This window comes from Canis lupus, chromosome 15 (genome assembly GCF_048164855.1).
Source record: "Canis lupus baileyi chromosome 15, mCanLup2.hap1, whole genome shotgun sequence".
NCBI lineage: Eukaryota > Metazoa > Chordata > Mammalia > Carnivora > Canidae > Canis > Canis lupus.
This window is the reverse complement of record NC_132852.1, coordinates 6,413,132-6,557,310: the sequence shown is the minus strand read 5'-3', so window position 1 is coordinate 6,557,310 and position 144,179 is coordinate 6,413,132. Positions and strand designations below refer to the sequence as shown.

Sequence of the window (144,179 nt, the reverse complement as noted above, 5' to 3'; positions counted from 1 at the left end):
CTTCTACTAGGCTGTGACGTTTTTTTCTTGAGAGTCAGACATGTTGTATCGGGTAAAAGGAACTGCTGCACGTAGGTTTTCAGTACTGTGCTGGTGAGCTGTGGTGGAGGGGGAGGCATTCTACAGGCCTGTGACCAGCTCTCAGGCCTATAGTGAGCCTGCACCTCTGGACTGTGACTTTCACAAGAGCTTCTTAGAGCTTTTCTCCCTCCTGAGGTGGGTCAAGATGGCTCCAGAGTGGGCTAGACGTGTACATTTCCCTTCTTCTATGTGGAAGGCTAGAACTGACCAGAGTTGGTATCTCCCTTCCTCTGGGCCACTTAGGCTCTGACAACACCCCAGCAGGTCAGGCTCTGGTTAACAAGTTTCTCCTGAAGATTTGCCTTGTTCAGAAGAACAGAGTGCTCTGGCCTATTTCAAAATGGTTCCTTTTCCTCTCCCCCTGCCAGAAGTAGGAAGGGAGTTTTTCTCTGATATTTACTGTGGGGGACCTGTCAAGATCCTGGAAGTAACCCTTACCATATTGTGCCTTATCCCCCCACCTCCGTGAATGAATCCCCTAGAGTATATAACTCTTAGGCTTGTTCACACGGAGCCCTCAGTAATTTGTCAACTACAACTCAGGTTTTCCTACTGTGGGCCTGGTTGCTGTAGTGGTTTCCTCTCATAAGCCTCGACTCTCTATAGTTGCCTGTGTCTCCAGTCATTGGGGGCATCTGTTTGCCCTATGTCCTCCCCTCACGTCCAGATCCAAGAGGAGTATTTGTTTTTCAGTCTCTTTACCTTTTTATTTGTTGTGTGGAGTTGTGACTTCCAAGACCCTTACATGACTTAGAAACCAGATGTCTCTCCCACCCAGTTTTGATCATCAATGCATAAACATCACAATTCTGACCTGAGAAGGCCATGGAGGTCAAGGTATTAGACTGTAAGAAGCTGTGTCACATCTCCAGGTAAAATCCCTACTATTGTGGTGGTAATAGCTGATGGCTAGAAGAGTATGGGATGATAATAGAGATAGGAATTTTAGATGTAGTCTCAAAATAGGCTATTTTTGCTCCAGAGCTTCCTGGATTCAGCTGAAGAGGTGGTCAGTATTAAATCATAGGTCTACTTCCCAATTCTGTTCCCCTTACCCTTCTTTCCAAAGATGTTCATACCAAGGACATTCCCTAATAAAAACCCTGATAACCCCTCCTTAATGTTTGCTTCCTAGGAAATTCTACCTGTAACACATGTGTCATATTAAATTCTTATTATGTTTTTACAATTTCTACTTCTTCAGCTCAAACAGTCTGTAACTATCTGCAAGGTCTCCTTGACATTCACCACTCGCTTAAAAACTCCTCCCAAGAAAATCATCCATGACTCTTTTATTTTTAATATCCAGGAAATTTCAGACCTTATATAGATCTTTTAAGATACTCAAAAGTTATCTCCTTTCTTCTTAAAATACACTAATGGTAGTCATTACAACATACTACCTTGGCTCTCTTTCTGGCTTGGGATAAGTCCCTCAGATATTCTTTTTTTTTATTTATTTTTATTTTTATTTTTTTATTGGTGTTCAATTTACCAACATACAGAATAACCCCCACTGCCCGTCACCTAATCACTCCCACCCCCCGCCCTCCTCCCCTTCTACCACCCCTAGTTCGTTTCCCAGAGTTAGCAGTCTTTACGTTCTGTCTCCCTTTCTGATATTTCCCACACATTTCTTCTCCCTTCCCTTATATTCCCTTTCACTATTATTTATATTCCCCACATGAATGAGAACATATAATGTTTGTCCTTCTCCGACTGACTTACTTCACTCAGCATAATACCCTCCAGTACCATCCACATTGAAGCAAATGGTGGGTATTTGTCATTTCTAAAAGCTGAGTAATATTCCATTGTATACATAAACCACATCTTCTTTATCCACTCATCTTTTGATGGACACCGAGGGTCCTTCCACAGTTTGGCTATTGTGGCCATTGCTGTTATAAACATCGGGGTGCAGGTGTCCCGGCGTTTCATTGCATCTGTATCTTTGGGGTAAATCCCCAACAGTACAATTGCTGGGTCTTAGGGCAGGTCTATTTTTAACTCTTTGAGGAACCTCCATACAGTTTTCCAGAGTGGCTGCACCAGTTCACATTCCCACCAACAGAGGAAGAGGGTTCCCTTTTCACCGCATCCTCTCCAACGTTTGTTGTTTCCTGCCTTGTTAATTCGCCCCATTCTCACTGGTGTGAGGTGGTATCTCATTGTGGTTTTGATTTGTATTTCCCTGATGGCAAGTGATGCAGAGCATTGTCTCATATGCATGTTGGCCATGTCTATGTCTTCCTCTGTGAAATTTCTGTTCATGTCTTTTGCCCATTTCATGATTGGATTGTTGGTTTCTTTGGTGTTGAGTTTAATAAGTTCTTTATAGATTTTGGAAACTAGCCCTTTATCTGATAGGTCATTTGCAAATATCTTCTCCCATTCTGTAGGTTGTCTTTTAGTTTTGTTGACTGTATCCTTTGCTGTGCAAAAGCTTCTTATCTTGATGAAGTCCCAATAGTTCATTTTTGCTTTTGTTTCTTTTGCCTTCGTGGATGTATCATGCAAGAAGTTATTGTGGCCGAGTTCAAAAAGGGTGTTGCCTGTGTTCTTCTCTAGGATTTTGATGGAATCTTGTCTCACATTTAGATCTTTCATCCATTTTGAGTTTATCTTTGTGTATGGTGCAAGAGAGTGGTCTAGTTTCATTCTTCTGCATGTGGATGTCCAATTTTCCCAGCACCATTTATTGAAGAGACTGTCTTTCTTCCAATGGATAGTCTTTCCTCCTTTATCAAATATTAGTTGACCATAAAGTTCAGGGTCCACTTCTGGGTTCTCTATTCTGTTCCATTGATCTATGTGTCTGTTTTTGTGTCAGTACCGCACTGTCTTGGTGACCACAGCTTTGTAGTACAACCTGAAATCTGGCATTGTGATGCCCCCAGATACGGTTTTCTTTTTTAAAATTCCCCTGGCTATTCAGGGTCTTTTCTGATTCTACACAAATCTTAAAATAATTTGTTCTAACTCTCTGAAGAAAGTCCATAGTATTTTGATAGGGATTGAATTAAACGTGTATATTGCCCTGGGTAACATTGACATTTTCACAATATTAATTCTGCCAATCCATGAGCATGGAATATTTTTCCATCTCTTTGTGTCTTCCTCAATTTCTTTCAGAAGTGTTCTATAGTTTTGAGGGTATAGATCCTTTACCTCTTTGGTTAGGTTTATTCCTAGGTATCTTATGCTTATGGGTGCAATTGTAAATGGGACTGACTCCTTAATTTCTCTTTCTTCAGTCTCATTGTTAGTGTATAGAAATGCCACTGAATTCTGGGCATTGATTTTGTATCCTGCCACAATACCGAATTGCTGTATGAGTTCTAGCAATCTTGGGGTGGAGATTTTTGGGTTTTCTTTGTACAGTATCATGTCATCGGCAAAGAGGGAGAGTTTGACGTCTTCTTTGCCAATTTGAGTGCCTTTAATGTCTTTTTGTTGTCTGATTGCTGAGGCTAGGACTTCCAGTACTATGTTGAATAGCAGTGGTGAGAGTGGACATCTCTGTCTTGTTCCTGATCTTAGGGGAAAGGCTCCCAGTGCTTCCCCATTGAGAATGATATTTGCTGTGGGCTTTTCGTAGATGGCTTTTAAGATGTTGAGGAATGTTCCCTCTATACCTACACTCTGAAGAGTTTTGATCAGGAATGGATGCTGTATTTTGTCAAATGCTTTCTCTGCATCTAATAAGAGGATCATATGGTTCTTGGTTTTTCTCTTGCTGATATGATGAATCACATTGATTGTTTTACGGGTGTTGAACCAGCCTTGTGTCCCGGGGATAAATCCTACTTGGTCATGGAGAATAATTTTCTTACTGTACTGTTGGATCCGATTGGCCAGTATCTTGTTGAAAATTTTTGCATCCATGTTCATCAGGGATATTAGTCTGTAATTCTCCTTTTTGGTGGGGTCTTTCTCTGGTTTTGGAATTAAGGTGATGCTGGCCTCATAGAACGAATTTGGAAGTACTCCATGTCTTTCTATCTTTCCAAACAGCTTTAGGAGAATAGGTATGGTTTCTTCTTTAGACGTTTGATAGAATTCCCCTGGGAAGCCATCTGGCCCTGGACTCTTGTGTCTTGGGAGGTTTTTGATGACTGCTTCAATTTCCTCCCTGGTTATTGGCCTGTTCAGGTTTTCTATTTCTTCCTGTTCCAGTTTTGGTAGTTTGTGGCTTTCCAGGAATGCGTCCATTTCTTCTAGATTGCCTAATTTATTCGCGTATAGCTCTTCATAATATGTTTTTAAAATCGTTTGTATTTCCTTGGTGTTGGTGCTGATCTCTCCTTTCTCATTCATGATTTTATTAATTTGAGTAATTTCTGTCTTCTTTTTAATAAGGCTGGCTAATGGTTTATCTAGCTTATTAATTCTTTCAAAGAACCAACTCCCGGTTCTGTTGATCTGTCCCACAGTTCTTCTGGTCTCGATTTCGTTGAGTTCTGCTCGAATCTTTATTAACTCTCTTCTTCTCCTGGGTGTAGGATCCATTTGCTGTTTTTTTCCCTAGCTCCTTTATGTGTAAGGATAGCTTTTGTATTTGAGTTCTTCCAGTTTTTGAATAGATGCTTGTATTGTGATGTATTTCCCCCTTAGGACTGCTTTTGCTGCATCCCAAAGATTTTGAACACTTGTATCTTCATTCTCATTAGTTTCCATGGATCTTTTCAATTCTTCCTTAATTTCCTGGCTGACCCTTTCATCTTTTAGCAGGATGGTCCTTAACCTCCACGTGTTTGAGGTCCTTCCAAACTTCTTGTTGTGATTTAGTTCTAATTTCAAGGCATTATGGTCTGAGAATATGCAGGGGACAATCCCAATCTTTTGGTATCGGTTCAGACCCTATTTGTGACCCAGTATGTGGTCTATTCTGGAGAAAGTTCCAAGTGCACCTGAGAAGAATGTGTATTCAGTTGAGTTTGGATGTAAAGTTCTATAGATATCTGTGAAATCCATCTGGTCCAGTGTATCATTTAAAGCTCTCGTTTCTTTGGAGATGTTGTGCTTAGAAGACCTATCGAGTATGGAAAGAGCTAGATTGAAGTCACCAAGTATAAGTGTATTATTATCTAAGTGTTTCTTCACTTTGGTTAATAATTGATTTATATATTTGGCAGCTCCCACATTTGGGGCATATATATTGAGGATTGTTAAGTCCTCTTGTTGGATAGGTCCTTTAAGTATGATATAGTGTCCCTCTTCATCTCTCACTACAGTCTTTGGGGTAAATTTTAGTTTATCTGATATAAGGATGGCTACCCCTGCTTTCTTTTGAGGACCATTCGAATGGTAAATGGTTCTCCAACCTTTTATTTTCAGGCTGTAGGTGTCCTTCTGTCTAAAATGAGTCTCTTGTAGACAGCAAATAGATGGGTCCTGCTTTTTTATCCAGTCTGAAGCCCTGCATCTTTTGATGGGGTCATTAAGCCCGTTCACGTTCAGAGTTACTATTGAGAGATAGGAGTTTAGTGTCATCATGATATCTATTCAGTCCTTGTTTTTGTGGATTGTTCCACTGAACTTCTTCTTAAAGGGGAATTTTAAGAGGCCCCCTTAAAATTTCTTGCAGAGCTGGTTTGGAGGTCACATATTCTTTCTTTCAGTTCCTGCCTGTCTTGGAAGCTCTTTATGTCTCCTTCCATTTTGAATGAGAGCCTTGATGGATAAAGGATTCTTGTTTGCATGTTCTTCTCATTTAGGACCCTGAATATATCCTGCCAGCCCTTTCTGGCCTGCCAGGTCTCTGTGGAGAGGTCTGCTGTTACCCTAATACTCCTCCCCATAAAAGTCAGGGATTTCTTGTCTCTTGCTGCTTTAAGGATCTTCTCTTTATCTTTGGAATTTGCAATCTTCACTCTTAAATGTCAAGGAGTGAACGGTTTTTATTGATTTTAGGGGGGGATCTCTCTATTTCCTGGATCTGAATGCCTGTTTCCCTTCCCAGATTAGGAAAGTTTTCAGCTATGATTTGTTCAAATACATATTCTGGCCCTCTGTCCCTTTCGGTGCCCTCGGGAACACCAATTAAACGTAAATTTTTCTTCCTCAGGCTGTCATTTATTTCCCTTAATCTATCTTCATGGTCTTTTAATTGTTTGTCTCTTTTTTCCTCAGTTTCCCTCTTTGCTATCAACTTGTCTTCTATGTCACTCATTCATTCTTCCACCTCGTTAACCCTTGTTGTTAGGACTTCTAGTTTGGATTGCATCTCATTCAATTGATTTTTAATTTCTGGCTGATTAGCTCTAAATTCTGCAGTCATGAAGTCTCTCGAGTCCTTTGTGCTTTTTTCTAGAGCCACCAGTAGCTGTATAATAGTGCTTCTGAATTGGCTTTCTGACATTGAATTGTAATCCAGATTTTGTAACTCTGTGGGAGAGAGGATTGTTTCTGATTTTTTCTTTTGAGGTGAGGTTTTCCTTCTAGTCATTTTGCTCAGTGCAGAGTGGCCAAAAGCAAGTTGTATTGGGAAAAGGAGAAAAAGAGAGGAGAGAAAGAAGGAAAGAAAAGAGAAAGAGGGAAAAAAAAGGAAGAAAAAAACGAAAAAAAAGAAGAAAAAAAGAAAAAGAAAGAAAGGAAAAAAAGGGGGTGGGGGAAGGAAACAAATCAAAAAGCAAAACAAATCAACAAAAAAAAAAAAGAAAAAGAAAAAGAAAAAAGAACCACGGGGGAGTATCTTCTGATTCTGTGTACTTTAAGTCCCTTGGCTTCCCCTGGAAGTTGTCAGTCAGTCTAGCTGGTGTTCTGGGGGAGGGGCCTGCTGTGCTGATTCTCAGGTGTTAGCAGTTGGGGGAGCTGCTGTGCCCCTGCCTGGTGCAGGGCTCAGTGGGGGTTGTTTACCCCGTGAGGCCCCAGGAGCAACAGCCCCAGTGGCGTGGCCAGCTCTGGAAACCTGGATTCAGCTCCGGCAGGAACTAAGGAGCTCTCCGTCTGCAGGGCCTGGAGGCTCCGGGGCGGGGCCGCTGATCTGCTCAGCTCGGGGCAGGAGCGTCCTCGCTGTCCTGGGCCCTCCCGGCCTCTGCCTGTCCCGGGGGGAGGCTGGATCCTGGTCTGTGTCCCGGGGCCCTGTGCTCCGGAGCCTGCGCTGTTGGATTCGCGCTCCCGCCCCGCAGCCCCCTCCGCGGAGCCGCCCCCGAGCCCCCCCGAGCTGCTCCAGGTCCCCCCGTGCGCGCTGCAGCCCTTAGGGAGCTCGGCGCACTCTCCCGGGGCGCAGGTGTCTGTTAGTGTCCCAGGGAGCCCGAGGGCATCCCCGCCCTCCTGGGTCCTGCTCCACCTCCCCGCGAGCCCCTTTCCGCCCAGGAAGGTCGGTGCAGCTCCTGCTCCTCCGGGTCGGGGCTCCCCTGTCCTGGGGACACTCGCCCCGGCCTCAGCCCGGCTCCTCGCGGGGCCCCTCCCCCTTGGAGGCCTTTTGTTTCTTTATTTCTTTTTCCCCATCTTCCTACCTTGATAGAAGCGCAAACTCTTCTCACTGTAGCATTCCAGCTGGTCTCTCTTTAAATCTCAGGCCGAATTCTTAGATTTTCAGGATAATTTGAAGGTTTTCTAGGTAATTTGGTGGAGACAGGTGATTTGGAGACCCTACTCTTCCGACATCTTGCCCCTCCTCCCCCTCAGTCTTTCTTTTAGGAAAACTTCTTATATTTTTCTCTTCCTGTAAGCCTTAGCCTTCTTTAATATTACTTCTAGATCCTATTCTATTCTCAATCATACATTTGCTCTGAAGGATTGTATTCATTCCCAGGCATTCAAATAGCAGTTGTATTTTGATGACTTCTGGGTCTTAACTCTTTTCTTAAATTGCTGTCTACCCTTGAGTGTCCTACAAGTAGTTCAACGTTTCGTGACCACAACTGAGTTCACCAGTCTCTAATACTAGCTGCTCCCCCTTTTTTCTTTGTCAGTTGTACAAAACATACTTCTTTGCTCTTAGCTATTCAGCCAGTGAAATGATCTCAGCATTGGTTTACCCTCTCTGTTTTTTTTTTTTTTAATTTAAAAAAATTTTTTTTTTAATTTTTTAAAGTTTTAAATTTTTTTTACCCTCTCTGTTTTTGTACTTATTCCATACATTTAGTCTCCAGTGCTGTCATTTCTCCCTCCTTAATATTACTTATTGAAAATGAAAAATTCTCTTCTTTCCCATTTCCTATATCCAATCTAGTTAACAATAGTCTCTAAGCATGGTCTCTTCATTGATGAGGATGGACTCCCTCATTACATTCTGTAAACTATAACCAGTGTAATTCTTCTAAAACACAAATGAGGAAATGCTACACCATGCTTAAAGCTGGCTAGTGACCTCTTACTATATTGATGCATAAACATTCCTTGATGTGGTTTATGAGGTCCTTCAAAATTTAGCCCCACCCAGATTTCCAGGTCCAGCTTATTTCCTTACTCTCCACTTACAGTATCTGCTGTGGCCATGTTGAAAGTCTTTTGGATTTTGGTTCTTCTAGTACTATGTTTTTTGTCACTACTACTGGATCTTACCAAATGCAGTTTGCTCTTACTGGAAATTTACCTTAATCTGGAAATTCCCTTTTCTGGCTCCTATTCATTCAAACATGTAGTATTACTCTAGTTGTCCCTGCCTCTGAGAAGCCCATCCTTACCAAATGCAGATTTCCTTGACTGGTGCTCCCATGATGATTCATTAACATAACATTCAAACTTTCTTGAGATTTCTTGTTTGTCTTTCTTCTCTGTCAGATGAAGAGGGATGCATCTAACATGGTCTTCGCAGCATATTCTGTACCTAGCAAACTACATTTGTTGCGATAATGAATTAATGATGTATGCATTATTCTATTCTCCTTTCTCATTTTGGCACACCCACTTCTCAATTAAATTGCTTCTAACTTCTCTATATTATTTCTTTATCTTTTAATCAGACTTTTAAAGACCATAAGATGTTTAAAATATCAGCTGTTAATACCTGCGGCATTTTCTTTCCAGTAGTATTTAAGATTGTTTAAAGTGACAGCCAAAAACAACCAAATACTCTGAGGTTGTGATTTCTTAGGTTAGGACAACAGAAGTAAAAACTAGATATACACTTATTAAAGGTGGGCAGCAGAAGCATTTTAGAATCAACATTAATTTCTCCTGCACATATTTTATTTAGTAGATTCACACTGAATCTACTATTTTGCCAGTCACACATGTATATTGTTGTCAGTTTCTCTAAGCAAATGTAGATGACTCAAACTTCAGATGTAATCAAAATGTTAGGTGAATTGGGGATTTTTATCCTTAAAAATAAAATGTGGTTATAGTTATCATGAATTCTCATTTTGCTGTTTTGTAAGAAAATTGTACTGCCTCTTCTAGTGCTTTCACAGAGAGCCACAGATGTCAGTGCCTGACAGCAAACCTGGCTCAGTGGTGGCCTAAGTGTCTGTAAGTTACCCCTCCCAACTGACCTAGTTTATCACACCTTCAGAGAAGACAAGCTATTCTTAGGGCACCCAGGTGCACAGATTGAGCAGGTTTTGCAGAGGCATTTCTGTCACAAGTTAACCTGTGTTTAATATGAAATATTGAGTTATTTCATCAAATTTAATTCATGAGATTTAATGGTTTATTTTAGTTCTTTTTTTATGCACTTGTATCTGGGCCATGTTTCCTTATGAATACAAAAATTTTTAAAGTAAACTTAAGAGTGTTATTTACTGTTATATATTAAGCATTAAGCATTGACATGCTTAGTGTCAAGAAAATATATTATGACTTGACTGGGATAGTTAGAAGTAGGCTGGGACCAGCAGCACTCACGATATTAAAATACAGAGAATTTGATAGCCTCATCTTTGACACAGTACAAGAGAGAATCTAGCAGTTATTTAGAAGACACGATGTTATGGTGAATTATGAAACCTCCAGTTAACGGGTTGCCCGAGATACTGTGTGTATATATGTATGTGTTTGACTTGTATTTGACTTGAATGGGGTACTCTATTATGTGAGACATTATCCCATGGGCAATTGTGTATATGAACAGCCTATAACTCAAATCATTAGAAGACCTGAAACTATCTTTATATAATAATACAGCTTCTCTTTTCTCCCTGTACTTCATAATAGAGAAATTCTAGAAAAAGCCAGAAGGAAAAAAAATTTTTTCCCCTGGCACATTCCTATCTTCTGATCCGAAGTCCTCAAATAAAACGGCCAATTCTTATTGTCACATTCTAGCCATCTTTCTCTTATGAAATAAATATTTTTAAAGGAATTAAAAGGAGAGTCAAAAATAAAGTATAAGCGTATAATTAGAAAGAAAATATTTGGATACCTGGGTGGCTCAGTGGTTGAGCGTCTGCCTGGTTGTAAAATCCATCAGCATGGTGAGATCTATGAAGTATCCCAATAGGAGGTCATGGTCTCAGAAGATGAAATTGTTTCAAGATCTAGAGTGCTGAGATGGTCCAAAAATATGACACTGAAAAGACATTGAACATGCCCTGTTCTCTCTGCCAAGAAAGGCTGTTTTTATTATTCTCTCTCTCTCTCTGATACAGGCAAAAATAAAAGTTTCTTCCTCCTCCAAAATAAATCAACTGCAAGAATCTATGCTAATTTGCTCCAGCATATGGAAATCCAATTGCATTTAGAGTTCCAGATTTTAAAGTATTTTATCAGGTTTGTCATGATGTACCATCATCTATTATGTCCTGAATTATTTGTGCACAGGCCAATCATGTCTGAAAATGAGAACAAGGTAGAAAAGACCACCCTGCATCATTTTTTAATTTAGAATTTCTTCTAAAATTCTTTTAGAAATACAGTGTTGATTTTGGTTTACTGTTTTGGTGAAAGTTCATTCACAGACATTTACACTTGATGCATGACACTATAATATACCTCATTCCAAAGGTCAGAGAGCAAATGTGCAATTCTTCCAGTTACCAGGAAGTTTTAACATAGCTATACATTCAAGAATTAGAAAATTTCCCACAGAGTATATTCTTACTACAACCTCTGGTTTACAGAATTAGTTGAGAACACAATTTATCACCTATCATTTCACATTCTCACCATTGAACCATTGTCATGTTTTGGGTCATAGTTAATATTAGCCCATACACAATGTCATGTAATCCCTGAAAATCTTTGCTTATTTGTCCCCAGAAAATCATTTCCTTGCCATATTAGTATAGATCCATTTATTGAATGTCAAGAGGAAAATTCATAGTAATTTTGCTTATGGCAGCATCTAAGCATCCCATTTGTTTGCAGACTCTTCCTTTTTTGCAGTGTCCTGATTCTGTATATTTTCAAAGTTGAGAATTCAGTAAAGAAGTGACTCTCAAAAAAAAAAAAAAAAAGAAGTGACTCTCTATCTCTCCATTATGGTAACTGAAGTCAGATTTCTCTTTTCAGACCTGGAAGTTTTTAAAATTTTGTCCTTATTTCTATCTTACAAATAGGCACCAAGAGCCGGACGTGGGATTCGATCCCGGGTCTCCAAGATCGCGCCCGGGCCAAAGGCAGGCGCTAAACCACTGCGCCACCCAGGGATCCCTAAAGCGAAGATTTGAGCAAGATCTTCTCACGACCTTGGCAAGTGAAAGGGGAGAGTAATCCTTGTGAAGATGACCAGAGCTGTCTCCATTAACAAAGACCTCCCATCCAAGGAAAAAGACTTTACCAGAGCATTATTGAAGCTGGGTAAAGGTATCCCTCTAATTCCAGTTTCCTATAGTTTTCTTGTCTTACTAAAGGGAGAAGGAGAGAATACTATATAAGAAGAAACGTATGTGAAGTTCAGAAGGTAAGAAACAGGTCCACAAAATGACTGAGATTTAGTCATAAGATTTTAGAGGGTTTCCCTTCCAAGACCCCAATACAATAATAGTGGATTATAGGTGAAAGTTTGCAAGACATGAGACTCTGAAAAAAATACATGGGAAAGCCCAAAGTTTCTGGCATTTATAGCTACAGTAATCATCAAACAAAGCCAGACTCCTAATCATATACACAAAATCCTCACAGGAGAGGCCTGCTTATCTCACCTACTAATACCCAAAACTACATGTTCAGCTTTCAACAAAAAAAATTACAAAGAATACAAAAAAGACAAGAAAAAACACAGTGTGAAGATACAAAGCAAGTATTAGAATCAGATTCATATAAAACACCAATGTTGGAATTACATGGTAGAAAATTTAAAGTGACTAGGATTAATATGTTTAAAATTCTTAGAATAGAAAATAATAGAAACAGGGATAAAAACCCTATGAAAAGAGTAAAAAAGTCAGAAATTAAAAACACATAGACAAAAAGGAAAAATGACTTTCATGATTTTACAAGTAGATATGCACTGCTGAGTACAGAATTTCTGAGTTTGAGATAGGTAAAGAACATATCAAACTAAAGTGCAAAGAAAATATTAACTAAATAAAAAAAAGAAAACAAACAACAAAAAACAGAAAAGATCATCTAAGAACCATAGGATGGTTTCAAAAGATGTAACATATGCTTAATTAAGAGACCAGAAGAATAAGAAAGAAAGAATGGAGAAGAAATATTTGAATGAGTAATGTCTGAGGATACTCTAATACACACCAAATCACAAACACTAGAAGCTCAGAGAACATCAAGCAAGTTAAAACAAACAAAAATACACTATACTTGGGTATATATTATTCAAATTATAAAAAACTAAATGAAAGAGAAAATCTCAAAGCAAGATATAGAAGATAAATACTTCACCTACAGAGAAAAGGAGTAAGAATCACAATGGACTATTATCCAAAACTATATAAGCAATAAAAAGTGAAATATTTAAAGTGCTTTAAAAAAACTAGAATTCTATTTCCAGTGGAATTATCCTTCAAAGAGAAGAAGAAATATAAGGTATTTTAAGGCAAACAAAAACAGAGAACTCATCACTAGCTGATCTTTTATTTCTTTTTTAATTTTTAAATTTTGATAGAAGGAAAATTATTTAGTTCAGTAGCCTGGATCTATATTAATAAGAAAGAATGTCAAAGAAGAAATATTAAGGTAAAATAAAATTTGTTTATTTTTAATCAATCTAAAATATAACAGTTTAAAGTATTATTGGGTGATTATAGTATAGGGATAAGTGAAATGAATGACAGTGTATCTATAAAGGACAAAAGGGAAGAATTGGAAATGATCCATCATAAGTTACCTGCACATGAAGTGGAGCAATACTATTAGTAGGTTAACACAGATTAGCTGAACTCTAGGGAACTATGCATAGTTTTTAAAGGAAGTAAATCAAAATAATAACGAAGGACATAAATGGAATAATAAAATAACTAGAAGATAAGAAGGCAGTAAAAGAAGTGAAAAGAAGGAATAGAAAACAGATACAAATATGGTTGATACCAATCAAAATATGTTAATAATCAGTTTAAATGTGAAAGATCTAAATACAGTGGTTAAAGACAGAACTAGTCAAAATAATAAAAAAGACACAACTATATATTACCTAGAAAACATCCTCTAAATATAAAGAAGTTGATAAGACGTAAAATGATGGATGAAGATATATTTATGGTAGAACTAATCAAAACAAAGTCAGACTAGTTATATGCATTTCAGACAAAACAGACATCAGAACAAGGAAAATTATCAGTTATCAGTGATAAAGAGAAGTACTATGAAATAGTAAAGAAGCTTATTCTCCAAGAACTAACAACCCTAAATATATATGCATCTAAGGACAAAGCATCAAAATATCTGGGGCAAACAGTGATAATATATTATAATTCATAAATCAAAGATGCAGAAAATCAGAAGAGATATAATTGGCCTAAACAATATATCATCCACCTACCTAATTGAATATCCTAAAAATATTCCATCCACAAGGAGTAGAATATAATTTCTTCTCAACCTTACATGAAATATTCACTAAAATAGATTACATAGGGCCATAAACCACACCTTAGCACATCTTAAAATGTATAAATCAAACAATAAATATCTTAGATCACAATGAAGTCAAACTAGAAATTAGTAATAGAAGCCCACCTGGAAAATCCTCAAATATTTCTAAAAACACAATTCTTAACAGTACACAGGTCACAGAAATGTTAAAACATTTCAAAAAATTCTTAACTAAATGAAAATAGAACTCATTAAAAATGTGCCAAATGCAGGAAAAAAGTAGTGCTTAGAGAGAAATTTATAGCATAAAACACATATGTTAAGATACAGGAATAACTAAAACTGTCAGTTTGGGAAACCAGAGAAAGAAGACTAATGTAAGCAAGCAGAAGAAAAGAAACGATAATTTTGAAATGAACAGAAATAAAACTCAAATTAAGAAAAAAATAGGGAACAATCAACCAAAACAACACCTCCTTCTTTGAAAAGATTAATAAAATTGATAATCTTCTAGGTAGGCTAAAAAAGAAAAAAAGAGACGAGAAGAGGAGAGGAGAGGAGAAGAGAGGAGAAGAGAAGAGAAGAGAAGAGAAGAGAAGAGAAGAGAAGAGAAGAGAAGAGGAGAAGAGAAGAGAAGAGAAGAGAAGAGAAGAGAAGAGAAGAGAAGAGAAGAGAAAAGAGAAGAAAAAGAAAGAGGAGGAGGAGGAGAAGGAGAAGAAGAAGGAGGAGGAAGAGCAGAGGGAGAGGGAGAAAAGATGAAGGAAGGAAGGAAGGAAGGAAGGAAGGAAGGAAGGAAGGAAGGAAGATAGAAGCAAATTACAAATGTCATAAATAAAAGCCAATACTACATCTACCATGGGATTAAAAAAGATAACAAAGGGCGGCACCTGGGTGACTTAGTCCCTTAAGCATCCAACTATTGATTTTGGCGCAGGGTGGTGAGCCAACTCTGATTTTAGGATCTCAAGGTGGTGAGATCCAGCCTGAAGTCAGGCTCTATGCTGGACGTGGAGCCTGCTTAAGATTCTCTCTTTCCTTCTTTTCTGCCTCCCCCTTATGCTCATGTGCTCTCACTCTGTCTCTCTCTCAAATAACTAAAATAAAATAATAAAATAAAATAAAATAAAATAAAATAAAATAAAATAAAATAAAATAAAATAAAATAGATAACATAGGAATACATTAAATAATAATTTTGTGCCCATAAGTCTGGTAATTCAGGTAAATGGAATACTTTGTGAAATATACAAACTACCACAAGTCTCAGAAAGACAGATAAACTTGAGAGTGTTTTATCTATTAAGAAAGTCAGTTCATGGGATCCCTGGGTGGCGCAGTGGTTTAGCGCCTGCCTTTGGCCCAGGGCGCGATCCTGGAGACCCGGGATCGAATCCCACGTCTGGCTCTTGGTGCATAGAGACTGCTTCTCCCTCTACCTATGTCTCAGCCTCTCTCTCTCTCTGTGATGACTATCATAAATAAATTTTAAAAAAATTAAAAAAAAAGAAAGTCAGTTCAACTCAACTAACCATTTAAGGAAAAAATGAAAGCAATTATCAACAATCACTTAAGTCAATAGGATTAGTAAAAGCACTTCCTAACTTATTCTACAAGGCCAGTGATATCCTAACAACAAAACAAGATAAATACCTATAAGGAATAAAAACTATAGATTAAGACCTTTTTAGGAACATTAACAAATCTCATGAACATAGAAGAAAAGTGAATTAATTCGTTCAATTAAATATTAACATATCAGATCTAATAATGTATAAAAAATTATACACCATGACCAAGGGAGATTTATTCCAGATACACAGAGCCAGTTCAAGATGTGAAAATCCATCAATGTACTACACTATTAATGTAATCTTTAAACCATCAAAGACTAAAGAAAAAAATAGTATGACCATAGCAATTCATGCAGGAAAAAAACATTTCACAAGGTGTAAAAATCTTAATTATGTAAACCTCTCAGCGAAGCAAGAATAAAGAAGGATATCTCCAATTTATTTTAAAAAATCTACAGAAGCAAAACTGACTTCATGTTTAATGGTGAGAAACTGGACCCTTTCCAACTAAGACTGGGAACAAGGGAGGATGTTTTCTCTATAGTCCCATTCAATGATATATAAAGAATCCTAGTTAGTGTAAGAAAATAAACAAACAAAAGGAAATTGATTATTTGCAGATTGAGAAGGAAGATATAAACTATCTCTAGTCACAAATAATTTGATTGATTTTTTTTAAATCCCAAAGAATTAAGAACTCATAGAACTCATAAGTGAGTAGAGGAAGATGGATAAAGGATAAATATACAAAGAGTGATTCTATTTTCTTTCCAATAAAAGCAATTAGAATTTGATATTTAGGACATGAACTGACATTTTACCAAAGACATACAGACAGACAACAGACCCATGAAAAGATGCTGAATATCACTCATCATGGGGGAAATGCAAATCAGAATTACAGTGAGATATCACCTCATGCCTGTTAGAATGGTTAAAATCAACAACAAGTGTTGGTGAGGATGTGGAGAAACTGTAGATGAGAATGGAAACTAATACTTTCACTCTGGAAAACAGTATGGAGTTTCCTCAAAAAATTTAAAATAGAACTACCATACAGATCTAATAATGGCATCATTGAATATTTACCTAAAAAGTACTAAGACACTAAATCAAAAATATATCTGCACCCTTATGTTCATTACAGCATTATCTATAGCCAAATTATGGAAGGGTCCATCAATAAATGAATGTGTAAAGAAAATGTGTTACACACACACACACACACACTCACAATGGAATAATATTCAGCCATAAAAAATGAAATCTTGCCATTTGTAACAACATGGACGGAGCTAGAGAATATAATGCTAAGCGAAATAAGTAGTCAGAGAAAGACAAATACATATGATTTTACTCATATATGAAATTTAAGAAACAAAACAGATGAATGAAGACCAGACAAAGGGATACAAACCAAAAAACAGATCATTGGCTATAGGGAATAAACTGATGGATACCAGAGGGGAGATAAGCAGAAGGATGGGTGAAATAGGTGAAAGGGATTAAAAGACACTTATCTTGATGAGCACTGAGTAATACATAAAAATTTTGAAGCACTATCTTGTACACCTGAAATTAATATTATAACACTATATATTAACTATACCTAAAATAAAATAAATAAAAATTCTAAAAATACCCTTTACAACAGTATCCCAACACTGAAATCCTTAACAAGAATGAATTTAACAAAATGTATATAGGAATTGTATGTGGAAACTATAAAATATTGATGAAAAAACTCAAAGAAGATTTAAATAAATGGAGATTTATTACATAGTTTTGTTTTGGAAAACTTGTTATTATTAAGGTGTCAATTCTCTTAACTTGGTCTTTAGATCCAACTCAATCTCAATGCAAACAGATCTAGTAGAGCCAACACAATACTGAACAAGGACAAAGTTGAAAGACTCATACAATATTTCAGAATTACTATAAGCTACAGCTATTGAGATAGTTTGACACTGGAAAAGAAAATAATAATTGAACAGATTAGAAAGCACCAAAATAAAACATAAAATCAGTCAACTAAATAAATACCAACTAAAGTAGTAAGGGTAATTCAATGAAGCAATGATAGGCTTTTCATTAATGGCTGAAATGCTTAGATGTCCGTATGGAAAAGAATGCACATAGAAACTGAACTTACACAAAAACTAGTTCTGAATGCAGCAAAAACTACACAAGTATAAAATTTCCTGATGAAAATGTGAAACTTAATGAAGAAAGTCTTCATAACCTTGGCTTTGTGAGTTTTCTGATGCAATAGCAGCATAATTAATAAGCAAAAATTTTAAACACTGGATTAATAAAAAGCTGCAAATATGGATCCTCAAATGATACTAGCAAAAGTATGAGATAGTTAGTCATAGGCTGGAAGAAAAGATTTGCAAAAGACACATCTAATAAAAAAATTTCTATCTAAAATTTATTGAGAACTCCTCAAACTCAGGAATAAGGAAATAAAGAGCCAAACTTTTTTTTTAAAAAAAGTAAATGTTCTAAAATTATACATTAAGGAAGATATATGAGTGGAAAACAGTAATATGAAAAGATATTCAAAGTTTTTTCAATTAGGAAATTACAAATTAAAACCTCACTGATATGCTAAAACATTTGAATGGCTAAATTAGGAAAAAAAAGACAATACCAAATGCTTATGAGGATGTGGAGCAACATAAACTCTCATTTCCTGCTGGTAGGAATGCAAAATGAAACAGCCACTTTGGAAGACAGTTTAGCAGCTTTACAAAGTTAAGTAAGCATAGCCTCACTATATATACAGCAATACTACTCTTAGGAAATTGGTTGAGTAATTTGAAATTGCTTGAGTAATTCTGCACATACATAAACCTGACTGCAAACGTTTATGGAAGCTTTATTCATAATGGCCAAACACTAGAAGAAACTAAGATGTCCTTCAAAGGTGAATGGATGAATAAACAGAGGTATACCTATACAACAGACTATTACTTGATAAAAATTTTAAAAAGAACTTTAAGGTACAAAAACACATGGGTAAAGTAAAAATGCTTACTGCCAAGTGAAAGGATCCTGCCTGGAAAAAAAAAAAAAAAACTCTATAATTCCAATAATCTGACATTCTGCAAATGTTAATACTATAGTTATGGTAAATAAATCAGTGGTTCCCAGTTCAGGAAGATGGACAGATTGAATAAGCAAAGGATGGCATATTTTCTTGGGGCAGTGAAATTACTATCTATAACACTGGAGGGTGACTATAAGACATTAAACAATATTATTTGTATATTATTTATAAAAAGATCAAGTAATTCAATAAGATTTAATAGGATAGATATGTGTTTATTTTCCAACATTTAAAAATATATTTAATGTATTTTTGCAATGCCAAGATTTCCATTAAGACAACTCATGAAAATGATCTGGGAACTGTCATTAGTTAATAATTGTTTAAAAATGCAATATTCTATCAATTTATCAACTGCACATGTTTTTACATTTTTAACCTCTGTGACATTAAGTTGAGTCTTATAATGGATGGCATGTCATACCCTAATTGGCAAGATTTTTCTTTCTCAGTGGTATATGTAAAATGATACATATAAAAAATTAAGGAAATGAAGCATTTTGCGTATTAGACTTTGCTTTAATTTTTGTTTTCATTTTTCCAGAGTAAGGAAAAATATAAAAGCAAGTAAAAATTATAGTTAGCATAACTTGAGATGTTCTATTTTTATTATCTTTAAAAAGATTGTGCTCTTTTTTTTTTTTTGAGAGAGAGAGAAAGAGAGAGGGAACATGTTAGAGCATCCGCATGCAAGGTGGTGGGGGGACAGAGAGAGAATCTTATGCAGGCTCCAGGCCCAGAATTTATGGAGTTGATGCAGGGCTTGATCTCATGGCCCCAAGATCATGACCTGAGCAGAAATCAAGAGTTGGATGATTAACTAACTGGGCCACCCAGACGCCATTAGAGATTGTATATTTTATTTAGGTCTTCCCTTAAAAATCAGTAATATTCTCAGGAAAGAAACTTTGAAATGATGCTTAGAATTAGTTCAAAATACACATATTGGTAATCTGAAAAAATATTAAAATGTCATGGAAATATTTGCACATATCATGATATTGAAATGCCATTAACTGGAATGAGGAACATAAGATACCATGATTGTCACTTCTACTCCTAAATGATCAAGCTCAGTTTAAGACCAAGTATTATTTCCCCCTGAAAATGAGATAAGAAAGGCTAGATCTTTGATCTCCATAGAGTAGCAATGGGTAAAGAGATGCTTTTGAAATTTATCATTTATAGACCACCATAAGTCTACATAAGGAAAAGTTTTTATTCCAGTTATGTTTTGATTTTCCCTAAAAAAGAAGACCACATAAAATATAGGGAATTTAGGACACAGGTAAAAAACAAAATATGATCATCCTTAAATTGATAAGAGAGAGAACAGTTCTATTAAGATTTTAAAGATAAGCTGTACAGATATTATAAGATATTAACTTGGAAACCTTGACTGAGGCCGTAAGATATAATACGTAAGACATTCTTATAGACCAAGATGCAAATTTTCAAACAACATTTCTGAAAATCAATTTCATCACCCTTACAATCTTTCATTTGCATGGAGAATAAGAAAATCACTCCTCATTGTATCTGCAATCAGATGTTCCCAGCCTAGGGAATACAAAGCTAATGTATTTCTTCTTCCATTTGACTTGCCTCTTGTCACTCTACTAAAGATTGAAGAGATTAGACACTGTGCTTACCAGAATGGAGAGGAGAGGAGGAAAAAATAACAAAGGAAAGAAAGAGAGAAAGAAAGAGAGAGAGAGGGGAGGGAGGGAGGGAGGGAGGGAGGGAGAAAGGAAGGAAGGAAGGAAGGAAGGAAGGAAGGAAGGAAGGAAGGAAGGAAGGAATATTTATTTAGATTTTCCAATTCTAAATTCTCTTCAACTACCAGGACAGCCCTGTTTTTAAAATATAGTCCTGTATGTAGACCTGGATAACACATGGGCATGTTTTCCTCAAATTATTAGTATAAATTTTGTATTCCTCAATCTTTAGCATCCTACGTGTGTGGAGAGGACCACTTGCACGCAAGGAAGGAAGGAAGGGAAGAATGCAGTAGAAATGACTCATCTGCCTTCCATTACTCAAAGTTCTCCCCTGCAGTAGACCCCATTAGGGGAAGAAAAGTCACTGTAATGTTTAAGGAAGTTGGATATTGGGAGTTTAATTATTAACTGGTAACTACCATTCAAATTACTAAATTAAGATTGTTTTGCAACTTGTAATGATATTAGAATCTTCCTACTTTCATCATATATTTTCCATAAATTTTAAAGTTACCATCACTATTAGGGCTTTCCTTATTCTTTATTGTTTGAAATATCACTTATATACTTAGAAAACGAAATTGTAGTATACATATTTGAAATACATGTTAGGTTATTAAGTAAACCATTTTCATGATGTTTTTAACAAATGTGTACTTTGATTTATATATTCTGAGATACACGCAAGATAAAATTGGTGTCACTCTGCTTTCTCCCTAGGATTAAAAAGATTTTCCAATTCTAAATTCTCTTCAACTACCAGGACAGCCCTGTTTTTAAAATATAGTCCTGTATGTAGACCTGGATAACACATGGGCATGTTTTCCTCAAATTATTAGTATAAATTTTGTATTCCTCAATCTTTAGCATCCTACGTGTGTGGAGAGGACCACTTGCGGTTTCTTGTCCTGTATGGTCATTTATTTAAGGACTGCACATATTCTGTAAAGAAGCTACCATAATTCCATGCTTTCTAGGCACTAGAAACTATTTTAAGTACTTAAAAATATTATTTATTTAATCGTCTCAACATCTGTAAGTGGAAAGTATTGTAATTATACCCATTTTAAAGCTGAGGAGACCAATGCCCAGAGAGTTAGGGAACTGTCCAAGGTCACACGGTTACAAAACAGCAATCCTGGAATTTGGCCCCAGGCACTCTTGGCTGTGGTGGCCACCACAGGGCCTACTGTCCTGCACTGCCAAGGAGAACTTTCCAAAAACAAGCAGGGAGTGTGCTTTGATCATTTATAAAGCTCAGCAGCCAGAGTGGAACATGAGTGGGAGGGTTTGTTGCCAACGAAAAAGAGAGCTGATAGTGGGCAGGTCTCCAGACTGGACAAAATGAAGAGCTGAGCCAAGACAGGGGCAATGCAATTGAGACAGTGATGGAGATGGAAGAGAATGAAACAACAGAATTTAGAGAGAGGTGAGGAGGAGGAATAGGTCTACCTGTGGTTTTCTGACTTTGAAAAAAACCAAATCCCTTTGTCTCCTGTTTACTTCAAATTGGTTCCTTCCACTCTGTGGAGAGAATATTTTGGGAAATCTGTAATTTCCCTGATATATGTCGGTGTATCAGTTTGGAAAGGTTGGTAAATATAGCCCCAAATCTGAAATTTAGAAAGGAAGAAATAAGACAGATTGTATGTGTTATAAGGCCGGTACCAAAACAGGTACTTTGCTCCCAAGGGCACACATTTCTAAGCTGAGATCTATGAACTTGATCTCTGGATGGGCTCTAAAGGGTCTGAGCCACTTAAAATTGCAGGCAAAATTGTGCGTACCTTTGCGTCTCCGCGCTTCTCTGGGGAGGGTGTCCAAGCCTGTGTTAGAGTCTCAGGGGCTTTGTGACACAACAAAGCTCATAAACCACAGTCCGAGACCCTTAAGGTAAGTGCCATACTTTTTTATAACATAGTGCGGTGCTCAGGATTAGTCTGCAGACAGACCATCTCAGTTTAAAGCCTGCCTCTGCCACCTGCTTTTTTATGACTGTGAGCAAGTTTTTTTTTTTTATTCTCTCCATGCCTCAGTTTCCTCATCTGAAAAACGAGGAGTCTATTCTAGTAGTTTTGAGGGTTTAGTCAATACAGGTAACGTTAAAAGGGCAGTGCTGGCACCAAAATAAACTCTGATATGCTCTAACTCTTCCCTTGACCAGCAACATTTATTTTTCTTCACATAGAACTGTATCTTGCAGTCATTCCTGCCACATGGAGAGATTACATTAATATTATATTATGTAAAATCATTAGCTCAGTAACTATTGTATGAAACTAAAATGCACCCCTCAGATAGGGAGGGGCAACACTCTTCATCAAGCCCTGTACACGGGTATAATACACAAGAATCATAAAGAATGAATATTTTATGGATTCCTACCTAGAAATATTCACATTCTATAGATCTGTGGTCAGGCCAAGGTTCTGCATTTGTAATAAGGGGCCTCAGATATGAATGATTTAGGTAATCCAGAGAGCAGCCTGAAGAGCATTATTTTAATTGTTCTACTTTCGTCCTTTTATACCTGCAGTCCTCCTAGTTATATTAGTCAGGAGTGATGGGATCTCTAAAATCTACAGATCATACATAAATTGCCCATGAACAAACAGGGGTGGAATGGATAAACAAATGTCCTTTTGTTTCCCAGGAAAGCTGGTTACTTCGCCCCCTTAGAAAAAAAATGCCTATCGCTTTTCTACTCCCAAACTAGCTCTTGTTATTTAAAATACATCTTATTAAAATTACTTCTGTTATAATTTGGAGATCCTTAAATTTCCATCTGGCTATAGCTTCATTCCCTGTCATAGCAGTGCCTTTGCCACAAGCGTCCAAGGCATGATTATGCCAATCAGTCATGTATTAGAACATTTTCTGTTTTCCCAAGAGCATGTCTAAGAAGCGAAAATTAAAAAAAAAAAAAACACTCACACACCCCTCACAGTTTATAATCTGATTTTGCATGAGAAGTCTGCAAAACCACAATGATACGAAAATCTGTGAGCATCTTGCACCAAGACATTGATGGTATTCTGGTTTTTCGATATCATGTGGATTCTTTAAAAATTAATTTCTCATCTTCCGAGTAGCTAAATATTTTGAAACTATGTAATTTTTCCATCACAGAAAAAAGAATTTAGAAACATATTTCTTGGCATATCATTCCAATGGGAATTTCATGCAAAAGTAATATTTTAACAGCAGGCTGGAAGGAAGACTCATTGCCTTGTCAAGTGCCGGTTACAAAATTAGACACAGCCTTAAAGGGAATAAGTGGGGGATTAAAATGTTTTTGAAGCTGCTCATTTGTCTAAACTTTATTAAAATTTCCATGAAAGGGTAATGATATTGATCGACATATTGTCATATATACAGAACAAAAACAAAGTGAACGGAAGAATGATAAATTATTTCGCCTTAAAAATTCACGTTACTGATGGCCAGTGCTATCTGAACTGTATTTAGATGAATTAAGCAGATGCTACCCTTCTATTTCTAACAAAAGGAATGAAATTCAAATCAAAACATAGGAAGGCAAATCTCAGAAAAGTATGTGAAGGTTTAAAGCGGCCACAAGTCTACGAGTTGAGATGTCCTTAGCAAACAATTATTCCATCTAATACATCATTGATATCATTACCATATTTATCACCAGTATGCAATGTTTATAAATTGTGTTGACCTCAGTGACTAATTTAGGTTACAAATCGTGAATCACTGTATCATTTTTCGCTTCCATTTCTTTTAATGTCTGGGTCCTTTCTGGTTTCAGAGTGATACATTCTGGGTTCTGTAGTCCTTTGGGCTAATATCTTTTATACAGGGTGGGGGGGCTGAGCCATCTATCCCTTTGATGGAATCTGCTTTGTAAATAGACTGATGTACACTTTTTGTACACAAATATGTTTGTATACAAATCATGTTTCCTACTTTGAATTTTTTTTTCCTGTGTGTGAATATATCATCATACTCCAGAGTAAACGACTGGATACACCAGGTCTACTGGAGTAGACCGTATCTGGGGATCTCACGGACAGAAGAGTGATGGGTGCCCAGGTGCCTGCTTCTTTCGGGACCCCCCAAAGAGTTGTCGGTGGGGTTTTAAGCCACACAGTGTTCTGTTTTGTTTCTTAAACTTAGAGGAAACTTCTTTTTAAAATGACAACAAAGGGGATCCCCGGGTGGCTCAGCGGTTTAGCGCCTGCCTTCAGCCCTGGGCCTGACCCCAGAGACCCGGGATCGAGTCCCACGTCGGGCTCCCTGCATGGAGCCTGCTTCTCCCTCTGCTGTGTCTCTGCCTCTCTCTCTCTCTCTCTGTGTGTCTCTCATGAATAAATGAAGAACATCTTAAAAACAAATAAAATGAGAACAAAGAACATAAACCGTTGTGGCCGCGATAAAGGGACAGCAGGGAGGACGGGGACGGCCAGGGACTTCCACGGCAGGTCTTCTACCTCCTGGAAACGAGCTCGTCCCAGACTCTGGTCACTTCGTGGTCTTCTTGGGTCCGCTCAGCGGTCTTCCCTGGAGAGTGGGTGAGATCTGCTGCTTCCCCGCGCCCCAGGCCCCCCAGGACCTGAGGGCTTCCATCACCCCCTTCCGTCCCTCACAGGGCTTGAAGGGGTTGGAGAAAGATCTTTTCCCATGCTGTTTGTCTCATAAAGCCCTATTTTTTTCTCTTCCAGAACCTTCCAGAGTTCGGCTTTGGCGAGTCTCCCGACCCCGTGTCCGAGCACCTGCAGGGGAGGAGGGTGCACGGGGCGGGGCGGGCTCGGACACCGGGTGGGCTGGGGTGGGGTGTGGAACTCGCCAAAGCCGAACTGTGAAAGGTTCTGGAAGAAAAAAAAAAAAAAAAAGGGAAAAAGGACTTTATGCACACAAACAGCATGGGAAAAAAATCTTTCTCCAACCCCTTCAAGCCCTGCGAGGGACGGAAGGGGGTGATGGAAGCCGTTTGGTCCTGGGGGCCCAGGCGAGCCCGAGGAAGGCGCAGATGCTCCTGGGAGCCCTCCGGCCACGTGCACCCTCGTCCCCTGCAGGTGCTCCCCTGCAGCTCCTCACACCTGCCCTTCCGCAGTCAGTCCCTGCGTGTGGCTGCGCGGGGGCGCCCAGGTCCTCCGCCCCGCTCTCCTCCCCCCCCCCGCAGCAGGTGCACCCGGGAGGGGGCGCACGGGGGCCCGAGGGCAGCTGCCAACCAGGGTTCAGACGCGGAGGCGGCGCAGGTGCAGGTGCAGGTGCAGGGACCTCGGGGCTCGGCCGCTTCCTGTGGCCCCGCGCACCCCCCCCCCCCCGCCGCAGTGCGCAGGTGCGAAGGCGCCCGCGGGGGTCCACGGGCTGGGGGGGGGGCTCCAGGCAGCGCCCTCGCCGCCGACCCGCAGGTGCCGGAGCGCAGCCGGGTCAGGCCCCAGGCGGGCCCTGCACCCCCCAGGAGGGCCCGGCTCAGCGGGCGGGGCTCCCCGAGAGGCCGCGGTTGCCTGCCGGGCTCCCGAGGGTCTTCCCCGCGGCGCATCCCCTCCCGCGGCAGGTAAGGCTCCGCGCCCCCCGCCCCCGTCTGCTCCAGGGGCCCCTCGCGCCCGCAGGACGCCGGCCGTTGGGTCGTTGGGCTGGTCCCGGGCGGGGCGGGGCGGGGCGGGCTGTCGGGCCCCCGGCGCCCCGGGCCGCCGCCTCGGTCTCCCCGCGCAGGGCGGCCCGCTGAGGGCTGCGTCCCCAGAGAAGCCACAGGCCAGCCCCGGGGCAGGCCCGAGAGCGCCGGCGGGTGCTCCCAGGAGGAGCCTGGCGGGGCCTGGCGGGCTGCGGGGGGGCCGGGGGGGCTTCTCCGCCTCCCCCGGGGCAGCACCAGGAAGCCGAGCAGGGACCCGGGGGAGCCTGGGCCGCTCTTCTGTCCTGGAGCCCGCAGCCCGGAGGCTCTGCTAGCCTCCCCCTGTTGGGGCCGGGGCACCCTGACACGCCCGGGGAGGCTGGGCCCTGCCAGCACCTGCCGAGGCGGGGCCCGTGGCTGCAGCAGGGCCACCCCCGCCTGACATGACCAGGCCTGGGGGGCGAGTCCAGCAGCTACATCCGTGCACATCCCTAGGAGGGGAGGGGACGGCCTCCCGCCTGACACGACCAATGCTTGGCCATTGTTATTAACCTTGGCCTTAGTCGTTTTTCAGGGAGCTTAGTGGAAGACTTTTCTCTTTTTATTTTGAGAGACCAACTTACAGCAGGGATCAGTCTTTGATTAATTTGTTCCTTTCTCTGTTTAAAAAAGTATTTTTTTCCATTAATATGTGAGCAGTAGTTTTAGTATATTACACCTCTTAATTTGTAATGCCTTTAAAATTATGATTTGCCTATCATTTAACGTGCATCATTATAAAATTAGATCATAATTTAATCTATGTATTTGTCCTGTATATGAAAGGTAGAACAGAAAGCTTAGGAGTTATTATAAATATGACTGACAATATGGTCTAATTTTAAAAATTATGGTGTCAACACACTTTTACAACTTTCAATATGGAAAAGTATTCACAGAGTTTCACCCTTGCTTTGTTTCAATAGAGATAATATATTTACACAGTAAAAGAGAAAAATTAAATTGTGCAAAAATAAATTATATAGGCTCTAACAGGCTCCCTCCATAATCCCCAAATGATAGCCTGTTCTCTAGAAATCACCAGATATTTTAAGGTTTTAAAAGGTTTTTAAAGAAAGACCTTATAATATCTGGTTTTGTTTGATTTATTAGTACCATCGTTCTAAAGAATGCAATTAAAACATAATATACCAATTTGAGTTTACACATCCTGTTGTCCGTTCTTACAGGCAATAAACGTGGGGGTCCAGCTTCTGGAGGCAGTTAGGTCTTGAAAAAAAATACCTGAACACTCTGTACTATAGTCTCTAATTTTTAAGCAGAATAATATTAACTTATATCTTAAAAATCTGTTGTTAGGGTTCATTAAAATGCATTCAGCATTCAAACTGGAGAGATTTACAAGTCAGTATCATGGCTATGTACATATTATTAACGACCTAATTAAGGTTAGCGATGGTCTCAAGTAAGAAAACATGTATCTTTTTCTTTAAACCACGTGAAGGAGCATGTTCAAGCTCTCAGGTTCAATTCATTCTCTTTCTTACACTTTATCAACTGCTTAAAACAATTATCATATGTTAGATTGCTTTGTAATCATACCATAACTACTGGTACAGTATTGTGATTTTCTTGGAGTTAATATTTTGTGGATATAGAAAAGTCATATGAAAATATTGCAAGTTCTATAACCTATTTTTTTGATTGGGAACTACATTATCTTGATCAAAGAGCCATCTTTATCTTCTTACTTCTCAAGTGTATACATGTAATTAGATTAATTGCCCTAAAAAGACAGTCTTCATGGGGCCTCCTTTGTCTTCCTTTCATTTGAATCTTGTTTTAATTTTCCTAGAATACTTTCTTAGGTTAGTTTGGATACTGGAGTTGGCTGAGTCAGAAATGACTCCAAATAATTGTTACTTTAAAAAAAAAGGTAGTTTGTTTCTCCAATAAATATAAGGTAAAGCAACTCCATAACTGTCAGTCTTCTGTTTCATTGCTCCATTATCTCAACACATGGCTTCATTCTCATAGTCCAATATGTCTACTCCAGTTTCCTCTATGATATTGTGATTTATGCATGAGGAGTGAAGCGATGAGTAAGGCTGGGATGTAGAGGGAGGATTTCTTTCTGTTAGGGAAAGAACCCTGACAACTCTTATGTTTGTAGTGCAATGGTCTGAACTTAGGCATAGAGCCATACTTAGCCGCAAGAGAGATTGGAAAAGTTTGCTTTAGCTGGATGACCATTGCTCAACAAAATACTCTTACATTGCGAGAGGAGGTTATTAGAGGGCAGCTCGCTGTCTCTGCCACAGTTCTTGCTCTTGAAAAGATAAGAATACTTGCATATCTTTCTTTTCACACGCAAAATTCACAAAGTTCTTTCCATTATGTCACCCATCCCAGGATTTCTAGCTAATGTGTGGTCTTCTCTTTCAGGGTCAATTATAGTACCAAGTGGTCTGACCATATATAAACTGAACTTAAAAACAAACAAACAAACTAAAAAACAAAGGCAGCTTATCTGTACACACTCCCCTCCCCATGCCAAATATGCAGTGGTTTGGTTAACATAGGCAATCGCAATACAACATACAATTTGAAAAAGGGTAAACAGAAATAAAACACTGAACAACTGCTCAAGAGCTATTATCCTATTTCACTTGGTCAGAATTATGAAGCCTTTAGGCAAAGGCAGAGAGGTAAATCCCCTGGTAAATCCATATGTCAGCCCTGTACTGCTTTCTAGGACAAATCCCTACGTCCTTCACAGTTGAAATTTGTTGTGCTAAGTGGTCCTTCCTTTTCTGTTGTCTTCTGTACCCTTTATGAGATCTACAGAGCATTTGCAGCTAAAGTTTTCCTGATGCAGTTTTGGGATAGAACACTCACAGGCTTCTGCAGACATGTAGTCTCTGCAACAAAACATTTTTAGGAGCACCTGGGTGGCCCAGTTGTTTAAGCATCTGCCTTTGGCTGAGGTCATGATCTCCTGGTTCTGGGATGGAGCCCTGAGAGTCAGGCTCCCTGCCCGGTGGGGAGCCTGCTTCTCCCTCTCCCTCTGCTCCCTGGCTCTTGCTCTTTCTCTCTCTCAATCTCTATCTCAAATAAATAAAATCTTTTTACAACCTGACAATACATTTTTTAGCCAAAAAAAAAAAAAAGAAGAAGAAAAAGGAGGTTTCTAGTGTTTTTACTTTTCATCAATTTCCTCTTGCAAATGAACCCAGATGGAGAGCCTATCTGGACATAGAGATTAAACCTGAACACTCTCACCTGTGTATTGGTGTTTGTAGTTTGTCCTTCAGGATCTCTCAGATGATAGGAAACTGCAACCTGGCCAGTTGTTTAACATTTAACAGTTATCACTGAGATCTTATTGTACCAAGTTGTATTGTCAGTAACAAGTTTGATGGTTGTCCAATTTTTTTGTGTATTTTTCAAAATGTAGATCTTTTAGAATTATGCATTTTTCATCAGAACTTTGAAAACTCATGTCTATGTGTTTATGTCTGGGAACTCAATGTGCCTTTCAATTAAAAGATTTATCAGACAGTTGTCTAATTAGTTCCCATAGATAATTGCGTCAGTCTTCCTGGCCTTTGTCAATGTATTTATAATCCTATAACCAATGTTAGTAAAAATGTTACTTTTTTTTTACATATTTTCTAACTTTGTTGGGATTTATAGTTTTGCTGTGATTTTAAGAGGAAAATTAAATTTAAAATGTGTTCCCAATCCACTTCCATTTAAAACAACAAAAAACATACAGAGATGTGAATAAAGACTAGAGCTTTACAAATGAGAATATTTACCAGGACTATTTCCAACTCCCAAACTATTTGGGAAGACAAAAGTATTTTAATAATACAGTTTTCTTTTTATCTATAATAAGTAAAAGTGTAAGTTATAAATTCATTTATTTTTACTTTTAATTTTTTGTTGTCATTGACGTATTTAATATGATATTATTCACCATACTGCATATTACAAAGTTAGTGTTACATTCTGAGAATTTTGAACAATAGAACTAAGTTAAAACTATCGACTAAATATATCACAATCTCTCCCATGACTGTGACAGCATGAAAAGCAAGATGTATTTTATATGTAAATAAATGTGGTTTGGAGCTACGTTTTTCATTCTCAAGTGATAGTAGAACTTTCTGATTGATGGCTTTATGTTAATAAATAGCTGCACTTTGGGAGACTGGGCTGTTGGAAAACACAAAGCAACTGAACAGTGGAGCAGTGGAGAGGAGCATTTGTGTGCATTGTGAATGAAGTTACATATTTATACTTAAAATGCTATTTGTCATACATTTTTAATCTTTTGACCTCATATGAAACTTTTTTGATCAATCTTTAGAACTATTTTTTTGTTTATCTCTGTATAAATTCACACATATTCATCAATCTGTCTACCTGGGCATGATTTAATTAAATGAGGATTTCACCTGACTTCTTAGCTGATTTTGATAATATACCCACATTTTTTTCTTCAAAGCCCCTAAAGAACAATGTACAATAAATAAATGTATAAAAACTCAAATACTATTCTGTTTTTGTGATGTTTGACATAAGCCAAGTAATGTGCTTCACAATAGGCCTGGACAAGTATGATGAGAGAGGTAGATTATTCCAATGCTAAAACTTCTTCCTTGTCTCTATTACTCCTTTAAACTTTGAATCTACTTGTATCCTTTCCAGTTCATAAATTATTTTTTGAAGGATATGTTGTAAAAATATCCCTAATATTGGCTCCCCCTGCCCTTGAAACCATATTTTGGTGACTCGAAGAGCTAAATCTGAGTGAATTTAAGAGAAATAAGATATTTTGTGGGGAACTTGGGTGGCTCAATCAGTTAGGCATCCAACTCTTGATTTCAGCTCAGGTCTTGATCTCAGGGTTGTGAGTTCAAGCCCTATGTTTGACTCCCAGTGTGGAGCCTACTTAAAGATGATATTTTTAAAGGGGAGAAAATAACTTGTGTGGGACCTGAGAGAAATGGCATCAAGCTAGTTTGTATTATCCATTTCATTTTGTTTTGTTTCTTAGTATGTAGAAAGGAACTGTGTGTGTGTGTGTGTTATATTCCTGAGAATAAAATTGCACAAAATATAGAGTAAGGAAGGAAGAATAAAAAATTGCTAGAGCATAAAACTTAAATGGACAGAGGAGATTCTATCTAGAAAATAAACAGATTCAGTTGGTATAGTACTTTGACTATTGATTCAACTAACAGTTGGAAAGAGAGTACATAAGGTGCAGATCCTGAGAGTGGGTATTTGTGGTAGTGGGATTCTGTAGAACATTTTTTTAATGTTGAAATTAAACCAGCAAAGGGTAAATCAGGACATCTCCTGAAATTAGGGAAAAGGGAGGAAGGAGAGCTAGAATTTTTGAGGAGAGCAAAGACAGTAAAGGAGCCATCTAGGAGAGTGGGAGATGAAGGACCTGGAGTTGTGTGATTGTTGGACAGCCTAAAAGCTCCTAAGGTTTGTGCCATCACATAAGTAAAGTTGATTAGTTGCAAGAATGCAGAAATAAATGTAGACAATTGGGTTTAGCTCAGAAGTGGTGCTTTTTCCAAGTGAGTTTAAATTAAAAAAAAAAAAAGAGGGGAGAGACAAGGAATTGGTAAAAGAAACATTATATTGATTGACCATGGTATTTAAGATGGCTAAAGACAAGAGGACACCAAATAGGTAAGAGGCAGTGGAAATGCAGTAACATTTGTAGCCCCTATGGTGTAGAGAGATTCTTGGAGCCTAGATCCTTTTTTTTTTTAAGATTTTATTTATTTATTCGTGAGATACACACAGAGAAAGGCAGAGACATAGGCAGAGGAAGAAGCGGACTCCTTTCAGGCATCCGGATGTGGGATTTGATCCCGGACCCTGGGATCATGCCCTGAGCCAAAGGCAGATGCTCAACTGCTGAGCCACCCAGATGTCCCTGGAGCCTAGATCTTGAAAGAAGTGACCTCAAATGCTAGTTGGCAAGGATCAGAGAAGGAAATGCCTGAAATTGAGATGAAAGATATGCAGAAATCTGTAAGGACAAGATTGTGGTGAGTTGCTTTTGTAGGGTGAAGAATAGGAACATCAAGGGAGAGGACTCAAGGTGTCAGAAGTGAAGGTGTTGGAAGGATCATCTATACACATACTGAAATCCCAAAAAGACAGGTAACCAGTAAACAGGATGACAGTGAATTGGGAACTGAAGTCATCCAAAAATAAGGATTAATAATGTAGGTATTGGGAAACTGCATCAATAATTTTCATAATTGGAAATATAAAGTAATAACAAGAATTTTATTTTATTTTTTAAGATTTTTAAAAATTTATTTATTCATGAGAGACACACACAGAGAGAGAGAGAGAGAGAGAGAGAGAGAGAGGCAGAGACACAGGCAGAAGGAGAAGCAGGCTTCATGCAGGGAGCCTGACGTGGGACTCAATCCTGGGTCTCTCGGATCATGCCCTGGGCTGAAGGCAGGCGCTGTACCACTGGGCCACCCGGGCTGCCCTAACAAGAATTTTAAATGCAGATAGTTTTAGGGAAATGCAGGAGATAATAGTTTTAAGGATGGAATGAAGAACAGGAAACACACCTTTTTATATCCAGACCCAACGGTTCAACATCTTTTCAGTGGCATAGAGAACAGTTTCTATGTATAAAGACTATGTAAAAGCACTGACCTCTCAGGCAGAGTGCAGGTTTAATGGAACAAAAGGAGTAAGGGTGTTCAGAGAAAATATGAAGACAAAGTGGATTTTGCAGATGATTGGTCATTTCAAAAGGCATGATAGAAAGAGTTCAGGAATTGGGGAAGGCTTTAAAGTGATGAGAATAAGGAAGATTTAATCAATTTGTAGATTGGAATGCATAAGATGCCTAGTAAAATGAAGGTTTAGGCTTCCTGTGATCACCTATTTACACAGGATGAGAGGGCATAATGAAATCAATTCCATCATATTTGAGACAGATGACAGTGGCAAGGCTATGGGTTTTAGAAGGGAAGGACATCCATTGATGTCTGGAACTTACTCATGATCCCTGTCAAGTGAAGCCAAGAGATGAGCAAAGTAAATTTGGGGCAGACCGAAAACAAAATTCGGAAGCTATGAAAAAAGTAAATGGCACTTGGCATGGTCAAAAACACAAAAAGGCCAGGTAGGATGAAGATAATTGAGATGAGGTCAGAAATGTGGCTAAAGGCCAAACCATGTAGAAACCAGCAAGCTCTAAAAGACTTGAGTTTAATTTAGAGTGAAATGAAGAGTCTTTAGAAGGTTTTGGGCAGAGAAGATTTTACTGGATTTAGATTTAGAATGGCTAATATGAGATTTGTGTAAAATAAATATCCAGGTAAGCAAAAATGGTAGCTTAGAAAAAAGGCACAAGTGATAGAGGTGTTGAGAATTGGTAGGATATTGCCTATATTTTGGAATGAGGTCCGAATTAGATTTTTTGTTGGAATGGATATACACTTGAAGGACAGAGAAGAGTCAGAGATCATTTAAGATCCTTGTTCTAGCCGCCGACCATTGAGTTTCCATTTACTGAGATGTAGAGGGCTGATGGAGAGATTTTGTCTATATGGAGATAAAGTCAGGAGTTCTGTTTTCAACAAGCTGTATTTGAGATATCTATCAGACATGCAGATGGAGCTGTTAAATGAGAAGCTGGTTTTATGAGTCTCGAGTTCATGGATAGGGTTGAGGATTTAATTTACACTAATATTTTATGCTTTTATTTACATTTTTTCCTTAAAAATGTCATAGTTATACTATTGGTATTTTTTAGTCAGCATTTTAACTTTTCTCTGTATGTTTTTAAAAATGAGTGACACTTTCCTCTTTTCACCTTTCTTACCCTGCCTTCTGCTCATTCCTTCGAGAAGTTATAATTTGATTTCTATACTTATTAACTCTTCATTCATGATTTTATCTCCCTTTGCATTGCCCTTTCCCTGGGAACATGGTCCCATTTTATTTGCCTGCTCATTAAGTGTCTCTTTTCATTCTCCTCTCATTCTCCTATTCAGTTCAATATTGAGCTTTTCTTTTTTCTTTTTCCTAAAATAAAATATTTCATTTGAAAAATCTCTAGTATGTTATCTTATGGATGCAGGGCCTTCTCATATCAGTCTTGTTTTTTTATATATTTATTTTAATATTTTTATCTGCTGCTTTATACATTAACTCTTGTTATAGAAAAATTATTACCTGTTTACTGAATTTGATCTCTTACGTTTACGAGATTATCTTTTCTGAACATTTTGCTGATTCTTGGTTTTATATTCCTGTTTTGAATCTGAGATTCCCATTAGGTTGTTTTGAGAGTACTACATATGGCTTACTATACCCTGCCTCCAGGTCTGGTGCTGCATGTGTGGTGATATATACTTCCAGATGGTATGCCTATCTATGACTGGACCTTTGAGCATGGAACCTTTTGATTAATCTGTGTCTCTTGCACAGGGTTCTTTTCTGCTTTCTGGCCAAAGGGTCCTCATTATTCCCTCCTTCCCTTAGGGTAGATGTTTCTGTTGCCTACTGTTTAGTATGATAAGTGAGGGATAAAAAATCTGATTAGCCTGGTTGTCCCTCCAAACAAACATTCTAAGGCTTTTCCCTATCTCCAAGATGTCCCACATTTGAGTTCAGAACAACTCGTATAACAAACAGAATTGGTATAGAAATGAAAGCACACTCTGAGTTTAGTCACAATCTTCCTACCAAATGTATGCCAGGAATTTAACTAAATACTTTGTATGGAATTAACCATCAGATGCATGAAATAAATCATATTAGTATCCCCAGTTTGCAGAAGAGGGTTGTATCAGAGTCCAAATCATTTTACCAAGGTCAGTATAAAATAATCCATCCAATTTCCGTTTGGCAACATGGCCCATACCTAATCCACCATGATTTTCTAGCAGGTCTCAATGAGATGTGTGTGTGTATTTCCTTTTCTGTAATTTGGGTGTTGTCCTTTGTCCACTCTGGATCTCCTATTTCAGGAATGACTCCTTTTTGTTCTACCTATCTTTTCTCAGTGATGTTCTCACATCGTTGCCCTTTCCTGGGGGATTTTCTTTTTTCTGAATTAATAGTGAAGGGATAATACAAATTACGGGCAAAGTATTTTTAGCAATTATCTATATTCATCATTTTAAGTCTAGCTACAACTTTGAAGTATTTAAAGTTTCCAGCACTGCAATTATGGCTGTTTTCCATGTTTTAATTGTTACTCTTTGTGTATGAATGTGAAAAGAATTCGGGATAAATCTGAATTCTCTTAAATTATATATAGCATTGTGTTTATGTCTACATTCATATTTTCTTTTTTTTTTTCTATGGAAAGGGTCCAAAGATTTCATTAGTCTTCAAATTGTAGTAAATCACAAAGACACACTATGTAGGAGAAACATGTCCCTACATACGCATATAATACTATGCTTCTATTTTCTAAATAAAATGGGAAACTAAAAAATGCATACAGACCTAGCTACATGAAAATAAATATTTTTCATTGGATTTACCATTGGAAATGAGGGTAAAAAGAGATCCGTGAAAGTACAAAAATGCTAAATCCTAAATCTTGCAAATATAGGAGAACAACAAATGAACATTTCTCATTTCCTCATAAAATGTAACATTATTTACAGTACACATAAAACACACAAAATCGCTGTAATGGTAGTAAATATGTATTATCATTCTAAATCAAGCCATAACTAATGACACTCTGGGAAAGGTTTAGCTTATACTGAGGCTAGGTGTCTTGCAAATGAAAAGCTATTTAAGTGCTAAAATCAATTGACTATATAATACCATGTTTTCTGATGGGAATAGTGCACAAAAGATGCCTGGAAGTTGTTTGTTACAATGGCTAAATCAGATTCTACCTCTGGTTATTATCAACCCATACATTCGTCATTATAAACTGCTTCATATTTATTTTATTATATTGATTTACTTTAGCACCCAAGACAGTTTGTACTCCTACAAAATTCAGAAAACATTGATTTACTTAAATTATTCAATACTTTACTGTATGGCTATTATGTCATTTAACATTTTAGACAAATCAATACAACTTTTTTTAATTGCCTGTCACATACCTAAGGTATCGCAAATGTGTATCGCTGGAATCATTAATTTGCACTATGTTGATGACATTTTTATAAATCAACTAGCTTAAAACCATAAAGTGGCATATGTGGGGGGAAGTACTAGGATATGAAATGAATAATTTAAGCTAGTTGGAATATATAACTGCAGAATACTTTATTAAGTTTATAATAATTCTATTTCTCAAATAGCTGAAAGGTGGACTGCTGTCTTCTGAGGACATTGTGTATGATTTCTTTCCCCTCTTTTAAGTCTACGTAAGTATGACAGATGAGATGCTAAGTAACCTCAATGCAATGTTTTCTATTCTGAGAACTCTTCTATGGAGAATTTTGACTACAAGGTAGAGGAACCACACTGTATTTGTGCAGAAAAAAATATACTTCAAGCATATTTTTGTATATCAAGTGATAGTGTGCTATCCTTGTGTTTTAGACGAGACCAAAATAATCAAAATGGTAAAAAGAACTCATCCAACAAAATGATCATCCAAAAGTGTTATAGGTCAACTTGCTGACACTATGTCCTTTTCGAACATTCTAGAAAAAGTTATTGTGCATGTCTCAGTTTTCAACCTAGGATATAAGGCCTGCATGGGCAGGAATTTACATCTGCTTTACTAATCATATATATATATATATATATATATATATATATATATATATACTCACACACACACACACTCATATGTATATATACACACATATATTACATATATTTTACATGTAATTACATTCCTAATAATAGGTAATCAGTAAATTCCTAATAATAGGTAATATAAAAGTAAATATTTCTTGATAAGCAATGGATCAGAAAGTATGATAATTGTTCTGTATTTTATTTAACTTGGGTACTAGCACATGATGCTTGAGGAAGCTACATTTGTATTTTCCTACTATATCTAATAATATTGTGTTACATAAAATATGTGCAACATAACAAAAGGTCATGTTTAAGTGGATATGGTGGTCATATTACATTGAAGCTGTATTTGAACCCAGTATCATTATTGCTAAGATATCAGCTATACATTATAGAATGATGAGAAATATAGCAGAGCTCGAAGAAGAAAATAATAGTCACCCAAAGTCACAGCAGCCAAAAGATAGCAAGATAAATACCATTTGTATTTTGGAGAATAATTTTGCACTTGCATATAAATTACTATGCTCCAAGACTGCCCTGACAATTCTGTTTAATACTGTCACATATCAAAATACATTTAGAATTACCTACTTTAAATTTAGCGATATTGTAGCCTTGAAGAGTTTATATTGTATGAATGAGTGTGTTACTACAGTTATACTTGTAATAATTATTTATGTAACTATTTAGTCATTGATTTTATACTGTGTTTGAGGCATCTATTATGATCCAGAAATAGCTGTAGATAATTTCTTGCAATTGAAGAACTTTAGGTCTGAGAAAGGAAAGTACAAATGAGAACCTTAAAAGTGTGCTCGAAGTGATAGACTACAGGAAGAACACGGTGTAGGAATATGAACTATATCAGTGCTTCTAAAATCATGTCTAAAGCATCATTACCCTCTCATCTGTCATAAACTAATACTTCTGAAGAATCCAACAAGAAACTGAAATTCCGGAAAAATGAAAACAAAACATGGAACATATCAATTTTCATTATTAGGTTTGGTAAGGATAAAAGTATATCCAATAGATCAAAATAAACATAGCATTAAAAAAAGAAAATATTCACAAAACATATACTTGTTGATCCTTAAAAATGAACAGACTGGAGATGAGCTACAAGAATCAGTTTTGCTCTACTAACACTGTGTCCTTACACATCACACCTAGTCAGAAATTTATGAATGAAATAGCAGTTCTCTGTATAGAATATTTTTAGGTCCACTTTAAAGAGGTCTATCAATATTTACAGTTTTTATTGTGGTGAAAGTGCTTGTTATGTACTTACTACCAAATCTAGAGTGGATTATAACCTCACTACTTGCAGGAGGTAATACATATTTAACCTCTTATATAGTTTGTTTGAAAAATATATGTCAAAGAAGTGAGACAGAGGTGCATGTTGATAAAAGTAGGAGAGGAGATTATAAAGCAAGTTCAGCATACTAATTTATAATTTTTATCCAAATGTAGAGTTATACTTGGTTTTTGAAGTATACTCCCCTAAAAATTTATAGTATAAATCTTTTCAGTTTAAGCAAGTTTTTTGATGAAAAAATGTTTAAAAATAGATTCAAATCCGTGGATCTATCATTGATTGATCTAATTAATGAAAAATACAAAGCATTGTATTAAAATAATAAGGGATTGGTGATAACTTCCCTCTTTTATATTTTTATAAGTTCCTTTTTAAAAAGTTTTTATTTTAATTCCTGTTAACATACGTAGATAACATTAGTTTAAGGTATACATTACAGTGATTCAATACTTTCATTCATTACCCTGTGCTCACCATGACAAGTACACTCCTTAACCCCCATCACCTATTTAATCCATAGCATCCAGCCTCCTCCCCTCTGGTAACCACCAATTAATTTGTTTGATTAAGAGTCTGTTTCTTGATTTGTATCTCTCTCTCACTCTCTCTCTCTCTTTTCCCATCTGCTCATGTGTTTTGTTTCTTAAATTCCACATATTAGTGAAATCATATGGTAGTTGTCTTTTTGTAACTTATTTTGCTTAGTGTTATATTCTTTGGCTCCATACATATTGCTGCAAGTGGCAAGATTTCATTCTCTTATGACTGAATAATATTCCATTGTGTATATACGTATACACTACATCTTCTTTATCCATTCATCAATTGATAGACACCTTAGACTGCTTCTGTATCTTGGCTATTGTAAGTAATGCTGCTACTTAAATTCAAAATGTATGAAAGACCAAAATGTGAGACCTGAAAGTATACAAAATGTCTTTCACACATGTCATGGTAAATGTACGTGTTAGATATTAGTTTGTTGGTCTTACAAAATCAAAGTGCTACTTTATAAGAAAAACTGGAAAATAATAATGTTTATATGTAAAATACCTATCTGCCTCTGTCAGCTTTTTTGTTCAGTAGTTTTTCAGGTAACTTGCTTTGAATTTATCCCTATTAATATTATGAATGTAAATGCTGATTAAATTTTGATGATTTCATGGCCAGTTAATCTCTGCAAATAACATAGTGAACTTCATGCTTCAACAATAGTTTGGGATACAAAAACTGAACTCAGTACTTAATGAAGCTGGAACAGATCATTTGGATCTATACATTTCAGAGTCCTTTCCAACATTATTATTTGGTTTAGTAATATTGCACATTCAGAAGTTATGTGTTTTTTTTTTCAGGAAAAATTCAAATGAAGTTTGTTTTACCATCTTTGAATTGGAATTCAAATATACATTTCAGGGATCCCTGGGTGGTGCAGCGGTTTAGCGCCTACCTTTGGCCCAGCGTGCGATCCTGGAGACCCGGGATCAAATCCCAATCGGTGCATGGAGCCTGCTTCTCCCTCTGCCTGTGTCTCTGGTTCTCTCTCTCTCTCTGTGACTATCATAAATAAATAAATAAATAATTAAAAAAAAAAACAAAAAAACCCCAAAATATACATTTAATTTTCTAATTTGTCTAATACTTAACAATAAAATTTTTAAAATAGGCTTTGCTAATTTTTTAAAAGATTTTATTTACTTGAGAGACAGTATGAGAGAGAGAGAGAGAGAGGAGAGGAGAGGGAGCACAAGCAGTGGGGAGGGGTAGATGGAGAAGCAGACTCCGTGTTGATCAGGGAGCCTAATATGGGATTCCATCCCAGGACTCTGGGATAGTGGCCTAAGAGGAAGGCAGGCAGACACTTAACCCACACGGCCACCTAGGTGCCCCAGGTTTGTTATGAATTTTAACCTGATAAAAATATTTTTTTCTTGAAAAACATAAGATGATTAGCAGGATAACATTAAACTTTTCCATGTAATTTAGAAATATATCAGAAAGTAGAGACTTTTCAGAGTAAATCTATTTATCATAATTGACTTGAGTTGTGCTCTAATTCTCCTTCTGTAAGGAAAAAGCAAAGATAAAGTTGCTACTATGATCCATTCAAAATGTTGTCTTCAAGATTTCTGAAGTGTCCTAGCCAGAAGCATATCCCATAAATGTATTCTGCAGGCAATCTTTAATGCAGTAATCTAAATTGTTCAGATATGGGATATACATTGCAAATATTATTGTCATTTTTTGTATTACTATGTCCTTACAGTTTATCCCTAGTAAAAACATGTTTTCCATTACATGTGATTGATTCTGTCAAATACAGCTTCACATCACACTCCTTGCTCATGCCTATACCTGAAATTCTCCACAGTCCCCCCACCCTGCTAGGTGGCATGCTAGGGTAATCAGCGCTTATATTTTACATGTTAGAGTAAATGTTACCTCGGAGAGGCATAATCAGAGTTAAGTGAATTCTATTCATTCTCTCAAAACATCCTATACTTGTAGAACCTAATCCAATTTCATATTATGTATCTGGCATGTGTTACAGATTTTGATAAAGTTAAGGACCATGTCTCATTCCTCATTATGCATCCATTTTTTAACGTGCTGATGATACATAGGAGGTCTTTACTGATCACCTGCTGAATGAATACTTGAATATGATTATTTGCAATGGCATAGGTTGAATATATATATAACTGAATGCTTTTTGGACTTGCCAATGATTTCCAACCTTGTCAGTCACTCAACTGGATGATTTAAGTTGCTTTATTACTGTGTTTCTGCTTGCATTTGACTCATTAGAATCAATTTAAGACAATCAAAGTTTTGTGTTTTTAAAAAGAAAGCCAAATTAACATGTAGAATCAGAAGCAATTAAATCTGCATTTTAAACATTTTCAGTATGTCCATATGAGACATAGTTAGTTTCATAAAGAACTATGATTCATAGCAATACATTCTCTTAGTGTTATATCTCAACTTACTTCTACACAGTGTAATTAATTACCTGAGGAGCTTCTACTTAAACATTTCTCCCAGTAGGTCACATGATTTCTGTGGGATATGCATTTTCATTAGCAGTAGCACAGCTAATGTGATAAATAAGTGGAATCACATCTTTAAGAGTGCAATTATACAGAGGGATTGATGGCTTCTATAAAAGCATCTAAAACTTAGGCTAATAATGCTACATATTAGATGTGACTTTTTAGTAGTTTTGAAGGAAAACCAAATTGTACGTAGAATAACACTTTAGAAAATAGAATAACCATGTAATTTGCAGAAATAAGAATGACCTACCTACAAAGCTTTGGATGAGCAGGAGAATCAGTTGTTGATGGGCTTGAAAGCATTTGTCTTACATATGACTTTTTTAAATATACAACTACTTTTGTTCTATCAACTTCCTAATTTGCAAATTCTAGGCTTAGATCCTAAAGTATGTTATTTCATCACTAGTATCACTCTATATTACTAGTTAGCTGTTTTATTTTATTTTTTTGTTTGTGAAGGACAAATTGAACACTAATTAATTTAATTTGTGTTAACATTATCTCTAAATAATCTGATTTGGTATGATCCCATTACCAGATTCCCTTACATAAGAACAATCTCATTAACAAGGCCCTGAGATAGCACTTTAGATCCATTTGGTAACACAGATACAGGCATAAACTCATTACATGATGCACTCTCCATTCTTAAATTGATGAGGTTTGCTCTAGCTATTGTTTGGGAGTAATATGCCTATAATCTAGTATTTCTGGAAGGAATAAAGAAAATCACTGTTTTTAAGAGAAAAGCTTATAAAGAGAAGGAAAGAGGAAGGAAAGGAAGGAGGGAAAGAAAGCAAAGACAGACTGAAAAATTAAAGGTATAAATGATTTCTTAATCACACTACACAATAAGGTAATACTTATTAAGTTATAGAAACATTTTAACCTGCGCTACTCAACCCCATAGAGGTTCTGATTATGACTCAATGCTATTAAATTATTTGAAGACAGAAAACTATAAATACTTCGCCATTGTTACTGAGACTGTCTTGTATCTTCAAGGAAACTGATATGAATGTGCATCTCTTATTTGAATTTTGGTTAAAAATTAGCAATACACTAAGTCTACTGACAGTATTTGATTGATAAATCTAAGATCCTGTGTTATTTCAGTACCCTCCTCTTACTGAAATATTGAAATATAATGGGTGGTTGAGTATGGGTGTGTGCAGGAAGCCAATGCTCAGGGCACCAGACAGAAAGCAAAGCTTCTTTATTTCCTTTATGTTAGGATTCAAACTGAAGTACTGTGGGCAAATTAAAACTGATATGACAGGAAAGTTTTCTGATACCCTCTTTCATTTCCAAGCTGGTAGATATCTGGATTTTTTATGTGGCTAAAATGAAAGCATGAATTGTAGGGAGATAAGTTTTAATTTTTTTTAAATGTGTAAGTTTTATTTAGGAAAATAATAGCATTATAAGCTATCTAAGGAAGAATAGGAGTTTCTACCTTAATCCTTCTTTCCTGATTCCCACTCCCCAAAGGTAAACCTATGCGACTCAATCATCTATTTCTTCTGGCATGTTGCATTGTATTTCTAAACATTGGAATCGCTAATGTCACAATTTCTAGATTTTTCTGTTTATGAATAGTTGTCTGCCTGCTGTGGATTGTGATGATGTAACCTTGTTCAAAGTCCTGTTACCCATCTTCCTCGCCACATACTTTCCAGTACTCATGTCTCAGTTCCTGGCTCAATGTTCTACTATTTAATTTTATTATTATCATAATAAGTAAACTGGCTCCCATCATTTATTGTTCCTATTACATTTCCTGTTTGGGACAGCATTTTGCTTTTCTTGGAGCTAGTAATTATTTCATGTGAGTGTATGTGTGTATTTTCTTTCTTCCTATCACTGATTGATTAACCTAGGCTTTCCAAGAGAACTGTAGAACTCATCTCAACATGCTCAAATATTTTATCAGGTAAGATATCCATTCCATCTTTTTTTTTCTTGGACTCATGTTTCCTGAAACACTTGGTGTTCATCTTGCTTCCTGAACTGGTTGTGTTCTAGATCTGACAAAGAGCTGTTGTAGAGGAACATTTTATTTTGTTCCTGGGAAGTCTTGTGCCTTTTTTCTGTATTGAATACTTTTCTTTTGTTTCCCACACTGTTTATTTTTTATGATTCACTTTTATCATATTTATGAAACATGTACTCTAGTAGCTTTCTGAAAAACAATAAATAAAGATAAATATTTTGAAGCTTGCTATTCTTAAATGGTCTTTGTACCATTTGATATATTCTTTATATCCTTTGATATTTAGGTTGACATTGATATCCATTTTTGATTTAAATATAAAGTTTATTGATATTTTGGTCAAGACTGCAGGTTTTTTACTATTAGCTTTGTGACACTCACTAGCTACTTGCTCCCAATATTTATTTGCATTGTTTTCCCTTTATTTCCTTTGTGGTGTCTGTGTGCTTATCAGAAAGACATCAACTGGGGATCCCTGGGTGGCTCAGTGTTTTGGTGCCTGCCTTTAGCCCAGGGCGTGATTTTGGGTCCCAGGATTGAGTCCCACATCAGGCTCCCTGCATGGAGACACAGCCCTCTGCCTGTTTCTCTGTCTCTGTCTCTGTCTCTCTCTCTCTGTTTCTCTCATGAATAAAATCTTAAAAAAAAGACATCAACTATCTACCATTATCAATTAGATTTGGTTACTGTAGAGACTGAATAACAGTGGCTTAAATCAAATATTTCTCTCTTCAGGTAGCTGTCTAAATATCCTCAGTTGAAGGCTGACATGATACCTCCCCTATATTAGGAATCTAGTTTATTGATTCTTAAATCTCTACTGTTCCACCATATGGCTTCCATTTTATCATTTGCCATGGCTGCCCCAGCCACTTGCATGCATGTGAGTTAGCAGGAAGAGGAGAAGGGAGAGTAGGGCACCCGTTACCTTTAATGGCATTGCCAAGAAGTCACACATATCAAAAACTTTATACTTTGCAAGCCAAAAAAATATAATTAGTTTCTTTTCTGAATACTCCATTTGCATAGCATTGTGATATATTTTTAAAGAATGCATTTCATTTATGTTGCCTGGCTTTATACATTTACTGGAATTTTTTTAAAACTAAGAACGCTGCCTCCTAAAAAAAAAAAAAAAAAAAAAAAAAAAAGAACGCTGCTTATTTCTTCTGAGCTGTTTCGTTTTGTTGGTTTTTTGTTTTTGCTATTGGTATGGACACATGCATGGTGATCTCTGGAAAACTATAATTAAAAATAGGGCAGTAAGGTGGCGATTGGAAACACTTTTTGGATGGGTTTCATTAACAGAGTAAAGAATTTTACCATAGTGTGGTTAATAAGAGTATGTTAATCCACTGGGCAAATCTGAAATGTCATCATGTTTTGACGTTTGGTCTGTTCCACGGCTCAGAAAGAATCCTGGGAAGTATGTTAAGAAGAGAGCAGAGGGGTGTCACCATGCACTTTGCAGGCTTGCATTCATTCTTAATTTCATTCCTTCTCTGAGTTTAGTTATTTGATTCCAGAGCCTTACTAATCCAGCCTTCTCAGAGACTTTACTTTCTCTATTATGCTGTGGTGGGAAATCTACATTCTCTTGGTAGCAAAGCCTTGCAGAAAAAAGTCTAGAGGCCTCAGTCATACTACTTGCAGTCTTAACTCTCACATTCCAGCCTTCAGAGATAGTTGTTGCATCCAAAGTTCTGAGACCCCTGTTTTCTGTTGGATAAATTAGCTGCTATTAATTGGCTCCATGACTGTAAGGATTATCTTCCTTTCACTAAGTCAGTTGTCCTTATTTATCTACTTTCCCTCAAAATTCATCAACATTTTTTATCTGTACTTGTATTGGAATACAATTTGATATTTTATTTGTATTGCTGGGGTTTAAGGAGGGAACAGAGAGAAAACCATTGGATAAATCCTTCGTACATAAGTGGAAGTTTCCTAAATTTACTTATGGAGTAGCTTTGAGGGTAACAAAGGAATATTTTATCTTGTAAAACACAAGAGCAGGGAATAGAGATGTGTTGCTCCCAAATGGCAAACTGCTGAGATTGCATCTGTATGAGATACCTGGAAGCTAGATCTCAGGTCTCTGAACTCTCATCCTCAGCAAGAGGACATGACACAAAGCAGGAAGGCCAAGAAAAACTTCAGCAATGAGGACAGGCCATTTTTCAATTTGTAGGCTACCCAGGCAGAAAGAGGACCCTCCTGAGACATAGTCATGTTCTATCCCTCTGTTAGAACTGTCAACCAGATGCTACCTAGAAACACAGATCTTTGATAAAGTCCTGTCTTTTGTCAACACACTAAAAGTCTTATCCCTATTACATCATAAGACTCATAACACTTCTTTTGTGCATGTTACTAAATTCCTCCTACTGGAACTTTACTAGAACCAGGATTAATCTAATCACTGAGTAGTTAAAGGTGTGCCTGGAATCCTGAGATTTTGCTCAGCCTTTCTGAAATGCTTTAATCAACTTTTAAAATTACCATTCTTTATAAGCTAAACAATTATTTTTACGTGTGATATAGCCATAATTATGGAAAGAAAAGCATTGAATTAAACATACTACCTGGGGATCCCTGAGTGGCGCAGTGGTTTAGCGCCTGCCTTTGGCCCAGGGCGCGATCCTGGAGACCCGGGATCGAATCCCACGTCAGGCTCCTGGTGCATGGAGCCTGCTTCTCCCTCTGCCTGTGTCTCTGCCTCTCTCTCTCTCTCTCACTGTGTGCCTATCATAAAAAAATTAAAAAAAAACATACTACCTGGAGTGTGGATAGTTACATTAGACTGCACTTGGTGTAATAGTTTTTTGTTACTTCTGTAATAAGTTGCCACAAACTTAGTAGCTTAAAAGAACCACAGAAATTTATTATGCTACAGTTCTAGATATCAGAAGTCTAAAAGGAGTCAGAAAGGCTGCATTTCTGTTCAAACTCCTTGTGGGAAAGGGAGAAGGCAAAAACTGGAATCTGTACCTTTGCCTCTTCTAGTTTCTAGAGAGTATCTTTATTCTTCTTTCATGATCCCATCATCACATCGTCTGAACCTCTGCTTGTTATTGTATCTCCTTCTCTGACTCTAACCTTCTGGCCTCCATTTTATAAGAACCTTTGTGATTGTGTTGGGCCCACCTAGGTAATCCAGGATAATGGTCTCATCTCCAGAATTCTTTTTTTTTTAATGCCTTTTAAAAAATTATTTATTTATTTATTTGAGAGAGAGAGAGAGAGAGAGAGAGAGAGAGAGAGGAACAGATAGAAGAGCCTAAAGTAGGAAGGAAAGGGAGAAGCAGACTCCCTGCTGAGGATACCATACAAGTGGGTCTCAATCCCAGGAGCCAGGGATCATGACCTGAGCTGAATGCAGAGGCTCAACCAACTGAGCTACTCAGATGCCCCTCACCTCCAGGATTCTTAAGGTAATAACCATTAGTCCATTTGCCATGCAAGGCAACATAATTACAGGTCTGGATATTAGGAAACAGACATCTTTGAAGAACAATTATTTGGTCTACCATGCTTTGGAATCATGAAATTATCTCTAATTATTAGATCTACTTACAATACTTAGTATGTTGTTACTTACACACACACACACACACACACACACACACACCACAATATTCCAAAGACTGTGCTCCATCTTAACTTTCTCTTAGGTAAACATTTTTCTTCCAACATAGGGATTTTATCCCCAAAATATATAGCTATCATTTTTAAATAATGAACATAGTTCTGTTATATAAAATAGTCATTTACAAAGATGTTTTAAGATGTGTGTGTTAACAGAAATGACAAACATAAGGGAAATCTTGTATTTCCTTTTTGATACAATAGTAAACATGCTATGTTGTTACTCAGTCTTAAAAAAATTGTGTATGTTGACAATTCTAATGTTAATTGTGTATTTTGTACTAAGAAGCATGTTTGGGTTTATTGAGTTCTTTTTGAGTCTTTTGCCAATCAGTTACAAATAAATGGAACATGTAGTTATTTTGTTAAAATAACCATTGAAAAATAGATATTTATGCAATTTAGTTGCTAAACTCATAGAAAAAAACTATAATATATTGAACATGTGCCTGTTAGTTATTCTAAGCCTAACAGTTTAAATCCTAACCTCAGTGAGATTTCCATGTTAATTGAGTATGCCAACCAGGTATCTAGCTATTCTTGGAGTGTTGTCATTTCAAATATTTGGTCACCTTCTTTTCAGACCATTTTGTTTTGGAAAATATGCTCAGAATGCAATTAAGATATACTTTGAGGGACTGCAAGGCACACACCAGGAGAAACGTTAGCACACACAGAAAATGCCAGAGCCACTTACTTTTGTATTACTAAACAAGCAAAGACTTACTTTGTATAAGAAAAAAAAATCCACATAGGCTTTTTGTGTACCCTCAGTTCATGTGCTTTGTTAATTTTTTAAAACTTTTATACATGGGATTCTTAACTAATTTGATTCTTTTTTACTGGCATTCATTAAGCTTTTCCTCTCTCCTGGATCTCCTCAAAACATAAACACCCAAATCTCTCTCATCCTTGACTTTCTTAATTTCTGCACCATTTTCATCTCTGCCAAGTTTCTTGAAAGAACAATAGGCCGGTATAATCCCAATTCATACTACAGTGCTCTGCCTTCAAATTTATAACTCCATTTTTCCTCTGAAACTTCTTTCTAAAATAAATTCTATATTCAAAACAAATAGGAATTCTGAGTGCCTGTCTTGATCATCGATTGTTTTAAGTATCTGTGTCATCTTCCTTTTTTCTTTTTCTCCTGTACCCCTCCATATTTCCTTTTTCTTTTAAATCTGAAGATCTCAGGATCCACCCCATGATATGCAGGATTCCAAAATGGCAGCCCAAAACTGTGCCACCCTATACCTGTGAAATATGATGTAATATCACCTCTGTGATCATATCATGTTGTATAGCACAGGAAATTTATTTGATTGGACATGAACTAATCCTGTGAACCATTTCAAAAACAGTTTCTATCTGGCTTAGCAGACAGAAACATTTGAAACAGAAGGATGTGATGCACTGTGGATGGCTTGAAGATAGAGGAGATTATCTGACATGGAAGTAGGTGACTTCTAGAAGCTGAGAGCAGCTCTCATTTAACAGACATTGAAGAAATGAGGACTTCAGTCTTACAACTTCAAGGAACTAATTTTCTTTTGAGAATCCAAATGAGCTTGAAAGGGAGAGCCCTAATTCTGGATGAGAAAATAGCTGGTCAACATTTTGATTTCAACCTGAACAGAGAATCTGACCAACCCTGCTACACTTCTGACTTACAAAAACTTGAGTTATTAAATGGGGATTGTTTTAAGTTAAATGGTTTATGGTAATTTATTACACAACCATAGAAAATTAATATATATTCTTTAAGATGTTCCTTTTATTATTGATATTTTTGTATACAGGAAAATGCCATCCTGTCTTGATGTTTAAAAACCACTTGAATATTCATAAACACTATATATATATGTTTATATTTATAAATATAAAGAGGAACCAGTTGTTGAAGGCGATCAGTTTATATAGTCAGATTGAGAACAACTGAATAGAAATCATCACTCTATTAGTCAATATAGACATATAACAGGCATTCAGTGTAAAATCCAAGTTCAAGTTCCACAGACCAAATGTTTTATATTTAAACAATATTTTGCTATCAACCATCCTAGAAATAGTCAGAACTTTATTCATGAATTTTAGTCTAGAAATCTCCATCGATTTGAAACAAAATTGCATAGATAACCCAATTATCCTTCCTTTCACACTTGTTGATTTCTATCTCTGGAGGATTATTTTCAACATACTTGTAGAAACTAAAAATATTTAAGTTCAGTAGTCTAGAATAATACTTCCAAAAGTATTTTATTTTTTTTCTTTTTGAATTAAAAAAAAATATGTGAATTAGAAATGCTAAATACCTAAGAGTTCTCATCTGAATTCACTGCTATCTCTCTGCTGTAACACAATACCAATCTATAACAACTGAAAATAAAAATTTAAGAAGAATGCAATAAATCAATATGGAAGTCACAATAAAGAATTTGCTATCCAGGGCAGCCCAGGTGGCTCAAGCAGTTTAGCACTGCCTTTGGCCCAGGGCCTGATCCTGGAGACCTGGGATCGAGTCCCACGTCAGGCTTTTTGCATGGCGCCTGCTTCTTCCTCTGCCTGTGTCTCTGCTTCTCTCTCTCCTCTCAGTGTATTCTCAGAAATAAATAAATAAAATCTTAAAAAAAAGAATTTGCTATCCAAAAATTTATATTTGTATATTGAGGCATTTGCCACACATTCAGAGTGCCAAAAAGAAATATCTGTATTACTTTGTTAAAAAAATAGAATCAGGACAGTTCAAAGATATACAAACTCGGTGAGTATGTTGTGTTGAAAGTTTTTTAAAATTGTTTTACAGATGGCTAAATCACAGGTGATCAACTACATTTCTCCCTACATTTTTATTTTTATTAAATTTATTGAGCTAAAGTCAAAAGACAGAGAGAAAGAGAGAGAGAAAAGAGAGAGAGAGAAAGAGAGAGAGAAATGGGGAAAAAAGAACATATATCCCGAGCTATACATTATGTAAGTTTGAGATACTGAGTTTATGGTTTATCAAAGATTTGAATTGAACTATACTGTAGACTAAATGGACCTAACATGTATATGCAGAACATTTCATGCAATAGCAGGATACACATTTTTCTCAAACACATATAGCACATTCTCCAGGATAGACTGTGTATGAGGTAAGAAAACAAATCTTAGAAAATTTAAAATTGAAATAATAACAAGTATCTTTTTTTTGACAATAGTGATATGTAAGGAGTAATTAGTAACAGGAGGAAAGGAGGAAAATTCACAAATATGTGTCAATTAAACAATATGCTCCTGGACAACCAGTGGGTCAAAGAAAAAATCAAAAGAGGAATAAAAAATATCTTGAGAAAAATAAAAAGTGAAACACAATATTCCATATACACAGGATGCAGAAAAGACAGTCATAAGAGGGAAATTTGTAGTGATAAACACCTAAATTAAGAAAAAAGAAGGATCTTAAAGAACTTACCTTACATTTCAAGGAACTAGAAAGAAGAAACTCAGAAGTTTAACAGAAGGAATGAAATAACGATCAGAGCAGAAATAAATGCAATAAAAAATTTAAAAAGCAGTTGAAAAGATCAATGAGACTAAGAGCTGGTGTTTGAAAACATTTTACAAAATTTGACAAACAAGCTATATTAAGAAAAAAGAAATTCAAATGAATAAAATCAGAAATGAAAGAGGACACAATGCAACTAATTATATGCCAATAAATTGGAGGAACTAGAAGAGACACATGGTTGTAAACATACTAACTACCAAGACTCAATCATGGAAAAATAGAAAATCTGAAAAGACCAATATTTAGTAAGGAGATTGAATCAGTAATCACAAATATCCAAACAAAGAAAACCCCAGGACCAAATGGTTTCACTGGTGAATTTTATCAAACAATAAAAGAAGAATCTTCACAAACTCTTCCAAAAACTTAGAGAAGGGAACTCTTCTAGCCTCATTGTATGAGGCTAGCATTACTCTGCTGCCAAGGTCAGATAGAGACACCAAATAAGAAACTATAGACCATATCTCTGAGGAAAATAGAAATTTGAAACTGGATTCAACAGGATATTAAAAGTCATACACCATATCAAGTAAGATTTATCCCTGGAATACAAGGATGATTCATCATACATAAATCAATCAATGTGATACACGTTTATAGAATAAAAGTTGAAAATGATCATTTCAATAGATGCAGAAAGAAAGACATTTGATGGAATTCAACATCCATTCATGACAAAAACTCTCAATAAATTATATGGAAGGAACATACCACAACTCTATGTGATATATTTAAGGCCATTTATGACAAGCGCACAGCTAACATGCTCAATGAAGAAGGAATGAAAGCGTTTTTATACAAGATCAGTAGTTAGGATATCTGTTCTTACCACTCCTATTCAACTAGTTCTGGATATTCCAGCCAGAGCAATTAGATAAGAAAAAGAAATATCCAAGTCAGAAAGAAAGAAGAAATATTTGCTGTTTGAAGATTATATGATCTTATAGGTACAGAAAATTCTAAGGATTCCACAAAAAAGCTATTATAGCAAATTCATTAAAATTGCAGGATTCAAAATCAACATAAAAAATTAGCCGTGTTACCGTAGACTAACAACATGATATCTGAAAAAAGAAATAAAGAAAAGAAACTCATTTACAGTAGCATCAAAAACAATAAAAACCTGTATACTGAAAACTGGAAGACTTGGATGAAAGAAATGAAGAAGTTGTAAATGAATAAAAAGATCCAACCCCATGTTTGTGGACTGTAAGAACTGATATTAAAATAAGCATATTACCTCAGACAAATCAAAATTCCAATGGATTTTTCTCCTAGAAATAAAAAGAGAATTCTAAAATTCATACAGAACCACAGATGACCTTGAATAGCCGAAGTAATCCTAAGAATTAAGAGCAAAGCCAGGGGCACCACACTTGCAGATCTGAAATTATATTATAAAGCTATCATAATCAAAACAGTATGTTACTGACATAAAAATAGGTCGTAGACTATGGAACAAAATTGGGATCCTAGAAATGAACCCTCAGATATATAGTTTACTAATATTTGACAAGGCAGCCAAGATACTTAATGAAGAAAGTAGAGTTTCTTCAATCAATGGTGTTTGGAAAACTGGATAATCATAAGGAGAAGAATTAAATTGGACTCCTATCTTACACCACTCACAAAAACTACCCAAAATGGATTAAAGACTATGAAACTCTTAATAAAAAAAAAATAAGGAAAAGCTTTATCGGTTTCACAATGATTTTTGAATATGCCACCCAAAACACAAGCAAGAAAAGCAAAAATAAATAAATGGAATATGTGAAATTTTATCATAGCGAAAGAAAAAGTAACAATACAATGGGGGAAAAAACTATGTAGTTTTTTTTTGTAAGGATATAATATTTGTAAACTATCTGTTAAGGGGTTACTATTTGAAATAGTAAAATATGTTCAAAATATAATAGCAGAAACAAAGCAACTCAAATACTATGATTTGTAAAATGGACAGATGCGAATACACTTTTCCAAAGAGGGCATACAAGTGGCCAAAAAATATATTAAAAGATATTCAATATCACACATCAAGGAAATGCAAATGAAACCACAATGATATATCCCCTCAAATCTGTTAAAATGGTTGCCTTTTAGAGAAGAAATAATGAGTGTTGCAAAGAAGTGGAGTAAAGGGACCATTTGTGTGCTATTGTTGGGATTGTACATTGGTACAGCCACTACTGAAAATAGTTGAGGAACTGTTGATATGTCAGTCAAAGGGTACAAACTTCCATTTAGAAGATGACTATTGGAGAGTGAACGGTTCAATATGGTGACTATGGTTAACATTGCTACATTAAATACTTGAAAGTTACTAAGAGTTACTAAGTTACTTGAAAGCTAGTACTTTCAAGTACTTTCAAGTACTAAGTAAGTTACTTGAAAGTTTTAGTAACTTGAAAGTTACTCAAAGTTACTAAGAGAATAGATTCTCTCTCACACACATGTAATTATGTGAGATAATGGAGGTTTTAACCAACTTTAGTGTGGTCATCATTTCACAATACACACAAGTATCAAATCACCATTTGTGTACTTTAAACTAACGCAATGTTATATGTCAATTCTATCTCAAAACTCCAGAAAAACTAAACTTCGTTGGTTAGGACATTTTTGAATTACAAAAATATGGGGAATACGTATATAGTACGGTGTCCACATACCTCAGATCCAGTTCCCTCTATGGTGAGATCTTACATTCTAGCATGGTACATTGCTATAGCTAATGAACCAGTACTGATGCATTATTACCAACTTACATAACTTGAGTTTTTCTGTTCCAGGATCTCATACCATATTACATTTCCATTTTCATGTCTCTCCAGACTCCACGGTAACAGTTCTTCAGACATTCCTTGTTTCTGAGGACCTTATAAGTTTTTTAAATTGCTGGACAAGTGTTTTGTAGAATGTCTATCTGTTGGGATTTGTATAATGTTTTTATGAGAGTAGACTGAGGTTATGTGTTGTGGAGGAAGATCATGGAGGTAAAGCATCATTTCCAACATGTCATATCAAGTGTACATACTATCAACATGACTTGTCACTATTGATATTGACCTTGATCACCTAATAGAAATGATTTTTGTCAGATTTCTCCACTATAAAGTTACTCTTTCTTACTCATCCTGTACTGTGCTCTGGAAGAAAGTCAGTATACACAATGCAAGAAAATAAAGTAGTGTTGAATTTCACACAGATTTTAAATTTTTGTGAGTGTATGCTGATATAAATAAATTATCAGATGAATTAATAAACAGAGGAGACAAACCGATGCAGAAGAATTCCAAATTTCTGTAGTAATAATTTAGTTCAAGAAGGTAGAACCCCGTAACTTCCCCCTCCATTTTTTTTAATTCCTGAGGGACAAAGAGGGAGGCAGAGACACAGACAGAGAGAGAAGCAGGCTCCATGCAGGGAGCCCAATGTGGGACTCGATCCTGAGCCGAAGGCAGATGCTCAACTGCTAAGCCACCCAGGTGCCCCAACTTCCCACATCTTAGGTGACTTTCCTTTTGACTTTTTATGTCTGAGCAGATATATTAGATGACAGACTAGGAGTAGAGAATATTTAAGCATATGATGGCTGGTATTTTCCAAAAAAGTTAATAAAGTCACTTACATTCTTATTCAAGCATTCTTTTTTTTAAATTTTTTTATTTACTTATGATAGTCACAGAGGGAGAGAGAGAGAGAGGCAGAGACATAGGCAGAGGGAGAAGCAGGCTCCATGCACCAGGAGCACGACGTGGGATTCGATGCTGGGTCTCCAGGATCGCGCCCTGGGCCAAAGGCAGGCACCAAACCACTGCGCCACCCAGGGATCCCTTATTCAAGCATTCTAATGAAACCCTAAGCTAAGCATTATACTTACTAATGACACAGTGGAACATTTAAAACAAAAACTTAAAAGTTCTTTGAGAAAAAAATTATATTAAAGAACAAAGAAATTATATGAAAATTAGATAAAAAATTGGAAAGAGGGATCCCTGGGTGGCTCAGCAGTTGAGCTTCTGCCTTCAGCCCAGGACCTGATCCTGGAGTCCCGGGATCAAGTCCTGCATCGGGCTCCCTGCATGGAGTCTGCTCCTCCCTCTGCCTGTGTCTCTGCCTCTCTTTCTGTGTCTCTCATGAACAAATGAATACAATCTTTAAAAAAATTGGAAAGAATTTCCAGGAAAGAGAATAAAAATCTTATTAGTGAAGTGATAGATTTGAAGCCTTGTAAACAGCTCCCAGATTTCTAATGTATTTTCACAAGGGTATACTTTTAACTATACACAGCCACCCATACATGCATATATATTCCATACATTTGAGTTTTCTACATGTACAAAACTCAAATGTACACTCACATGTCTCTGTGAGTGAATGTGTACATGTGTGCATGTGTCAGTATATGTGAATGTGTTTGTATATGTCTAAGTGAATAATGTCACTATTAGCATACTCCTTTATGTGTCAAACAGTTTGAGAAATTCCTTGGTTTATTCCATGGGAACTTTCATAAGCTGAAAACAAAGTGTCTTAACTGGTAAATTACAAAATCTATGATATGTCAGGAGGTTATATAAAATTACCTACATTTAATATTAATGATCATTCATTCTCTTGTGAATATATATTGATAAATTTTTTCCAATGTATGTGATTTAAATACTTTTCATCATGATTTAGAAAAAATGGTGAAATTTGATGGTTTTGGAAAAATAATTTATGATACCTCATGCACAAAATATCTTCAATCAATGTTTGAATTGGTTTTATTTAAATCTAAGTATTTTTCTGATTATTTAGAAGGGCATGTTAATTTCTTCCTACATTTTAAGTTATGTAAAATGCCATCAATTATTTATGAAATCTTATTTTGGCAAATTTTAGCCATTTCCATTTTCACTGACAATAAAATTGATATAAAGATGCAAAGGTGCTTGTCACCTACGTTGTTGGCTTTTTTTTTGTTTTTTAAGATTACAAAGCTACAATGTGAAAAACTAAAGATAAATCTTGGCATTGGCAGAAATATGGTTGTCTTGGGGTGCCTGGGTAGCGCTGTTGTTAAAGCAACTAACTTTTGCTTTTGGCTCAGGTCATGATTTCAGGATCCTGAGACCCAGCCAGTGTTGGGCTCTGCACTTTGTAAGGAGTCTGCTTAAGTCTCTCTATCCCTCTGCCTCTGCCCCTCCCCCCATTTCTTTCTCACATAAATAAATCTTTAAAAAAGTAACATCGTTGAATTAAAATAGTATGAGATTACCAAAATATGTAAAAATACTTTGTGTAAATTACCTTTACTTTTCTTCACTCAGCATGGTGGTTAGGGACAGAAAAGAGTAGTGGTCTCTTAGGCACATAATGTTTATAAGTTCAGGCTTTTGTGTACTCAGAATTGTTTTCTTTTTTTTTTTTCCAGAATTTTTTTCTAAATGACATAATCTTGCTTAAAACATCACCCAGAAACCCATTTGCTCTGACAAGAGACTTTTTAATTAACTGTCACATCTGTGCTATTACACTATATTTTTGCAAAGCTAGCAACAACTTAAACCACATTATTAAATCATGAAAAAAATGCATAAATTTCAATGGACTTGTTTGGTGTTTCAAGAGCCAGAAATAGTGATCCCTATGCCTCTAGGGTCTTGCCTTGAATTACTTAAATGTTTTGTAATGATATTATTAAATATTTAACAGTCGAATATTTTGAGCTCCTTTCAAATATAAATGACATTAAAAATTAACCTGTTTAAACTATTAAAGGTTACCTGAATGAAATTGATTAGAAATATATTTCAAATCTATTTAAAGTAGCAGTGGTGCTAGAGGATGCAATTTTCCAAGAGATCAATAAACCAATAGTTTAATATTAAAATTAAATATATATCAAACTTTGAAAATATAGGGGGCCTATAGGCCTGGGTCCGTTTAAAAACATTAAGATGAATTGTTCTTGCTATATTGTCCTCATCTAACTTCTGTATACAAAATCTTTATTTAAAAAAAAGACCGGCCTTATTATATATATAGCTTTATTAATACCATAAGATCAAATGCTAAATTCTCCTCACCTTCAGGGTTTTCATATTATTTCTTTCCCTTTTAATGTATTATTTTCTAATCATTTCCTGAAAAGTTGACTAGAAATTTTGCAACGTCTTTTTTACCTTTAAATTAGAATGCACATCCTAACTCAGGAATTCATATTTAATATTTGATAATAAAATATTACTGAAATAGGGGAAGTGTGAAATCTATATTTATTCAGTAAATTATTTTCTTTTAAAGTCTTTATCAAGTTAATAGCTATATTCTGCCCTTAAAAAGTATAGGATTTCAGAATCATAATGAGGTACATATTGAACATATTACTATTAGGTCTTATTAAGGAAAATATAATTGTACACAGTGGAAAAGCATTTAATATTATGTCAAATCACTTCATGGAAAATTGTTGAAGCTTTACTCAACTTTAAATCAAATGCAAATCCAAGAAGTAATTATAATTGATTTTATGGAAGAGTAAAGCAGAACTTTTAAAAATCTGTTTCTTAGAAAGTTGTGAATAACACAATTTAATTTGTCTTGATATCACTGGAGACCAGGAAAAGCTGATTTAATTTGGTAATGATAAGACTTGTCCTCCTTTTAAATACAATATTTAAAATATCTCAGCTAACTCTAATGATTTACTGATTTATATAAAAAATTCAGTGCAGCATATAATAATATTGTTTTGTCACAGAAAGTAAAAAATAAAATAAAGAAATAAAAAGAAAGGGACCATGAACTGTGGTTCTGTAATTTAGAAAGAGGAATATGTGAATGTTTGATGTTTTTAATAAAGGATAGTTGTAATTGGTATTATTTAATGCAGTCTATACAAATAAATTTATACCTATACCAAGGAGCATGAGTACATGAATTTAGAGTGTGACTTTTTCCTTTTTATCTTTGTGAAATACTTCTTTTAAATTACCTTTTCTATTTATGCATTCATTAAATAAACCTACACAATATTTTATTATGTCTAGACACATATTACACATTTTCATGGAGATTTATTATGCAACATCATGCCTCTCTTCTTGCAGAATTACAAATATTATATATACCATATAATTGAGATTTGGGTTGCTAAATGCATCTCATCTTTAAAATGAAACAGACTTTAGTAACCCAAGCCAGAAAAACAAAATAGGATTAGCTTTTGATTTAAGGAGAAAAAAAAACAAAGCAAAACAAAAACAAGAAACAGAAAAACTACATCTTTTTCTGAGGCAGCAGAGAAATAAGAAAAGTTATTTCAGATGCTGTTAAGGTTGTAGGTAGTTAAGTACCCCTGGTGACTGGGGAAGTGTGAGAGTCTCAAAAAAACTGCTGTTAATAAACATTTTACAAAGCTGTCTAGGAAACTGGAAGAATGTAGAAAGATTATCGATATTGGAGTCCTTGAATCTTCATTGATGTCCATTGGTAGAGTTAGATGATTTGCCAAGATAGGGTTTAGAATCCTGGGTAAAAGAAATGGGAATGATTATGGTAGGATTAATTCAGAATTGGAAGATGAGGGATGATTTATCTCAGGGGAAAGAGAATTTTTTAAATCATCAAGAAAGTGATGGGAATGGTGAACTGTATTGTCTGCATTGGCCAAGAAAAAAAAAAGTCAAACAATAAACGGGTTGTTAAATTAGAAAAATTGTTATTTCAAAGACTTGCGTATAACAATAGAACTGATAAACACAAGTGGTGAAAGGAAGGGTTTGAGTGAAATAGTGTGATAAAAAGTAGAGAAGAGGACTATGACATTGAATAGTCAAGGACAATTTTAGGTACAGCTCTAGTAGTAAGTAGAGATGAAGGCTACTTGAGTTTACTTTAAAATATATTTCTCATGGAGATGAAGTCTATAGACCTCAGTTTCTTTAGATGACAAAAAAAAGATAAAGTGGCTTATTGAAGTATTGCTAAAATTAAGTAATAGCAAGTGATTGATATTGCACCGGGCACAGTGTTATATATTCCATCTATGGGTGAATTTTTAAAATTCATTCGTTAATTTTTTTCCTCTTTCTTCTTAAAGGGATGGTATGATTAGTGATCCCTTTAGTTTCATTTGTCAGATTTGTGTTTTTCAAATGAAATATTGTCTCTGTCTATAATCTACTTCCTCGTGGATTTCTGTATGTCTTCCTGAATTAGTTTTGTCTATCCTTTCACAAATGCAGTTCAGTATCAAACCTATCTCAGTCATCTTTCATGTGCAGTGCCTTGGCCACTAGCCAAGTCATAAAGTCTATCAGACTTTTTTTTTATTATTATTTATTTATTTATTTTTTCTATCAGACTTTCTGAAAGCTGTTTTTTGGTCTCTGGGTATCCAGCCCACTGTGATTTGTTTAATGGTTTGACGTTGCTCAATACCTCTTCTCTAGGCATTGTAGATTGTCTCATTATATCAATCTCACATAGTTTCCTGAGTTTCTATCAAGCATACAAGAAAATTCTTCTTTCCATTATTCTGCAGATACTCTGCCTGCATTGTGAGCTATCACCCAAAGAAAAGAGTAAATCTAAAGAGTTTCTCTTTATCTGCATCAATAATTTCACATCTAGCACTGACGTTTTTGTTTTCATGTAGCTTGCTCAAGTGTTCCTTTTTCTCCTATTACATTTTTCATTAAAACGATTTCTGTTTCTTGGCATGGAGTCAAACTAGAAATAATTATTGACTGATTTCTCCATCATTAACTTTGAGAGTTTCTTGCTTGTTGCTCAGCCATTTGTTTGTAGATATATTAATTACAGAATCTATTTCACATACATTTTCTAGTATTTGTTTTAACATCTCCCGTGTCTTCTTGAAAAACCTAGAATCTATCAGCCAGATATATAACCCACCTTCTGTGAAATAAGACAGGATAGAAAATTCATGGTTACACTGTAACAGTCATTTGATCTATTCCTCTGTTTATCACTCCTACAATAGGTGATTCAATCTCAAACTCAATTCTCAGTTTTGTTCCAAAGTGGAGATTTTCAGGGCAGTATGAAGCTTTATTAACTCTTTCAGCTCACTGGGATTCCATTATAGTTTGTGCTTTAATGTATGAGAATTAAAGACTTGGTAATAGTGTGTATTTCTAGTAGCTCATCAATATTAATTGCATTTTCATTCACTCATTAGATTTATCTGGGGGTACTCACTGTTATAATTAAGTTGCTTTTAGGTGTACTAAAGGCAACTTAAGTGCCTTAGGTGTACTCTAAGGGTTTAAAAGCAATACTTTCTGAAGGTGCCAGGTTGGTGACCAGAGAGTAACCAAGACCCTGTGAAAATTGGACTATTATATTGACCTCCATTTCACTATTTTTTTTCTCATTAATCTTTATTATGTACCTATTATATACTACATTTAGTGCGAAGCAGTAAGGGTATATAAATATATGCTAGCTTTTTTAGCACTGTTAGTTGAATAGTAACAGACATATTAGATCTTCCTGCAGTGATTTCTTTGGCTCAACAGGCAGCCAATTAGCACTGTAAGACGTAGAACTATAACATCACAAACAAGCTATTTGCGTATTTCAGTACTAAATTAGTTTTCCTTTAATTCAATGAAAGTAATGCTAATGATAAAATCTGATGAGTGAACATGCATTCTCAAGCATTTTCTTTTATCTCCAATTCATTTTATTTTCCTTTATCACTTTTCTTCAACATTGAAAGGGACTCATTAAGGAAAATACAAAGATATTAATGTAAAGATTTAACTGATATAAAGCGTACTGTCCAAGGTACAGGTACATATCAAATAATTTTAGTTAAAATAATGGCACTTGGGAAGCATTTTAGAGTATGGTAATCTCGAAGCTTGATAAACTGGAAGAGCCATCTAGATGTAGTTACATACTATCTTCACTCACCACACTTACAATAAAGAAAACGAAAGATATTTAATTTACCATTGTATTAAGAAATATTTTATGTTCAACAAAATTTTTACTTTAACATTGGGATTGCTTTTTAATTTATGTTTTTTAATAATTCCTTCTAATGACACAAAACCTTCGCTTCAGTTATATTCACTAAGGAATTTCATTCACTAAAAAGCATGTACTAAATCTGATTTGTTAAAAAAAAATCCTGGAATGCCTGGGTGGCTCAGTGGTTGGGTGCCTGTCTGTGGCTCAGGGCGTGATCCTAGGTTCTGGGATCGAGTCCCGCATTGGGCTCCCTGTGAGGAGCCTGCATCTCCTCTGCCTGTGTCTCAACCTCTCTCTCTCGGTCTGTCTCTCATGAATAAATAAATAAATCTTTAAAAAAATCCTTTCCATATTCAGATAGATGAATCTAGTAGTTATGAAAGTATTTCCATAATTTAAATTCAGCCAATCAGTCATGGTACTATTTCGTGTAGTTTTGTTGGACTCTCTAGATAACTTAGGTAATTGGAGAATTACTGCAGATTCTCTGGCAAAGGTGTTTTTATGGGAATAGTGAAGAACTCAGAAGAGTTCTTCTCAATAAATAGTGCAGTGGAACTTGTGAGGTGCGATAGCAAATATGTGATGGCAAGATGAAGGAATTATTTTTTTTTTGAAGGAATTATTGACACAATAAAAGGAGGGAAGGAAAAAATGTGAAAACGTGACTCACTATTTCATATCAGGAGTTTTAAAAAATCATTTGACCAACATGCCAGCATTTTATCAACAACCTGTTAGCCAAAAAAAAAAAAAAAAAAAAAAAACAACCTGTTAGCCTTGAAGTACATTTCTTATAAGTCAGTTTGATTTTCAAGCATTTTGCCTTACCGTGCCAGCCTTATACCTGGCCAAGAAGAGCTTAGAGCTTCTGATATGGGCCTGATTTCTATGAGGGACTCATTCTGGCTCTTCTCTGGCTATAGCCTTTTCTTCAGGCCCCTGGGGAGAGTGCTGAACCTAATGAACACCTATCTACATTATAGCTGCCTTAGAGATTCTCTTCTACCCGAAATGAGCCTCAGTTTGGTTCCATGGCCTATGCTAGCTTCCTTGCTAGTGTTGAGATATTTTTTTAAATTAACATTTGTTAAATGAGGCCCTTGGGTGAATACTGAGCCACAGTTTAACAAAGACCACAAGGGAAAGTGAAATAGAGAAGTTTATTACTCACAGTACTGGAGGAAGAACACAGCATGCCTTAAGTGACCACATGGGGAGGTCAGGGCAGGGTGTGGGCAGAAAGCAAGCAGCAGACTTGAGGTACATGTCTTTGTTAGGATTTGTGGGTAGAATGCTTTTGGAGTTCCCAGGCTAAGGCTGGATTGGTCAATTTAAACTAACCATGAGACATTTTGGTAAGCTCTAGGATGGTCTTATCTCGAGGGTGCATAAATGAAGGAGTTGAGAGGCTGAAGAGACTGTCCCTCAGCAGCAGCATAGGGAAAGTCCTAACAGAGACTTACCCTTGTTACTATGTAGGCTGTCATCAGTGGCATGCACTTGAGAAAGAGGCTGGTGTCAGTTCAAGGGGCCTGCGAGCCACTTAGTTTACAGACTAGATGCTGAGGCAGCAATAGAATAGTTTAGTTAAATCCTCAACAGCCAATCAGTCTTCTATAGCTCAGACCACCCATTTAGATCTACCTCTAATCTCAGAGGGTTGTTGAAAGGGAATTGTTGATTGTAGAGACTACAATATAGACTGAACTTGGATGAACAGCCTAGAGAGTATATGCATATGTGAATGGGAGGCTCATCCTGATGAAAGAAGGACCTAGAGGGTGGAAAGAGAAAAGGGATGGACTGTGAGCCTTCTTGATAACAATAAAGAGGTATTTATCAAAATGGGAGGATAGTAGATGTTTTGCTTAATAGTTTGGTAAATAACAAATATCTGGACATACGGTATGTGATTATTTTGTTCCTTTCCTGGGATTGCAAATGTTAAGAACTTACCCAATACAATTTTCATACAACCAGAAATGCCATAGAGTATAATTGCACTTCTATTTTACTTGCTACAAAAAATAATTCAGAAACATTGCTAAGTAAATTATTATACAAAATTTCCACAACGTATATTTTATATTTTTGAAAGAGCTTTTTAAATTTAATTAAATATATCTTTTAATCATATATCCCTCATGCTCAATTTAAAAAAACAAGTGAAAAGAATTCATTAAGATATGCCTAAATCATTTCTTTATTCATATTCTGGAATTTTAAATCTAGTTATTGATTAATTGGTGTATCCACATCTGTGTTTTTCTGTACAGTATTTTCCTCTGTGATTTGAAGAGCTTCAGTAATGTAGGATTTCTGAAAATGTACTTTTTATTTTCTTTAAAAGTTCTTTTAGGCTACTGACATCTCTTTTATAACATTTGATATTGCCATATTCTTTGTATTATTGTCAACAAAAGAATTGACATATGCAGTCCAAGCTAGCATATGTAAAGGAAATAGAATTTTCATTATAAAATTCCTTTAACCAACTATGATTACAGAACATGTTCTAATTTAGGAAATATTAAAACACAAGTATGTGTATATGCATACGTGCACACATAAGTGATGAAAAAAGTTCATTCATTTATAATGTTCTTAACAACATTGAACCCAAAAAACCCCAACAAATGCTTTCCTTTAGCCAATCTCTATTATCTCAACTTTGAGTTTTAATATTTTTTCTCCTTTACCTTTACTTTTCTTCTGCCTCCTTCTCCTTCCTTATTTTCTTCACATATTATAAAGGTCATTAGGGACATTTATTTTATTATCATGCATGATACTTTCATACACCTGATTCATTACTGTTAGGTACTTGGAGATATTGTTGAAAATGCCAAGGTTCTCGTCATCAATAGGTGTTGAAAATGAAACCTATAGCTTATCCAGCTACATTTTATTGTACAGTAAATTGATATTTCACAAGGATACTATATATAGACAATTATATTAAACAAGTAAAATGATGTATTAAAAGTGTTTATATTTTAATTAGTAAAATTTCCCTAGGTAATTTATTTGATTATATGCCAATTATGGGTTTTATAGTATTGAAAGGAATCTTTCATCATTTTTCCACTGTTTTATGAGGTTAAACCACACTAGTCTTTTTAAATTCCTGTTAATCACCATGGCACTGCTCTGTTTTCCTGTTGCATGTATGAGTCCTTTCCCATGAAGTTTATTCCTTTAGAAATCCTCATTCCTTTGCTAGATCTCTTCTCTAAATATGATTCCTCTTTGGTAAGGTAATTAAAAATTAACATTTGAGTTTTGCATTTTTGTATCCAGTTATTATGAACAAAGATGATACATATATTCATGTGAAGGTTTCTGTGTGAATATGAGTTTTAATTTCTCTAGGATAAAAGCCCAGTAGTGCAATTGCTCTGTTTTAATTTTATGAGAAACTGACAAATTGTTTCCCAGAGATGTGGCAAGCAAAAATTGAGACCCCAAATTCCCACCCTATAAACTCTTCCACTTGAGTACCAGTAACAGCTGTGAATATGATGAGAAATATTCCTGTGATATGGTCAAAGGAATTTTGAAGACCTAATTAAAGTCCCTAATCAGTTGACTTTAATATAATCAGTAGAGAGGTTATCCCTATGTGGATCAGACATAATTAAATGAGCCCATGTTAAAAGATACTCAAAGCAGAGACTGATCTCTTGGCCTGAGGAGCAAATGGGCATATTGCTGAGTGGGCCATGTCACAAAGACCCAGAAGTGGCCACTAGACATTGAGAATGCTCTCCAGCCAAGAGCTAACAACAACAACAACAAAAAAAGAGGATATCAGTCACATAACTACATATGAATGAATTTCTCAAACAACCTAAGGAGATTGAAAGTGCTTCATTCCTTGATTCAGGGTCCACATTTAGGGAACACCTTAATTTCAACCTTTTCATACCCTGAGTAGAAGATCTATAAAATAAAATATGTGGCTGGATTTTATCCTCAGTTCTTGGGACATAACCTTTAAGCTCTTGGAATTTGCTAAGTGATAGGAGTGTCTATTATTCATCATGAGCCAATCAGATTGCACCAGATAATGTATGCTAGGAAGGTGACTTATGGTGGGACCCTAGGTAGCCAATGCTAAGGAAATGGCTCAAGATGGGGTTTGGTCAAGACAGAAAGACCATGTGGTCAAAGAGTTGAGGCTTTAGGGATTAAAGGGGCTGGCTTTAACTTGAAACTTCTCCCTGAATAAAAGAAGAGTGAAACATAGAAGACACTGGCCTTTTAGTTGTGCTACCTGAGGGGCCAGTTTCTGTCTTGCCTCACATGGAGTGTTGATGGAATAGCCAAAAATAAGATACCTAGAGGTAGGTGAGAAAAAAATAACATGGTAAGCTGCTTGCTTGCGGAAGGTGAGATGGCTCTGTGAGATTGAGAGAAAACAGAATCTGAGGCTTCTCCCCCAAGAAAGAGATAAAGTGTTGAGTATGCCTGCTATGGCCCTGATCTATCAATGAGCTGTTGGAGGAAGTAGTTTGTTTCTTTTTACGTGGAATGCTGAAGGAACTGGCATAGTTTAATGAGAGCAAATCAGAACAAAGAAAAGGCGCAGGTGGCTTACTGTACCCAGACTGGCTCAGCAACAGAGAGAGAAGGTACAGAGTTAGACACCTGGACAAGGAAGGAGGGATAGAAATAAAGCATGCATCCAACATACTGGCCTATTGTACAGCAGTCAGACACCAGATGGAACAAGAGATTATGGGCTCCTAAAAGGAAAAGAAACCAGTCAATCCTTTATTCAGTAATTTATATAGAAAAGTCCAGAGAAGACACATATATACAGAAAAGGCTTGAGAGACTCCTAAAATCTCTCCCTGGATTGACAGGTGAAGATTTTCCTTGTCAAAGATGGTAGATAAGGACTTGGAGAGGTGGCTATTTTTTCATATGCACAGACAACAACACAAAGATGTAAGGAACACAAAGGATCAGGAAGCCATGACACAGCAAAGAAAAAAAATAAAAATCTCCAACAAGAAACCTTACAAATTGAGATCTTTCCGCCCGGGAAGGTTGGTGCAGCTCCTGCGTCTCGGGGACGGGACTTCATCAAGATAAGAAGCTTTTGCACAGTAAAGGATACAGTCAACAAAACTAAAAGGCAACCTACAGAATGGGAGAAGATATTTGCAAATGACATATCAGATAAAGGGCTAGTTTCCAAGATCTCTAAAGAACTTATTAAACTCAACACCAAAGAAACAAACAATCCAATCATGAAATGGGCAAAAGACATGAACAGAAATCTCACAGAGGAAGACATAGACATGGCCAACATGCATATGAGAAAATGCTCTGCATCACTTGCCATCAGGGAAATACAAATCAAAACCACAATGAGATACCACCTCACACCGGTGAGAATGGGGCAAATTAACAAGGCAGGAAACAACAAATGTTGGAGGGGATGCGGAGAAAAGGGAACCCTCTTACACTGTTGGTGGGAATGTGAACTGGTGCAGCCACTCTGGAAAACTGTGTGGAGGTTCCTCAAACAGTTAAAAATAGACCTGCCCTACGACCCAGCAATTGCACTGTTGGGGATTTACCCCAAAGATACAGATGCAGTGAAATGCCGGGACACCTGCACCCCGATGTTTATAGCAGCAATGGCCACGATAGCCAAACTGTGGAAGGAGCCTCGGTGTCCAACGAAAGATGAATGGATAAAGAAGATGTAGTTTATGTATACAATAGAATATTACTCAGCTACTAGAAATGACAAATACCCACCATTTGCTTCAACGTGGATGGAACTGGAGGGTATTATGCTGAGTGAAGTAAGTCAGTCAGAGAAGGACAAACATTATATGTTCTCATTCATTTGGGGAATATAAATAATAGTGAAAGGGAATATAAGGGAAGGGAGAAGAAATGTGTGGGAAATATCAGAAAGGGAGGCAGAACGTAAAGACTGCTAACTCTGGGAAACGAACTAGGGGTGGTAGAAGGGGAGGAAGGCGGGGGGTGGGAGTGAATGGGTGACGGGCACTGGGGGTTATTCTGTATGTTAGTAAATTGAACACCAATAAAAAATAAATTAAAAACAGTAAAAAAAAAATTGAGATCTATAAATTGCCTGACCGAAAAACAAAACAAAACAAATCACTATAAATGAGCCTAGTGCATTAAAAGGAAACATAGCAACAGTAAATGAAATCCAGAAAATGATGCATGAACAAAATAGAAATATAAAAAAGGGGGAAAAAAGAGCCAAACAAAAATTCTGTACCTAAAGAATACTGAACTGACAAATTTAATAAACAGCTTCAACAGCAGACTCGATCAATCTTAGAAGGAAAAAAAATCAGCAAAGTTGAAGAAAGATCATTTAAAATGATCAAATTAGAGAAGCAAATGCAAAAAAAGAATGAAAGAGTGAAGAGAGTCTAAAGGACTTATGAGAAACCATCAAACAAATCAATATATACATGGTAGGAGTCCCAGAAGGAGAGAAGACAGAAAAAAAAGGACGGAAAACTTATTTTAAAAAATAAAGGCACAACAAAGGATCTGTACTTGGAAAACTATAGAACACCCATGAAAGAAATTGAGGAACACAAAAAGAAACGGAAAGACATTCCATGCTCATGGATTGGAAGAACAAATATTGTTAAATGTTTATGCTCCCCAGAGCAATCTATACATTCAATGCAGTCCCTATCAAAATACCATCAATAATCCTAAAATTTGTATAGAACCAGAGAAGACTCTGAATAGCCAAATGAATATTGAAAAAGAAAACCAAAGCTTGTGGCATCACAATGCTTCACTTCAAGTTCTATTACAAAGCTATAATCACCAAGACAGTATGGTACTGGCACAAAAACAGACACAGATCAATGGAACAGGATAGGGCGCCCAGAAATGGACCCTCAACTTTGTGGTCAACTAATCTTTGACAAAGCAGGAATGAATATCCAAAGGAAAAAGACAGTCTCTTCAACAAATGGAGTTGGGAAAATTGAACACCCACATGCAAACTCATTTTATGATGTTGGCATTACCCTGATACCCAAACAGACGAGAACACTGCAGGAAAAGAAACCTATAGGCTAATATGCCTGATGGACATGGGTACAGAATAGTCAACAAAATACTAGCAAATTGGATTCAACAGTGCATTAGAAGTATCAAACACTGTGACCAAGTGTGTTTTCTCTTTGGGATGACAGGATGGTTCAAAATATACAACTCTAGTCCTTGGGAGTTTTTTGAGTAGACAATTATATCACCATGTTAATTTTTTTTTATTTTCCCAAACTGTAGATCTTTTTATTTCATTTTCTTGCCTTATTGTTCTGTCTAGGATTTTCTGTACTATACTCGATAGGATGCTGAGAGCAGACATTCCTGTCTTGTTTAAAGGAAAGTACTGAGTGTTTAACCACTAAGTATAATGTTCAAGCTTTCTTATTCCTTACTGATTTTCTGTCTACTTTTTATGTGAGTTATTTGTAAAAAAAAAAAAAAAAAAAAAAAAAAAAAAAAAAAAACTTACTATGATTTGCCTTGTTCTCTTTTCAGTTCTTTTTTATGTATTCTGAAGTTTTGTTATTAAGTTCATAAACATTTAGGATTGCTTATTTCTGGTGAATTGCTGATATCAATAAATAGTGATCATTTTATCCCTAATAATATTTTTTCTCTTAAATTTATAACATTTTATTTTCAATAGCTGCATCACTGACAATCTCTACTTTTTAAACGGGATGATTAGCCTATTTGAGTTTGATTTGGCTGCGATATGGTTAGATTTGTATCTATCATTTTGGGCTGTGTATGTGTGTATGTGGTTTCTTTGTACCTTTGTCTTAGTCTTTCTTTTTTAACTTTCTTTTGAATTAACTGAGTTTTTCATGACTGCCTGTTATTTGCTTTGTCCATTTATTAACTGTAATTCTTTGTGCGTGAGATAGATTACTTTAAATTTCCTAGTATACATTTCTACTTGCCATATTATGCTTTCAAATAATATTGTATCACTTAAAACTTATGTAAACTATAAAATGAATATTTCCATATATACTTTCCCATGCTACATGTAATATTTAAACATTTCTTTCTACATATGTCATAAGTGCCATAAAACATTCTTATTATTTGCTTATAAACAATTATTCTTGAAGGGAATTTAAATAGGAAATTATGTTTATTCACAGATTTTTAGTATTCTTCATACTGGGTTGTTATGTGTTAATATTTTATTCTAATAACTTCTATTAACATATTTCAGGGCAGATCTGTGGGTAATGAAGCCTTATAGTTTCTGTATATTTGAGTCTTTGCCTTTGTTTTGCCTCTGTTTTGCCTTTTTTACTGGATATGAAATCTAGTTTGACAATTTTCTTCTTCAGTCCATTCAATTGTTGTTCTATTATATTTTGTATTACCTTGTTTTAATCCTGTAATTGTTCTTCTATCCATAATATGTCCTCTTTCTCTGATTACTTTTAAGTTCTTCTCTGTGTCTTAGCTTTGAAAAACTTCATGATCACGTGCCTTCGTGTAACTTTCTTTGTATTTCTTGTATTTGGAGTTTGTTGAGCTTCTTGGTTCTGTGGGTAAATGATTTTCATAAAACCTGGGGAAATTTTTGCTCCTATTTTTCCTATTCTTCTACCTTCAATCTGGCAACTCCCTTTGGATGTGCCCTGGGCACTGTCTCCAGGCAGTCAGCTGAGATGTTGATAGAGGTCTTATTTGTATCTCTCAGAAATCACTGTCCTACACTGACAGAAATTATCTACTTTTTTGAAAGCCATTAACTTATATATTGTGTTCAGTTTTTGAGGCATTTTAGGAGGATGGCTAAGATACTGTGGCCAGAAGGTTCTCTCATCTTTTTAAAATGATTTATTCTAGGAATGCCTGGGTGTCACCGTGGTTGAGCGTCTGCCTTCAGCTCAGGGTGTGATACTGGAATCCCAGGATCAAGTCCCCACATTGGGCTTCCTGAATGGAGCCTGCTTCTCCCTCTGCCCGTATCTCTGCCTCTCTCTCTTTCTGTCTCTCATGAGTAAATAAATAGAATCTTAAAAAAAATACTTTATTCTGAATGGTTCTCCTCAGGATTTCCATCTTACTTGTTTATTGATTCACTCATTCTTGTGAAGCATGATACATTATTAGATGAATTTGAAGTACAAAAATAACCTCTGATACTTAAAGTCCTGACATGAAAATACACACTCACTTTAAAAAGTTTTTGTTTTGTCTTCCAAACTTACAAATTGCAAAACATTCCAAGAATCCATTTTTGTGCAGGGAATCTCATTTCATTTTACAGATTTAAAAAGTCAGATATGTAATGATATGAAATGTATAACTCCTGAACATTTCCTCTCATGAACTTTTCAGATTTATTTTATTTTATTTATTTTATTTTATTTTATTTTATTTTATTTACTAAATATTTTATTTATTCAATTGAGGCAGAGAGATAGAGAGAGAGAGAGACCATGAGCAAGGGGAGAGGCAGAGGGACAGGCAGAGGGAGAAGCAGGCTCCCCAACGAGCTGGGAGCCCGAGGTGGGGCTTCATGCCAGGATCCAGAGATCATGACCTCAAGCTGAAGGCAGACACACTTAACCATCTGAGCCACCTAGGAGCCCCTGAACTTTTCAGATTTATATATGCAACTGTCTTCTTAACATTTTGGGTTGGATACAAAATACAGATTTTAAATTTCATTAAAAAGAAAGGGAAGAAAAGGAAAGCTAAGGAAAGAATTTAAGGGAGGGGAGGAGGAAAGAAAGAGAGAGGAAGGAAGGCAAGAAGGAAGGAAGAGAGGAAGGAAGGAAGGAAGGAAGGAAGGAAGGAAGGAAGGAAGGAAGGAAGGAAGGAAAGAAGAAAAGAACACAATTGTAGATTACATACTCTGTCTCTGCGTATCTGCTCTCCTATTAGCTTTTCTGTCTTGGTAAATCCCGAAACTGTATATGCAGCTGCTTGGGTGGGAGGAGATGTGGGAAAATCTTACAGTTCTTTCTTCTCTTTCCTCCAACCTCAAACCATATCTACTCTAATTCCTAATATATCATGTATTTGACCAGTTTTTATTTCCTATCTCAGTAGTGTCTTTTCCTAGACTATTTCAAGGATTTTGACATTGGTTACTTCAGTTTGCCTACTTCTTTACTTTTTGAAACTTGCATTTTCTCTCCTGAACACTCCCTAAACTTTACTTTCTGAACTTAAATTCCTCACCAACAACCAGAACATGCCTCCCCATTTCTCATCAATCTTCCTCACATTTGCTTATTCCTAATCATGAATCATAATATGACTTTTGCTAACAAAACTTACTTGAATCCATTCTTCCTTCCATTTATCTCATTTCTGGACAACTGAATTTGTTGATTTCTTCAGTTTAATCCTTTTCTGAACTCAGAGCTTTTTTTTCTTTTCTTTTCTTTTCTTTTCTTTTCTTTTCTTTTCTTTTCTTTTCTTTTCTTCTTTTTTCTTTCTTTTTTTCTTTTCTTTCTTTCTTTCTTTCTTTCTTTCTTTCTTTCTTTCTTTCTTTCTTCTTTCTTTCTTTCTCTTTTCTTTCTTTTTCTTTCATCTGCCTGGAACTCCCTTTCCTTAAATCTCATACAGATATTTAATTTAGGTATTATCTTCTCATTATTAACATCATTAGAACTGGTGAATTCATACTGATCTCACTTTGATTATATAACATTCCATTTTTGTGGGAAGAGAAAAGCATAAATTTGGAAATAGTTATTTGAGATAAGAAGGCCAAAGATATAAATTATTCTTGGATATCCATTTATCTTCTGTCTTCATCATAGTAACATCTACAAATGCTTTAATCAGAAAAATTACTCTACTAGTAAAAGTAATTATAATAAAATGCAGTCATTGGAAGCAATTTCAGTAAATATAATGAGTGAAATCCTTAATTATACATTTGAAAGAGAATAAAAAGTTTTTGGGTTTTACAAACGTGAAAAGTAACAGCATAAATTAATCTATTTTGAAAAAAATAAAAAAAATAAGTTAATCTATTTTGAATAATAAAAGTCAATCAAACTGCTTAATAAGAAGATAAAAATCATTAATAAATTTCTCTATTATGGCTTCTCTATAATACTTTGTCTTTTAAATAGGCACTATCTGGATCCCTGGGTGGCGCAGCGGTTTAGCGCCTGCCTTTGGCCCAGGGTGCGATCCTCGAGACCGCGGATCAAATCCCACGTCGGGCTCCCGGTGCATGGAGCCTGCTTCTCCCTCTGCCTATGTCTCTGTCTCTCTCTCTCTCTCTGTGTGACTATCATAAATAAATAAAAATTTTTAAAAAAATAAAAAAATAGGCACTATAAAATAATTTTTAATTTTTTTAAAGATTTTAATTATTTATTTGACAGAGCACACATAATCAGGAGAAGTGGCAGACAGAGGCAGAGAGAGAGGGAGAAGCAGGCTTCCCGTTGAGCAGGGAGCCCAATATGGGGCTTGATCTCAGGACTCCTGGATCATGACCTGAGCTGAAGGCAGATGTTTAACCCACTGAGCCACTCAGGTGCCCCTAAATTCTATTATGAAAAAACTTAGATGAAAGAAGACTAATATGATTCCTCATGTAAGCATCACATAGTTTCAATGATTATCAACTGAAGTCTAACATTATATTATTTATATCTTAACTGCTTATAAACCATACTTTTACGTATGTAAAAGCTTAAATATGTATCTTTAAAAAAGTATTTCTTTAAAAAACCATAATGTCATAATCATATGCAAATTTTAAAACCGTATCCTTTAAAAATCATTGTTCTTATGTTCCCATTGTCTTAAAGATTCCATTACTTTTATTTTGTTTGAACCAAAATTATTGTAATTTATATATACATGCACATGTTCACACTAAACTCATTTATCTTCAAGTTTTGTCTCTGTTTTTGTTTTGTAATTTATTTGTTGACAAAATCTTTTTGCCATAGGATCATATGCAGTCTGTACGTTATTGATTACAACTTCATACTATTTTTGGGACATTTCTCTGACATCTGTGTTTCTGTGTTTTTAAAATGAGTAGCTAGATCTATAGGTTTCAACAGAATCAGGTCTAACATTTGGGCAGGACTATTTAAGTAGTATTATAAGTAGCATTTAAGCAGTATTATGTTCTTTCCTCAGATACTAGATGGTGTATGACTGTCTCCTTTTGTGATGTTATCAGTTGCGCTAATTGATATCTATATTTCCTTTTCCATGATAGGTTTATTAAAGGGAATTTAATTTTTCTTAAAAATGTGAATCATGGTTCCATGATAATCATAGTACTTTTGGCAAAGTTTATTCATTAGAGTCAGTACATTTAAAGGTACGTTTAAACTTAGCTCTGATAGAATTATCATGAATTTTGAATGGAAATAATATTTATATCCTGTTTCAACAACTGATTACAATAAATGCATTTCTTTAAACATGTTTTATATAAATATGTATCATAAAATAAGGATGATTTACTGTACTCAGATGAGGCAGTATTTTAAAATTATCAGTGGGATATCTTTCACATGTTAGAATTTAATATTTGATTAAAATAAATTTTTAAAATACTTGGCCATAGCATATATAGAAAATACACTCAAATAATTTTGGAATTTGTTTATAAAGCTCAAATCTAATAAGATGCAGTTAGTGTTATGGAAAATGTTGTTTCTCTTAACGCTGAAGAAATCCTTTGCAATGAACTAGACCTAACATTTTAATGCTCTAAACAGTGACTTTCCAAGTTATCATTTCAATGAGTGGCTGCACTAATAGGAGAGTGCATATTTCTAAGCATGATACTAAGCAAAATTGTGACGTAAAACATAACTGCCACACTTTTTTGAAGTATTGTTGATAATCCCATTTTTTTATGCAAAAGTAGCTCTTTTTCATTTACTTCTATCATAAGGCCTTTCTTTTATTTCTCTAAACACACTATTCTACACCAATACGTATTATGTCACCACTGAGGTTTTCTTTCTTTTCTTTGTACTTTTTTTCTAGAGTGTCCTGACACACTAATAATACACACACAACTCAGCATGTTCAGATTTATATTCTGTAATAGCTAGTGTGTATGTTCTGATCTAAACAAAGTAATCTTTGGTATTTTTGACTTTATACTTTATCTTTCCATTTATTTTTTAAAATTTTTTAAAAAGATTTTATTTATTCATGTGAGACAGAGAGAGACAGAGAGAGAGAGAGGAGAGCAGAGACACAGGCAGAGGGAGAAGCAGGTTCCACGCAGGAAGTCTGATGCTGGACTCGATCCTGGACTCCAGGATGGCGCCCTGGGCCGAAGGCAGGCACTAAACTGCCGAGCCACCCAGGGATCCCTATCTTTCCATTTAAATTTAAAAACTATTAGGCAATTTTCTATGAAAGTGACATATTTACTAGACATCATGAAATAATGCATACAATTAATTGTCTTTAAATGGAAATCTTTAGGATGAATTTCTTAATTATATAATCTCATTTTAGCTTTACTTTTATGTTTAGCAGATATTAAGGTTTCATATAAACAGTAATTCCATGGAACAATCAGCAGAAGTGTTTCAAACTGTGTAATCTACTAGTTGGTGACACTAATTTAATAGCAATCATTGAGGCTGGCTTATATAAGGGACTATTATAGTTAGCTTTATGGGAAATAAATTATACCATGTACTACCAGGTTAATAATGGATGATATGCTAAACTATTTGACTTGTCTCTCTTAATAAGCATACTTGGTTTTGCAAATAGAAAAAGCTTCTAAGTCATCTATCCTATCAAATCTCCCTACATCTTGAGTAGCTAGCTACCTGCTATGTGTTATAACTTCTTGTACATTTGCATGTTCCATTTTAAATACCAGTGTAGTTAACATTTTTCATTATTGTTGATATCAGGAATATTATTTGTTGTGGAAATGAAATCGTTTTCATAATTGTAGCAAATGTTTATATTCATTATACAACTTCTTGTTTTCTGGTATGTTTTAAAATCTGTACATTTTTATTTAGTAAAAGGTACTTATCTTCTATTTTTGTATGTTTTCTGTTTTGCTAAAAATTTTCCAACATTAAAAAATAATTTCCATAGTTTTTGTAATTTTATTTGAACTATCAAGCTTATTCCAAGTCTGTATTCAAATGAAGGCTTTTTCTGGCAAGCCAAGAAATAAAGACCCCAGAAAAAATTTTGTAAAATTACCTTTTTCATTTTCTCCTTCTATTTGGCGTTACTTTCCTATGGCTATTTCTTTTTCAATTACATTCCACATGTGGGCAAAGAAAGTTTGGAAGATCCAAGATTGCATAACTCTTCTAACTAGTGATCCTAGAGGAATAAAGACCCTCTCTTTCCCATAAAATATGTATCAAATCTCAGTAAAAACCCTAATTTGCTTGATTTGGTTCACAAAAGGAAGAGAGGACCTCTCAGTCACCCTAGAAAATCATCACTCTGAGCCAAGTAGTGGGTGTGGGAAATCTGATAGGCAGTCCCAGGTGGACCATATGCACTGAGAGAGAGAGAGATGGGCACAGAATATGCACACACTTAGAAATGTTTCTGAGAGCTGACATTTTGTTTGACTAACCCTGAAATTCATACTATTGTTTCATCATATAAAGGAATAAAGACCCCCGATCAAATACAAACAAATTATATCAAGATATTTTCAGATGAGATCCTTAAGTGTTTCGAGTGGTTCTACCGGAAAGAGTGCATCAGTTAGCATGTAGTGTTCTATGACTGAAAAATCACATTTTCCTCCCACTATCTCATTTATTTCTTATCGTTTCCATTCTGTACTGAAATGCCCATCTCTTTATATACATGTTCACCTTTTTCACTGGAGTGTTTATTTTTAAAGTTTTTGTCTTTGATAATTCCAACAACTGGGACCTATCTAAGACTAGTTTTGTTTATTACTTTCTCTACTGATGGTACATCCATTTCTTGTTTCTTTGTGCATTTTGTAAGTTTTGGTTGAAGTTGGATATTTTCTGTAAGCTTAAAACACTTAGGAAAATCGTATCAATGCATGCAGACACATTTCTTTTTTCTGCCAGGTTTTTACTGTGGGTTGTTGAGTCAGTCTATTTCAGAATTGATCTGGGTTTGGTCCTGTTGTTGCTATGGTTATTTGCACCTTACCACAGGCTTCAAATTCCTCTAATGTTACCTTGTTTTTAGTGTGGGAGTTGGATTGCTTAAGAATTTCAGGGATGTTGCTCTACCCTCAGTTTTAGGTCTTCCCTTTGTGACTACTCCTCGAGAAGATTATTACTCATGCTTCTAAATTTCCTCAAGGGTAAATTGTGTTGTCATTTAGTACTTGCTAGCCTAAGGTTTGGGGTGGAGACGGGCCTACAATAAATTTCCTATTGTCTTGATTTAGCCTCAGACTCAGGCAGACCTTGTATCCCTGAGTCATGAAGGTAAGGTTTTCTCAATGGTCCTCTCTGTGCTCCACTTTAGGGTGACTTGAATGGACTGAAGCTAGATTTCCTCATTCACGTCCTAGGAGTAGCGGGAGTACGTTTCTGATCCCTTCTCTCGGCTACAGTGAACCTTAGCCTGAGTTCCAAAGGCAACAGTGTTTGCGATTCTTCTCCCAGTATCTTGAGGCTTTGCCTCATGGGAAGAAAGTAAAGAGGATCCTTCTGAGGTGTGTCTTTCCCACAGCATGTGCTGCTCCCTTCCTCTAGGTTTATACAACAAGAGATTCTTGTTCTGGCCCTTCATCCTGATTCCATCTTCCTCGTGCATAGCTGTCTTAGTCATTCCATGCCGCTATAATTAATCATCATAGCCTGGGGGCTTAAATAACAAACATTTTTCATAGTTGGAGAGGTAGAAAAGTCCAAGATCAGGATGCTGGCATATCTTGTGTCCTATAATGGCCTACTTCCTGATTTGCATCTGGTCTTCTTCTCTTTGTACCTTTGCAAAGAGAGAGAATGAGAGAGAGTGTGTGAAAGAGAGTGAGAAAATGAGTGAGAGAGCTCTCTCATGTCTCTGCTTTTAAGGGCACTAATCTCACTCATGAAGGCTCTACTCTTCGAACCTAATGTACCCCCAAAGGCCCTGCCCCCTAACAGTATCACATTAGGGTTAGAACTTCAGCATATAAGTCTAGGGGTGACATAAACATGCAGTCCATAACTACCCAATTAGGTTCATGGACAATAGCTTGGGAGTGAATGTGGATCTTGGATCTGAGGTTCCCAGGGTTTTATGTATCCTCATAATGGCCCACATTTGTCTTTAATAATTTTTTGAAAATATAACCTGCATTATTTGTAGCAGTTTGTATATCACATGGCATCTTCTGGATGTATGCAAATGCTTGTGATTGGTAACACCTTGGAGTTGACTGTCTTCCCTTAGATTTCAGATTTTGCCTTGTCCTTATTTTTTTTCTGAGAAGTTCAAGAAGAGTTTTGCTTTTTTAAAAGTTATCTCGTATTTTTTTTTGAATGGGTGGGATTAGCATACTTTCTAGTTTTGTTTTGTTTTGTTTTATTTCCATCTATGGCGAACCCAGAATTTACCTGCTATTTTAATTTATTATTATGAATCATTTTAAGTTACAATGTTTGGGTTGCTTATTCATATTTTCCTCAAAATATTTATTGAACAGATAATTTTATAAAGTCTATGCTAGTTTTAGACAGCATACAAAAATAAATATAATCATTGTTGGGATAATGGGAAACTATTCCTCACTCTTAATGTTTTTTTTTTTCACATGGAGGACATACCATTAGAATATCTTTGATATCTCCCTTCCTTCCTCCTTTATTTATGGGAAGATGAGTGGTATTTTGTCAGTGACTTTGAGAATAACCCTGGGAGTGTATAGCTCAGTCCACTATTTTTCTCTAATTTTACAAGTCAGATCACTGGGAGCCCACATTTTGTTCTTCAGGACAGATTTTTTTTTCAAGCTGACTATACATGGTAATATCTGAAATAATTCCAAAGCTACCTATCGTTGGGTAAGTAAGTTTTCTATGGGATTCGGCATTAGAATCTGTCACTGCCTTTCAACTATATCACCTTCATTGATAAAATAAAGCAATGATATTAACAATAATAAAGATTCTATTTTATATGCTGTATGCCTTATTATTCTTTGCCTATCTCAAGTAGAGTTCTAATAAAGATAGATAGAAAAAGATATTACTTTCAAGTCCCTTCAAATAATAAGCAGCAGCATTATGACAGTCATTAATATTTCTTGATTGATGTGTTAATTTGCTAAGACCTCAATGCAATATCTAAAATAGTCCTCACAATTGTTACGAGGTTGATAGGAATATTTTTTCTTACGGTATATTATGGCCACTTATCTTAGTATCATCATGACTCATGATGATAACCTTTTAAAAATTCCTACCTCATAGAATTTTTAGCCGATCAGTTCTATTTATTCCGCTCTTCTCCATTGCAGCTGTTTTCAACATGTGTACTTATTCCTTGCTGTATAACCAGTTATCAACACCTTAGTGGCTTAAAAAAACAATTATCAACTCATAGTTTCTGTGGATTGAAAATCTGGGTGAACCTTGACAAGAGGCCTCTTGCTCAGGATCTGTCACAGGCTATATCACTTAGTTGTCACCTGGGACTCCAGCCTCCTCAAAATGTGCCTGGGGAAGGATCTGCATCAAGCTCACTGACATGGTTATTGGCAGGTCTCAAGTCGTTCTTGACTTTTGGCCTGAGATAACAGTTGATTGCCTCATGGACAAGGTGGCTCACAACATTTTGAGAGATAAAGAGAAAGAGAGAAAGAGAAGTGGGGTGTGGGAAGAGGAGGAGGGTGCTAATATAAGTGGCATATCATCTCTGTTGCCATATTCTATGCATTAAAAGCAAGTGACTAGGTTAAGCCCACACTCAAGGGGAAAAGCTTATAGAAGTGCACGGGAGCTAGGAAGTGGGACACATGAAGTGGCGGCACTTAGTGTTAACAACCATGATTATACATAAGACCTTATTTTGTATTTTCACCACCCCAACTCTGACATTTTAAACCTAATGCATCAGTCTTTGATTTCAAGCGCTTATCCTTTCCACTGTCTCACACATTGTCAGCCAATTCAACAGTGCTATTCAGACTTCTAGGGCTTTCACTCTTCTTTCTTCAACTCTCTGTATCTCTGTTTTCTCTTCTTTCCTAAGCTCTAAAACTTTTATGGAATGTACTCATTATATTACTGACACTGTAGTCAAGAGCTGAAAATCTTGTTTTCTTTTACATTGCTCTTTGTAATAGAGTTTCTGAAGTTATTATAGGCAAGGAAAAGTGTACAAATAGAATACCATTTCATTATTGTATATGTGACCAATTTATGGATGCATAGCTTTGGGTGAACACTGTTGAACTGTTCATCTTGAACCATTATAGGGTCCAGAAAGCACAACTCCCTATTAAGCTTCAGGGACAGCTGGGTGGCTCAGCAGTTGAGCATCTGCCTTTGGCTCATTTTGTGATCCCCGGGTTCTGGGATCCCTGCAGGTAGCCTGCTTTTCCCTCTGCCTATGTCTCTGCCTCTCTCTCTCAGTGTCTCTCATGAATAAATAAATAAAATCTTTTAAAAAAAAACTAAAGCTCCAAAAAAATCATAGATTTTTAACCATTAGCCTTTACTCTACTAGTGGTTATTGTGGAATAAAGGATCTGATGGGTTTTACCACTCTGATTATCATATTCTCAATTGCAAAGATTCTTTAAAAAAAAGTCAAGGGAGTAATACTAACAAAATCCATAGTAAGTTTTTTTTTAATACCAACATAAAATTTTAAAAATATATTTTCTAATGCTTTTAACCTCACCTTTTTCCTTCTCAAAACCAGATGACAACCTTGCTTCCTATGATGGAAGTCTTTAGGCTCATCCACCAGTTTATCTTACTGTGTATCCATCCCTGTTTCTTCATTTTGCCTTCTCCAAAGAGATCAATTTCTGCCTATGCAAAGTAAAATCCTATCTCTATATGGTAAAGACTGACCCTTTATGTCTTTCTAACAAAGTAAGTACATCACATTTCTAGTTCACTGTGTATCTTTTCCTTTCCAATCAGTTTCTCTCCCTGAGCATATAAATGTGTTTAAGTTTTTAAGACCTTAAAAAAAAATTCTGCCATGATTCCACAACTCTTTATAGCAAGCTTTAAAAAGGAAACCTTTGCTCCCAAACTACCTTTTTATTACCCATTCACTACTTAACCCACTTAAATCAGACTCTTGTACTCAACTTCCCAGTGAAACTTTTCTCACTAAGGTTATCAATTATCAATGACATTTACTACTAAGTACGTTGAGCACTCTTTAGGCCTTATCTTAATTAAACTCTTCTGTGGGTATTTGACATTCTTGATCATTCTTTTTTTCCCTTTGAAATTCCTCATGGACTTTACTAAGATCTTTATGTGGCTCAAGCAGGCATCAGTTTATATCTGCCTTCAAAATTGCTCAAGGTAAAATGAATTCAGCCAAGCTTTATAAAACAGAACTTTGTGAGAGCTCATTCTTAAGTCAACTGTGCAGCAAAGTAAATTCAAAACCATTATCTGAGGTTAATTTTGACTGGCTTGCCTGGAGACACTCTTAAGGCTTCTCTCCTCATATACATTGGATGTTCTTCAGTTCCAGATGCTTTTATTTTTAGACTGTTCAGCTTTCATGGAAGATTATTAATCCCCGAATACATTGCTCAATGAATACCTTATAATAGTTTTCAAGTAATCATTTACTGGGGAATATAATCTTGTGTTTAACTTCTGTGACCTTTTAAAAAATAATCTCAATCTGGAGAAATGATATTGAGGGAGGAATAGTGGTTAAATATATGCAAAATACCCCCTCTTTTAGAAAAGCCTGTGTACTACCACACTAATCTTTCCCTAACAAGAGAGATGACATATATATATATATATTGTATTTTGTTGATTCCATATAAATTGCTGTATGTGGAAGACACAACATGATATGCCATTAAGAACTTGTGTTTTGGAATAAGACAACTCAGGGTTTGAATCAGTTCAGTGAATTCTGAATTAGGTAATCATGTAAAATATTATTTCCACTCACTAAACCTAAAGAAAATCATAATAATATTCACCTTAAGTGTAAGTATGCGTTCAATTTCAGAAAAAAGTCATGCCAGCAGTATTCAGTATACTATTTCATCTTGCTTGCACTAATAGTACTTTTAATATTCCCACTAATATTGAAGTTCTCAGAAATCGGAAGCTTCTTTCATACATGTGCACATAGGAGTTTATCATGAGACTATAGGACCTAGTCTCTGTTTATCAGCCAGCAAACTATGTGTAATGCCTTTTCTATGTCTTGGGAATCCTCTTTTTTTCCTATACAATCACCATGGTTTATAAGTTGTATATGGTTTATTTTAATAGTATTCACATGTATTTCCTAAAATGTGTGTGAGGAGTATATGTGTAAGCACCTCTTTTCCTCATTCACTCAAGATATAAACTTTTGGGGGTTAGAAACTTTTTTGTTCTTGTGTTTTGGTTAGATTTTTAGATTTTTAGGGTCATTAGTTTATACAATAAGTGATCATTAGGAAACATTTCAAAAACAATTACCAATTGTATGCATACATAAACAAATGATGAAATGCAGTATATTATGACTATTTGGAGTTTTATCTTATATCTGTTCAAGATTGTATCAATAATTTTAATAAATCTATGTAAAATATAAAATTTGTAGATGACACTTGCAGGAAAGCGCAACAAAGATATCTGGTAAAAATTGTATGTAAAATTTTTACCTTTTGGGCACCTAAGGTAGCTCAGTCAGTTAAGCATCCAACTCTTGATTTTGGCTCAGTTATGGTTCAAAATTTCTCTGTGCAAATACACAATGAAGAAAATATAGCTTAATAGCAACACAAGAAAAAATAACTTTGGGATTTTTAAGCTTAAATGGGTTATAGGATTTATACTTCCAGGAACATGCAATAGACATATTTTTCTTCTTCTTTCATTTTAATGCAACTAAAAATCCATCAAATTATATTTAAAACAATTAGAAGATGACTCTGAAAGTTGAGGGAAAGAAGACAAATCAGGTAGGGATCTGGGGATACAAGGAACTTCATTGTAGTGAAACTCCTGTCTTTATTTATTTGTTTAACCTCATATATCACATGCATATTTAGAACTGAAGAAACTAGAACTAGAAATACCAAGGAGCAGACAAAAGAAATGTCCCAACAAAAGTCTTTTCTCTCTAGCCAAAGGATCAGGAAAGAGTAGCCTAACATTACAGAAAACTTGTAGACAAAAACTGTGTTTTCCAAACCTACACCCCCAAAAATTGTTGCCACCCACCCACATCCCTGCCAGGACAGGCCCAGTGGAAAGCCTAAAATTTTGTATTCCCTAGGCTGAAATGATATTATCAGGTTCCTAATTGACATTTATAGAAAAGTCTACCAAACACCCACAGAATTCATAGTCTCTTCAAGTGCTCGTGAAACACATACCAAGATAGACCAGAATCTAGTCCTTAAGAAAAAATCTCAACAAATTTAAAAGAATTTAATTTTTTTAAAAGCATGTTCTCTGACCTCAATGACATAAAACAGAAAGACAATGAGAAAATTCCCCAGACACTAGGAAACAAAACAGCACACTTCTAAATAATCTATGGGTCAAAGAGGAGCTCTCAAGCAAACACACACACACACACACACACACACACACACATACACACACACACGTGTTGAAGTGAATGAAAAGGAATCCAAGAAACCATAACGTATTAAAATATACGGGAACATTTGTAGCAAAAAAAATGCATATATAAGAAGAGTAGAAATGTCACAGATAAACATTCTAAGCGTCCATCTTGTATCATTCACCTTGGGCTACCAAACAGAAGACTATATAGGCTGGGTGGCTTAAGCAACTGAAATTTCTTTTCTCACAGTTCTTGAGACTGGATGTCCAAGATCAAGGTGCCAACAGGATAATGTCTGGAAAGAACTCTCTCCTTTGACGTAGATGGTTGCCTTTTCACTGTGTCCTCACATGGTGGAGACAGAGAACAAATTCTCTGATGTCTTTTCATCTAAGGACATGGATTCTATTGGATCAAGGCCTCACCTTTTTGACCTCATGTAACCTTCTTCAATTTCTCATCTCCAAATACAGTCACATGAATTTGGGGATCAGGAGTATAAACACTCTATAACATGCATCATGAAATGAAGCAAAGTGAAGTCAAAGCAAACAGAAGGAAGGTTATAAAGATATAAGTAGAAATAAATGAAATTTTAAAGAGAAAAAGCAATAAAGTCAATGATATAAAGACCTGATCCATTGTAAAGATCAACGTATCAGATAAATTTCTTGACAAATAAGAGATAAAACACAAATTATATTTGAACAGGAACATCACTATAGACCCTGAAGATTTATTAAAAGGGTTAAGAGAATACTGTAAAAAAAAAACCCTGCACATATATATCCCTTGAAAATCACAAGCTACTACAATTAAGTATAAGTCCAATAATTTGAATTATCCTATAACTATTCAGGAAATTGAATTTCTTTAAAAACAACTGAAAAAGAAAACTCTATGTTCAAATGATTTTCTTGGATAATTCTCCACAATATCTAAAGAATGGATTCTACACAGTTTCTTATAGGAAACAGAAGAGGAAGAAATTCTCCCAATTTTTGTTTCTTTTTTGGTTAAATTAGAATTTTGCTGATACCAAAGCAATAAGAGGACTGTAAAAAGAAAAGAAAAGAAAAAAGGAAATAGATACAGAGAAAAATCCTAGTGTCTGTCATGTATATAGAAGCAAAATTTGTAACAAAATATTACCAAAAAATATTTAGCAATATATAATAACTTTGCAGAATGCCCAAATTGAATTTGAATTCATTCAAAATGATCCATGACAGTAAGAGATTAAAGAAGATAAAGTCCACGTTCATATTAACTGAAACAGAGAAATTGACAAAATTCAACACACATTCATTATAAAAACTGTCAGAAAAAGAGGAATAAGGGGCCATTTTGAAAATTTCATAAATAAGTTCTACAAAAGGCCTTCCACTAACATTGTTCTTAAAGTTGAACTAACAATGCTTTCTCTCTAAGATCTGTAATGAGGCAAAGACATTTACTGTCATCATCATTAAGCAATAGAGAACTAGAAGTTCTAGTTAATACAATAGGACAAGGAAAGGAAATAAAAGCATACAGACCAGAAGGGAAATCATTAAAAGTGTCTCCTTTTACAGGTGACATGATCATCTCTGCTTAAATCCCTAAAAGTCTATAATTTTTAATAATCATTTTTAAATTATTGAGATAATCTACATAACATTGTATGAGCTTCCAGTGTACAACATAATGATATGTTTATATTGTGAAATGCTCACCACAGTAAGTCAATAACATTCATCACCATATGTAGTTACAGTTTTTTTTTCTTGTGACAATAACTTTTAAGATTTACTTCCTTACCAACTTTCAGATAAATTTTTAAATAATCATAAAAGAAATCAAGGCATGTCTAAGTAATTGAAGAATCAGAGACATGTCTTGCTCATGGTATGAAAGCTTCAACATAGTAAAGTTGTCTGCTTTGCCCAAATTGAAGAGGTTTAGGGTACTTCCTATCCAAATCCCAGCAAGATTCATTCATTCATTCATTATTTTATTTTATGTATTTATTTATTTTATTTTTTAGGTATATGGGGTGGAACAGGGAAGAGAGAGAGAGATTCTTAATTTCTAAGACCAGCCCAGAGCCCAACAAAGGGCTCAGTCTCACAACCTGGAGATCAGAATCAAGAGTCAGACACTTAGCAAACTGAGCCACCTAGGCACATTGCAAGAATATTTATTATAAATATAGTTATTTATAAAATTTATATGGAAAGACAAAAGAAATAGAATAAGGAAAGGAAGAAAAGGAGGGGCATTATACTATCCAATTTTAGAACTTCCTGTTTCGCTACAGTAACCAAGACTGTATGATGTTGACACACACAGAGATAGACACAGAGATCAGTGGAATTGAATAAAGAATTCACAAACAGACCATACAGATATTTTTCAACTGATTTAATATTTGAAGTGACAGATGCAATTTAAGGGAAGAACAAGAGCTTTTGCAAGAAATGGTACAGAAGCAATTGGACATAGATTGCCAAAAAAAAAAAATCTTCAGGATCTAAGGCTAAGCAAAAGTTAGTTCATTTGATACAAAAAGCATGACAAATAAAAAAGAAAACTGGATCAATTGGCTTCATCAAAATTAAAAATTTGCTCTATAAATATCATATAAGAGGACAAAAATTCTAGGTACAGGCTAAGAGAAAATAATTATAATTCATTAGAGATGGTAAATAAGTATGTTTAAGATGTTCAACATCAGTAGCCTTTAGGAAGTTTATTATTAAAACTAAAAAAAGAAGAGTACCTGGGTGGTTCAGTTGGTTGAGCCTCCAACTCTTGGCTTAGTTCAAATCACAGCATCAGGATTGTAAGATAGAGCCCCTCATAGGTATCCACACTTAGCACAGAGTCTGCTTGAGAGATTCTCCTCCTCTGCCCCTCACCTGCTGTGCGCTCTCTCTCTCTCTCTCTCTCTCTGAAATAAATAAATGAATCTTAAAAAAAATAAAATGGTACCACACATGTATCAATATCACTAAAATAATAAACAGTGACACCAGTAAACAATAGTAAGGATCTGGAGTAACTTTAACTCACGGTGATGGCGAGAATGTAAAATAGTACAGCCATCTTGCAAACCTTTGGCAGTTTTTTTTAATTTTATTTATTTATTCATGAGAAACACACAGAGAAAGGCAGAGACAAAGGCAGAAGGAGAAGCAGAGGGCTCCTACAGGGAGCCCAATGTGGGACTCAATCCCAGGACCCTGGGATCACAGCTTGAGCCAAAGGCAGATGCTCAGCCACTGAGCCACCCAGGTGCACCCCTTTGACAGGTTCTTAAAAAAGTAAACATTCAAGTATTCCATGTACCAGCACTTAGATTCCTGATCATTTATATTAGAGAAATGACAACATGTTGATACAAAGCCTAAACCTGAATGCTTATGCTTGCTTTTTTTTAAGAATCAAAAACTGGATTCAAATGTCCTCCAACAAAAAACAGTTAAGTAGACTGCAGTTCCTTCATACTATGGAGTACAACTGAACAATTACAAAAAAAACAACAAACATATAATGTTTGTCCTTCTCCGACTGACTTACTTCACTCAGCATAATACCCTCCAGTTCCATCCACGTTGAAGCAAATGGTGGGTATTTGTCATTTCTAATAGCTGAGGAATATTCCATTGTATACATAGACCACATCTTCTTTATCCATTCATCTTTCGTTGGACACCGAGGCTCCTTCCACAGTTTGGCTATCGTGGCCATTGTTGCTATAAACATCGGGGTGCAGGTGTCCCGGCATTTCACTGCATCTGTATCTTTGGGGTAAATCCCCAACAGTGCAATTGCTGGGTCGTAGGGCAGGTCTATTTTTAACTGTTTGAGGAACCTCCACACAGTTTTCCAGAGTGGCTGCACCAGTTCACATTCCCACCAACAGTGTAAGAGGGTTCCCTTTTCTCCGCATCCTCTCCAACATTTGTGGCTTCCTGCCTTGTCAATTTTCCCCATTCTCACTGGTGGGAGTTGGGATCTCATTGTGGTTTTGATTTGTATTTCCCTGATGGCAAGTGATGCAAAGGGAATATAAGGGAAGGGAGAAGAAATATGCGGGAAATACCAGAAAGGGAGACAGAACGTAAAGACTGCTAACTCTGGGAAACGAACTAGGGGTGGTAGAAGGGGAGAAGGGCGGGGGGTGGGAGTGAATGGGTGACGGGCACTGGGGGTTATTCTGTATGTTAGTAAATTGAACACCAATAAAAAATAAATTAAAAAAAATAAACTCTATGCCCTGCAAAGGCTAAAAACAAAAACAAAAACAAAAAACAAAACAAAACAAACAAACAGAAAACTACTGATACATGCAACAACCTGTATATTTCTACCGAGAGGGAAATAAACCTCAAAAGGTAACATACTGTTTTGATCCCGTATATATGACATTCTTGTAATTATAATATAATAGATAATAAAAAGAGATTAGTGGTTGCCAGGTGTTTGAGAGGGTGTGAATTTGAGAAGGAAGTTGGTATGTTTATATGAAGAAAAAATGAGGGATCCTTGCGGTGAACTACATTTTTGTTTCTTGATGGGATCAGTGTCAGTATTCTGGTTGTGATATTGTACTATAGTTTTGCAATCCATTCTGTCTTTGGAAGGAACTTAATAATGGATCTATAAGAACTCTCTGTATTATTTTTGCACCTGCACGTGAATCTTAAATTATCACAAAATAAGAAGCTTAGCTAAAAAAGAAAAAAAAATACAGAGGCATGTGTCTTACAAAATTTCAGCATGATCTATAACACCCTTATTATTTAGGAAAAAAAAGATATCTTTTTGGCATTTAACATGCATAGTCCAAAATCAAGCCAGGATGACTGGATTTAATTCTTCATAAACACCTTGAGTGTTTTAGACTAATTGGGGTTTATTTATAACTGGAAAACAGGAATGAGTAATAATTTAAAACTGTATGATATGCTGAATTAGCAACTATATTCAAATATTTGAAAATTTATACAGTCATATTTTCTTTTTTCTTTAAATGAATACTGGAAGTAATGGCAGAAGTATCAGTGACACAGGTTTCATTCATCAATGAGGAATTACTATTTATAATATTTAATACGTATTAATTGATTTTTACCTGGGGATATTATAAATACTTGATGTATATAATTCATTTAGTCCTGAAAACAACATAATGTGATCATTAATTATACTACCCACATTTTACAGATGATGAATATAGAGGGTTAATATTGGCCTGTAGCAGGGTTAACTTTTGAGTCAAAACAGTTTGACATTGAAGCTTTTGCTATTAATAATTGTGCTATAGTATTTTTGCTATATGTTAGTATGTTTTCCAACTACAGTGGAATGAACTAGAAATACATAACCAGGGCAGCCCCAGTGGCCCAGTGGTTTGGCACTGCCTTTGGCCCAGGGTGTAATCCTGGAGTCCTGGGATTGAGTCCCACATCGGGCTCCCTGCATGGAGCCTACTTCTCCCTCTGCCTGTGTCTCTGCCTCTCTCTCTCTCTCTCTCTCTCATGAATAAATGAATAAAATCTTTATAAAAAAAGAAATACATAACCCAAGAAAGTTTATTAGCCTCTTTATTCACTAATCCTGTCATTTGACATCTATAGACATATTTCCGAATTTCCTTAATTCAGATAATGTCAGCAAGTTTTCCTTGAACAGTACTTTGTTGTTTGAAATAATGTAATTGGAAGAACATCTTATATTAAAATTTATATGAATAAGAATGTATAAAAATTAGGGATCCCTGGGTGGCGCAGCGGTTTGGCGCCTGCCTTTGGCCCAGGGCGCGATCCTGGAGACCCGGGATCGAGTCCCACGTCGGGCTCCCGGTGCATGGAGCCTGCTTCTCCCTCTGCCTGTGTCTCTGCCTCTCTCTCTCTCTGTGTGTGACTATCATAAATAAATAAAAATTAAAAAAAAAACTTTAAAAAAAATCTTTAAAAAAATGTATAAAAATTAAACATAAAATGACGTCTTTAAATGTATATTTTCTCTGTATATGTAAATTTATATATATGTAAGAATATAAATATATAAATGTATATATATAAGAATATATAAAACTTAAACATAAAAGGACATGTCTTTAAATGTATATTTTCTCTGTATATGTAAATTTATATATATATGTAAGAATATAAATATATAAATGTATATATAAGAATATATAAAACTTAAACATAAAAGGATATTTCTTTAAATATATATTTTCTCTATATGTATTCTTGATATATATTATATGTAAATATGTATTCATGATTATATGTTACATATTATATATATATACACTATGTAAATGTCAATCAGGAAAAATATTTCCTCATATTCAGACTTATGCCTGATTTTGTTTAATAATGAAAGCATTGTATACTTTTTTTTTTAATTTATTTATGATAGTCACACAGAGAGAGAGAGAGAGGCAGAGACACAGGCAGAGGGAGAAGCAGGCTCCATGCACCGGGAGCCCGACGTGGGATTCGATCCCGGGTCTCCAGGATCGCGCCCTGGGCCAAAGGCAGGCGCCAAACCGCTGCGCCACCCAGGGATCCCTCCCTTTCAGTTGTTTTGATAATCTATAAATCTTGTTGCCTTGGAGCATCTAATTCATTGATGCTTAGGTGAATGCATGTCCACTGTATAGAATTCATTTTTTTAATGCAATTTTGAACTATGGGACTTGAAATCCAAGCAGTTTAAAGGGAAATATATCTTCTTAATTTCATTAGCTCTTGGTTGTAATTGATGACTTATTATAATAGAGTTTTATGAAATGGAGGTCACAATCAGACAGGACTGTGGGGACAGGGGAGATTTTCCTTTCTGTCACATGTAAAGTCTAAAAAATAAGAAGAGAGAACAAACATTGGCCTACAATACAACCCACATCTGGAACTCCTCTCTTCATAAAAGTTTGGTTGGAGTAATATTGGAGGATTTAAGAAAAATGCCTGAGGAAGTTCCATCTTTTGTCGTGTTTAGTTCTTTGCCTCCTACACCAACCTTGTTGCAGGCACATTTATGGAATCTTATTTAGTCTGGTTATTCAGAAGGAGAAACTTGCTTTAACTATTCTAAATTACCCTGCATTTTTATTTTATGTGAATAATATTCACATTGGAGAGGACAGTCTTAATATGGGGTAGCACTGTTGCCAAAAGCTATAGTGAACATCTTTTTTTATGATGATATTAGAATCACAGCAGACCCAAGAAGGCCAACAGAGATTATATAAACAGACCCAAGGGGGTTTTCAGAAACAATGATAGCTGATGTTGGCTGTCATGTCAGGGTAGATGGCCATACAAATTAGAATATGATATTGTCATTGCATATAAGATACATCAACCAATGACATCATCACATGATATAGGCAGATATCTACTCAGAGGAAAATCTGGACCAGTATTTTCTTAGCAGAGGCTACAGAAAATAAGTGTGGGATACTATTTTCACTTTACCATCGCAAGGTTAAGTCATATGAGTCTACTGTGAATCCACTCCATATCTTGAGAAGGAGTAGTAAGATAAATGTGGAAATTTTAAAAGAAATATATTTTACCTAAGAGACTATAAGTTTCCTTACAGATCTATGTGAGTTATTGAATTAGAATAAGTTTCATAGATTTTAACAAATACTAATCTCTCCTATCATGTGAGAAAATTTAAGGGTAATAAAATGGTTTAGATACATGAAAAAAGGACAGAAAAAGATATGTTGCCTGTATATCTTAATATAATATCAGCAAATTTGGATCCCCATATTAACAATGGTAAAGGGTTATAAATTGGGGGGGGAAGGCTATACTAAAGAAAGATTATAAATTCTATAGAAAGATCAGGGAAATTTTCACATGCAAGAAAGAAAGCCACATGTATAGAATTACTGGGTGAACAGAGATGCATCCGATGCTACTGGTTGGGGAGAGCATCTTATACAGAGGAATGAGCCTTTGTAATATACTATACATTACTATACGTTTCAGTTTGTATTTGAAAGAAGGAGTTTTAGAATCGTCAACGTTTGAGGTGCAAATGGAGCTATGAATAACAAGATTGGGCTAGAGAAATATAAATAATTATGTCATAGATGGTGCACTTAAATGTTTCACAAAAAGAAAGGCTATGGTTTAATTTGTGTTTTGCCTTGATCATTCTCCCAATAGTATGAAAATTTGATGTAAAAAGGTAAGATACACTGAGAGGGAGGATTACTTGAGAAGTAGTAGTTGTAGTCCCAGAGATTCAAGATGAAGACCAATTTAAAGTAAGTAATCAACTGTAAGGATAATTAGGTGAAAAGGTATTTGAGAGAGACTTAATGGGAGTCAGTCAGTTGTTGGCTAAGCTTATCGATAAAAGTAGAGATCTGGACTACTTCTTGAATCTGAGTTTTATGATTGGGTGGAAATTGATGCCATTGCATAGTTAGCAAAAGCAGGCATGAGGTAGATTTGAGCTAAGGAATAGGTTCAGGGTCAAAGAAGAGAAAATGAACTTACTTTTTCTCATGTTGAATTCTTGGTATCATTAGCACATCTAATAGGAGGTGTCCCACAAATATTCTGTTCAGAATCTCAAAACTAGAGATCTGAATGTGCTGGTTAGTTACATAGCTGTCATCTTTACATCTTTCTCAACTTACTGAGGAAAATTAATATATTTTATTAATCTTTGAAGCCTCAAATGACTGAAATATCACATAAGTTGTAAGTTCTTATGGTTTCTTTCTCAAAAAATAAGTTACAGTGAACTCAAGTTTCTTGTACTGTTCTAGTATTCTTATATTTCCTATGGTGTGGAGATTGCGAATGCCTAAAGTTTTAAATTGGCATAGAATGCCTAAAGTTTTAAATTGGCATAGAATGCTTTAAATTTGATTGAAGTATTCATGATTGTCCAATTATAATGATAAAAATAAGATCATGGGAAAAAAAATAAAAACTCTTTTTAGTCCTTAGTGGCAGATTGATATGTGACCATTCATTTGAGCAAAAGAAATTTCTACATTTCTTCATAAACTGAAACTAATGTGGTTATTTATATGATGAAATAGAAAGTAGACTTTAAAGATTTGATTCAAATTCAACCGGAATAAGACATCAAATCAATATATTGAAATTATTCTATCATCCATCTTTTCTTGAATGGATTATATTGTTTTAGAAAAAGGTTAGTTTATTTTTTCATTCATTCTGATTAGCTAACAATCTTGCCAAAAATGGAATGCCATGGATAATGCATCAGTATACTCAACTCAAATGTTCAATATTATTCTTAATACAAATAGCTTGTAATACCCAATAAAGTCACTTTTCTTTGACATGAACTAAAATATCTAATAAAGGGGTGACAAAAGCACTAAAATGAAAGCCATCATTATATTGAGTTAGAAAGAGATTTATTTAACTGGTTAGGATTCTCACTAGAAATAACTGCATTCAATTTGTTAATAGTACTGTGAGGTTTTTTATAGGCTGCAATTTTTTTAACTGTTCCACTGATAGTTTAACATTCACAGGACTAGCTTTAGTTCCACCACCATCAACTCGCTGTGTGAATTTCAAATTTACATTTGGCAAAAAACAGGAAATTACTTTACCTACAGTGCTTATTCTGAAATATAATTTAGGATATGGTGTTTATTCTTCTGTTTTTTAATAGCATCTACTGAGAAATCACTTTTATTGGGAATCCAAACAACTGGAATTTATTTCATGTTCTATAATTTTATGAGAAGCAACTGAAAATAAACAGGCTGATACCATGACTGTATTCATAAAAGGAACTTAGAGACTATGGTCAGTACAAAACCTATATTAATGATCCTACTTTCGGCAACAAAATACTGGATGTGTATGAAACAAACACATGCATATTAAAGATGCCTATTACTGATTGAACTATTAGAGGAAGATGATAACCTATTTTCTGAGAATTTTGGCTCTGGCATCTAACTGCCCAGATTTGAAACATTATGGCTCACTGTTAATTATAGCATTAAATGCAGGTTATGTTACTATAACTTTAAAAAGTTGTAAAAAAAAAAATATATATATATATACATACACAAATATTTGATCTTGAATTCATTAGAAATGTTTATTCATTTTTGAAAAATAAACATAAAATAACTGATAATAATCATCTCCATTTTATAAGTAATCTCCATTATATAAGTAAGGAAACTGACATAACCATGTTTGAGGAGCATCCCAGATTTATCAGCTAGTATGTCTACAAACTATGTTCTCACACTGACTTAGTCACCATAGATACCTAGCATATTTGTTTTATTAAGAACACTGTTGTACCTGTATTACTGCAGAATAGGAAACAGGGCAACCTATATATCTCATAGGACTCAAAGAAATATTCTGTATCTAGAGAATATAGTCTGAATTGAAAATTATAAATATAATTTCTGTATCCAAAAGGTATTACCAAAATAAGAATTGGGCTTTTAGTTGATGATAAATTTAATGCAGTTATTTTAGGTGCTATTCACTAGAAAATACCAGATAATCCTAAATAGCTATTGTCATTATTATTCTTTGGGTATACCTAACTCTGCTGTTTAAAAAAACAAAAAAACTAAACTAAACTAAATTTGCATTTCTCACTCTTTCCTTATTGGAGTTAATGAATTACAGTTATAGATTCATTGCATTTATGTAGATCTCCCTCTGATTATTTTTCAAAACTCTGATGTATATTTTATTATTCTCATGTCTAAATGTCGACTTCAGTGGCCAGTAGACCCATGGAATACACATGCAGCCTGTACTTTCTCTATGGTTGTTCAGGAAGTCTTAATACATTTGGTTTTGTTTACTCATTTGTTCTAATTATCTATAGATATCTGCATTTGTGGACTTGCTCATGTTTCATTTGTATTGGGAAATAGAAATTCTATAGGTATACATATATACACACATATATATGATGAAGTATTACTCAGCCATCAAAAAGAATGAAATCTCGCCATTTGCAATGATGTGGATGAAGCTAAAGCATATTACGCTAAGCAAAATAAGTCAGAGAAAGACAAATACCACATGATTTCACTTGCATATGGAATTTAAGAAACAAATAGTTGAACATCGTCTATCTCTTTCATTTTCACCACTTACAATATAATGATTATGGTTTCAAATCCCCCCTCCTTTTTTTAAAATTAAAAATAGGGAGCATTTTTTCATGAATGATGACAATGGCACTCTACCATAGTGATCTTCCTCCAAAATGCTCGTAGCCCTGTATTATCATAAGGAAAATACCTGAAAACTCCCAATAGAAAGACTTCCTACAAAATGCGTGAGCCAATACTTCTAAAATTGTGAAGGATTTCTAAGAATCAGTCATAGTCAAGAGGAACTTCAGCAAGATGACCACTAAAGGTAATGTGGTATGGTGGATGGGACCTTAAAACAGAAAAAGTACATCAAGTAAGAACTAAGGAATCCTGAAAAAGGTATACACTTTAGTTAACAATAATGGTTGGTTCACTATTTATGCATGTTAGCTAACAACAATATTGGTTCATTAATTGTAACAAGTAGACCATATTAATGTAAGATGCTGATAATAGAAGAATTTCAATGTAGAGTATATGGGAATTCTCTGTAGTACGTTTACAGTTTTTCTCTCAAACTTCAATTGTCCTAAAGTGAAAAGTATATTTAAAAAAAAAAAAGACTTTAGAATGTCTTTGGTTTTGGTTTTGCTTTATTTTCACGTTCCTGAGGCTCCCACTCTGAAACTTTAAAACAACGTTAAAAAGTCTGCTAATAAGTATATACATCAATCTCAGGTAAAGTAAAAATTGACGTTTCCATATCACACATGCTTAAAAGAATGAAATAAAATTTCCCAAAGTGCAGTGTAAGACGGTTACTTAAATGCCCTTCGTAGACTCTGAAAGAGAGATTAGCAGGAACATAGATTGCTAAACTGCCTCACTGCACTGATACTCCATGATTGACTTCCTGTGACAAATAGTAAATGAGATTTTCTTTTTTAAAGACTACAATGCCACAGTGACTAGTTTTTCTGCCCCAAGCATTGTAGGTAACCCAGAAGCCAAAATAATGTCTCTCTCTCTCTCTCTTTTGAGAAAGAAACATCACTTTTATTTTATCAACAGAAGAGATTAATTTCAGCACAGTTGATCTCCATGAATACATTTTCCTTCAGACATTGCCAAGGTCAATGGAATTTGACTTGTCTGGTACATTTGTGCTGGATATACAGTTTAAGCCTTCCAAAAGCAAATATAACTTACAATCTATCAAGGTTACTTTTTAAAGTTCAAGTTGAATATTTCTGTTTTGAGCTCAGCATTTGCAAGCTCTGCTGGTTTTTCCTCTTTGCCATATCCCTTGACTTTTTTTTAAATGTACCTAAAATTTCTGATTATATTGATTCAGATTTTTTAAGGGAAGTAGAGATTATTGGATCAAGATGGTGAATACCTATGTGCCCTGAGCTTCTAAGCATAAACTCACATTGATGTTTATCTTAATTAGAATAATACTATAATGAAGAAATTAGATTTGTCTATATCTGGAAGAATGGGTGATTTGGTGGACTTTGTAGATCATGTGCCTTATGTGATTGGTCTATGTATACTTTTAAATGGATCGCATCAAACAGTATAAAAAGTACAGTAATGAAATAATGTGCACAGCTGAAAAATAAAAGTCTTGAACTTATATACTTTACATCATTTAGTTTTAAGCTAAATTTAAAATTCTAGATATTTATCTTCACATATTCAATCCATTTGAAAATACCTCTAAGTTTTTGTGATTTATGATTGGTCTGGATGAAGGGCTCCATTGAAGCTGTTTCTCCAAAGTCTCCAATTCCCATATACTCAGTTAAAACAGTTATGAGCTTTGACATATAAGAGTTCTGTTGTATATCTAAAGAGTAACGGGATCCCTGGGTAGCGCAGTGGTTTAGCACCTGCCTTTGGCCCAGGGCACGATCCTGGAGACCCGGGATTGAATCCCACGTTGGGCTCCCGGTGCATGGAGCCTGCTTCTCCCTCTGCCTGTGTCTTTGCCTCTCTCTCTCTGTGACTACCATAAATAAATAAAAAAAAAAGTAAAATAAGATTGGGTCCATCTGGAGTGGTATATTAGTAAATGAATATTACTTTATTTTCAGTTAAAAAAACCTCTTCTTCGATACATAGACTTCTCTATCAATGCACAATATAAACATTTTGCAGTGTTCATTTGGAAATGATGATCTGCAATAATATAAATGTGACATTTTTAAAAATGGGAATTTCAGACACTGAAAGGAGATAATATTACAGAGGTTAATCATACAAATAATTTAGCTTTCTCCTTGTTTCTTTCAAAACATCTATTACTCCTCTCCTTTCCTTTGATGATGGAACTTTTCATTTATTTTGAGAATTGTCCCTCCTGTACACTGATGTGATCTACAAATGCAACCTTCAATATAGGAAACATCATGGTAGACTTCTGAGACCGGCCAATGTGTGCCATCCCCATTTAGTTAAGAAAAGGATATTTGACCAAAACTGAAATGGTCATATTTATTTTAACAAATTGAAAGGGATACAGAAAAAGGTGAAAAATTTCCATAAACATTATTTACAGTAAATCCTAGCTCTTCTAGTGTTTATTTGTGCTACTGTGTAGAGACCTCTTTCAAGAGAATGGAATCTACAGATAGGCACACATAGCCAAAAGACAGATGAAATATGACTGAAGAACAGTTTTGTTTGGTTTGGTTTTCCCTTCAGGAAATTTTTGGATCCTTTCTCAAGTCTTGTCTAAGATTATTTATTGCTTGAGCTTCTTAGTTAGATTTTGAATATGTTTGATTTGGATTCCTGTCATTTTTATTGGAAAATAACTGATTCATACCTGAAAGTATGAGGATGGCTACTTCCTTGACCTGTGGTCTTGGTCCTTTTGTGTGTGTGTGTGTGTGTGTGTGTGTGTGTAGAGTAATATTGCATGGGATAGTCTATGACAATTAACTTACGGGAAAAGGGAAAACAGTTAGGAAAAGGGGCCTACAACAGTGCTTCTGAATAAAATGACAATATAAACTATCTCACTAAAGAGAATACCACCTATGCTTTATAAAATTGTTTAGAATGATTGATTTTAGAATGAGAAGCAGAGTGTGCTCATGAGCAGAAGAGGGGCAGAGGGAGAGGGACAAACAGACTCGGTGCTCAGCACCGAGCCCAACACAGGGCTCAATCTCACAACACAGAGATCAAGCCCTGAACTAAAATCGAGTTGGACATTTAACCAACTGAGCCACCAGGCACCCCTCACCTTAAGCTTTTTAGGAAGTCATAACTGCTAGAATAGTTTCTCTGAGGATATAATTTGTTAAGATCCACTTTGTGACAATGGCCACTGAAAAATCATAGTTCTTTTTTTAAAAAAATCTACCCTCAAAATTATATAGTCTCCTTTGAATTCTTTTGTATTGGAAAAATACTAATTAGTCTGTGTGGGAATACAGTGAAGAAATTAAATGTTTACATGCCAAATCAGTAAAATCTAAATAGGCAGAATTGAAGAATTCTGCCAATAATATACATTTAGCGCCATTTTTCATCCAATAGAATTATGACCCCATTTTGATGTTGAAATTAATGTTATGTTTTTATGGCAGAGACTCTTTATTTCCTTTAACTTCTGGATGAAGTGATGTATACTTCTGGATTTCACAATTAAAGAACCAGCATTTACTAAGTTATAATTAAATTTAATTAATATGTATGAATGTTTTTCCTCTTACTAAAGGAAGAAAATATTGGAATTAGTTTTAGAGGATAACGTGCCAATTTAATACAGATATCAGACTCATAGTATTGAAATTTTGGCACATGTTGCTTTTTGGAATATTCCAGTAAATCAAATAATTTCATGTGGTATATAAGCTTAATGGCATTTGAAACTGCAGTGCCCTGGCTTGTTTTAAATCAGAATTAAAGATGTGCCAACCTGTCACAATGCCTATGCACAAAGTACACTACAGTTCTCCACACCCCTTTGAGTTCATATCAATCATTTCAAAATTACATTTTTTCCTCAGAATGAGCTGTCACTACCAATTTGAATAGTGGCTGTTGAACTGGAATTCATCCAAATTTTCAGCAAGCCATTTGGTTCATTATATCACAAACTAAATGACTTGCAAAACCATATTTTTTCATACTGTTTTCAAGCAAATACAATACTATCTCTTCAAAGATTGCTGCAATAAATTAAGATATTTTTATTCAAATATCTATTAAGACTTCTATTTTGTTCCTGCCTTTGTGCCGTTTCTGATTCACTTTCCAAAAATGAGCCAAATGCATCAAATGCATTGCTTAATATCAAATGTATTTTGATTCAGCAGGACTTTACCTCTGGTTTATCTGTGATCACCAAATTACACAGCAATCTTTGTGATGTCTCACCTCGGTTCCTGTTATAAATGTGTACAGCCTAGAGGCTATATGATAAAGATGCTGTTCAGGGTAAAATAGTATTTGTGAAACACGCATCTGAATACAGAGTTTTGTTTTGTTTTGTTTTGTCTTTTTTTCTCATTTTGCCACATTTACCATACCTGGCATTTCATAAAAATCTTATGATTTAGGATTATTTTTGTATTGTTATCGGTCACAAAGTGTGACACAGTCTGTTGCATGGGACAGAAATTGTGCAATCAGCTGCAATGTTTCTTAGCAGAAAATATCTGTTGCCCCCTTCTTTTTAGGTTTCTGTTTTCATTTTATTCGAGAAATAATATATAAGGTTTTATTTTTTCTTCAGGAGGAAAATATCAACCACAGTGATTTCAATCTATATGATTTGAACATAAAACTTTGTTCAAATAAATTCTGTAAACTCCTATGTAAATTATATTGGTAGATTACTACCAGTGATATCAAAGAAATATGACAGAAAACATGTTTCACAATTTCTGGCAAAGATTAATACCTAATACCTTGGAGGTATTGTTGAGGTAAAATAAATAAAGTCCTGATTGGGATATTCAATTACAGGTTGAAGACCTCAATCTGACCACTACTTGCTGTGTCACGTTGAGTTCCTTGTGTTACTTATCTCTGTAGATATCACCTACTTCACTCAGAAAATGGAGCTAACAGAATGGTGAAAACTGGTCAGTGACTGTCAACTTTCCTATATTTGCCCCATCTTCTGAGTGCCAACCAAAAGAGAGCTGAATATGCTCTCCAAACTCATCACATAAGATGCCCCTCTCCTATGACGGTTGTCTTTCTTGGATTTGCTTGTTTCACTTAGCATGATGCCCTGTAGTTTTTTTCTCCACGTCATTGCCAATGGTGGGATTTCATTTTTTTTTTTTTGATGGCTGAGGGTTGCTGGAGGGGAGGGTAGTGGGGGGATGGGGTCATTGGGTGATGGGCACTAAGGAGGGCATATAATGTGATGAACACTGGGTGTTATATACAACTAATGAGTCACTGAACTCTACCTCTGGAACTAATAATACACTGTATCTTAATTATTTTAATTTAAATAAAATAAAATTCAAAAAATAAGAAGAAAATCTTAAAGAAAATGGAGCTAAAACACTAAACTGCTTGTATCACTGGAAAGCTCTAATGGCAAAACAAAATATCAAACGCAGAAGAATCTCAGGTACGGTAATTGTCACAATTCAGGAAAAGTAGAGAAATCACCTGTTATAAGGATGCTGAAAAATCCAACTTAATTTTATCTACATTTTCTCAAGTCTGAAATTCCATCTCTTAAACACACTTGCATCCTACTATCTTTTGACGGCATCAGAAACTTAAGTAACTTGCGTTTCCCTAGACAGCCAATAAATTCTTTGTTGAATGTACTCTATTCCTTCTGTTTTGCTCTGGGAAATCTGCAATCTCATGTGAACAAACTTTTCACACTCTTGAACATTTGCAATCATTGTATCGATTCCTAGTTCTTTGCTCTCCATCAGGGACAACATATAGCCCACTCCCCTGACTAACTCACAGAAGTGATGGTGTGGGTTACCACATTACTACCAACTCTTTCTTCATTTGCAAATTATTGATCTGCCAGTACCATTAAAATGGCTTCCTGAGAAGTTCATGTCTCCTATGTAGGCATTACTCTGTGTTCTCGTCATCGTTATTTACTTACCCTCAGGTAACAAATGCTTGTCCTATCCTATTTTGATTCTATGGTATATTATTTAAAAGTACATTATATACAGGTTCTTAAATTTTTTTGTCCAGCCATTTTTTGAGGTTTTATATTTTTACTTCCTACTTCACCTTTATTGAAGTACAATTGACAATTAAATTGTAAGACACTGTAAGTGTACATTACAATCATTTTTTAAAATAATATTTATTTATCCATGAGACACAGAGAGAGAGAGACAGAGACACAGACAGAGGGAGAAGCAGGCTCTGCGTGGGGAGCCTGATGTAAGACTCGATCCCAGGAACCCGGGATCACAAACTGAGCCAAAGGCAGATGCTCAACCACTGAGCCACTCAGGTGTCCCACATCATAATGATTTGATATACATATTTTAAAGGCAAAGAAATTACTGCCTCCCTTCCTTTTAGGAGTTTTATGGTTTCAGGTCTCACATTTAGGTCTTTAATCCACTTTGAGTTTATTTTTGTGTATGATGTAAGAAAGTGAACCAGTTTCATTTTTTTTTTTCAGGTAGCTATCCAGTTTTTCTATCACCATTTATTGAAGAGATTATCTATTCCTCATTGTGTATTCTTGCTTCCTTAGCTATAGATTAATTGATCATATAAACATGGGTTTGTTTCTGGGCTCTCTATTCTGATCCATGGATCTATCTTTGTCTATCTTTGTGCTTGTACATTACTGTTCTGACTTACTCTAGCTTTGTGATATGTCTTGAAATCTGGGATTGTGTTACCTCCAGTTTTGTTCTTCTTTCTCAGGATTGCTTTGGCTTTTCAGAGTCCACACAAATTTGAGGATTATTTGTTCTAGTTTGGTATTTTGAAAAGGATTATATTAAATCTGGATAGGGATCCCTGGGTGGCACAGCGGTTTGGCGCCTGCCTTTGGCCCAGGGCCGATCCTGGAGATCCGGGATCGAATCCCACATTGGGCTCCCGGTGCGTGGAGCCTGCTTCTCCCTCTGCCTGTGTCTCTGCCTCTCTCTCTCTCTCTCTGTGTGACTATCATAAATAAATAAAGAAAAAAATATTTTAAAAAAATCTGGATATTACTATGGGTGGTATGGACATGTTAGTAATTTTGTTCACCCCCGAGCATGGAAAATCTTTCTGTTTGGTTGTATCATCTTCACTTTTCATCATCATTTTTTAATAATTTTCAGAGTACAGGTCCTTTGCCTCTTTGGTTAAGTTTATTCCTAGGCTTTTTATTGTTTTGGTGTAATTGTCATTGAGTTTGTTTTCTTAATTTCTCTTTCTGCTACTTCATTATTGGTGTATAGAAATGAAACAGATTTCTGTATATTAATGTTGTATCCTCTGACTTTACTTAATTCATTTATCAGTTCTAGTAGTTTTTTGATGGAGTCATTGGTTTTATCTAATATGGTATTATGTCATTTTAAATAATGAAAATTTTACTTCTTATCAGTTTGGATGCCTTTTATTTCTTTTTTGTTTGTTTCTTTAATTGTTGTGTCTAGAGTGGGTAGAGGACCTGAACAGACATTTTTCTGAAAAACACATACAGATGGTTAAGAGACACATGAAAAGTTGCTTAACATTACTAATCATCAGGGAAATGGAATTTAAAACCATGATGATGTATCACCTCACACCTATCAGAATGCCGAAAATGGAAAAAAAAAGAAATAACAAGTGTTGGCAAAGATGTGGAGAAAAAGGGAATCCTTGTGCACTGCTGGAGGGAATGTAAACTGGTTTAGCTATTACGGAGGTTCCTCAAAATTAAAAATAGAATTATCATATGATCCAGCAATTCCACTATAAGGTATTTACCCAAAGAAAATGAAAACACTAATTTGAATAGATACACTCCTGTGTTTATTGCAGCATTATTTATAGTAGCCAAGATAATGAGGCAATCCATGTCCATGGATAAATGAATGGATAAAGAAGTAGCATCCACTTCTTATGTATATATAAGCTATTATTCAGCTATAAAAAAGAATGAGATCTTCCATTTGCCAGTACATGGATGAACCTAGAGAGTATAATGCTAAGCAAAATGTCAGAGAAAGACATATTCCATATGATTTGATGCATATGTGGAATTTAAGAAACAAAACAAGAGACAAATCAGACTCTTAAATTCAGAGCACAAACTGGTGGTTGTGGGGGGATTGGTGTGGGTGGAAGATTGTTGAAATAGACAAGATTCAGAATATATGAATCTTGATGAGCATTGAATAATGTGTTGTTGAACCATTATATGGTACATCTGAAACTGTTGTAACACATATATCTTTTTCTTTAATATATTTATCTATTTGAGAGAAGGGGGGAAAGAGAGAGAGAGAATGAGCAAGGAGAGAGAAATAAGCAGACTCCCCACTGAGCAGGCAGCTTGACCTGGGACTCTACTCAAGGACCCTGAGGTCATGACCTGAGCCAAAGTCAGACACTTAACTGTTTGAACTAGCCAGGGCACCTAAACAGGGACACATATGTTAATTACACTTAAATTGAAAGAAAAAGAAAGGAAGGAAGGAAGGAAGGAAGGAAGGAAAAGAGGAAAGAAAGAAAGAAGAAAGAACGAAAGAAAGAAAGAAAGAAAGAAAGAAAGAAAGAAAGAATAAGAAAAAGAAAGAAAGAAAAGAAAAGAAGAGGAGAGGAGAGTTGAGGAGGGGAGAGGAGAGGAGAGGAGAAGAGAAGAGAGGAGACGAACACCTGGGTAGCTCAGTCAGTTAAGCATCTGACTTTGTGTTTTGGCTCAAGTCATGATCTCAGAGTTGTGAGATCGAGCCCCATGTCAAACTCTGTGCTGAGTGTGGAGACTTCCTGGGATTCTGCTCCTTACCCCCTGCTCACGTTCTCTCTCTCTCTCAAAAACAAAAACAAAACACATACAAAAAACAAAAAACACAAAATCTTCCAGAAGATAGAAATGCATGGAGACTCAAAGCATACTAGTAGTTATCAGGGGCAAGGGAACAGGGGGAGAGGTAGTGATGGCTTAATGGGTCTTCTCTCATGGTGTTTTCTTTTATTTAGCATGATGAAAATATTTGGGAGCTACAGAGGTGATGGTTGCACAATACTGTTGAGTGTACCAAATGCCACTAAATTGTACAATTTAAAGAGATCAATGATTAATATTACATGAATTTTACCTCAATTAAAAAAAATTTAATATGTATTATAAAAATTTCTAAAATTTTATGTCCTAAAATTTCTTATAACAACTTTCTTGGGATATCCAATGATATTTATTGTCTCAGCTTCTACTCCTCAGTAACCATTTTTCTCTATCTTATTTAAGATTTTTCCTTTCTTCAGCTGCCTGAATAGCAAGTAGTGTCTCATGTTTTCCACAGTTAGTTTCCACATATCATGTGCTCTCCCTTTCTTCTAAGTCTTTGTTTAATCAATTGAATGTATTCTTCCTCTTTTATATACACTTTACATGTGCTTATTTTGTTATTTCTTTTGTCTACACGTTTAATTTAGTTTATTTGAAAATGGCATCTTCCCTTAACCTTGATCCCACATAAAAATTTATCCTATTATACCCATTAACAACACTCATCCTTAATGGGAGACATAAAATAAGGCTAAGACATTACATCTGCCTATTGTATTGCAGAAACTGTAGCCTGTGGGTCAAATCTGGCCCAACCCTTAATTTTGTAAATACATTTTATTGGAACACAGCAATGCTCATTCATTTATGTTGTCTATAGTTCCTCTCACAGTATAATCACAGTATTGAGTAGTTAAGACAGAGACACTATTGCTCACAAAGCCAAAAATACTTGCTATCTGGACCTTGACTTTTATAGAAAAAAAAATTTCTAGGGCAGCCTGGGTGGCTCAGTGGTTTAGTACTGCCTTCTGCCCGGGGCCTGATCATGGAGACCCGGAATGGAGTCCCGCGTCAGGCTCCCTGTGGAGCCTGCTTCTCCCTTTGCCTGTGTTTCTGCCTCTCTCTCTCTCTCTCTCTGTCTCTCATGAATAAATAAATAAAATATTAAAAAAAATTCTAGACTCCTATATTAGAAAACCAATAGCTACTTTACGAGGGAAAACTAAATCTCAGTGGATTTGCATAATGAAAAATTTTTTCATTTAATATATATATATATTCTCACATAAAATCCAACCACAGGCAAGGTAGAGGTGATACAGGAGAAAATACGATTACACATCTCTCAAAGGTGTCTGTCCTCTGACATTTAACTGGCACAAGGACAAGAAAATATATAACTTCTTCCACCAAAATTCCTTGTCCAGAACTCACCAATTATATGAGTTCCAATCTAGTTGTAAGAGGGGTGCAAAATGTTCCCTTGGCTGGTAAGCTTTTATCCAGCACAAATGCAATATTATGGCAGAGAACTATATATTTTTGATGGGCAAATAACTGTCTCTGCCACACGTATTCGTAAAGTTCAGAAAGATACTACAGAGTTGATTTTACTGCTGAGTTTGAAATTGAAAAAATTGAGTAGTTGAGGGGGCCAGTTATTAAGCTGCTCTCTCTGTGAGAAGCATCTCGTCTACCCGGTTTTGTAATGCTGAGACTGCACATCACATTACTCCCTGGCAAACTGTTAGATAAAAGCAGCAGTTGTCTCTGGCACCATTTGGTTCTGGTCGCTACCTTCTTTTTTTGACCTTGTAGAACTAGTTCAGTCATGCTTCCTCAGAGGTGAAGAGTTACCAGGATGTCCTTGAAAGTGCTCTCTCCTCAAAGGTCCATATCCCTGTTCCACGGAGAGAAAGGTCTCCAAGATCACAGGGTCACAGAAGGAGGCTGTGACAATCCTGCCAGAAGTCCACCTCTTATCTCCAGGGGGGCCCTTTTCCATTTCTGGATTCCCATAGCATCAATTCCCAGAGAGTGTTTGCTGGATCTGGCTGAAAAGATACTGGTGACTTATAATGTCAGATACTACTGGAATGGATGCAGTAGATTCCAGTCAGGATTGATTTGGGGTCTTCAGGTAGGTCTCACATGTAAAAAGAAGAGCATCAGCCTTCAAAAAGACTGTAGAACACAATAGCTGAGAAAATCCACTATTCTTTTCCCAAAAAACATTCCTGAAAGGAGAATTGCTTTCCCTGAGTCCCATTGTTAGTTACACCAAATACATTCCTTCAAATGTTTGGATCCACTTTGTACAAAAAGCAGTTACAAGGGACTATACCAAGTGATAAACAACATCTAATTTATCAATTAATAAACATAATGTATATTTTATTCACCCATTTCTCAGGCTTCTACATATCGTTCTTGTATTTTAAAGTATCGGGTACCTGTTACTTTTTTTTTTAAAGATTTTATTTATTCTTGAGAGACAGAGAGAGAGAGAGAGAGAGAGAGGCAAAGACACAGGCAGAGGGAGAAGCAGGCTCCATGCAGGGAGCCTGAGGTGGGACTCGATCCCAGGACTCCAGGATCACTGCCTGGGCCGAAGGCAGACACTAAACCACTGAGCCCCAGGGATCCCAGGTACCTGTTACTTATTGAAGTCTTACTTCTTCAAAGCCACTTTCTCGCCATCTTACCTCCATTGTTCCTGCATATTTATACCTTTACTGAAATCTGTGTTCTCCCATCAGCTACAATGCCTACTGCCTCATCCCCACTGACAACTAGGTTCTGTAGTTAACCCTGGTTATCTTTTTTTGTTAAAATCTTCTCTAGTCTTCTCTTTTCAAAGAAACCAATTAATTTCATTACTTATTTTTCTATTTGTTAAGCAGAAATGTATTTTTTAAATTATTAAATGTAACTTGCATTAAGAAACATGCATAAAGCATTTGAATACATTTAGAGAAATAATTATATAGTAAGCAACTGTGTGAACACCACTGTGGCCAGGAATTAGAACATTACTAGTACCTTAGTAGATCCCTGGATTCTTTTTCTGAATTCTAAGTCCCATTCCTCTCAGGTATCTACTCTCCTGACTCAAATTTCTTCTGTATTTGATTCTCTTCATAAATTTATCACTTAAGTTTATTCCCAAATCATAATTTAGCTTTGTCATATTTTTAACTTATATTCATGTACTCATGCTTTCCATAATTTTTTGACTAGCTTATTTCGTACAGTATTTTATTTGTAAAATATATCCATGTTTCTGCACACTGCTACAGTTTACTCATTTTTACAAGTGCATTATATTTAATTACATAAATATGCAGCAATTTACTCATCTATTACATTCCTGATGGATATTCAAGTTCTAGATTTTTATGATAATTAACAATGGTGCTAATGAACATTCTTGTACATGTGTCACAGTCTATATGGACAAAATTTTATATAGAAAAAAGAGAATCATTATTGTTTTATAGGACATGTATTATTTAAATGTTATTGAATAATACCAAAATGTTTTCTAAAGTGATTCTTATCAATTGACATTCCAACTAGCAATAAATTAGAAATTTTATAGCTCATAAGTTTCTTGGTTTCTTTTTTTCTCTTTCTTATAATTTATTTAGTGTACAAGTACAGTTCTAATTTTACATTTTCCATATCAATAAGGACACTATTGAAAGTCCTGACTATTCATTACTGTTTTCTTTAATATATTTTAATTACATTTAAAACATTCTGTAATGATATTTCTCATATATGATTGCATATATTCTGAACATTTCATGTATTTTTATGTAATTTTATTTTTTTTAATTTTTTATTTATTTATGATAGACAGAGAGAGAGAGAGAGAGAGAGGCAGAGACACAGGCAGAGGGAGAAGCAGGCTCCATGCACCGGGAGCCCGACGTGGGACTCGATCCCGAGTCTCCAGGATCACACCCTGGGCCGAAGGCAGGCGCCAAACCACTGTGCCACCCAGGGATCCCTATTTTTATGTAATTTTAAATGGTAGCTTTTAAAATCTCATTTTCTGATTAGCAGACTATATAGAAACAAAATAATAAAATTTATTTTCTTTGTATATATTACATATACAACAAATATACTAAAAAGTACAATCATCATACTAAAAATTCATAATGATTATAATATAGTCATTTTTCACTATTTCCTGTATATATAATCTCAGTGTTTGCAAGTAATTACCATTTTTAATCTAATTCTTTCAAATTTTATTTTATCTCTTTTTCAGATTTATTGAGGAATAATTTACATAAATATAACTTAGATGACCTAGACCATAAAATTTACCCATTTTTTAGTGTCCACTTTTGTGATTTTTGACAGACACATGCAGTCATGTAATCACTGTCAAATAGAGAACATAAAAAATTTCTATCATTTAAAAATTTTCTCAGACCCTTTTGTCTGAAGACAGCCCACTGCCAGCCTTTAGCCCCCAATGACACTGCTTCCTTCCAATAATTATGTCTTTTACTCAGTAATAAATCAATGAATTCAGACATATAGAGTCATGTAGACTTCGAGCCTGTCTTTGTTCACTTAGCATTTTACAGTTTGTATTCATTAATGTGGTTGCATGTATCACAAGTTTATTCTTTTTCATAGCTCAGTAGAATATCATATGGATGTGCCAACATTTATCAGTTGAAGGATATTTAGGTTGTTAGCAGTTAAGGCACTTTGGGAGTAATTATGAAAAAAAAATGCTATACATAATCACAGCAATCTGGAAAGTATTGTCAATCTTAACAATATTAAGCCTTACATTTATTTTGGACACGTGAATCACCAGATTATATATTTTATAGTTTTATGTTCTCGGTATATTTTATAACTTCTAAATTTCTTGTAACCTATGTAAATTTTAGGCCTGTTAGGATCCCTTATTTTCCTCACAAAGATTTTACTTTCATTGAAGTCATTTTCCCTTAATTATTTCAGGAATATTATAGTGAAAATGCAAAGTACGTTTAAACAATTGGTCTTCATAAAATTATCTGATATATGCCTACCATGCAGTGTACATCTTCTTACTAAGATTTACCTGCAACATTTACAATTTAATAATTTCATGGAATCTACATGCAGATCCAGAGTAAGGGTTTATATTTAAATGTTACCTCTCAGATAAATATTTGTACATTATTACAATACGTATTTGTTTAATTTGAGTTATATAGATTCCTTATTAAAGATATAGTTCTTCAAAAAATATATAAAGCACTTGGGAACATAATTATAAAGAGAAAGATGATAAAATCAATGAAATCGGGATCCCTGGGTAGCGCAGCGGTTTAGCACCTGACTTTGGCCCAGGGCGCGATCCTGGAGACCCGGGATCGAATCCCACGTCGGGCTCCCTGCATGGAGCCTGCTTCTCCCTCTGCCTATGTCTCTGCCTTTCTCTCTCTCTCTCTGTGACTATCATAAATAAATAAAGATTTTTAAAAAATCAATGAAATCCATGTGTATTGCAAGAATGGCAAGAATTTTAGCACACTTTAAGGATTTTAAAATACTTTTCTAAAATTTCAGAGAACATATCAGAGTAATTAACAAAAGAACAGTGACGATACTCCTGAAACTAATAAGCAATTATAGCAAAATTGTAGGTTGCAGGTAAATATACAAAAGTCAATTGCTTTCCTATATATCAGCAATGAATGAGTAGAATTTGAAATAAAAAAAAACACGGTGCTATTTACATAGAGTGCTATTTACATTAGAACTCCAAAAATAAAATTCTCAGGTATAACTCTAATAAAATATGTACAAGATCTATATGAGGAAAACTACAAAAACACTGATGAACGAAATCGAAGAATAACTAAATGAATGAAGAAGAGATATTCCATGTGCATGGATATGGGGAGACTTGTTATTGTCAATATATCAGTTCTTCTCAACTTAATATATAGATTCAGTGCAATCCTAATTTACAATCCCAGAAATTTATTTTATGCATATTGATAAAGTGATTCAAAAGTCCCTGAAAATCCAATATATTATTAAGGCAGAAGAACAGAATTGGAGGACTGATACTGATGTTAAGACATTATAAAATGACAATAATCAAGACAGTGAGATTTTGGTGAAAGAACAGCCAAATAGATCAGTTGAACAGAATAGAGAGCCCAGAAATAGACCCATATATAGACGACTGATCATTGACAAAGTAACAAAGGCAATATAGTATAACAATAGAGTTGCTTCAACAAATGGTACAACTGGGAACACTGAATCTACATGCCAAAGAATGAATCTAGATGTAGACCTTGCAGCCTTGACAAAATTAACTCAAAATGAATCATAGACCTAAATATAAAACACAAAAATATAAAATTCCTGGAAGAACATAGAAAAAAATCCAGATTACCTTGGGTTTGGCAATGACTTTTTAGAGTCAAAATCATGATCCATGAAAGAAATAATTGGTAAACCGTATTTCATTAAAATTAAAAGACTTATGCCCTGTGAAAGACAATGTTAAGAGAAGAAAAACCATTGACTGTGAGAAAATGTTTGTAAAAGACTGTTCTTCAAAATAGAGAACAAACTCTTAAAACCCAACAATAAAAAAACAACAGTTTGATTAAAAATTAGGCCAAAGAAGACCTCACCGAGGAAGATACGAATGCAAAATAAACAAATGAAAAGATGCTCCATATCATATGCCATCAGGAAATTATAAATGAAAACAACAATGAGTTATCACTACACATCTATTAAAATGCCCCAAATCCAGAACACTGACAACACCAGTACTGCCAGGCATGTAAAATGGTATAGACACTTTGGAAAGTATTTTGGCAGTTTCTTACAAAATCAGCATACTTGGGGATCCCTGGGTGGCGCAGCGGTTTGGCGCCTGCCTTTGGCCCAGGGCGCGATCCTGGAGACCCGGGATCGAGTCCCACGTCGGGCTCCCTGTGCATGGAGCCTGCTTCTCCCTCTGCCTCTGTCTCTGCCTCTCTCTCTCTCTCTCTGTATGACTATCATAAATAAATAAAAAAAATTTAAAAAAACACACACAAAAAAACAAAATCAGCATACTTTTACCATATGATCCATATTTATTAGTATTTACCCAAAGTAATAGAAAACTTCTATAACACAAAACTGGCACATGAATGTTTTTTGCAGCTTTATCATAACTACCAAAACTTGGAAGCAACCAAGATGTCCTTCTGTAGGTAAATGGATAAATATAAAATGTGGTACATTCAGACAATGGAATATTATTTAGTGCTAAAAAGAAATGAGCTACCAAGCCATGTGAAGACATCAAGGAATCTGAAAAAGCTATGTACCCTATGTTTCCAAAGATATGACTTTCTGGAAAAGACAAAACTATGTAGATGATAAAAATAACAAGCAGTTGCCAGGGGTTGAGAGAAGAAGGGATAATTGGCAGAGCAGAGGGGATTTTTAAGGATTATTTTAAAATGATGTGCACAATATCATAATGACAGATACATGTCATCATATATTTATCCACACCCATAGAATGTAAAATAATACCGAGATTGAATCCTAATGGAAACTGTGGATTTTGGAGTGGTTATGATGTGTCAGCATAGGTTCACCGATTGTAAAAAATATACCACACCAGCGGGGGATGTTGATACTGTAGATAGCTATGCATGTGGAGCTGAGTGCAGAGAGTATATACGAATTCTCTGTACCTCTGTCACAATTTTAGTTTCACAGCAAAGTGAGAAAAAGTTATAGAGATTTTGCCATAACTTTTCAATTTGGCTCTGAACCTAAAATTACCCTAAAATATAAAATTTTAAAAATATTTTAAAAGATAAAAATAGTTAAGTACAATAAAGTAAAAAAAATATATAATTATATATAGTTGCAATTAGTCACAGTGTATAGTGCAATTAGCCATATAACTTCATATAATTTTATTTTTATATATGGTAATTCCTTCCTTACTTTTATTACATTTTTTTCTTTTTTAAACCACTAGTTAAATGTTTTCTTTCCAATGTTTATTTTATCATCTATCTATTTATCTGTCTACCTATCTTCATCATCATCATCTATCTATTTGAACGTGCATTATTATCCATAAACCGTTTCACAGAGGTTGAGAGCTGTACTTCACTTATCTAAGAGGAACGTGGAGTTGAGAATTTAACAGAGAAGAGTCATGTGGTGTATGACTACTTACACTTTCCAAATAGGGCCACTATGACATATCCCACCCCACATGCCGTTACAATATGACAGATAGTCTTACCATTGGCTGAAGGGTTCCATTCCTCTCCACTTTGTTGAATGATTGTTTCTGTATCCCCAAAGAAGATGGCGTAAGTAAAGCTATGTGTTTTCCAAAGGCAGGCATAAAAAAAAAATCATGAAATCCTGCCTTGTTCTTTTAAGAATCTTGCTCTTGAAACACAGACATCATGCTGTGAGGAAGCCATATAGTAGCCCCTTAGAGCTGCTCTAGTCTACAGACCAAGATCTAGCCTGTAGCCTGAATCAATCAACACACATATGAAGGAGCAAATCTTCATGTATGCCAGCATCCACCTGTCTAATCATCCTCAGCATGCCAATCACCTCAGCTGACAACATGTGTAGCAAAAACAAGTTATGCTTGCCAATTGCTACTGAAATTACAGTTTCACTATCGAAGTATCTACTGATGGTTATTAAGCCTAGAGTAGATCATATACATCAACAGACATTGGGAACATTATAATACATATGCAGTAGGCTTAAAGATCAATTTGACCATTTTAACAGAAATTTGGATGCTTTGGAAGATATTTCCTTTTTTTAAGATTTTATTTATTTATTCATGAGAAACACACAGAGAGAAAGGCAGACACACAGGCAGAGGGAGAAGCAGGCTCCCTGCAGGGAGCTTGATGCGAGACTTGATCCCGATCCCGGGACTTTGGGATCACGCTCTGAGTCAAAGGCAGATGCTGAACTGCTGAGCCACCCAGGCATCCCATTTGGAAGATATTTCTACAAGAAAAATATGAAAGTGTAGGCTGAGTTGGAGTATTTGGAAAGAAATATTTTGTTTAGCATTTTAAAGATCTGTATAAAATTTTGAGAATAGAAATTTATAATAAGCTTATAGAAATTTATGAAAATGTAAAATAAAATTCAGTTATTAAGTTCAGATAATACAAATGTTTTCAAAAAAGGAATCATGATGGTATTTTTGACTCATCATTAAGCATTATTATAATGATAATATTATTAACTGAGGATTTAACTTTAAAGAATCATATTTACTGGTAGAAAGATAGCAGTGGATTTTTTAAAACCATGTTTTTCTATTAAAGGATTTATTTAGTCATAAAAATTGATCAATCAAAAATGATATAAACATTTTTATATAGAATGATAACTGTAGATATCAATAGGATTGCCAACATTTTAAACTTCAGCACTAGTTTTTTATAAGATACACTTCTATTACTCTAATAAAAATTAACATAATATTTGAAAAAGTATGGACCATGGTGTTTAACAGTTTATTAGTGTATTAGAGTCAATATTAATTGAAATAAAGAAAATAGAATGTCCTCAAAGTCCTGTGTCCCTTTCTGTAAATAAATATGAATTTCCCAGGCATTAACTGAGATCTCAGCTATAATCACAAAATACAACTATAAATACCTATATCCTAGTCCTAAATTTATTTCCAATAATCATGATCAAATCTGAGTCTCCATTAAAGAAATCACTGAACCTAAATCATTTTTAGAGGCAAAAGATGCTTATAGTATGTTTTAAGTAAGGTGTGAGCCATGTTTAATAGTCTTTTCTGAGATATTTTTCATGTTATCTTGCTATTCTGCACAAAATATTTAGTTTCCTGAACATTTTTGTCACACCACAAATTATGAAAGAATTAAACACTTGAAAAAAAATATAGAACAGCTTAAAGTACTATTTTATTAGCTTGCTTTTGAAAAAGGCTAATGTATGGTACCTGGAAGTATGAGAGAAGATTGAGATTATCTGTAAAGAAAAAAGAATGAGCTATAAAGAGGGTACTGTGCACGCCATGACAGTGTAATACCTACCTGTACAATATGGAATTTCCATCAATTCATTTCATAATTGACTGCAAAGTTTATACATTTTCAGCAATTGAAAGTACTCTCAAAATGCCACAGAACATTTTCATGTAAGACTTTTAAAGGCTTCTGAAGACCCAACCAAGCAGTGAACATATATATACCTGGGATTTTTCTCAATTATATAGAATGTACTTGGTCTTTGGAGTATGAACCACCAAGATACGTGCAAGAAATCTTCACTTTAGGAGAACTTCCACGGAAGTTTTCCATGGGGCCTTTTTCCTCAGGTTATGTAGCCAAGTCAAGCTGCCTCTCAGATTATACCAGGTAAAAGCCACCAGTAAACAAGTCGGCCCTACCCAAGGAGGGGTCAAACTAAAGAATGTTTCAAAAATCATTATTTGACTCATTCCTCCTTATCTTGTCAAGAATTGACACCAGAATCTCCAGTCATCCCTGGAGCTAAGTATGGAGATTTTTTTTCCAAACTAGCAATAAATAATTTTACTTTATGCATAGTAGGGATTCAGTCAAAACTTTTTTAAGATTTTATTAATTTTTGAGAGAGAGAGAGAGAGAGAATGAGCCAGGAAGAAGGACAGAAGGAGAGGCAAACTCCATGGGAACCCAATGTGAGGCTCAATCCCAGGACCGGAGACCTGAACCAAAGGGAGACGCTTAACTGACTGAGCCACCCAAGTGCCCTAGGTAATATTTTTTAAATGCCTGTAGCAGTGTAGAGTCCTACCAAACAGAAACCATAAGGCCCAGTAGGATGAAAACTATGCTCTGATGCAAACTATACTTAATTAAAAATATATATATATGCAAATTAAAACCGGAACCAATACATGCCCTTCTAATAATATGGGAATCTGTAGCAATAATTACCAATAAATGAGGAAGGCCAGTCTATTCATTCATTCAGCCTGTCAATTAACAAGTATTTGTTGAGGACCAGCTATTGCTCTACATGGCACTTCCCCTGCTACTTTATTAATTTTTAAAAAACTTGTAAATGTGAACTTTATTGGACACTATGAGTCAATTAAAAATTCACATTATATTCAAATATCGGTTATTATGGTAAGGGGTATTATTATCATGGGGCTTACTGCATTTAAGATATTTCTAAAAGTCATAAAGAGAAGACTGACTTAATATCACAGAAGAAAAGGATTTTGCATTAGCATTTTTTTTGTTTATTTCTTTACCATAAATGCATATATTCTCTAGCATTTGATTTTGACCTGACAATATGACTCTTGGTTTTTGGCAATGAATCTGTGCATTGTCAATTTTTATTTTAATTGAAGATCTGAAATTATATCAATGGCCATAGACCCTGTGTAGACTTAATATCTCTGATCCCTAGTTCATCTTGATAATTTATTAGGTATTGTAACTCATAGAGATCAGCATAAAGGCAACACATTCAACTGTTCTCATAGGTTTTGTCTTTTGAGGGGATAATTATGCAAACCTCAGGAGGTTTTGAACAATAAAATCCTATGATTTTTGCAAGATTGTTATGGATGGAACCTGAGATGTATTTTCCAAGTATTGCAGATTTACATTAAATATTTTAAATATCTACCAAATATAAAAATATGCTTTTCTGCATTCCTATTCTTCATAAAATGCTTGCTTGTATTGTTTTTAGGAAGAATATTTTGACTTCTCACTTATAGCCCTACTGCCAAATATGTATCACTTAATAGAGGAAGAAAATAAAAATACGAATTTAAATTGCCCTATGTTTTTCAGAAGACTGTACTTTTATGGCCATTTAGAGCACTGTAACTACTTGTTTTTTGCTCTCCTTGCCAAATTTTTTCCCAAGCCACAAATGTCAGTTCCTACTCATCTGCTGCTCTGTTTCTTACTGACACCCTACAGATTGCTTGAGTTGTATTCCAGCTCAAATTGGATCATTTGAGTAAAAAAGGAATTTTAAAATCTGTTGCTTCTTTCTTTAACTTCTTTTACCTCCTTCCCATACAACTTTATACTATTGTAAATAGAAATTTCTTATTTCAGTGTGTAATGTTAAGCAACTCAAATGTGTGAGCCTTGGTTTGGCTTTTGAAAATTCTCAAAATACAAGCAATTGTCTTTCCAACAATAATTTAAAATAAGAAACTGTATATGTCAAAGATTTTAAAATTCCAATCAATCATGTAGACATTTAAAGTAATGGACACAATAGTTCTATAAAAACAAAAAAAAATACTTTTATTAAAATGAACTTTAATAGCATGATTTTCGATTATTTTCAAGTGGTTTAAGATAAACTGTCTTTGGTAAAAGGAAATCTAAAAAAATTCTCAACACTTTAGAATACTTTAAATGATTGATGATCTTTTGCAATATTTTATGAACATCTAATTCTAACAAAAATGTAATGATTCGGGATCCCTGGGTGGCGCAGCGGTTTGGCGCCCGCCTTTGGCCCAGGGCGTGATCTTGGAGACCGGGGATCGAATCCCACATCGGGCTCCCCGTGCATGGAGCCTGGTTCTCCCTCAGCCTGTGTCTCTGCCTCTCTCTCTGTGTGTGTGTGACTATCATAAATAAATAAATATTTAAAAAAATAAAATCTTAAAAAAATATAAAAATTTAATGATTTGAAATCAACCACAGTCAGTCACTGACATCACTCAGTGGTATTTTAAAGTATGCAAGAATTTATTACCATTTACCATATCTTCTATATATATGGTTTCCCATTTTTAGTAGCATTGTAGCTCAACAATATACAAGATCCAATATTTTCATGTTCACCCCAAGTCTTACTTTTAGGATTAAAAAACAAAAAAAATGTATAATTCATTCATATTTAGTCCAACTTTGAAATTTTACTCTACATATATATTACTTGAAAGCTTGTTTAATAACTAATTTCAGTCTTCACTAGTAGAAATACAATATATGTCTAGAAGTATTTAAATAATTGTCAAACATAGTAGTTCTGATTCCAGGTGTCCTCAGACCATGTTTTAGGAACGTCATACAAAATATTAGGTGATTAATTACAGCATGAACTATTTACCACCCATAAGAATTTTTATTTTACTGGGCACCAGGGTGGTTCAGTGGTTGAGCATATGCCTTTGGCTCAGGTCATGATCCTGGGGTCCTGGGATCGAGTCCCACATCAGGCTCCCTGGATGGAGCCTGCTTCTCCCGCTGCCTGTGTCTCTGCCTCTCTCTGGGTCTCATATGAATAAATAAAATCTTTTTTTTTATTTTTTACTGTAGTATTTTAAGCAATGGGAAATAGTCATTTAAAATGTATTGAGAATAAAAATAATGAGAGGAAGCAAGAGTTTTTTTGTGGGAAAGCTCTAAATTGTATCATATTAATACTTTCATATCATTTTCTGCATATTATGCCAGTTCAGTCTACAAACTAATTTTAGATAAAGATAGTAACTTGACTTACTGGTATATATAATAAAACAATTCATAAGAAAGTTTGCCAAATAACATATTCATTATAGGTACAGGTTTTGTAGCCAGAATACCTAGGGTCAAGTCTTAGCAACTCAATGGACTCAGTGATGTAAGCTGTCAGAAATCTGGTTAACGAGTCTATAAAATTACTTTAAAAATTGTATTTCATAAATTTAATGTGAAAATAACATGGGTTAAGCATTTAAAACATTCAGAAGGGGATCCCTGGGTGGCGCAGCGGTTTGGCGCCTGCCTTTGGCCCAGGGCGCGATCCTGGAGACCCGGGATCGAATCCCACGTCAGGCTCCTAGGCTCCCGGTGCATGGAGCCTGCTTCTCCCTCTGCCTGTGTCTCTGCCTCTCTCTCTCTCTCTCTCTCTCTCTGACTATCATAAATAAATTAAAAAAAATTTTAAAAATAAATAAATAAAACATTCAGAAGAATGTATCATAAATGCTTATTAGATGATTGACTACCTATTATTTTAAGTCAATCATTAACATTTTTTATTTTCAGTAAAAGCAAAATGAAATACAGTGATATCTTTGTACTATTAGTTTACAATAAACCTTCTTTTTAAACATTTTAATGGAAGTCGTTGATATTTGTAGAAACTCTATTTATATTATTTTTGCAAACCCCAGGGTATATTTAGAAATAGAACAATAATATACTGTTGGGATATAAACACTCTGAAAGTTTCCTACCCACACGTAGACTCACAAAAACTTCTAAGAAATGAATCATGCAATAGATGTAGACAAAATTAGATATCCCATTAAATTCCTGCTATGCTTTAATGGCTTCAAAAGTTTAAAGATGGTGTATGTAATTAGGGAATTATAATGTATTATGGCTTAATTCCATGCAATTATTTTACCTTAAAAGTTTCTCAGATCATGTTTCTTTATAAATTTACTTAAAAAAAAGGTATTCTTAACTTTATTCTTATGCTATAAATGAATATATGTAAATGTAAAATATATATGTTTAAATCATTTGAGCATCTGTCTTTAGCAATATCATTTAAATCTTGATATTCTATAGTCTTTTGTTACAGATGGCTGAAAAATGGAATAGTCCACGTGGACCATTTCAGTTTTCTGGTCACTGCTTTATCATGTACCATCCCTGGGGCTCCTATGCCTCCCTTATTTTGTTTCTGGCAGCCTTGTGTAAATTGGAGTGTTCCTATTCTCATCTGCTCATTTCTTTACTGTCATAACAATCCCATTTTGTATTGGAAATTGGTCTTCTCTGAGGCTTAAATATTGTTTTATGTTCTTTATGGTTTCTATATTCTAAATGAAAACTAAGATTTATGATGCCCTGGAGAGACCACTTGGTTTCAGTCCTTCAAAGAAAAATGTCACATTAAAGACAGTGTTGGTAACCCTGCAGTGTATCAGAACATTTTATGAAATATTAACTGTGCTAAAAAGAGGGATAACAGCATGCTTAGCTATAGAGCTGAAAATTATTATATGTGTTAATGGGATATTATGAATATTCACAACATTTCTTAAATTACTTTCTTTTTATCTAAGATGCCATTCAACACTAGACCTTCCCTAGAACTAACTCCCTCCCTCACATCAGTTCTTAAAGTATTCTCTGTGTATCACTACACAGAAAGTGCTGAATAACCTCAAGGGAATTCATCTGTTGTCTTGTAGAAGAAGGATCTGTCTTTTAGGATAAATGTGAAACATTAGCAAATTCCACAGGATGCCATATAAATTGCATTTCCATCCAAAGCAAAAACAACCATTATTTCTCAGGTTTCTCTTCAGTGAATTATTTTTATGTTATTTTCCTGAACTCCACTAGAGTAGCTCATGAGAAGCCCACACTAAGTCTTTCTATTTAAGGTCAAGACATGAATATTTTCATTTAAAATCACTAAGCTCTATTTCCTTTATCTTTTCATCCTCTTTGCAGACTTAAAACATATGATGTTATAGTCAAGCATATTCAGCCTTGGATAATCTTATTTTAAAGGAGAGTTGTAAAAAAAATAAAATAAAAAAATAAAGGAGAGTTGTTTTTGAGACATTCTAACCATTCTTTCCAAGTCTGCATGATCTCACTACTTCACCAAAAGTATTTTACAAAGGTCATGAATGACCTTACTATTGATAACGCAATTTTCTTTTTATTTCTCAATCTCACTTTATATCAGAACCATTGTATTTGGTTATCCGATTTCCCTCTTCAAACTGTTGCTTCCTTAAGTTATGTGACAACATTTTCCTGTTGTTGGTTGCCTAGCAAAAGTCATATCTTTCATTATTTTGCTAATTAGTCTTCAGTGTTATGGAGACAATCACCATTATATTTACTTAGGGAAAGTATTTGCCCCCCTATGTCAATACAAATAATCTTGAATCATCTAAAAGATATCGGTGATCTTATTCTACTTGCTAATGTTTAGTGTGCAGATATACACATTTGTCAATATACCCTCTGGAATTTAAGGGGTGTGCTTGTTGGCTTCTGGGAAAGGTTTTCTATGCCAAAGCAAGTCCTTGCATAGAGGGAAACACCCCTTTTATTGGGTGGATATCATCCTGTATTCATGCAGCACTTGGAATTGCTGAGGCCATCTCATGATAGTGAAGGAAGGTAGTATCAGTATGACATACTGGGGTGCCTAAGTGGCTCTGTTGGTTAAGCATCTGACTCTTGATTTGAACTCAGGTAATGACTTCAAGGTCATGGGATGAACTCACATCCAGTTCTGTGCTCAGTGTTGAGTCTACTTGTCCCTCTCCCACTTGTACTCTCCATCTCTATTACTTTCTCTCTCTGTCTCTCATAAATAAGTAAATAAATAATTAAATAAATAAATAATTAAATAAATAAAATTTTTAGGAAAAAATATACAACATATCACAATAGAAATAACTTAATTCCTTTATGAGATTGCTGAGTAATTGAATCAGCAAATCCTAAAATGTTCTTATGTGCTTTATCAGTATATAACTCACGCAGAATTCTGGTAATTCAGTAGTAAGCATTCTAAATCATATGGCTGGACTTGGTGGGTTAATCATTTTTTAGATAGAGAATAAATTCCTTAAGGATGTTAGATGTCTGGACAATCCAAAGTCCCTTTTGAAGTGTGATGCTATCCATAGTTTTAGCAGCAGTTACAGAAAATGTCAACTTTTGGATTTACCTAAGAATGCATTTTTTTCTTCCTGTATGTTCTAAAGTATCTTATAAATTCTTTGTAGTATAACTGCAAAGCAGTGGTGATTCAAAACAGCAGATTGGAAGTAGCATTGCCATTAATTATAGGACAGTAGAAACAATTGAAGAAGGATGAATAGGAGTCTTTATTCAGAAAATATTTAGTGGCTGACATTTTAGTGGTATCAATATCTACAGTATGATGATAATATTAGGCAACTGAAAAGGAATGGGAAAGAAAGTTATTATATACCACTAAAGAAAAGAGTTGCATCATATTGCTTTTTTAATTTTACATATAAAAGAAGAAAATGGATGCTATCTTTACATATCTGAAAGGGTCATGTCTTATTCTTCATTTAGTCAGAGGTCTGCAGGAGTCCTGGGTAACTATAAGTATCTACCATCATTTCTGTAAGATTTCATTTGAAAAATGAGGGATGTGCTTAATAATAATCCATTGGTTTAAAAAAGAATGAGCTAACCTTTATGAACTAGATTCTCAATTTCTTGAGGTTATTGAACTATTTCTCCATATTAGCAAGCATGACTTAGAAATGTGGTTTAGAACTCTTATTATTTATTGAGAGTTTATTTTTAATATTTTATTTATTTATTCATAGAGACACAGAGAGAGAGAGAGGCAGAGACACAGGCAGATGGAGAAGCAGGCTCCATGCAGGGAGCCTGATGTTGGACTCCATCCAGGTTCTCTAGGATCACGCCCTGGGCTAAAGGCAGTGCTAAGCCACTGAGCCACCTGGGCTGCCCTTATTAAAAGTTTAAAAAAAGATTTTAAAAACTGTAAGAGATACATTCATAAACACTATAATTAAATATAGAGAGAAGAAAAAAAATATGTTCAAATGACCCACATGAAGGCAAGATAAAAAACAAAGGGACAACAAACAGAGGAAACATTTTAAAAAAATGATAGAAACTAATTGCTCTAATTAGCAACTGCTATCAGTGACAAACTAACACAGAGTATTTTGTTTTCCACAACTGTCATTAATAATTTGTTTTTTTAAGGAAAAAAGGAAGAAAGCAAAAGAAAAGGAGTTTTCAAGTAGCCATTGGTTTCTCTTGGACCAGATCGATTCATGTTCCTTTTTTCCTGTATTTTGGCTCCAGCTCCTGAGATCAGATGTTGGTACTAGGGTGGGTACATCAAGTCCCTGGAACTCTTTCTGTCCAGTGGTTCATACATTTTTGGCTTCTATTTTCACACTGATCTCCCATAATCTTTATAGATAATTATTTGTTGACATATTTTAGGCTTGTCCTTTCCAGTAGCATGAGGCTGGCAACTATGCCTAATTCATCTCTGCATGACCAATATTTGAGCCTGGGATCATGTCTTATTACAATGTCTTTATACAATAGTACATTCACAAAAAAGACAAGCTGGTTGGTTGGTATTTGAATGACAAATCAATTTAGGATAAGCAAGTCTTTCCTCTGAAAAATCAGGAAAAAAAGCATATCTGCTTATATTATCCTTAAGTAGAAATGATGTATCATATATTTGCAATTCCTGATCTTGTTCAGATTGTAATAACAACAGATAGCTCTTCAGGTTTCTCTTTACAGAGAATCATACTTATGGGAAGATAGATTCTGCTTTATTTTACCAAAAATTTTTGAGGACCTACTATGATCAGGTGATGGAGGATGCAAACATATGTAAGAAAAGGCATTCCTGAAGGTACACTTTGGAGAACACAGATATACATATATGATGGAAATAAAATAGATATGATAGAATGAAAAGAATTTTATTTTTTTATTTTTTTATTTTTTTTTTTGAGTCATGAAAGATAAAAAGATTAACTTTAATTTTTAACTTTATAGTTTTTGGTTCCATTCTCTCACAGCGCTAATGTATGCCATAATAATTCTTACTAAAGAATAAATACAATAAAAATTTTTCTCAATTTCAGCAACTCCAAGATCCTGTTTTTATAGGTAAATGATTAAAGAAGCTATAAAAACATGTATGTCCAACATTAATTTGATACTAGACATGATCAGAAAATGATATCGTCATCTTCCCTACATATGGATTATCTCTTTATCTCTTCCATTTTATATCATTTAATCACTGACAGTGACCAAATGTATTACTATGTGGGTCGATTGTTGTATCTCAGGATAATCATCTATTATTTGGGGCTACTAATAGCCTAGTTAATAAGACCTACGGGAATATTAACAGGATAAGCAAACCACAACCAGGGCTACTCTGGTTCAAATTAAAATGCTGGGTTTTTTTGTTGTTTATCATTATGTGTGTTGAATATTGTGTCTTTACCTAAGGGATTATGTGAGGTTTGTAATATTTATAAAGAGAACAGCTACTCATCTCAGGGCCATTTCAAGAGTATGTATTATTTAATTCCTGATCTACCCCCTCCAATGTTCAATATCTTTTAAGAACTGTGATTAATAAAACATTCCAATTTGAAAAAAAAAAAATGATAGAGGGGCAGCCCAGGTGGCTCAGCGGTTTAGCGCCGCCTTCAGCCCAGGGCCTGATCCTGGAGACCCAGGATTGAGTCCCACATCGGGCTCCCTGCAGGGAGCCTGCCTCTCCCTCTGCCTGTGTCTCTGCCTCTCTCTCTCTGTCTCTCATGAATGAATAAATAACATCTTAAAAAAAATAAAATAAAAAAAATAAAAAATGATAGAGCTTTACCATCTCAGAAGTTATATTAAATATAAGTGATACTAATATACCTCCCCCAAAAAAGAAAGACTGATAGAGTGGATTAAAAAATAAGACCCAACTTTGTCCTCTTCAAAGATTTATTTGAGCGTAAGAGGGACAGAGAAAGAGAATCTCAAGCAGACTCCCTGCTGAACATGGAGTGAAGCTGGACTCTATTGCAGGACTCTGAGATCATGACCTGAGCCAAACACAAGGGTCAGGTGCACAACTGACTGAGCCATCCAGGCACCCCCCAGCTCTGTGCTCTTTATAAGAAATTCATATCAAAGTCAAATTAAATGACATGGGTACATGGAAAGTAAAAAACAAACAAAAAAAGAGGCAAACCAAGAAACAGGCTATAGAAAGCAAACTGATGTTATCAGAAGGGAGGTGGGGGTGGGAGATAAGTTAAGAAAATAAATAAAAACAAAACAAAAGGAAAACATACAGATGATAGTAAAGAAAATTACTAGAGACAAAGTGAGGATAAAAGGACCAATCAGGAAGATATAATGATTGAGATGTGTACATACCAAACAGTAGAGTTTCAATACAAATGAAGCTAAAAACTTTTAAGATCTACTCTCTTAGCAACTTTCCGATATGCATTACAGTATTAGTAACCTAGTCACGATGTTGTACATTATATCGCCAGAATTTATTTATCTTATTAGTAGCAGTTTATATCTTCTGATCGCCTTTACCCATTCCCTCCAAGTGCCCTTGACTTTGGAAACCAACAATTTGTTTTACATTTCTATGAAGGATTTTTTTTTTTGAGATTCCACATATAAGTTAGATAATATATAAGTGTCCTTTCTCAACAACCTGACTTATTTCATGTATTATAATGGCTCTCAAATTCATCCATGTTATCATGATATATTACATTTTCTTTATCCATTTATTCACTGATGGGCACTTAGATTGTTTCCATGTCTTGGTTATTTAAATAATGCTACAGGATACATAGTGCTGTAGATATCTCCTTGACATAGTGACTTTGTGTCCTTTGGATATATACCAAGAAATGGAATTGCTGTGTCATATGGTAGTCCAATTTTAACTTTTTGAGGAACCTCCATACTGTTTTCCATACTGGCTGCACCAGTTCACATTCCCACCAACAGTGCATAAGGGTTCCATTTCATTTAACCTTGTCAATACATTATGTCTTATATTTTTGATGTAGGTCATTCTAATAGTACGAGATCACATCTCATTGTGGTTTTGTTTTGCAGCTCTCTGATAATTAAGTGGTATTGAGCACTTTTCCTATACTTGTTAATTGTCTATGACCCTTCTTTGGAAAAAATGTTTATTCAATTCCTCTGACCATTTTTGAATCGTTGTTGTTGTTGTCATTGAGTTATATGAGCTCTTTCTCTCCTTAGGATAGTAACCACATATCACATACGTCATTAATAAATATTTTCTTCCACTCCATAGGTTACTATTTCTTGTTTTTGATGGTTTCTTTTGCTGTGCGGATTTTTAGTTTGGTGTAGTTCCACTTGTTTATTTTTGGTTTTCTTGTCTTTGCTTTTGGTATCAACTCTAAAAATGCATTTATTTTTGTTATTTAAGTTGTTTTCTACTACTTGTACTCTCTTGATAGTAATAGATTTCATAATACTTCCTAAATTTCAAATCAATGATTGCTATATCAAGATGTAATACAAAATCAATTATGGATGATATAACAATTAGATAAAATAGCTAGATAAAATGTTGTTGTGCTTCCCTGTGTCACGTAATTACTGTGATATGTATTAGAAAGAATAAAATAGTATAATGTCAACAATAAATGTGCATGTATTTTTGAAAACCTATTGATAAATACAAAAAACTACAAACCTGCAAGAGCAGATAAAGATTGTTATGCATATGAAGGGTTTATTCTTTGAAAAACTGCTTAGTAAAGATACCACAATATAATCTGTGCATTCTCCTCCTTTATGAGACTCTTTCACACATCACATTGGAATGGATTATACTGACAACAAGGCTAAGCAATACAGTGTCTGTTTCTGTTACCACAACAACAGTAGTCTTTACATGGCATGGTTTTCATTCTGTGTTCCTGTTAATCTTTCTTTCTTTCTTTATTCATTTTTAAAGACATTGATAGAAGGCACATAATCTTTGTATACAGTAAACATTACAATTTGAATAACTATGCTGAGGTGGAATTTTACATGACAGTAGGGAATTCACATGAGAGCAATTGAAACACATCACTTTATTATACTTAGGAGTGTAACACTTAATTTTTATTTTATCACTGGATGTCAGGTACCTAGCCTGATTCTGTTTCCAAGTCTGTAATTTTGGAACTCTTTAAAATATTTTTGTTGGCTTATTTTAACAAAAACTTTATTCAAAACTGCAATGAAGTTTTATTAATATTAAAATTACCTCAAATTTTGAATATCTTAGATAATTATTGTGTTTAGTGACTTCATAAAAAGGGAATGACTGAAGTTCTTTTTGTCTGGCCATTGTAATATTTCATGAAAGTATTTTTCATGTTATAATATCTGGTATGCATATTATAGCTCTATGTACACATATATAACTATATCTCTATGTGCATATATTTTTCTGTCATTGTTTTTATTACTAAATGTGTTAAACTTAAAATGAAAATTAAAATAGGGATCCCTGGGTGGCGCAGAAGTTTAGCGCCTGTCTTTGGCCCAGGGTGCGATCCTGGAGACCCGGGATCAAATCCCACATCGAGCTCCCGGTGCATGGAGCCTGCTTCTCCCTCTGCCTGTGTCTCTGCCTCTCTCTCTCTCTCTCTCTCTCTCTCTCTGTGACTATCATAAATAAATAAAAATTAAAAAAAATAAAGTATTAAAAAAAAGAAAATTAAAATATAACTCTTTTAGCTTTGTTTGTATTTATTGCATTTTAACTATATCTCATGTGTCAGGGAGATGGTACTATTGCTGCTTCTTTTAATGTATGAAAAATATGACCAGAAAAATATTTGAGAAACACATGAGAAAGAGTCGGTAGTACTTTTCATATTTCATAATGAAAAAAGAAATATTTCTTTCTTTAATTCCGTATCATCAGGCAGGATTACTGTCTTGATTTTTATCAAGTTTTATGAAAGTTCACAAGTGTGAAAGTCATACTCTTCTATAATTTAATCTATCATAGTTCCCAGACAAGCTGAAAATGAGAAGAGTAGTTGTAAGTTAAATTTAGACGACTAATTTTTTTTCTAAATTTAAGTTAGAAATTTAATTGATAAGAATGATAGTGAGTTATTTTAGAAGCCCTACATTGTGGAAGTGTAAGATACAGATAAAACAAAACATATATGTGAAGATTAATGTCAGGAATGATAAAACAAGAAAGCATGGGAAGTAAGAGAGAAAGTTTGGAGAAGATCAAAACAAAGTTAAAATTGTATTACTTAGACCCTGATATATAGTCTTAACAGGAGTCTGAATTTAATGCTGAGTGATTCTGAACTATTGAATTAAACTGAGATAAAATTCTTTAAACCACATCATTCATCTTCTCAATATAATACAGTGAATTAGTGTCACCTTATACTTTATTCTTTGCTCATCTCAGCCAACAGTAAAATTCTTCACCAGCACTGCTTCAATATACATTTTACAAATATCTCTGCAACTCTTTCATATTCCTTTGCCTAGCCTTGGCACTAATACTTCTGATAAACTTCATTTCTGCCCTATTGTAATAACAGTAGGTGTAGAGCTTATTTTAATGTCAGTTTTTGGAAAGATATGCATAAAGCATAAATTTTTCTTATACTCACATTGAATTTCAAGCCTTAAAAAAATCTTGCTTGTCCTATGAATGAGAATGTTGAATAGAAAAAGTAGTTTTTTTCTTTCCATTTATTTCAATTCTAAACAATTAATTGGTTATTTTAGTAAAACTATAATTTTTTCCATTACCCAATTAACTTTTCCCTCTATTCATGCAATAAAAAAAGTCAACACATTGACAATTCATTTTTGATGTCCCCAAACAGAGCCAACATCCTTAGAGTAAGATCATAGTTTCCAGGATGTCTACCTACTTACAAGCGTATAAGAAAGACATTCACACAAACGACTGAGGCCAAATTTTCTTATGGTTTCTTTTCCTTTTATTAGGGGATAAAAAGTTTCAACATCAGAAAAACATCCTATTTCCTGAAGGTGCTCAATTCCATCAATAGGAATTAAGAGAAGACCTATGACCTATGTGCAACTTGCCCCTTCCTAACAGAGTAGAATAACCCCCTTCATCCTTGCTAGACATACATATCCCAACTAGGACACTGAGCATCAGCATCACAGATCAAAAAAGTAACAATGTGATTGAAATAAGAACCTACCTTCCCCAGCCTACATGTTTCTTTAAACAGAGATTAAGAGAAATCTTAGATACCCATTCTTCTCTCCATCCTTTCACCCTGTTTCTCCATAATTCTATGCAACAAGCCCACCAGGATGATTAGGAATTAAATTTCTTCCATATCAGTGACAATAGGAATCACAGGTCAATCTTAACTCCCAGACTCTAAGTTTTATAAGTTTTTCAGGTTTCTATCAGTTTCTCTTCCCTATTACTCCCCCACACTCTTGAAGACTCTTCAGTGTTCCCTTATAATTGGAAGTTGCCCGGATCCTCAATGTCTTCTTTGAACATTCTTCTCAACATTTTGCTCTGTTGTGAATTTGGCCTTCCCCTAAAGTTAGTGTTTTCCTTGAAGTTCACTCAAGTGGTGGCTCATTGTTGTTTGTTTCTTTTCTGAGTCAGAGAACACTAGTAGGATAAATGCTAAAAAATGACACCTGGGCACATAATTTTCAAACTACCCGGAAAATAAAGCAAAAGATAAACTCCTGAAAGAAACCAGAAGTTGAGGAAAAACACTTTACCGATAGAAAAACAGAACTTAGAATTACATCCTACTTCTAAGAAACTATGCAAGCAAGAAAAAAGTGAACTACATATTTAAAACATTGAGAGAAAAATAACATCAACATAGAATTTTGTACCCTACAAAATTATGCTTCAAAAGTGAAGGAGAAATAAAGGCTATTTTAGACAAATAAAATTGAGGGAATTAGTTGCCAGTAGATGTGCACAAAATTTTGAGAGTTTCTTTAGAGTAAATAGAAATGATACAGATTGGAAACTAATTTCCACATAAAGAGAGAGCATTAACGAAGTAAGGGAAGGAAAATTTAAACTGTTCCTATTGTTAATTGATCTAACCGAGAACAGTTTGTTCAAAATAATACCAACAATGAATTTGATTATACATGCTTTAATATATATATATATATATATATATATATATATATATATATATTATGAATATATACATGCTTGTGGATGTCCATATACAAGTAAATTGAAAGACACAGGACAAGAGACAATAGGAGGGGACTAGGATTGTGGTGTTATTATAAAGTACTCACAGTATCTGTTAAATGACATACCGTTGTTTCAAAGTGGTCATGGATTAGTTGTAAATGTATATTGCAAACTGCAGGGCAACTAGGAGAAAAAATGTTAAAAACAAACAAATCAAGTATTGATATGCTATTAAAAAAAGGAGAAAAATGTAACTGTAACTGTCCAGTTAAAACCACAAAACACAGAAAAAGAGTGGAAGACAAAAATAAGAACAGGGCAAAAATAGTAACACTAAAAAACAATAACAGAAACAAATGTGTATATATAGAGAGATAGATATATGCTTGATCCTCCTTTAATTTTGAATGCAGCCACTTTTTTTCCCTTCCTCTCTTATGATCTCACAGGATGAAAATTCCCTTAACTGACTTGATGGCTTTTCAGTTTCCAATGGAGTAGAAAAATATTTGCCACTCTGCAGAATAATTGCTATTTAGAGAGATGCACAGTGAAACCTTATGGACAGAGAAAGGTGTAAAGATTCAGAGGTGTATTTTAAAAAGAAGCAACATTTAGACTGACATTTAAGGTTGTGAAAGAATCCAATAAACTGGTTGGTGAGTTCAGGCCATCTAAGAATAACAAGATTGAGGATATTATATTTCTCAGCATTCTTTAGAGTGGGGAGCCACTCATTTAAAAAGAAGCAGCAATTTGTTCAGTACTTGGCCTACACTCAGTATATACTGCTGGAACCCAGATTTTAGAGAAATTTTTTGAAATTCTCTGTACAACAAAAAGGATAAATTTGATCCATTGAGTAAGAAAGGATGAAAAGCTGAGGACTGTTTGAAGGAGGGCAGAGGAGATCCAAAAAATGCAAGAAAAGAAAAGATAGAAAACCAAGAGCATCATGGATGAAAAAGTTTCTTGAGGAAAGAATATTTTTGCTATGTGATGCCTGAGATACATACACTCTTCTTAAACTTTATCAAATTTTAGTAAAGTACATATTGCTTACCAGTGCTTCTTATTGTAGGAAAATTTTAAGATGGATTGAACTCAGAGAGGGGAAGAGCTTATATTCACATCTTTGCGAATGCGTGGCATGTCAGGTGAAAAGCTGGAGGAAAAATATTTCAGTTGGTATCAGGGTTAATTGAGATCTGTCATTTTAGAAATTACTCTTTTTTAAAAAATTGAGCTTTATGTATGAAAATAAAAATTGTAACTTAACAGATGCCTTATAAATTAAATTAGCTAATACTGTAGGATATTTCTCTCCTTATAAATTTCTTTTTTCATATACTATAGACCTAATGCTTTGTGGAACCTGCTTTGGGAAAAGATGGCTTCACTACCAAAAATGAACGTCAACAAAAAGAAAAATATCTGAATACAAATGAAATCTGTAACTATTTATGAAAAATATTTTCTATTAACCAACCAAGTAGAAATAGCTAGAACAAAAGGAAAGATTTTATTTACAGTGTTTTCATTCCTTAAAATAAGGGCCCGTGAATGGCTTTTTGTCCTTTCCTTTTTTAAGTCAGTATTATTAGTCAGAATAGGCTGGGTTAATGCAATATTAAATAAACCCTGAAGACCTTAGTGCTTAAGCCAAGAACAACTTTGTGTGTATGTATTTCATACCTTGATGATTTGAGAAAAAATATGTAATGTTATAGATAAGTAGGGAGATAGATGAGAGTTGAGTGACTCTCCTTTATAGCATGATACTCTTTAAAATTTGGGCTGTTTGGATGTTCTAATTCTATCATCTATTAACTACTCAGATGAGAGAATTTGGAAAAAATAGTTATAAACAATCAAACTATCTATGACGGGAGAGCTTGGCTCTTATCTCACAGAGTCAAAGAATGAATCTTGCAGACAAAGGAGAGTGAGTAAAGGAATAAAAGTTTAGTAAACACAGAGAAAGTTCTCAGAAGTGAGAGATGTCCCTACTGGGTTGCCACTGAGGGCTTGTAGGGTTGGTCTTTTACTGGAAGCCAACCAGGGAACTTAAATCTTTTAACATTGTCTACTGATATCACCACTGAGTAAGGACTAGTGATAACGTCTTTGATGCCTTACTTCTTCTTTGGGGTCTGGTTATTCTTTGTTGGTCACAGATGACTGTCATAAAAAGATACCCTCCTCACCCACACCTAGGGCAGGGTGGTCTGGCTTGTTCCTTTATCTCTGGTTTCCTTATACCTCAGCATTTTGGGGATTTTTGTGAGCCTACTTTCATGGCCCCCTACCTAGCCCTGCCTAGCCCCATTTGTCCTTAACTCATATAGTTGCCTTGGCTCAAAAGTAGCAAATAGGTTGGCTAAATGTCCACTGTCAAGAGTAATTAAGGGACCTCATTTAAACACAGGAACAAGGAAATGTAAACAGGTTTTTTTGGTAAGACTAACACTCTTCTGCCAATGTATTTTTTTTCCTATAAGTTTGGGGAAAGAAATCTACTTTTGGTTACATTTTAGGTGGTTATGAAATAATCATTTTATTACTAGTTTGAACATTGAAAAATACTGCCTCTTACCATACTTTAGCACTAAATTTTATTGATCAGATTTTCATATTTATGAATAATTCACTATATGAGATAAAGGAATTGTAAAGGAAGAGTCATGAGTGAAGGAAACTGTCACCTACCTGACATGTAAAAATGGAAAATGTGGCATATTGAAATTATGACTAATAATAGGAAAAATCACATTTCTTAGAATATTGGTAAGGTTGCAAATACACACACATAGGAGCATTTCATCATTATAATAAGATATAAAGAAAGTTTGAAACTAATTTGAGATTGATAATTGCTACATCTTATTTGTATAATTGAAATTTAAATCAGTAAGTATTTTTTGAGCATTTATGTTGTTCAAAGCACTGTACTAAACACTGGGAATTAAAAATATCAAACTGATGACATATTCTCCAAATACAGAAATTTACATTCTACTGAGGGACACAAATAAATATGGTCTCTACAAAAAAAAAAAAGCAGATAAATGATTGTCCTATTAAATGTGTGGCTTTCAATGGGAAATTTGGAGGTAGAGATTATTTCTGACCCAAGGTGTTGAGAATTTTCCTGGGAAGAGGTTCTCATTGAGTAAAGGTCAGATCATGGTTAAGCAAACAAGGACATGAAGATATTATCTGTAAGAATATCCATGGACAAATACACAAGAAAAGGACTTTTCAGGAGATGTTCTGGGGGAAGAAATGCTTTATTTGGCTGCAGCACATAATAGGATAGAATAATAATATTAGCAATATGTATTATTAGTGGTAGATAATCCTTTTAATACTTGCTTTGTGATAGATATGATTAACACTTTACATATATTAATTCTTACACAATTGTGTAAAGTAGGTTATATTATTATTCTCATTTTCAGAGGACAAGTGAGATTAAGTAACTTTACAAGTTTATACATCTAGTGAGTTATAGACCTGAAATTCAAAGCCAGATCTGGCTGGTGAGTCAAAAAAAATGTAAAAGTGAATTTAGTATTGGATAAAGTGCTTTGATTATTGGGCAAGATACTTTTAACTTCATTGAGCACATGTTGGTCTGTATTTGGGTCAGATGGTGAGATCTGCTTTCTATTAGAACAAAATTAAGAGCAGCCTATAAGGTACATTGAAATAGGAAAAAACAAAAAGGTTAGTAACAGCTTCTGGGCCTGAATTTTTGTTGGTGTGATTTAGGAAAGTGCTAATGAAGTGAAAAACATGATTTTGTGAAACAGACTCAAAAATGACTTGTGGGGGAGAAGATACTGCTAATTAGAAGAAAATAAATAAAATAAAGCATGTATCAAACACAGATCAGAGTGGAAATTGTAGTAATTTTACAACCCTAATTAAGAAGTGAGAATTTGAGGCACACGGATGGCTCAGTCAGGCATCTAACTCTTGGTTTCAGCTCAGGTTATGATATTAGAGTCATGAGATTAGGCCTCACGTTGGGCTGTACACTGAGTGAAGCGTGAGATTCTCTCTCTCTCTCTTCCTCTGGACTTCTTGCTTGTGCTCTCTCTCTCAAATAAATAAATGGATTTATTTTAGAAAGAGAGAGAGAGCATGAGTAGGAGGAGGGGCAGAAGAAGAAGCAGACTCTGTACTGAGCAAGGAGCCTGGCATAGGCTGGATCCCAGGACCCTGGGATCATGACCTGAGCTGAAGGCAGACACTTAACTGAGCTACCCCGGTGCCCCATAAATAAATAATTCCTTTAAAATTTATAATTAATTTATATAGGTATGTAGTACATATCCAAGAAAGGAAGGAAGCCTAAAAGGATAGGTCTGTTACTGTGAGCCACTGAAATTCGAAGGCAGTTCATGACCATAGCAAAACTTAGTAGAAAATTATGATGATGAAATGAATTATGAATTTCCATAACTATGAGATAAGAGAGATTGCTTTCTAGAATAATCAGTCTACAGAACTAAACAGTAGTGCAGAAGGTTTCCATTTCACTAGAGCAGGGCCAACACTTGACACCAACGAGCTTCCCAATTTGTCCCAAACTAACAGGAGGAGAATAATACTTAATTATTGTTTTATTGTTAATGTTCCTGATGACCAATGATGTTGAGTATCTCATCACACATTTACTACATTTAATTTTTTTCTCTGTAAATTATATCATTTTAGGTAGGGAAGCAGTATTATTATTTTTTTTCAAATGGTTTGACAGTTTTTCTCTCTTTTACTAGACTATCTTTTCTCTCTTTCTTTATGGTACCTAATTCAATAGTTGATTCTATCTCTGAATTTTCCCATTTTGCAGATGGGTCAGATTGTCTGTTCTTGTGAAAATTCCACACTATTTTTATTACTATGACTATAATAATGTCTTCATAACACCCAGGGAAAGACTTTCCCCCATTCTTTGTTTTTACAGCCTGATTCACCTTCAAGATCTTTAGTATAAGATATCCTATAACATACACATGTTTATAAATGTTATAAATACATAAATTTATAAATACATAAATATTATAAGGTTCAGCAATTTGCCTAAGAAGGTTTCTGGATTTTTATTAATATTGCATTTGTTTTGTAGCTTGTGGAATCTTGACCTTGTATAATATTATCTGAATGCCACGAAGCATAAATGACAAGCATCTTTGCTGCAGCCACTTTCTCCAGACTTTCCAGCTATTTAGTTCCTCTTTTGGTTTGCTGTTAATCATTAATAATATCTTAGCTTTTGTTCCTTTTACTAGTTGACCATTAGAAAAAAATGCTTTTATAGGTTGATCATTTTATTTACAATATTGGGAATTTTTCTTATACCTATTGTTTTGGCTTATTGTTTCTGTTGTCTCCCACCTGTCCATCCCCCAAACTCCAGGCTAAGGACAATGTCCTTTAACTATCGATGCTTTCATTTTGGGATAATGACAATAATCCCTCCCTTCAAATCCACTTACCTCTATTGCACAAGTGGCTAGGTGTCATGCTAGATATCAGGAATTGTATCTCTAAGTAAGAAAAGGAGAATAAGCATTTGATGACAAGAATATTGGTATTGTCCACTTGAAATAATTTTGCTTTTTTATTTTTCTAATTTACTTTTTAATCACCTAGCAAAGACATTTCTTAATAAATTCTTTTTGAGAGATTTATATCTTGAATAAAGAGTTGGTTCCAAAAGTCCCTGCAATATTATTAATTTTTTGCTATATTGAAGGAGGAATCTAGAGCTAAGTGTTTATTTGAAAATTTAAGTTTTAGTGTTTAATCGAACAATAATAGAATTGCTAAAAATTAATGCTGCTTTTCATGCACATTGTCTATTAAACTGTAATTTCTAACAGGTAAAATATAGTGATCTTTTAGCCCATAATGCTATTAGGCATTGAAAACAATAATTATTTGCCAAAACATAGTGTAGTGGAGGGTCTCCATGAATTCACATTTGTAGATTTGGTATTAAAGATTAAAGTAATGCAGAATGTTAAAAAAAATGTGTGATTAGAAAACATCAAATGAAGCCAATGTGTGACTGCAAAGCTATTTTGCCAATCCTGTGTACTCTCAGTCATTTAGCAAATGATGATGGTACATTTTATATAACATTTATGAATGCCTGCAGGCAACATTAAGACAATTCTTCAATTAGCTTAACGGACATATTCTAGAGGAAACAAAAAACTGTTAGTTATTTTTTATATGATTTAGCAGGAGTAAAAGCCACAGCAGAATTGGGAAAAGAAAACATTGATGGCAAGCTACAGATGTTATTTCAAGGACAATATTGGAATGGTTATTTCAAAGGGTATCATCCTGTTAAGAGCTGAACTCTGAGTTCTTCTACTTCCCTAAGATCACTTTGAAATGGAAATGATAAGAACCTTTAATGTCTTGCCCAAATAGGAAGGTGCGCAGAAATCAGAGCTATGCTTGGCAAGAGATAAGAGGCATTGCAAATAAAGCTGGGATGAGCAAGGATAACATGCATAGTCCCAACAGAATAATGAGAAGATAGAATGGCCCGAGACTGCAAGTGGAGATATAGGAGTAGTTAGAGATACCTTCTTTATGTGTTATCTTCTAATAGTGACTATATAAATATTTATTCTGTGAGTAGGGATATTGTGGCAAACCTGGATCAAAATTGATATGCACGTTCTTATTTCCCTCTAGAAATATCCCCAAAGATTTTCTACATGATATTGTTTCCTCTATTAAAACTGAAGTAGAAATTATTTTAATCTCATACAGCCTTGGCTATATCACGTATTAACCTATCTGTGTAGGAAAAAAAATGTAAGATGAAACTGTGGAAGGCTACATTCAGATTTTATGTTAATCGTAAGTGCCAGAAATAAAGAACACAATATACTTAAAGTGGCACTCAGGAAAATTTCATAGATATGGCTAATAGAGTTACGGCACTGAGTGTATCATCCTGAACTCATTCTGTACAAACACTGAACTCCAGAAAAGCTTGATCTATTTTTTTTCTGTTTACCAGAGAGCTTGTACAGGGAACTTCCTACAATATTGATACTTGTTATCTTTCTTTTATTGTTATCTAGAGGGAGCACTTTTTAAAAAAGTAAATGGAGTCGCCCCTGTGTATCAATAAGGAAACTTATAGCTCAGCATTGGACAGCTGAGACCAGCAGGGTGCTCCTGCTGAATACAGATTCATCGATTTTTCTCTTTCTCAGAAAGTTACTACTCCATTTACTCTGTCAAAACCCTTGCTTCCAGGCGATGTAGGAACATGCTGGATGTGAAGTAAAATCACACTGCTATATAGGTGTCTGTGATTCTTGCTTACTTAGACAAGTTTCAGAAGGCAAATAATCTAGTGTTCACTTACATTATAGAAATAAATAAACCAAAAACCCCTTATAGATAAATTAGTTCATCTAAGTTTATAAGAATACTATGTAACCCATAATAACTGTCTTCTATGTGTAAGTTTTTCCTTTCCAACATATAAATACATATTTAGTAATGACTATTTCTTCCGAAATACAACCTTTTAAAAAAATTCCTACTGAGAGAATAAGTGATTTTTAACACCTGCCATCTAACAACATTTTTAGAATAATTAAGTTTTAACACTATTTTACCCTACTAAACCAGCTTATTTAAATTAAGATCTTAGTTTGAAATCTGGAGCTTAGTTTATCACTCAAAATTCTGTGTGATTATTTTTTAAATCTACATTTTCCATTTTATAAAAATATAAGCTTGAATGTGAATAAGTAAATGCCTATAATAAACTTATATAACTTAAATTTTAGAAAAGAAGTATGTCTATTGCATAACTGTAAATCAACATTTCTTTGCTTTTAAGTCATTGCAATAATTCTAACTTAACTTTAAGGTACATCATCAAAGATATATTTTTAAAACTTCAGCTATAAGTTTTTCCCATATATGAAAAATATCTTCAAATAATCATGGTTTAAAATTTTGAACAAAAATTTTGAAATCTGGGATCCCTGGGTGGCGCAGTGGTTTGGCACCTGCCTTTGGCCCAGGGCGCGATCCTGGAGACCCGGGATCGAATCCCACGTCGGGCTCCCGGTGCATGGAGCCTGCTTCTCCCTCTGCCTATGTCTCTGCCTCTCTTTCTCTCTCTCTCTCTCTCTCTCTCTGACTATCATAAATAAATAAAAATTTAAAAAGTTTTTTGAAATCTTACTGATTATCAGAGATAAGCCTGAGAGTATTTTTTTTTCTGAGAGTATAAAGTTAAGAACACTAGAGTAACTGATAATGTATGCACTTTAGGGAATGTGAAACAAAGCTTTCAGAGAGATCCCAGATAAATATATCAATAAATTCATTGCAAATACTGCCAGATATTTTTATTTGTTTTTATTTTTGTTTTTAATAGCACAGACAACTTTTTCTCCTAACTTTACTGATTATTGTGACAAATAGCCTTCTTTGCCATGATCTTGCCAACCTCAACCAAGGTTTATACTGCCACCTAAATTTGAAATGACATCTTTTATTTTTCTCTATGTGGCAAAGTTCTGTTAGTCTGAAATCTCATCAGAGGGTATAAAGTAGCATGTCATCCTTAACTGACAATGACTGGGTACAGCAGGGATATTGAATTAAGGCATCATAAAATGTTTAGGGAGGCATGATAAAGTTGTTAGGTAGTTGTTCTATTGGCATAACAGAAACTCTCATAAATTACAGAGTTGTGATATAGATAAGGAAAATATAATGCAAATGGTTAATTAGATAAGGACCATTAAAATTGTAAAAAGAGCCTGTTACAGCTATATTTATATTTATACTCCATATCCATTATCTTTTTAACATAATTGGTAATGAAATATTGAAACTACATTCCTCAAATCACTGGATTTCAGTACTCTTACCTAATAGGTCATAATATAAATGAAATAAATAATATAAGTGAAATGAATATTACTCTTACAGTGTGTGTGTATACACTCTACATTTGACTGTAACAATCAATATTTTCAAGCCTTCAAATATATAGCAACTCTACTCATTTTATCTGGACTTTGATTTCTCTCTAAAAATTTGTACACGAAGTTTTTAAGGATTAAATTAAATCTTTCTAGCCATTTAAATATAGTGTGCTTAAAGAAAAAAAAATGAAGACAGTGTGGTGAGTTATTACTACAAGAAAGACTTTGAGGACCTAGAAAGTATAGTCTTCTTCCAAGTCAGACTTTTAAGAAACTTTTATTAGTGTTCATTCTGAGGAAGTGACAATTTATCTTGATTGTCATTTTCTATTCATAAGGGGGGAGGCAGTTTGGTTAACATGCATATGGCTGAATGGTTATAAGAACAAATTGAGTCACATTTTCCTTAGACACTTTTGTAAGTTATTTTGTACTATGAGGTCAGTAGTATCATAGTTTCTCAGGGATATGATCTTGACAGAAAAAAAGCAACTGTTCAGTTTCATTAAAACACAAGAAAGTAACGATATACTTAGAAAGCATCATTGAAATACTCCATTTATTTCTCTCTAATGCAATTCAGGTGTTCTTCTGCATGTTCTAGGACAGTGCTTCTCAAACGGTAATGTGAAAACAAATCACCTGGGTATCTTATTAAAATGCAGATCTTATTCAGTACAGCTTGGTTAGATCCCAAGGCTAGATGTCTAGCAAATTCTTAGGTAATATTAATTCTGTTGTTTCCTCGAAATACGTTTTTTTTTTTTTATGACCGTCACACACACATAGAGAGAGAGAGAGAGAGAGGCAGAGACACAGGCAGAGGGAGAAGCAGGCTCCATGCACCGGGAGCCCAATGTGGGATTCGATCCCGGGTCTCCAGGATCGCTCCCTGGGCCAAAGGCAGGCGCCAAACCGCTGCGCCACCCAGGGATCCCCGAAATACGTTTTGGTAGCTTCTAGGTAATGCTGTTCCTTCTGGGTTTTTAAACCACATAAAATATATGATATTCGTATATTTTTATATGAAAGGTAAAATTTAACACCCCTCACATTTACACTTTATCATAATCTAGATTATAAGAGACTGGTTTTATGGTCTTAATTTTATGTTCAAAAAGGCTTATAGTTAATACCCCATTTGATTAAAAATATTAACCAAATTAGATCCTAAGATTTCAGATATTTTGATCAATTTTTCTCTATTAGAAATCTTCCACATTTACCATTGGTTCGACATAAAATGGACTCTAATAAAGGATTCATAACTCACTGACAGAGTGCCACTTAAAAGAAAACTGATGGATTTTATACAGATTTTAAAAAGAGGAGAAATAAAATAAATTTCTTTCTGGGATGTTTTGGAAAACCCAAATACTTTTGCTTGTTATCTTTCCAGGCTTAATTCATTAAGTATCCTTGATCATATAGATTTCTGTGACTTTACCTAGTTTAGCACCCAAATCTATAAAGCATCTGTGTTGTGAACAGTTACAAAAACTGTGATGAGTTCCATGTGTCTTTATACGTCTTTGTGTGTGTGTAAATTGTGAACGAGATTAAGACAGGGAGATGAGACAAACAGAAAAGAGAGAAGGAAGAAAGAAAACATCAGAAAAGTGCAATTCTAAATTAACTGAAGCAGCTGAAGTCTGGGATTTATATTTGCTCCATCTTGTTCTTCGAGACCACAAACCACGGTGCTTCTGCTGCCTGCATTTTCTAACTGGGTAGAGAATCACCTGATTCACCGCCTTTTTGCCTTTGCTTTAATGACATGGAAGATCCATAAAATAGTGGAATTTTATTTCTTACCTGAAAGTCAAGAAGTGCTGAAAAGATATCCCTGGTGGTGTCTTCATCAGATTTGTAAGATTCCACCCAAATCATGTTGTTAGTCTATTACAGTTTGTGTGCGTGTGTGTATGCTGGTTGAAAGATTTCCATCAGTGTTTCTGTTTAGATACAAGAAAACCTTTAAAATTGATTACTGATAGTATTTGTAAGATTTTTTCCTCATATTGCACCCCAAATAAACAGTGACACAAAGCAGGACATACTACTACATGCTTTATTAATCCTGAGAAAATATGCATTACCTGATTTATTCCTGCAGTGCATTATTTCATTTGGCAAAAAGTCAACAGAAGAGAACAATCCTCCAGACTGGCTTGATTTACAATGATGTGGGGTGATTGGTTGAAAGATATTTGGACTGGTTGCACCTCCAAAATGCACCAAACCTGAGGCACTATTTCCTGGGTTGGTTCCCAGATCATAACTATCTAGTAAACAAAATTATATCTAGGGTGTTCTCAATATCTTCTCCACTGTAATCATTTATAGAAAATCTCTTTGTAATACTTTTTTATCAACAATTCTTGTATATAAATGTGTTTCACTTAGGATCTAGTTTCGTAACTTCCTTTTTCACAATAGGAATGAAGAAGGGGGGCTAAGCTCTTGTGTTGTCTTCACAAAACCGTCTATTGGGTCTTGTATTGCTATTATCTAGAAAGGAGGGATCCACAGCATTCTCCTTACTCCTGAAAATTTTCCTCCTCCCTATTGATATGAGAGAGCCTGGTTCTTGTCTCATGGAATCGAAGCATGAATCTCAGAGATGACAGAGAGTGGGCAAAGCGGTAGTTTATTAAGCAGAGAACAGAGAGCTCTCAGGAGTGAGAGGGGTCCTGACAGGGTTGCCCCTGAGGGCTTTTAGGGTCTGTCTTTTATAGGAAACTGATCAGGGAACTTGGTGAATTTCTTGTCAATATCAAGGTGGATATTTAGAACAAACATGGTGGACTGGTAACCATCATAATAACTGACAAGATGTTCTTATAAATATCATGAGCCCAAACAAGGTGTTCCCTGCTTTCTGGTGACTATCTGTTACATAATATTCCTCTACACCAGGGATTTCTGTGAGCCTAGTCAGGTAGCCCATGGCCTTGAGATTCTTGTGCATCTTGGTTTGAGCAGGGACTATTGATAACCCCTTAATGACATATTTCTTCGTGGCCTGGTTTCTGTGATTACTTAATAGCCACTCAAGGGAGGTACTCCCTCACATTTTGGAGCTAGGGAGCCAGGTTTATTTTTTCTGTTTTTACTGTCTTATCTCTGTTTTCTTGGGATGGGTAAGAGTCTAACTCTGGGACCTTTCTTATCTTTCCCTGCCTAGTCCTGTCTGCCCCTAACTCCTTCCTACATCACTATCAAATTATCCCACTACTCAAACTTTCAGAAAAATTATCTCAAGAGACCAGAACTCATCTTCCCATGCCTTTTTTGCCTATTTGTATCAATAACAACAACAACAAAAATCCCCAAATCCTAGGCTTTCTTGAAAATCTCAGCTTCTCATGCTCTTATGGATACCATCCTGACATAGCACTAGCACAAACCTATATTCTCTCTCTCTCTCCAAATATGGAAAATTTTTCTCTACACTTTCTGGAACCCACATCTCGTCAATTTATTATGATGACTCCTTCCATATTCTTGTCCCACATGAAACCTGAATCTTTTCTATGACTGTTAGGCTCTGACCCTTCCTTTCAAATTCTCTGCAAATCACTGGGAATGGTGATGAATAGGTGTATTCTTTACTCTTCATTACAACTTATGTACCATAGTCTCTCTCTCCAACTAAAACCCCCAGATTTCAAGCCCATGTCACCAGATGATATTGCCTACTTTGACATTCAGATCAGAAATTCATAGGTCCTGGTGCCATGTCCATTATAATATGCCTTGAATATATTAGCCTGAGGTTATCACTTTCCTTTTACACTATACCTGTCTTGAAAATTCTGGTTTTCCAATTGTTAAAAAAATATTATTAAAGAGAGGAAAATGTCTTGAATGTATCTAGAAAACAAAACTCTCCATCAAGTCAATAAAATTAAAAAAATAATTTAAACAGAAGGAATCAAAGTGGTAAAAAATATGTAAATATTAGTTCTCACCTTACTAATCATGGGAATGCAAGAAGCTGTGAAGACTACATATCCCCAAAATAGGCAAACTTTTTTGACAAAAAAATAGACAAAAACTAGTATGTCAGGTACTATCAATGATGGTGAGAATACCAAGAAAAGAGAACTCTAATATCCTGCTGGTGGCAATGTGTTTCAAAAGCATTTATAGAATATAAATTTCAATAATAAAAATATAAATTTTCAATAAAAGTGAATATACATATGACGTATGGCTCATAGATTATATTTCTTGGTATTTAACCTGTAGAAGTGTGTATGAACATTGTAATTGTGATAACCAGGAAATAAGTAAATGTTCATCAGCATGTAATTGAGGCATATTTAGATAGTGGGCTCTCAAACTGTGGAAGGAGCCTCGGTGTCCAACGAAAGATGAATGGATAAAGAAGATGTGGTTTATGTATACAATGGAATATTACTCAGCTATTAGAAATGACAAATACCCACCATTTGCTTCAACGTGGATGGAACTGGAGGGTATTATGCTGAGTGAAGTAAGTCAGTCGGAGAAGGACAAACATTATATGTTCTCATTCATTTGGGGAATATAAATAATAGTGAAAGGGAAAATAAGGGAAGGGAGAAAAAATGTGTGGGAAATATCAGAAAGGGAGACAGAACGTAAAGACTGCTAACTCTGGGAAACGAACTAGGGGTGGTAGAAGGGGAGGAGGGCGGGGGGTGGGAGTGAATGGGTGACGGGCACTGGGTGTTATTCTGTATGTTAGTAAATTGAACACCAATAAAAAAAAAATGAAAGTAAAAAAAAAAAAAAAAGATAGTGGGCTCTCATATATTAATGAATATTATGATTTTCTACATTCAAGAATCTAAGTATATTTTTAAAATTGTAAAGTGCGAGTAGAGGGGCAAGATGTCGGAGGAGTAGGACCCCCAAATCACCTGTCCCCACCAAATTACCTAGATAACCTTCAAATCATCCTGAAAATCTACGAATTCGGCCTGAGATTTAAAGAGAGACCAGCTGGAATGATACAGTGAGAAGAGTTCGTGCTTCTATCAAGGTAGGAAGACGGGGAAAAAGAAATAAAGAAACAAAAGGCCTCCAAGGGGGAGGGGCCCCGCGAGGAGCCGGGCTGAGGCCGGGCGAGTGTCCCCGGAGCAGGAGAGCCCGTCCCGGAGGAGCAGAAGCTGCACCGACCTTCCCGGGCGGAAAGGCCTCGCAGGGAGGTGGAGCAGGACCCAGGAGGGCGGGGATGCCCTCGGGCTCCCGGGGACACTAACAGACACCTGCGCCCGGGAGAGTGCGCCGAGCTCCCTAAGGGCTGCAGCGCGCACTGGGGACCCGGAGCAGCTCGGGGGGGCTCGGGGGCGGCTCCGGGGAGGGGGCTGCGGGGCGGGAGCAGCTCGGGGGGCTCGGGGGCGGCTCCGCGGAGGGGGCTGCGGGGCGGGAGCCCAAATCCAACAGCATAGGCCCCGCAGCACAGGGCGCCGGGACACAGCCCAGGATCCGGCCTCCCCCGGGACAGGCAGAGGCAGGGAAGGCCCAGGACAGCGAGGACGCTCCTGCCCCGAGCTGAGCAGATCAGCGGCCCTGCCCCGGAGCCTCCAGGCCCTGCAGACCGAGAGCTTTGTAGTTATTGCAGGAGCTGACTCCAGGGCTCCAGACCTGCCGCTGCCACTGGGGCTGTTGCTCCTGGAGCCTCACGGGGTAAACAACCCCCACTGAGCACCAGGCAGGGGCAGAGCAGCTCCCCCAAGTGCTAACACCTGAGAATCAGCACAACAGTCCCCTCCCCAGAACACCAGCTAGACAGACAAGTTCCAGGGAAAGTCAAGGGACTTAAAGTACACAGAATCAGAAGATACTCCCCCGTGGTTTTTTTTTTTTTTTTTTTTTTTTTGCTTTTCTTTTTGTTTTGTTTTGTTTTGCTTTTTGATTTCTGTTTGCTTCCCCCACCTTTTTTTCCCTTTATTCCTTTTTCTTTCTTTTTTTTCTTTTTTCTTCCTTTTTTCTCTTTTCTTTTTCTCTTTTCTTTCCTTCTTTCTCTCCTCTCTTTTTCTCCTTTTCCCAATACAACTTGTTTTTGGCCACTCTGCACTGAGCAAAATGACTACAAGTAAAACCTCACCTCAAAAGAAAGAATCAGAAACAGTCCTCTCTCCCACAGAGTTACAAAATTTGGATTACAATTCAATGTCAGAAAGCCAATTGTCAGAGAGCTGGAGAAAAGACAGCAAATAGATCCTACACCCAGCAGAAGAAGAGGGTTAAAAACGATGTGAGCAGAACTCAATGAAATAGAGACCAGAACTATGCGACTGATCAACAAAACCAGGAGTTGGTTCTTTGAAAGAATTAATAAGATGAAACATTAGCCAGCCTTATTAAAAAGAAGAGAGAAAAGACTCAAATTAATAAAATCATGAATGACAAAGGGGAGATCACTACCAACACCAAGGAAATACAAACGATTTTAAAAACTTATTATGGGCAGCCATACGCCATTAAATTAGGCAATCTAGAAGAAATGGACAGATTTCTGGAAAACCATGAACTACCAAAACTGGAACAGGAAGAAATAGAAAACCTGAACAGGCTGATAACCAGGGAGGAAATTGAAGCAGTCATCAAAACCCTCCAAAGACACAAAAGTCCAGGGCCAGATGGCTTCCCTGGAGAATTCTATGAAACGCTTAATGAAGAAACCGTACCTATTCTACTACAGCTGTTTAAAAGATAGAAAGAGATGGAGTACTTCCAAACTTCTTCTATGAGGCCAGCATCACCTTAATTCCAAAACCCAACAAAGACCCCACCCAGAAGGAGAATTAGAGACCAATATCCCTGATGAACATGGATGCAAAAATTCTCAACAGGATACTAGCCAATAGAAGCCAACAATATATTAAGAAGATTATTCAAAATGACCAAGTGGGATTTATACCCGGGATGCAATGCTGGTTCAACACACGTAAACAATCAATGTGACTAACCATATCAGCAAGAGAAAAAAAGAAGAACCATCTGACCCTCTCAATAGAGGCAGAGAAAGCATTTGACAAAATACAGCATCCGTTCCTGATCAAAACTCTTCAGAGTGTAGGGAGAGAGGGAATATTCTTCAGCATCTTAAAAGCCATCTACAAGAAGCCCACAGCAGCTTTCCCAATGGGGAAGCACTGGGAGCCTTTCCCCTAAGATCAGGAACAGGACAGGGATGTCCACTCTCACCACTGCTATTCAACATAGCACTAGAAGTCCTAGCCTCAGCCATCAGGCAACAAAAAGGAATAAAAGGCATTCAAATTGGCAAAGAAAAATTCAAACTCTCCCTCTTCGCAGATGACATGATACTTTACATAGAAAACCCAAAAGAGTCACCCCAAGATTGCTAGAACTCATACAGCAATTTGGCAGTGTGGCAGGATACAAAATCAATGCCCAGAAGTCAGTGGCATTTCTGTACACTAACAACGAGACTGAAGAAAGAGAAATTGAGGAGTCAATCCCATTTACTATTGCACCCAAAAGCATAAGATACCTAGGAATCAACCTAAACAAAGAGGTAAAGGATCTATACCCTAAAAACTACAGAACACTTCTGAAAGAAATGGAGGAAGACACAAAGAGATGGAAAAATATTCCATGCTCATGGATTGGAAGAATTAATATTGTGAAAATGCCAATGCTACCCAGGGCAATTTACACATTCAATGCAATCCCTATCAAAATACCATGGACTTTCTTCAGAGAGTTGCTACAAATCATCTTAAGATTTGTGTGGAATCAGAAAAGACCCCGAATAGCCTGGGGAATATTGAAAAAGAAAATCATAGCTGGGGGCATCACAATGCCAGATTTCAGGTTGTACTACAAAGCTGTGGTCATCAAGACACTGTGGTCCTGGCACAAAAACAGACACATAGATCAATGGAACGGAAGAGAGAATCCAGAAGTGGACCCTCAACTTTATGGTCAAATAACATTCAACAAAGCAGGAAAGACTACCCACTGGAAGAAAGACAGTCTCTTCAATAAATGGTGCTGGGAACAGTGGACATCCACATGCAGAAGAATGAAACTGGATCATTCTCTTACATCATACACAAAGATAAACTCAAAATGATGAAAGATCTAAAAGTGAGACAAGATTCCATCAAAATCCTAGAGGAGAACACAGGCAACACCCTTTTTGAACTTGGCCACAGTAACTTCTTGCAAGATACATCCATGAA

General features: G+C 35.3%; 3 long non-coding RNA genes across 3 annotated transcripts; 1 reads left to right on the top strand and 2 right to left on the bottom strand.

Moving 5' to 3' along the window:
• The first annotated feature begins 25,687 nt into the window (after positions 1-25,687).
• Positions 25,688-128,651, top strand: LOC140604587 (uncharacterized). The gene is made up of 3 exons (XR_012007407.1): positions 25,688-25,896; positions 36,294-36,359; positions 128,336-128,651. It is a non-coding gene; the product is annotated as an uncharacterized lncRNA (long non-coding RNA).
• Positions 110,983-112,723, bottom strand: LOC140605448 (uncharacterized). Its single transcript, XR_012008102.1, has 2 exons — positions 112,167-112,723; positions 110,983-111,187 (listed from the first exon to the last, which is right to left on the bottom strand). It is a non-coding gene; the product is annotated as an uncharacterized lncRNA (long non-coding RNA).
• LOC140604588 (uncharacterized) lies at positions 127,027-138,441 on the bottom strand. The gene is made up of 4 exons (XR_012007408.1): positions 137,788-138,441; positions 132,487-132,537; positions 128,043-128,144; positions 127,027-127,162 (listed from the first exon to the last, which is right to left on the bottom strand). It is a non-coding gene; the product is annotated as an uncharacterized lncRNA (long non-coding RNA).
• Between the last annotated feature and the right edge of the window lie 5,738 nt (positions 138,442-144,179).